At 58.7% G+C, this 139957-nt stretch overlaps 3 protein-coding genes across 6 annotated transcripts; 1 reads left to right on the top strand and 2 right to left on the bottom strand.

The window, feature by feature from the left end:
* Positions 1-39671: 39671 nt before the first annotated feature.
* C17H8orf90 (chromosome 17 C8orf90 homolog) lies at positions 39672-44612 on the bottom strand. The gene is made up of 2 exons (XM_073794372.1): positions 44508-44612; positions 39672-40305 (listed from the first exon to the last, which is right to left on the bottom strand). The coding sequence occupies exons 1-2, from the start codon at positions 44602-44604 to the stop codon at positions 39824-39826; spliced, it is 579 nt and encodes a 192-aa protein (XP_073650473.1). The 5' UTR covers positions 44605-44612; the 3' UTR covers positions 39672-39823.
* A 17529-nt stretch (positions 44613-62141) lies between these two features.
* Positions 62142-92576, top strand: LOC117308654 (maestro heat-like repeat family member 5). Its single transcript, XM_073794255.1, is given in 15 exon segments — positions 62142-62454; positions 63917-63969; positions 68269-68302; positions 68305-68411; positions 69033-69155; positions 69929-70008; positions 85111-85193; positions 85196-85247; positions 85717-85837; positions 86506-86649; positions 90247-90285; positions 90287-90424; positions 90985-91140; positions 91942-92194; positions 92479-92576. Coding segments are annotated over 15 exon segments (1794 nt in total).
* A 2575-nt stretch (positions 92577-95151) lies between these two features.
* PTP4A3 (protein tyrosine phosphatase 4A3) lies at positions 95152-129994 on the bottom strand. Of its 4 annotated transcripts, none has more exons than XM_033842957.2 (6): positions 129876-129994; positions 101642-102574; positions 99533-99625; positions 98186-98316; positions 97491-97565; positions 95152-95795 (listed from the first exon to the last, which is right to left on the bottom strand). In XM_033842957.2, the coding sequence occupies exons 2-6, from the start codon at positions 101744-101746 to the stop codon at positions 95678-95680; spliced, it is 522 nt and encodes a 173-aa protein (XP_033698848.1). In that variant the 5' UTR covers positions 101747-102574; positions 129876-129994; the 3' UTR covers positions 95152-95677. The 4 variants fall into 4 exon arrangements, with proteins under 4 accessions (XP_033698848.1, XP_073650959.1, XP_073650958.1 ...); XM_073794858.1 differs by lacking the exon at positions 129876-129994 and adding an exon at positions 113813-114021; XM_073794857.1 differs by lacking the exon at positions 129876-129994 and adding an exon at positions 112526-112666.
* Positions 129995-139957: the final 9963 nt, after the last annotated feature.

Here is a 139957-nt window from a genome sequence, read left to right as displayed (position 1 = left end):
AGTCCCCAGTGGGGTGCAGGATGCTCGGTCCCCTCCCCAGTGGTCATCTGACAGGAAGCTGGCTGCCAGCATCTCTACTCCTGCGACAGCCCCACAAGATGCCTGCACACCCGGCCCTGCCCCTTGCTGCCTTGGAAACCTTGTCCGCCTCCGAGGCTGCCGGCTCATGGCCAACAGCAAGTTAACGCCTCTGGTGGTGCTGTCCGTGGTGCTGACTGGTCTAACCCCTCCTTTCCTGTAGGCCGTCAGGTGACGAGTGTCCGCCCCCCAGGCCCCAGGAGTGAGAGGTGGCGGCCTCCACAGTTGCTCCCAGGTGTTCTAGAAGAGAGTTCAGCAGCTTCCTCGAAGTCACTGGAACCCGACCCTCTTTATGGGGTCAAAGAGACGACTCAGAACACAAGGCAACTGACTAGGCAGAGCTCTCATCTCCCTCTCCAGGGGCTCGCGCTGCAGACCTGCACATCTGTGACAGATCGATGTCCCTTTCAGATTGTATCAGAGCCTTGTGGTTTGATCTTAGAAAGCCTTGCTCTTCTGCAAAAGGATGGAGAGGTCTCATTGCTTTTCAAAACCCCAAAGGGAGGCCATGACCTCAGCTCTTAGGAGAAGGGTTAGCGCAAACACCAGGCCTGGCCTTGGTGGCCGGGACCACAGCAGGCTTGGGGAGAGGGCCCCAGAAACCCCATCAACAGAACCAGTTAAATCCAGGAGACTTTTATACATTAAGCACCTTGAACTTATTATAAAGTCACAACAAATGTAGAGATTCCCAAGTTTATAGGTGAGGAAACAGGTTCAGAGAGGTTAAGTAACTTACCTGAAGTCACAGTGGTGACTGGAGCTTGAACCAAGGAAGCCAGGCTCCTGGATCTGTGTCCATGTCACATCAGTGACAGACCAGATCTGGGATCTGGTCACCCAGCAGCACCTCAGGACTCCCCTGGCAGAGCCAGAGCTGAAAGGATCCTTGTCTCCCTCAAAGATGGGCATCCTAGCTCAGGGTGTGAGGTGTCTTAGTGCACAGAGGGCCATCCCCAAACTAAGAGGCACCCTCACCCGCCTTCGAGGGCCAGGGCATCGGTCCCTGTGGCGAGTGGGACCCTCATGTCTCCAGCAGGAATGTGCAGGACTCGCTTCTTTTTTTTTTTAATATTTATTTATTTTTGGCTGCGTAGGGTCTTAGTTGCGGCACACGGGATCTTCGTTGCGGTGTACAGGCTTCTCTACAGTTGTGGCGCACCGGCTCCAGAGCGCGTGGGCCCTGTAGTTTGCAGCACGCGGGCTCTCTAGTTGAGGCACACAGGCTCAGTAGTTGTGGCGTGCAGGCTTAGTTGCCCCACGACATGTGGGAATCTTAGTTCCCTGACCAGGGCTCGAACACGCATCTCCAGCATTGGAAGGCGGATTCTTAACCACTGGACCAGCAGGGAAGGCCCAGGACTCGATTCCTGAGCTGATTCAGCTTCAGACAAGATCTCTGGGGACCTCCAAGAGGTGACCACAGGGGGTCCCCCGGCAGCCAGTTGTGGGGAGGGGGAACCCAGAAACATAGACGTGGAAACGTGTAGGGGCCTGGGGAACACAAGTCACGCCACGTGCAGGGAGAGAGCAGCCCCAAGCGCAGGGTTCTGAGGTCTGGGCTGTGCCGAGTCCGGCGGGATTCTTCATGAAGGGCTGGCAGATCCTGCACCAGGCTGATAGCACTTGAATCGTCAGGAGTCCCGAGGGGTGGGCTGCGATTCCCACATATCTGCCCTCCTCTCCTCCCCCACCCCACCCAGAGCACAGTCTGAAGACTTGGCGGGGGGGGGGCCGATGGAGCATGGGGTTGAAGCACTGCGGGCCTGTCACCCAAGCCCTCCAAGCCCAGGCTGAGGACCAAGGCGCTGAGGAACCATAGATGACTCTGATCTGCTTTGCAAACGGCAGAGAAAGGACTTGAAGGGATGGATGAGGGAGCTGGGCTCGCGGGCATCAGAACAGGGCACTAGGGACGGCCAAGAGGGAGGAAATCGGCTGGAAGAGGAGAGCAGCTCCAGAAATCCACAACTTGGGATGCTGCCAGGTAGGGGACGGGGAGCCGCTGATGGTTTTAGAGCGGAAAGAGATGACAGCACAGCGGAGCGCTGACCGTGGCTGTCAGTGGAGGGGGCAGATGAGGCTGGGCCCCAGTGAGGAGGCCACAGGGACTGTCCTCCCAAAGGAAACTGAGGCAGAGCCATGGAGGTGGAGGGGAGGGACTGCACACATCAGAGCACCCATAGGCCCCGTGGAGCAAAGCTGCCACGTGAGGCTGGCTGTGTGGGCCCCAGGGGGCATGGCCTGGGGTGGGGGGTACACTAGGCAGGCCATCGGGAGAAGCCAGGGCTGCCTGCCCAGCAAAGCCAGGGGAGCCCCAACTCTGCGCCTGCCAGCCCCTCGGCCATGGGTCCTGGGGGCCAGCAACCTGGCCACCCAACTCCCAAGGGGGTCAGCTGAGGGGTCCAGCCGCCACCCACACAGCAGGCTGGGTCTGGCCTCCCAATGGAGAGATAAGAGCGAACCTTCTACCAGAAACACAAATCCCGTTTCCTTCCCGCTTCCTATTAACCCCCGAGCCCCGCAGCCTGTGTGGCCCAGGAAGAGAGTGCAGAAGTCGGAGTGAGCGCAGGGCGGGCAAGGCCTACACCCTGCAAAGACCCAGCACCCGCAATGCTGGGTGTGCGTGTGCGTGAGGGCAGGAATTAATCACACGAGCGCACTTTGGGCTGCCTGTTAATAGCGTAGGGTTAATTTGTCGCTGTCTTTCCCACGCATGCCATCATTTCTCCACAAAGAACAGCACTAATAACGGTGCCAGACATACTCCCCTGCGGGAGCCCTGCTTAATACTGCCCCGCTCACTGCCCCCGCTGGACCCCAGGCCTGGCGTTGGGCTGCGTCCTGCGTCCCTCTTAGAGGTGAGGAAACTGAAGGCAGGGAAAGCTTCACCATCTTGAATTTATTAATAATTAATAATTGTTGAACAATGGGTTCTGATTTTCACTTTGTGGTGGGCCCAGACTCCAGGTCTGACCACGGCTGGCTATAACCAGGGGGACCTGGGATCAGCGCCACCTGCCCCGGCTGCGTGACTTCGCGTGGGGCCTCAGCCTCTCCCGCCTGTCTCCTTGCTGATGAAATAGATGCAGTGCTGAGCAGAGAATCAACCGAGACGATGTCTCTGACAACCTACCTGGGCCTGGCCGGCTGCAGGCCCCGATGCAGAGCCATCCCCTGCCTGCCACCCTTGCCCCCCCACAAGCCCACCTGCCGGGTCCTGCGCTTAGGCCCTGGCTCCATCCACGTGCCAGGAGAGAGCCATGTGCCCAGGAATAACAGATAACGCTGCTAAGGGTCAGAACAGCTCCATCCTTCCAGGGGAGGGAAGTGAGGCTGCCAGGCGAGGGGGCCGCAGGCCGCGGGCCACGATGAACAGGATCCGCCGGCCCACACGCTGCGGCAGAAGGTGCCAGGAGATGACTGCTTACAAAATGTACCAGCTACCGCCAAGCCTTCTCGCCCATCCCCGCCGCCAGGCAAATAAACACATCAGCCGCCAGCCTGTGCCAGCCTGGGCTTGGCGAGGCCCCGGGGGCCGGCAGCCCAGGTGGGAGGGGGCTGGGAGAGCCAGCTCTGAGGATGCAGGAGGCCTTTCCTGTCCCCATGAGCCGTCAGCGACAGGTGGGACAGTCAGCTGGTACAGGAGGTGGCATCTTGGCCCAGGAAATGTTTAACCAGGGGTACGGGGAGATGCCAGAGGCAACTTCAGGGCCCCTCACCCCATAAAACTCATTGGAAAGGCTGCCCCCCGAGGCTAGGAGGAGGGTACACTGGGCTGTGCACACGTGGCCTACCCTTCAGCCACTCAGGGCTGCCTCCTGGCTCTCTTGGCTCTCCACGGCCACCAGTTGTGTCCACAAAGCATTTGTGCCCGTGTGTGCAATCGTGCCTGTGCGTGTCTGGATCTATGTGTGCATGTGTGTGTCCTATGAGTGCATATGTGTGTACAAGTGCATTTTCTGCAACACTAGTCCAGACCCAAATGTGTGGTGTCGGGGAAGGAGAAGGAAGATGCTTGTGAAACCTGGGGCTTCCTTCAGGGCAGGCTGGGCCTTCAGCTGATTGTGCCTGGAGGAAGGCAACCAGGGCCAGACTAGGAGACTGGAGAGCTCACCTGGAAGGGGGCCTGGGGCAGGGGCGCTGTCTAGGGGGCTCCTGCGGGAAGAGCCAGGGGCAGGGAGAAGAGTGTGGATTGGCTTAGTCCAAGGAGGGACCTCGCACAATCCAGCATTGTGCAAAGACAGTGGATTGTCTGTGAGGTGGTGAGCCTACCGGCACTGGGGGTATGCAAGCAACTTGCCTTCTTACACCTTTAGGATCCTCTTGGGGAGCCTTTCACTTATGCCACAGAAGGGTTCCTCCCTGGCAGGATGGACCAGAGCGACAGAGGAAGCTGTGTGAGGAGAGGAGCACAGAGGGTGGGAGCCCAGGCACACACACACACACACAGGAACACACACACGCATGCACATGTCTTTCCCACCCTTCAAAGTCCCAGCTACAACCCCAGCTACTTCATTATCCTCAGACATTGGTACCTGCTCAGAGCCGATCTGGGATCCTGCAGGGACAGGGGACTCACCCCGTTGCAGGTGGGGACAGAGATATGGAGAATTTAAACTTACTGAGCACAGCAGGTGCCATGCAAGCCTGGGGCCTGTGCCTCTTCCTTCCAGCCTCACACCAACACTGTTATCACCACGTTTGACAGATGGGAAACTAAAGCCCAGAGAGGTCAGGCAACCACTTAAAGCCACACAGCCCATCCGCAGAGGAGCCAGGGCTCCACGACTCAAGTCTGCTTGACCCACAGCCACTGTCTAATCCTTTGCTGTGCGGAGGGTCAGGTGAGATGATGGACACAGCGCCCTTTGAAGACCTAAAGCTGGGCCAAGGTCAGCCGCGTTGCCTCTCTCTGGCCCCAAAGCAGACTGTGGCCACTTGACGTGGGAGGCAGGATCTCCCCATCTGTGGCCCAGGCCCACCCCTGGTCCCAGTGCAGGGACCAGGGGCGACCGTGACATCACTGAGCAGGCATCGCCCACCACAGGTGAGCAGGGAAGAGGGCGCGTGCGTCGTCCAGCCCAAGGTACTGTGTCGGGGCAAAGCAGAGAAGGGGACGAGAGACCACATTTAAGGAGCACCAGCTAAGTGCAAGCAGCAGAGTATCACCCCGTCCGACGGGGAGGGAAACCACGGTCAGAGATGACGACACAAGAGCAATGATAACAGCGACAGGACAGGGCATTCAACCTCCAGCCAGGCTGCACAGACTAACTCGTGCCCGAGAAGTGCCCCAGCCTCCCCAGGCCAGGTGTTCTAAGGGCATTAACTCCCTCCAGCGGCCGGTCCCGCACAGGGCCAGAGCCTGCGGCACCTCCTCCCAGGCCCCCCCCGGCCCCCCCTCCCAGCACACAGGCACCTCTGATGCTTTCAATAGGTAGAATTGAATTACAGTGAGGGAGGCTAGCCGCCTCTTGGTCCTGGAGACGGGCCATTAATCTTGTTTGACTGTTCTTGGAATGTCAACAATAAATGCCAAGATGAACGATGAATAAAAATCTTCCCAGAAATAACGGGAGAGCAGCTCTCCCTGGAAGGGTGAGTCTCCTGGGGTGTGGAGGAAAGGGCCTCGGAGGAGCAGGGGTATTTTGGCCATGGGAGTTCTCAGCCCAAGCACCCCTAGGTCAAGACAAGCCCCTCCCCCATCCAGGTCACAGGGATCCTGGGAAGAGCCATGAGGAGTTGTGTGTAGACCAGCAGGGAAAGATACCAGCTATCGTGTACTGAGTGCCGCCTGTGTACAAAGACTAAATTCTTCGTGTATGTCTAATCATTACAATAACCAGTGAGCTTGGAATCTCGGATTTTTAGTCCTCATTTTCAGATGAGGAATCTGAGCCTCAGAGACATTAAGTGACATGTCCAGGCCACAGACCAGGATTCAACAGAACGGACTCTGAAGTTTGTTCTTTTAACCACAGTAATGTCACTACCACAAGGATTATCCAAGCAGTAATAGTGATGTGGGAATAAAGTGCTGTGGGAACACAGGTGTATCAGTTAGCTACTGCTGTGTAACAATGATCCCAAAATTTAGTAGTTTAAAACACTAATCATTTATTTTTTCACAATCCTGTGAGTTGGTCATCTGAACAGGACTCAGCCAGATGGTTCATCTCTGCACCACTGATGCTGTCTGGCTTCAGGTGTGCGTTTACCGTCAGATGGCCTCACTCCCATGTCCGGCATCTGGCTGGCTGTCCAAAGGGCTATTAGAGGTAACTGGTCCATGTGTTCTTAATCAGCCAGTAGGCTAGCCCAGCTCATTCATGTGGTCGTCCCTGGGTGCCCAAGAGCTGCAAGGTAGGGCACGTCCCAAAGCTTAAACACTTTTCAAGCGTCTTCTTCTCACATGTGCTACTGTACCATCGGCTAAAGGAGGCCAAAGAGCCAAAACCATCAAGGGGTGGGACGCTGGCTCTGCCTCTTGATAGGAAGAGTTGCAAGGTCACTTTGCAAAGGGGCAGGGACACAGGAGGGGAGGAACTCTATGGCCATTGGTGGCCTGTCACAATCGAGAAGGCAGCAATTAGCTTTACCCAGGAGGCTCTGGGAAGGTTTCCCAAAGGTGGGGACATTTGAACTGGACAGACCTAAAGGAAGAGTAGCATTAGCATTTGCTGGCAGAGCGGGGGAGGGGAGGAACCCTGGCCAGCCCTGGTTTCAAACCTCACACAAAATAAAGTCACGTGGCATGGGTCGCTATCCACAATAGAATTGTGAGGTGCACAGCCTGAGCGATTGTACGTGGCAGCACTGCACAAGGTCACCAAGACTCTGCTGATGGCACAAACGTCTGCCAGTGTGCTGATCCGGCATCTAGTCCTGAAAGAGAAACAGGGTGTCTCCCCCACTTAACCCAGCCCCAAAACCAAACAGAAGCCTTTCTGACCATGTGGCTGTCAGCCGTTTTCCCCTCCGATGGATGGTCCACGTTTCCCGCCAGGTTTGCTCACACTCCACAAATTGGAGTTAGCCATTAGGAGCCACACAGGTGGCCCAGCTCCAGCACTTAATCTTATCTATGGCTTTAGAGAGATCCCCTTGGGGTGCTGGATGGGTCAGCCACCTGGCCACCTGTGTCCCCAGGCAACTGGCTGCGGACTGCAAAGGGCAGGCAGATTTTCCCCCTGGTGTCTCTCGAGGACATCCCTCTCCCCTCCCATCATCACGGCAGCTGCAGGCACCGGGCTGAGCGACCAGCAGGTTCCCGGCTCCTCCCCTCACTCCAGTCCAGCTTGCTCAGGACAACAGTTTCCTAGACCAACACCTCCACTGGCCCTTCCCATGATGCCACAGCCCCACTGCCCACAGCTGGAACACAGCCCCTCAGGTGGCCCTGCCATCTCATCTGAAAAGAGTCAGGGTCAGGGAAGAAGCTGGTCCTCAAGTCAAGGTCACAAAACCTCAGAGAAGAAAGGGCCTTGGGCAAAGTTCAGGTTGTGCCCATGTTGCAGATGACAAAACTGAGGCCAGAGAGCCGAGGGGATTTCTCGAAGCCTCAGAGGAGTTGGGCAGAGCTGGGGCTCCAGAGCCTCTGCTTTAAGCTGGCCAATTCTAAGCCACTTCCTCAGCATGCCTGCTCCAGGCAGCCCTCCCTGATCTGTCCATCCATTCTCAGCGCCCCTCTGTGGAGCTGTCCACCCTCAGCCTGCAGGCAGGCCCATCTCCCCTCTCTGGTATCAGCGTCCTTATCTGTAAAACGGGTACAACACCGCCCCTGCTGGCCCCATTGGTTGATGTGAGAACCCCGTGAATGAGGTGACCGATGCAAAAGCCCTCTGTGAAGTGGAAAGGGCGGCTCCCCGGGAGTGGTACAGTGATGGTGAGGACAATACAGATGATGGTTCTGGAAGGTTAAGCCAGGCCCCTCTACACCTGGAGGACAGAGCTGGGGGCAGGTGTGATAAAACACAGCTGGGTTCACCCGGCTCCTGACGCCCGCCCCGTGTGAAGGGCCCCGGGCCCTCCTCCCTCCTCGCTCTCTGCACTCACCGCTGTCTGAGAAGTCCTTGTTCTTTGTTTGCTGTGTCCGTCCTCCATCCCACTCACCTGTTTATCCTGCTCGCCACATGCTTCCCAGGTCCCATGGTCCCCAGTTCCCAGGTCAGTGCCCAACGCACGGGACTTGATGGATAAAGACGGCTCTGAGCCCTCAGGCAGCTGGCGGGAGAGGCCAGGCCATCAGTGGGAGGGGCCCCTCGCTGCTCCAGGCTCCCCGCTGGGAGCGACTGGCTGGGTGCCGTGAAGGTGCAGGACGTGGAGGTGGGGCTATTCACCCGCGAGGAACCAGCACAGAGCACCCCGAGGAAGTGGCCCCGGCGCCGGGTCTCACAGGCCGGCCAGTGTCGGCCGGGGATGAGAGGCAGTGCTGGGGCAGAGGGATCAGCGGGGGTGAAGGCCTGGGGGCCTGGGCAGCCTGGCACATCTCCTGGGCTGCAGAGGAGAGGACCGGGCCTCCAGAGGGGACACGGCCTTCTCCCTAGAGGTCCTGGTCCCGGAGATGCAGCTGAGGCCGCAGTGACCAGCAGCGACCAGCGCTCGGCGAGGGCCACACAGAGGGGGAGGCTTTCCAGGGCAAGGCACACCCAGCAGACCCCTGGGAGGCATCCCCACAGGCTGGGCACTCACCGAGGAGGCAGGACCTGTCCCCAGCCTCCAGGGCCAGTGAAGAGGGCCACATGCCCCAGCAGAGGATGCAGAGACCCGCTGCCTCACCCGCAGCCCGAGCAGCAGGTGTGGCTGACCAGGAAGCGGCCAGGAGGCAGGTGAGGCCTGGGCCGTCATCTCAGCCCCCCTTCCCTGAGGCCCCTTCCTGCCCGAGAGCCCAGAGCCAAGCCCTTTCCACTCAGACCACCGAGCCCCAGGCTGTAAGGCAGGGGCTGCCGAGACCACCTCCAGGGGCCAGAGCCCAGCCCAGCATCTGCACCTGGCCCGGGGTGGGGGGCTCCGCCCACCAGCCTCCGCATCGGGGCCCTGCGTCTCTGCCAGCACCTACGAGCTGCTGCTCAATGAGCTGTCTGCTGGCACACTGCACAGCTGGGGGTCCCCGGCGCTGGACTCCAGGCTGACCGGGGAGGACGCTGGGGAGGGACCGCCGTGCCCCTCAGAATCAGGGCGTGAGGGGAAACCCGGCCCGACTCCCCAACCCCACCCTCTTCCTTGAAGCCTGTAGCACTGCAGTGCAGACCATCCCTGGGGCCCCCAGAGCTTAGGCCTGGGGGGGAAGGGGGGCAGATAACCCAAAGGCTGGAGGAGGGAGAGGAGGCCCACCAGAGAGGCCGGGTTGGGTGTCACATGGGAGTCTGGTGACAGCTGGTGGGGTGAGGGGTGGGATCAGCCCTGATCCAGCACGTGGTCCGTGGACTGAGGGCCGGGGCTGCCTGTGGGACAGCCAGCCACATCCCTAGAGCATTCTCCTGGCCTCCCTCCCGCCCTCCCCGCTGGGGCAGGAGGACAAAGAAGCCGGCGCGTTAAGCAGCCCTCTGGAGCCCCTAAATCCTGCCTGCAAGTCTGTGCCAACTCCTGCAGCCTGGCTAATGTCACTGCCAGCGCGCCTGGCTGGCCCCGGGGAGCACTCAGCAGTGACAGTCAACTGTTAAGTGGCCCCAGGCCCGCCTCCTTCCAATGAGCCACCGCTGCTCCCCCTCCCCCCCCCCCAGTGATGCAAGCTGCCCCGGAACGCACCCCCAAGCTCCCCTTCCCGGCCCCGAGTTCCACCACTCACTCGGGCAATGCAGGGCTCCAAGGCATGGGGGTCCCCCACCCCCAAATCCAGCCCCCGGGCTGGGCGCTAAGCATTTATCAAGCACCACCCGATTATACCACGATCGTGTTTCAGGCCCACAAACCTCAGCGGGAGATGGGATCCCCCCCCGACTGTTCAGCTAAGGAAACAGGCTCCCCCACAGTCCCTTGTGGGGGCAGTGAGAGGACAGTGGAGTCCCCAGACATTCTGTCTGCCCGCCATCTCCCAGCGGGCTGCGAGGCCCAAGCACAGACCAGCCGGGAGTTGTCTTCCCCTCCTGCACTGTCCTCAGCGCCCCAGAAGGGGGCTCTGTCATCCAGAGGCTCTGGATGACTCCGTGGAGCCCCCCCACCCCAGCTTCACCCTCCCCCCCACCCCCCACCCCCCACCCCCCCCCACCCCAGCTTCACCACCCCCCAACCTGCAGCTGACTTTGCACGAAGAGAAACAGACCCTTTCATTGTTACCTCACTGAGGCTGGACTGTTTGTACAGCAGCAAACCCAGCCTCTGTTGGCAAATCATCAATCCAGGAGGTGAGAACTGGCTTGAAAGCCTGCACCTCTTCCAGGTGGTCCAAAGGAAGGCCCCAAGGCGGCTCCCCTTGGGTTCACTTGACCTCAGTCTCCACATCCAGCAAATGGGTGCAACAGCAGCTTCTGCCCTCCCTGTTTCAGAGGCACCGCACAAAAAGGAACATGGAGGCCTATCCTGAAGCTAAAACACCTCTCTGATGGTCCACTTTGGCACCTAAAATTCCACTATTGCCACCTCGCTAGGACTGGACACTCCCGTTGCAGCTACACCAACACTCACCTCCCTCCTCGGGTCCCCGAAAGAATGAGGAGCAGAGCACCCTCATCACCAACTTACAGAGCCTGCTGCTAGGGGAAGCCAACCTAAGAGAACAACCCTCTGCGGCGTCTGTTTCACTGATGAGGAACCCGAGGCAGAGCTGTCAGGACCGCTCAGCCAGGAACCCACGAGGGCGCCACTGCTCTCGGCCGCTGTCCGTGGTCTCCCGGTCCCTCTCCAGCATCCTTCCTTCTGTCCGGCCTCCATAGGCGTGGGGAAATCCAGCCCTCCACTGCTTCCCCCCTCGCTCGTTCACTCCCGCGTTTAGTTGACACTGAGCGCCGCCCCGTGCGGGCCCTGGGCACCCAGTCACAGCACGTAGCCACCGCAGAGCCACAGGCATCCCCGGCAGCACTGTGCCAGGCCAGCGTGTCCCGGGGAGCTGGGGGTGGGGGCCACACCCTGTCCTGCATCCTGGCTCCTCAGAGGGGTCTCGGGGGGTCAAGCAAGTTTGTAAAATTTGGCTTAATTGTTAAATGTGCAGTGAGATGTCACGTGACACCCACTACGGTGGCCAGAATCAAGCAGATAGGTGGTAAGTGTTGGCCAGGAGGTGAAACGTGGACACTCACACACGGCCGGTGGGTGTGAAATGATGCAGCTGCTCTGGGAAAGCCTGGCGGCTCCTCAAAACGTAAACATGCAGTTACCTCATGACCCAGAGACGCCACTCCTAGGTACGCGCCCAAGAGAAAGGAAGACGTACATCCCTGCAAACGTGTGTACACGCATGTTCATAGCGGCCGTATCCGTAACAGACAAAGGTGGAAACAGCCAGCGTGCCCATCACCTGATGTAGGTAAAGCGTGCAGTCCATCCACACAGCAGGATGCGATTCGGCCCTAGAAAAGGAACGAAGCCCTGACACAGGCTACCACGTGCACGGACCTTGGCAACAAGAGGCTCGGTGAGAGCAGACGGACACGGGAGACCACACGCGTGTGATTCCATTTGTAGGAAACGTTCAAAGTAGGCAGGTGCCTGGAGACAGAGGGCAGATTCGCGGTCGCAAAGGGGATGGGGCGGGGACCTGGGCTGGAGGGTGTTGGGGTTTCTTCATCAGGTGACGAAAATGCTCTAAAATCGACAGCACAGCCGTGAATGTACGAAGAGCTATGGATGGCACGTTGTAGGTCAGCGGACTATGTATGGTGTGCGAATGATACCTCAGTCGCGTGGTTTTTGTGTTAAACAGCGCTCTTCAAACAGAGTTACTCGTTTTCTTCAGAGTTAACTGGTTTCCTAGCAGGGGTCCCTCCCCTCACGTAGGGGAGCCTACGTGACCTGCTGTGATCCTGCGGGGCGGCCGAGGGGCCCCTCACATTTGACCTGCCCCTTCTCACCCCCAGGCATCTACAGAACTTCCCAAAGCTCAGAATCGGGCTCTGAAATGGGCTCTTGGCCCCTTGAACAGCTCAGGTGGATCTGCCCCTGAGAACAGCCCCCGCGGGGAGGCAGGACGGAGCCTGTGGGGCTGTGCGGCCGCCGTGTGAGCCCCACATCACGGCCAGCAGCTTCTGCTGAAAAGGGAGACTTTCCAGACAGCCCCGACGTGCACGATCTGCATTTTGCTTTCTTTTGCTCCCAGGTGTCACGTAATCTTTCCCAGTTAGACAGGTAAAAAAAACTAGTATAATTTTAAAAAGAGGAAAGGAAAAGAATTACATGGCTCCATCCCTGTACGATTCTTTACCACTTTGTGATGCTAGGATGCAAAATTTTAGAGTTTTGTTTTCGACGGACCCTGGGTGGGGGGTCCAGAACCCCGGGACCCTTGCGGGGGGCGGGGAGGGGCCAGGCCACTAGAGCCAGAAGCACTCTGACGACAGCATCCTGTGGCCGGGACGGAGGACGAGGAAGCAGAGCAGCAGGTGGGCAGGAGGGCGGGCGCTGCTTCCTGGCGGATCCCCTTCATTCCTCTGCCTTTCAGGACTGATTTCCGCCTCAATTTGGGTAATTACTCCCTACTCAGCATCATTTCTTGCCTTCATTCAAGGAGGGGAAGAAACACACCAGAACCTCTCCAGGCGTAGGAAATTCTTTCAGACTCTGCACAGCTGCTCTCTGCACGGGTGGGGGGAGGACGGGTCTTCAAAGGTACCCTGACTTTCGTCCCCTGAAAGAAACCCCATCCTTTCTCACCCACCCGGGGCTCTTCAGAAGCCCCGGCCTCAGATCGCAGGGTCATGTCTGATCCCAGGCTCGCAGGCCAGCCGGTGGGAGGGGACGGTCGCAGTCAGGCCTCCTCCCCAGGCAGGAGATGAAGAGTCTGGGGCGAGGGAGGGGTGCATGGTGAACACCTTGCCACGGTGAGTGCCGCCACGCCAGCCCTGAGGCACACAGGACGATGGTACCGCCTTCGTGTCACAGGTGTGGAAACTGAGGCCCCGGAGGGTTAAGCGGCGGCCCCGAAGTCTGAAGTTCAGTGCTGGGCAGAGCCGGCCTGGCACCCAAGTGTGCCCTGTGCTCCTGCACTCACTGGAGGGGGAGGGGGCCACACCAGAGAGTTTGGCCAACCTGTGCCACCACCTGGGTGTGCCCCGAGGGGGAACAGACTGGGGACACAGTGTGGAATGAGGCCCCGAGGAGCTTAAAGTCTGGGAGCAGACGAAAACAGGAGTAAGAGCCGTGTGGCTGGAGTGGGCGGTCACTGAAGGACGGAGGGAGAGCTGGGGGTGCGGAAGGAGAGGCGCCTCCGGGACCACACTTGAGGATGCTTCTCGGATGAGGCAGCACTTGGGTGAGGCCACCAGTGGGCTAGGACCTCAAAGGCAGGAGTCTGTGGAAGGGCGACCAGGTGGGCGGGATGGCAGTGGCAGAGGTGTGGAGGTGGGGAGGTCCAGGGTGAGGTTAAGGGAAGACACGGGGCCTCAGGCCTCATGAGCCGGAGCCCTGGGCACGGGCCACCTGCACGGGGCCCGAGCACCCGACTGCTGGCATCCAGCCTCAGCCCCGCCTCCCCTCTTCCAGGAAGCCTTCCCTGACCCCCGGGCTGGAGCAGGTGGCCTGCACTCCTCCACACGCCCGGGACACCCCGAGCTCCGCCCAGGAGGCTCGTCATGCTTCCGTGAGTATTGACTGTCTGTCTGTCTCCGCCTCCAGACAGGAAGCTCCATGGGGCTGTATTGCTTGCCTAGGGCTGCGGGGAAAAGTGCCACAGACTGGGTGCGTTTATGCAACAGAAATTCATCCTCTCCCAGGTTGGAGGCACACGTCTGGAATCAAGGTGTCGAAAGGTGGGCCCTTCTGGAGGCTCTGAGGGACAGTCCATTCCTTGCCTCTTCCGATGTCTGGATTTTCCAGCCCCCCTTGACTTTCCGGAGCTCGAGGCTCTGCCTCCATCGTCGTGGCTTCTCCCCTGCCTCTGTGTCTTCACATGGCACCGTCCTCCCTCTGCGTCTGCGTCCAAACTTCCGTCTTCTTATGAGGACACAGTCACATCAATGGGTGGCCCATCCCACTCCGCTACGACCTCATCTTAACTTGATTCCATCCGCAAAGACCCTATTTCCAAAAAAGGTCACATTCACACCCATAGGGCCGGCCATGGAGAGCACAGTCCACCAAGTGTCTGATGATTAACTGTTAGACCAACTTCACTGCTCCCACCCAGGACAACTCGTAACGTTTTATGCAAGTCTCCAGGCAACGGGCAGCCTGTTAGAACATCTGTGTGTCCATTTAAAGGGACAGCTGAGTGGGGTCCTTGCCCCAACGCTGGAGGGACGGGACCTCTGGCCCAGGGGGCAGGGCTTCCTGCCCCAATCATTTCATCCGCTTCTCCCCGGTGGGACCCCCAGGTGTGGACCCTCCAGGGAGGCAACTGAAAGTGCAGTCACCAAACAGACTCAGACCTCCGCAAAAACCATGCCAAATGCCAGAGCAGTTGGTGTGATTTATTAATCTGCGAGGATCTTTGCAAGATTTTAACGTGGTATTTAGAGTTTATTTAACTGGGTAGCAAAAACACCCAACGCCAGAAACCATAAATAATTATCACATCCATTGGGCCTTTTATGTGAAGACCGGTACTATCTTTCCCTCCAAGCGGCTCCACGTCAATTTTCAACTTTTTGTCCTTCCATTTGGAACAAGCTCTCACTCATCAAAGGAGAAACAAACCCAGGGTTTCAGGGAGCGCCAAAGAGGGACCCTGCAAGTGTGTGATTAGAATACAAGAGGGAGGATCAAGGTAATTAATTTTTTTAACTCAAAAAAAATTTTTTTAAGTTTCCCCATCAGCTCCTGCAAAGCCGTGTGAATTATATCTGCTTATGTAAATAAAGCTAAGGGGTGATAACATTAATTAGCAGCATAAAACTTTTGCTCATCCAGCTGGAGATAACAGGTAGTTGGGGGAGAGGATTAATTTCTGTTTTAATTAGAAATTTACATTTGTGGCAGCTTGGCCTCCAGCAGTGAACAACGTTGGTGCCAGTGTCAGATTCCAGGTTCCTTCAAAAGTGTTGGCTTCCGAAAGGGCATGGGGCATATCCGCCCTCCAAACAGGCTCCCCCTTCAGCCCCCCAGCCGGCGTGGAGCCGGCTGATCAAAACAAAGGGACAGGAGACTTCCCTGGTGGCACAGTGGTTGGGAATCCACCTGCCAATGCAGGGGACACAGGTTCCATCCCCGGTCCGGGAAGATCCCACATGCCGCGGAGCACCTAAGCCCGTGAGCCACAACTCCTGAGCCCGCGATCCACAACTACTGAAGCCTGCGTGCCTGGAGCCTGTGCTCTGCAACAAGAGAAGCCACCACAATGAGAAACCTGTTCACGGCAACAAGGAGTGGCCCCCGCTCGCACACAGCAACGAAGACCCAACGCAGCCAAATATAAATGAATAAAATAAATAAATTTATTATTAAAAAAAAAACAAAAAAACGAAGGGACAGATGAGAAATGTCCTGTGCGGGGCTGGCTCCTGTGCGGCACCCCCGCCTCCCACCTCCTGCAGACAGGTCCCCGGAGCTGCCATTGGGTGGGAAGGGAGGGCAAGGGTGAAGCAATGAGGGAAGAGCCCAAGGTGGGGAGTCACGTGGTGCTGCCCCCACCCACAGTGCCGCTGCCCCTCCGCATGCAGGGTGGGCCGGCCCAACAGCACCTTCATGGGAGTGGGGACATCCTCAGACCTCTGCTCACTTAGAGGCACCTTGCCAGCCCCACCTGGACGTAGCGAGTGGGCCCCAGGGACCCTCCAGTCCTCTGCAGTGTGAGAGTCCCTGGTGCACAAGGGGTGGGACCCAGGTGTCGGGGCTTATTCCCAGCGATTCCGAAACCGCTTCTACCCTGACACGCTGCTTGATCTCCCAGGGGGGTGTGGTGTTTTCAGGCAGCTTCCGAGGCCCTAGAAGGCCAGTCTGGGGGATGCTTGAGTGAGGGAGACGTTCTGGGGCTTCTGAAGTTACCTCACCCCACAAATCGGGACCGTGGACCGCCCGTCTCACCCGGGTGAAGCCAGGAGGTTCTGGGGGAAGGCAGTGGCTCAGGTGGCCCTTTCTGAGCTCCCTGTCTGACCGAGAGCCTTCTGTGATGGAAAGTAGAGAGGAAATTCTCCCCCATTCCTCCCTCTTAATCCCACTCTGGATGAGGGAGCAGCAGAGCCTGCCCGCAGCGCTCAGATAACAGCTCCGTTCTCTCATCAGGAGCTGCTCTCATCTCCGCTCCCTGCCAGGCCGCTTCCAGCTTCTCCATCAACAGCTTGCCACCGGCAGCACCTGCAAGCAGCTTTGCAGGACCCCCCTGAGCTGGGCTCGGAGCCTTCCCTGCACTTCCCTGACCCTCCTGAGTGCTGTCATTAGGCTGACTGGAGCTGCAGCAGGTGGAAGCTGGGACATAGGGGAGGAAGGACTCCCGAACCCCAGGAGGATGATTCCAGGGGAGCCCCTAGCCCAGAGGAGTCTCCAGCCCTGCTCAGACCTCACCAATGTAAATTCGCATCTCTGACCACTGAGCACTGTGGCCCAGGCCCGGCCAGATGGACAGGGAACCCAGCCCCACACAGGGTCCTACCCCATCAGGGCCCACATCGCACGTGAGGGGCTAGGAAGGGAGGACGGATGGTCCCTGCTTCTACTCCAGCTGTGGTACCCTTCCTTCAGAGCCACCCCTGGCAGGAGCAGCCCAACGCCAGGGCCTGGCACAGGCGGGAGTAGGGTCGCCCGAGCTGGACGTCCCACCGGGAGCTGCCCACCTCAAGTACAGTCATTGATGACACTGCATGGCTGGCGTCCCCCAGCTTGTCAGACCGTCAGCTGGACCTGTGACCCTGAAAGTGGGGCCTGATGCGGATCACTCACCTCTGGGCCCCTGTACCCCAGAACTGGGCCCAGCCCTCGGTAGGCACCCAGGAGATGTTGGATGATAGTAACAGCCAATAGGTCCAGGCCCTGTTCTAGGGCTCTGGGTTCATCGTCTCACTGAATCCTCCCAACCACCTGCTAAGGTAGGGACTCCCCATTTCACAGATGGGGAAACTGAGGCACAGGGTGATCAGTGAGCCAGAGGCAGGTCAAGAGCCTGGCATGGAGTCCACGCCATCCACCCCTGTGCTAGGGAAGCAGAGAGAGGGATAGAGGAAGACAGACCTCATCAGTCAGTCCTCCAGGCAGCCCCCAGGAGTGGGAGCGCAGAGGAAGAGTCTGAATGGACCGTGATGGAGGGAGATGCAGGCAAGACAGGAGGGGAGAAGCAGGCTGGCTGGGCTGTAGGGTCTGGATTTATACTAGGGAGTTGGGTGTCTCCTAACGGGGGGCAGAGATCAGGAGATGACTTTCACTCTCAGCCTGCACGTTGTGGGCCCCAGATGGGGCCCTTCTGTTTCACAGAAGGGGAAACTGAGGCCCAGAGAGTTCCCTGGTGTGGCCTAGGGTAAAAATGAGCCAGGCCAATTTGAGGCCAGTAACTGAGGGAGGGGAAGATGGATGGAAGGACAGAGGAATGGATAAAGAAGATGGAGTATATATACATAGTGGAATACTATTCAGCCATGAAAAAGAATGAAATAATGACATTTGGAGCAACATGGATGGACCTAGAGATTATCACACTAAGAGAAGTAAGTGAGAAAGACAAATATCACGTATATGTGGAATCTAAAATATGACACAAATGAACTTATTTACGAACCAGAAACAGACTAACAGACATAGAAAACAAACTTATGTTTACCGAAGGGGAATGGGGGTGGGGGAGGCATAAATTAGGAGTTTGGGATTCGCAGATACAAACTACTATATATAAAATAGAGAGGGAATTCCCAGGCCGTCCAGTGGTTAGGACTTGGTGCTTTCACTGCCGTGGCCCCAGGTTCAATCCCTGGTCAGGGAACTATGATCTCACAAAAATAAATAAAATAAAATAGATAAACAACAAGGTCCTACTATATTGCACAGGGAACTATATTCAATATCCAATAAACCATAATGGAAAAGTATATGAAAAAGAATATGTATGTAACTGAATCACTTTGCTATATACCAGAAACTAACACAACATTGTAAATCAACTAGACTTCAATTAAAGAAAGAAAGAGAGAGAAAGAAAGAAAGAAAGGAGGGAGGGGGGAGGGAGGGAGAGAGGAAGGAAGGAAGGAAGGAAGGAGGGAGGGAGGGAGGGGGGAGGGAGGGAGGGAGGGAGGGAAGGAGGGACGGAAGGACGGAAGGAGGAAGGAAGGACGGAAGGAAGGAAGGAAGGAAGGAAGGGAGGGAGATGAATGAATGGATGGGTGGATGGATGGATAGATGAGTGAGTCTGTCCCACCCACGCCAACAGCAGCACCACCTCCCTTATGGTCACAGGCCAACCAGCTTGGCTCTGCCCCTTCCTCTGTGTGACCCGGCCATCACTTGGCCCCTCTCCCTTCGCTTTCCTTACCTGGGGGAAGGGATAGTAGCACCCACCTGGCAGGTCCTTGAGAAGCAGCAGACGACACGCAGAAGCGTCTGGCACACAGTAGGTGCTTCGTAAGCAGCAGCTCCCGTCTGCCATCTCCACATCGGTGCCGGCGACACAGACACCCTCCCCCGGGAGCGGCGAGGCCTCCAGACCTGAGCCCGTCAGGGGCCTCCCCGCTTCCCCACCGCCCCCCAGGAGGCAGCATGTGTTCATCGGCACTGGGCTGCTATTTCTGTGCAGCACGTTCCTTCCGAGAGTGAACATTCCAGCAGCTCTGATGAGCCAGCCCTGTCCCGTCACCACCAGAAGGAGGGGCAGTTGCATTTCAGGCCCCATGAAAGTCTTAGAATCCCAGGAGACAGTGGCTGGAAGGCCTGGAGGGTCCTCTGGTCCTTCACTAGCAGGTGGCCACTCGGAGAGGGCAGTGAGGGTCCAAGTTCACTCAAAGGTCAAGGACAGGGCTGGGCTGGGAACCCAGTGACCTCACGACATGCAGGCTGCCTTCGAGCCCATGTCCTGGCCAGCGGCCTCAACTCCACAGGCATGCAGAACCCCAGGTGAGCTGGGCCCAGGGGGGCAGGAAGAGGAGCCCACCTTCCAATGAGTCTGGGGTCAGGTGGGCTCCCCAAGCCCCCTGGTTTGGCGAAAGGTGCCTGGGACTCAGGTGGCTCCTGAGGGGTTGGGAAGGACCGCCCACGGGACAGCATGTGGGATCCAAGACTTCCCCTAGGGGTGCGGGTGTGTTTCCCACCTGCTGCCCCACCGAGCCAGCTGCGGTGTCCACCCTGAGGCCCACCCCTCTTCTCCCAGCACGGCCCCCCATTCAACTGTCTGCCTGTCCACAGATCCTGACACCTTGGGTCCCTGTCCTGAATCCATCCTGCCTCTTGTGCGTCCATCCCAATGACCCCCACCTAGGCCCAGGCCACCATCAGGGCTACGGGGAGAGGGGTGAGGCCTCCGTGAAAAAAGATGCCTGGAGAGCCCCAGCTTGAGGCTAGAACTCCTTGCATGGCACTGCGCCATGCCTACCTCAAGAGCCCCCAACCGCTGCTATCTGTCCCTGCAACCCCCGTGCCCTTCCACGGAGGCCCGGCCGCCTCCCCCCCTCCGTGGAGTCCTGTCCAAGGCTTGAGCCACCTTGTCCCCACTCCTACCCTCACCCTGGTCTGTGACCCACGAGAAGCCAGACCCTCTAAGAATATCTATCCAAAGCCTCCATGGTCCCATCTCACTCACGGGAAAACGCAAATCCCCAGCCGTGGCCAAGACCCCTGAGGAACGTCCCCCAGGTCCTCAGCGTCTCAGCTCCAGCCCCAAGACCCCTTGCTCTCCCCTGAACATGTCAACTCATTCCCACCCCAGGACCTTTGCACAGGCTGCTCCCTGATGGAACACTGCCCCACACACTCCCTCCATCCCACAGCTTCCATCCCAATTCTCCCAGGCTCCCTGACCCGCGCAGGTCAGCCTCTTTACAACGTGGGCTCACGTTCCAGCCTCCTGCCCCCACTTGGCCTTGACTAGAACCCTGCCCAGGCCACAGGGTACTCGGGCAGCTGTCAACAAGTGGCCCTTCATTCCTCACCCTGCTTTCCTCCTCGTGTCCAGCTTACCTGATGCCATGCCAGGTGCAGGGGTTGGGGAGGGGACCGGTAATTGCCAGGAGCGTTGGGCATTCCTGGGCCCCTGGCTGAAATCAAAGAGCGCCCCGAGAACCCCTAAGCCCCACGCTGATTCCTCGTGCCTGCCAGTCCCCCGAGGCCAGCTCTGCAGCCCCTCATCGTGCTCCCCCACTCTAGCCTGGCACAGGAAAGACGCACAGCCACCTATGGGACGGAGGTGCTCAGCCAGCCAGGCCCACCCGGAAGCCATCACCCCATCGGCCCCTCGCCCCTGCTCATTCAGTGCCAGCCTTTCCTCTGTCCACCTGACCTGGCCTCGCAGTCAGCAGCACGTGGTAATGAGAGGGCAGTTCCCACGACAATGGCCGCGGAGCCAGCCCTGGATGGGAGAGCCACCCTAAGAAATGGGTCTGCAAGGCCTGAGCTACAAACCAGGCTGGGGTACCAGCCTGGGAGGACCCCATGGGGTCTGAGAGAGCAGGCAGGGAAGGGGCACCGTGTGGCCCCAAGGGGGGGGTGGCGAGCCTGGGCAGCGACCCCCGCCCGCTCGCTCTGGAACCCCAGACAGGTCAGCTCCCCGCTCTGAGCCTCGGTTCCCTCCTCTTGAAAACAGACTGTTGGGGCCCATTTCACAAGGTTTGTGAGAAGGTTCTTACTCCCAGCGATGACTGGGCCACTTTTAGAACCTCTACAAATGCCAGCACTTTACAGTCTGGACTTCAGAGAAGACCTCAAGGAGGGTGTAACCACCCCGTGTTCCCAATGAGAGCACAGGTCCCAGGAGGTGACGACCCCCCCAGGGACACTGGGCTGTGTGGGCGGCTCTCTCTCATTCTCCGCTGGCCTGTCCTCTGTGGCCCCCAGGACCCAGGCCCAGGAGGGCCCTTGCAGGGTTGCAGAGCCAGCGCTGACATCCTGGTACTGAGGCCGCACTTGGGGACGAGCACCAGGACCGCATTCTCCCAGGAAAATGTGGCTAGTTGAGCTTGTAACTCAGAACAGAGGCCCCGGGGCTCTTCTCCAACACAGTGGTGGTGGACACAGCAGAGGTGCTCGGCGGGCACCTCCCACCCCTCAGAACGTTTGCACAGACAGGTACTTACAACTGTGAAAGGATTGCCTTGCAGTCTTTTTTTTTTTTTTTTTGCGGTACGCGGGCCTCTCACTGTTGTGGCCTCTCCCATTGCAGAGCACAGGCTCCGGACGCGCAGGCTCAGCGGCCATGGCTCACGGGCCAGCTGTTCCGCGGCATGTGGGATCTTCCCGGACCGGGGCATGAACCCGTGTCCCCTGCATCGGCAGGCAGACTCTCAACCACTGCGCCACCAGGGAAGCCCGCCCTGCAGAGTCTTAAGTGAAGCTGACTTCAGCTGAGTTTGTGGGGCCCGTTTTGCACGTGTGCGGCCTTGAAGACTCCCGTGACTGGGAACAGGGCCGGGTGCCTCCACTCTGATCTGTGCCCAAGCATCAGCCACTTCACCTGTCACTGCTTTTGCGCCATCTGTGCAAATGCCAACACAAAAGAGGCAAACATCTGAGTGTTATTGTGAAAGTGGCTGTGACCTTGTGGGTCCCCTGAGAGCATCGTGGGACCCCCCCTTTGAGAACCGATGAACTAAGGTGTAAGCTCCAGGAGGGCAGGATCCTCGTTTGCTGGGTCTCCTCCTGGAACGGTGCCCGGCACGCAGATGGGGTTTGCTGAGTGAATAATCATCCCACCATACGCATGTGGAAACGAAACCTGGAGACCAATGTGCTGGGCCTAACACTACACACTGGCCTGGACGCAGGCCTCCTGGCTCCCTTGGGCACTCACCCTGCTTGTCCCTGTGCCCAAATGCCACGTCCCCAGCACCTCTCTTCCCCATTCAGGCTCAGCTGTAATGTCACATCACTGGGTCTTCAAAGAGTGTGAGCTGCCCCACCGACCCTAACAGCCTCCATCCCACCTCCCAACCACCACTTCTCACTATCCAGGACCGCCTGCCCATGTGTCTCCCCACACTGGGACCCAGGCTCCCGGAGGGCAGGGACGGCATCTCCTCCACGGCATGTCGCCGGGATCTAGAACGGGCCGGCTCACAGCAGGCGCTCCGTGAACGCCCACAGAAGGCCTGAGTCCACCACCGTGCACTAGAGTAGACTCTGGCACGCCTGGACGCGAACCTCAGCTTGACCCTGGGCCAGCCTCCCCAGTGCTCTCAGGCACAGTTCTTCACGGGCCTGGCTGACCTGGACGTGGACCCAGCCATGCTCCTTTGCAGCCCCTTGAGATCCCAGGCCAGCTCGCTCGTGCATTCAGCAAACCTGTGATAAAAGTCTCCTGCCTCCCAGGCTCAGTGCCAGCGTCAGGGATACAACTAGACGTAAGCTGCTGCCCCTCCTTCAGGGGCTCGGGGACCCGTGAGGACAGAAGGCAGCACGTAGCCGGGGCCTGGATTCCCACCCCGGCCAGAGGGGTGGCCCAGGAGGAGAGAGGTTTGGGGCAGGCGTAGGTGAGGAGATGATGGGCTCAGGTTGGGATTCATGGACCCCAGGAGGCGAGATCTTTGAAAAGGGAACGAGAACCCCCGTTTCGCAGCACTGACGACACAGTGGGGGAGGGAGAAGGAGAAGGAGGGGACTTCCTGAAGCCTTAAGGGACTTCCTGTTTCCACCAGCAAAGGGAGTGAGGTCGTTGGTACATGTCTAAGGGCTCAGTCTGTGGACAGGCTCAGTGTTCCGTCCATGGCTGGATCGAGGCTCAATTAGTGCCCAGGATCAGGGCTCAGGTCATGGTCAGAGTTCAATGTCTGACTGCGATCAGGGCTCAGCCTGTGGTCAGGGATCAGGGCTCGGTATACGGCCAGGATTCAGCTTCAGTGTTTAGCCAGGGATCAGCATTCACTGTCTGACCAGGATCAGGGCTCAGCCTGAGCCTGAGAAGTGAAGGTCAGCAAGGGCAGAGCCGTCCCGGAACTCCTGGCAGACGCCGGTGTCCGTACCGTCAGTGCCATGTCTGCAAAGCGGAGAGCCAGGGAGCCTGGCTGTCGCTTCTGACGGCAAACCATGCTTGTTTTGCCTGATTTGTTTCTCCCTTCCCCTTCACTCAGCCCACCCAGGCAGCAGGGGACGGTGTAATTAAAAATCAGGTTTGTTAACATGAACACAACGTACATAATATTTAAAACATCCAAGCGCCTTTAACTCGCTACTGACATGCATTTGCTCATTAAGCAGGAATTTTTTTTATGGCGACAACACTGCAAATAGCTCTTATTAAAATGCTCAAAACACCATCTGGTCCTTCACTGAGACTCTGAAGTGCTAAGAAGGTGGCCCCGCATGCCTGGAGACCTGGAGACTCCCAGCAGGGCGGCAGGATCTGTTTTCCCACCCAGCTCCCCGACTGCTCTGGGGTCCCAGTCTGCAATCTCACACTCCTCGCCTCGCTTGGTCCCAGAGCACCCCCATCTTACAGGGACTCAGAGGCCGGGAGACCGTCACCCAGATGGCACAGCTAATAAGGGACACGCCTGAGTGTGAGCCTGAGTCTTTCTGACTCGGAGGCCCAGGCTGTCTCCAGGAGGCAGGCGGTGAGGAAGGAGCTGGGCCGCCTCACCAGCCCATGGACAAGGGGGTGTGGGGAGGACGGAGGTGGGAGAAGCTGGGCTGTCGTTGTCGGGCTGCTGGGCATTCAGAAAGGGGCACCATTGTCTGGGGCCTGAGTCCACTCCCTCATGGGCTGTCCCACACCAGGAGCCCCAGGATGGGGAGAGGCTGTCGGGCCTCCCGAATGGCCCTCAGGGTCTGGGCTCTGGGGTCTGGGCCGAGCCTGGCGGGGCTCTGCTGCGCGCGTGGGACAGGAGGTTTTGTGCCGCCACCCTATCGGCTGACTCTCTGGCTCCAGAATGGCTGGGGCTGGGGCACCGTTGCCAGGAAAGCTGAGAGTGCAGGGCCCACGCAGTGCTGCCCCTGCCCCAGTGCCTCAGCGTGAGGAGCGGGGACCCAGGCTAAACCCAGCCCCGGGCGGGATCGCGTGCGCTTCTCCCGCCCTCCTCACCCTTGGGGCTCGGCCTCAGCTGGTCCTCCTCTGTCCTCTCCCACCCCACTCCTCTGGCCTCCTTCAGCCACTGGGCAAGATCCCTGTGCCAGGACAGACTTACAGACACAAGAGAGCCCAAACCCTGGCCTCAGGACCCTGCCCTCAGGTGGTTTGCAGTAGGAGGGAAGGTCAAGAGCTGGCTGGCCTCGGCAGGATGCAGGCGGCCACCTCCCCGCCCACACCCGCGGCAGACATCACCAATCAATCAGGGCGCATGTCTGGCTGGGCTGAGAACTCGCTTCAGGATCTTCTCAACACCGAATCAGAGGAAGCCCGGACCCAGGGTGCGGCATCAGCCACAGCGCAGGACCTGCCTGCCATCCCCCCAGTGACACGCGGCAGGAATCAGCACTGAGGGCTGGAGGTGGGGCTCTAGTCCACGGGTCACCGCACCAACGTAGGAGACCACAGAGCCTTTGCTTTGGCCCCATGCACGCAGACACGCGAGACTCAGCCCTGCCAGGAGAAGATGGCACACAGCAGAGAGGACCACTCAGAGTGACAACAGTCCCGGGGGAGAACCCCGGGGGATCCCAACCCGGGGTGTGGAAGCATCCACGAAGGCTTCCTGGAGGAGGTGTGCAAAGTAGGTGGGCGCAACCAGGAGACTACCTGTGCCAGAGAGGTGGACAGCGGAGAGCGGGGAGGTACCCGGGGGCCCGGTGGTGGCATGGGGGTGAGGGAAGAGTCACTGACTCCCTGGGGCCACGGGCACACGGGGCCCAGGGGACAGCACCTGCACCTCACCTTTGAGCTTTTGTGGGCTTAGAGGTGCTCGCCCGGGAGCACAGACCCGGAGGTGGGAAGACCGACGCGGTGCTGGCACAGGGGGCGGAGGTGCGGGAGTGGTGCAGTAGCCACGAGAAGGCTTAAAGGGAGGACAAGGCCGGGCCCCACTGGGCAGGGTGGGGCTGGTGAGAGGGCAGAGACCAGCCAGGAGGGAAGGGAGAGGCGGAAGGAGGCAGGAGGGGCTGCAGAACGCTGTCCTGCCCCCCCACCCTCCAGTCCCTCCGAGCAGCGACTTCTGCGCCTTTGAGGGGGCCTTGTGGACACATGTCCCAGCTGGGCTGGTTCTCAGCTTGGGGGCCTCAGGAGAGTCCCTAAGCCCTCTCAGACTCAGTGTCCTCATCAGTAAAATGGGCCTAAAATCACAGAGCTCAGAGAGTTGGGGGGACGGAGCGGGGCGAGGGGGGCGGGGCTTCAGGAACTGTGAAGGCCTCTGTGTTATTTGTGAGCACAGACACACACACACATGCACACGCCTGCACACATACACAGATGCATGTGCACATGCATACACACGAGCACGCACACGGGCTCACATCTGCACACCCACCCACGTGCACAGACCCTCATGCACACTCGCGCTCGGGGCTCTGCACACCTGTTCTCACGCCCCAGTCTTCACAGGTGTGGCCTCAGGCAGGATGAACACATCAGACATATTCCAGTTAATAAACTGATTTCAGACCCGATAAAAAGGAAAACACAGAAACAACGTTCAACACTTGAAACGTGCAGAAAGCCCTCTGAGCGGCCTCTGGGTCCTGGGAGGTGAGCCCACCCCTTCCCTCCGACATCCCGCCCAGCTTGACCTCCCAGCAGCGAACCTGGGACAGACCCGTCCTGGTGTGCAAGGTTGGGGCTGGCCTGGGGGCTCGGCGAGCGGGGGCCCCCCTTGCTCCCTTCCCAAGCAGGAAGCGGCAGTTTTTAGAAAGTGTCAACTTATTCCCAGCTGTTGTTGCCAAAAAAGGAAAAAGAGAAAAAACTCTCCTCGGTTTCGAGGAAAAACCCACAACAACTTCAGAGAACCGCGTGAGCATGATGGAGGTAAAAAACTCTCCTCGGTTTCGAGGAAAAACCCACAACAACTTCAGAGAACCGCGTGAGCATGATGGAGGTAAAAAACTCTCCTCGGTTTCGAGGAAAAACCCACAACAACTTCAGAGAACCGCGTGAGCATGATGGAGGTAAAAAACTCTCCTCGGTTTCGAGGAAAAACCCACAACAACTTCAGAGTACCGCGTGAGCATGATGGAGGTAAAAAACTCTCCTCGGTTTCGAGGAAAAACCCACAACAACTTCAGAGAACAGCATGATGGAGGTAAAAAACTCTCCTCGGTTTCGAGGAAAAACCCACAACAACTTCAGAGAACCGCGTGAGCATGATGGAGGTAAAAAACTCTCCTCGGTTTCGAGGAAAAACCCACAACAACTTCAGAGAACCGCGTGAGCATGATGGAGGTAAAAAACTCTCCTCGGTTTCGAGGAAAAACCCACAACAACTTCAGAGAACCGCGTGAGCATGATGGAGGTAAAAAACTCTCCTCGGTTTCGAGGAAAAACCCACAACAACTTCAGAGAACCGCGTGAGCATGATGGAGGTAAAAAACTCTCCTCGGTTTCGAGGAAAAACCCACAACAACTTCAGAGAACCGCGTGAGCATGATGGAGGTAAAAAACTCTCCTCGGTTTCGAGGAAAAACCCACAACAACTTCAGAGAACCGCGTGAGCATGATGGAGGTAAAAAACTCTCCTCGGTTTCGAGGAAAAACCCACAACAACTTCAGAGAACCGCGTGAGCATGATGGAGGTAAAAAACTCTCCTCGGTTTCGAGGAAAAACCCACAACAACTTCAGAGAACCGCGTGAGCATGATGGAGGTAAAAAACTCTCCTCGGTTTCGAGGAAAAACCCACAACAACTTCAGAGAACCGCGTGAGCATGATGGAGGTAAAAAACTCTCCTCGGTTTCGAGGAAAAACCCACAACAACTTCAGAGAACCGCGTGAGCATGATGGAGGTAAAAAACTCTCCTCGGTTTCGAGGAAAAACCCACAACAACTTCAGAGAACCGCGTGAGCATGATGGAGGTAAAAAACTCTCCTCGGTTTCGAGGAAAAACCCACAACAACTTCAGAGAACCGCGTGAGCATGATGGAGGTAAAAAACTCTCCTCGGTTTCGAGGAAAAACCCACAACAACTTCAGAGAACCGCGTGAGCATGATGGAGGTAAAAAACTCTCCTCGGTTTCGAGGAAAAACCCACAACAACTTCAGAGAACCGCGTGAGCATGATGGAGGTAAAAAACTCTCCTCGGTTTCGAGGAAAAACCCACAACAACTTCAGAGAACCGCGTGAGCATGATGGAGGTAAAAAACTCTCCTCGGTTTCGAGGAAAAACCCACAACAACTTCAGAGAACCGCGTGAGCATGATGGAGGTAAAAAACTCTCCTCGGTTTCGAGGAAAAACCCACAACAACTTCAGAGAACCGCGTGAGCATGATGGAGGTAAAAAACTCTCCTCGGTTTCGAGGAAAAACCCACAACAACTTCAGAGAACCGCGTGAGCATGATGGAGGTAAAAAACTCTCCTCGGTTTCGAGGAAAAACCCACAACAACTTCAGAGAACCGCGTGAGCATGATGGAGGTAAAAAACTCTCCTCGGTTTCGAGGAAAAACCCACAACAACTTCAGAGAACCGCGTGAGCATGATGGAGGTAAAAACTCTCCTCGGTTTCGAGGAAAAACCCACAACAACTTCAGAGAACCGCGTGAGCATGATGGAGGTAAAAAACTCTCCTCGGTTTCGAGGAAAAACCCACAACAACTTCAGAGAACCGCGTGAGCATGATGGAGGTAAAAAACTCTCCTCGGTTTCGAGGAAAAACCCACAACAACTTCAGAGAACCGCGTGAGCATGATGGAGGTAAAAAACTCTCCTCGGTTTCGAGGAAAAACCCACAACAACTTCAGAGAACCGCGTGAGCATGATGTGAGGTAAAAAACTCTCCTCGTTTCGAGAAAAACCCACAACAACTTCAGAGAACCGCGTGAGCAATGATGGAGGTAAAAAAACTCTCCTCGGTTTCGAGGAAAAACCCACAACAACTTCAGAGAACCGCGTGAGCATGATGGAGGTAAAAAACTCTCCTCGGTTTCGAGGAAAAACCCACACAACTTCAGAGAACCCGCGTGAGCATGATGGAGGTAAAAAACTCTCCTCGGTTTCGAGGAAAAAACCCACACAACTTCAGAGAACCGCGTGAGCATGATGGAGGTAAAAAACTCTCCTCGGTTTCGAGGAAAAACCCACAACAACTTCAGAGAACCGACGTGAGCATGATGGAGGTAAAAAACTCTCCTCGTTTCGAGGAAAAACCCACAACAACTTCAGAGAACCGCGTGAGCATGATGGAGGTAAAAAACTCTCCTCGGTTTCGAGGAAAAACCCACAACAACTTCAGAGAACCGCGTGAGCATGATGGAGGTAAAAAACTCTCCTCGGTTTCGAGGAAAAACCCACAACAACTTCAGAGAACCGCGTGAGCATGATGGAGGTAAAAAACTCTCCTCGGTTTCGAGGAAAAAACCCACAACAACTTCAGAGAACCGCGTGAGCATGATGGAGGTAAAAAACTCTCCTCGGTTTCGAGGAAAAACCCACAACAACTTCAGAGAACCGCGTGAGCATGATGGAGGTAAAAAACTCTCCTCGGTTTCGAGGAAAAACCCACAACAACTTCAGAGAACCGCGTGAGCATGATGGAGGTAAAAAACTCTCCTCGGTTTCGAGGAAAAACCCACAACAACTTCAGAGAACCGCGTGAGCATGATGGAGGTAAAAAACTCTCCTCGGTTTCGAGGAAAAACCCACAACAACTTCAGAGAACCGCGTGAGCATGATGGAGGTAAAAAACTCTCCTCGGTTTCGAGGAAAAACCCACAACAACTTCAGAGAACCGCGTGAGCATGATGGAGGTAAAAAACTCTCCTCGGTTTCGAGGAAAAACCCACAACAACTTCAGAGAACCGCGTGAGCATGATGGAGGTAAAAAAACTCTCCTCGGTTTCGAGGAAAAACCCACAACAACTTCAGAGAACCGCGTGAGCATGATGGAGGTAAAAAACTCTCCTCGGTTTCGAGGAAAAACCCACAACAACTTCAGAGAACCGCGTGAGCATGATGGAGGTAAAAAACTCTCCTCGGTTTCGAGGAAAAAACCCACAACAACTTCAGAGAACCGCGTGAGCATGATGGAGGTAAAAAACTCTCCTCGGTTTCGAGGAAAACCCACAACAACTTCAGAGAACCGCGTGAGCATGATGGAGGTAAAAAACTCTCCTCGGTTTCGAGGAAAAACCCACAACAACTTCAGAGAACCGCCGTGAGCATGATGGAGGTAAAAAACTCTCCTCGGTTTCGAGGAAAAACCCACAACAACTTCAGAGAACCGCGTGAGCATGATGGAGGTAAAAAACTCTCCTCGGTTTCGAGGAAAAACCCACAACAACTTCAGAGAACCGCGTGAGCATGATGGAGGTAAAAAACTCTCCTCGGTTTCGAGGAAAAAACCCACAACAACTTCAGAGAACCGCGTGAGCATGATGGAGGTAAAAAACTCTCCTCGGTTTCGAGGAAAAACCCCACAACAACTTCAGAGAACCGCGTGAGCATGATGGAGGTAAAAAAACTCTCCTCGGTTTCGAGGAAAACCCACAACAACTTCAGAGAACCGCGGTGAGCATGATGGAGGTAAAAAACTCTCCTCGGTTTCGAGGAAAAACCCACAACAACTTCAGAGAACCGCGTGAGCATGATGGAGGTAAAAAACTCTCCTCGGTTTCGAGGAAAAACCCACAACAACTTCAGAGAACCGCGTGAGCATGATGGAGGTAAAAAACTCTCATCGGTTTCGAGGAAAACCCCACAACAACTTCAGAGAACCGCGCCTTGTGTTGAGCATGAGGATGGTAAAAAACTCTCCTCCCCGGTTTCCGAGGAAAAACCCACAAACAACTTCAGAGAACAACGCCTTTTGTAGAGCATGATGGAGGTAAACAACTCTCCTCGGTTTCGAGGAAAAACCCACAACAACTTCAGAGAACCGCGTGAGCATGATGGAGGTAAAAACTCTCCTCGGTTTCGAGGGAAAACCCACAACAACTTCAGAGAACCGCGTGAGCATGATGGAGGTAAAAAACTCTCCCCTCGGTTTTCGAGGAAAAACCCACAACAACTCAGAGAACCGCATCCTTCGGTGAGCATGATGGAGGTAAAAACTCTCCTCGGTTTCGAGGAAAAACCCACAACAACTTCAGAGAACCGCCGTGAGCATGATGGAGGTAAAAAACTCTCCTCGGTTTCGAGGAAAAACCCACAACAACTTCAGAGAACCGCGTGAGCATGATGGAGGTAAAAAACTCTCCTCGGTTTCGAGGAAAAACCCACAACAACTTCAGAGAACCGCGTGAGCATGATGGAGGTAAAAAACTCTCCTCGGTTTCGAGGAAAACCCACAACAACTTCAGAGAACCGCGTGAGCATGATGGAGGTAAAAAACTCTCCTCGGTTTCGAGGAAAAACCCACAACAACTTCAGAGAAAACGCGTGAGCATGATGGAGGTAAAAAACTCTCCTCGGTTTCGAGGAAAACCCACAACAACTTCAGAGAACCGCGTGAGCATGATGGAGGTAAAAAACTCTCCTCGGTTTCGAGGAAAAACCCACAACAACTTCAGAGAACCGCGTGAGCATGATGGAGGTAAAAAACTCTCCTCGGTTTCGAGGAAAAACCCACAACAACTTCAGAGAACCGCGTGAGCATGATGGAGGTAAAAAACTCTCCTCGGTTTCGAGGAAAAACCCACAACAACTTCAGAGAACCGCGTGAGCATGATGGAGGTAAAAACTCTCCTCGGTTTCGAGGAAAAACCCACAACAACTTCAGAGAACCGCGTGAGCATGATGGAGGTAAAAAACTCTCCTCGGTTTCGAGGAAAAACCCACAACAACTTCAGAGAAACCGCGTGAGCATGATGGAGGTAAAAAACTCTCCTCGGTTTCGAGGAAAAACCCACAACAACTTCAGAGAACCGCGTGAGCATGATGGAGGTAAAAACTCTCCTCGGTTTCGAGGAAAAACCCACAACAACTTCAGAGAACCGCGTGAGCATGATGGAGGTAAAAAACTCTCCTCGGTTTCGAGGAAAAACCCACAACAACTTCAGAGAACCGCGTGAGCATGATGGAGGTAAAAAACTCTCCTCGGTTTCGAGGAAAAAACCACAACAACTTCAGAGAACCGCGTGAGCATGATGGAGGGTAAAAAACTCTCCTCGGTTTCGAGGAAAAACCCACAACAACTTCAGAGAACCGCGTGAGCATGATGGAGGTAAAAAACTCTCCTCGGTTTCGAGGAAAAACCCACAACAACTTCAGAGAACCGCGTGAGCATGATGGAGGTAAAAAACTCTCCTCGGTTTCGAGGAAAAACCCACAACAACTTCAGAGAACCGCGTGAGCATGATGGAGGTGTTCATTTCCCTGAACATTCAGCAGAGGCCAGAGGCCCCACGTTTGCCACACGCAGTTTGGAGCCGTGGGGAGTGGGCCGGGCAGGCCAGGCCGGGGACCCTTTCAGGGTCTGGCATGGTTCCTCCCCTGGCAACAGGCAACGCCAGGCTTCCTGAAAGGCAGCCTCTTTTCTCTTTACTCCCAGGAATAATGGCTCTTGACATAAACGACTCCCGCTAGCAATTAGCTGTGATTAATGTAGAACCGGGCTGCAGAAGGGCAAGAAGCTTGCCTGGAGGGGGTGGGCGAAGATGGCATATTCACGCATTTGGAACAAACACGAATTGAACAAGAGGGAGGGAGCTCCTGGGGAATTTTTCCAGCACTCTCGGTCTGGGAACCGGCTGAGGCCAGTGTGGCCGGTGGCTGATGGCAAGGTGGGGGTCAGAGGACTAAGGCCCACCCCAGGGACACTCGCCCGTCACAGACACAGGTGCCTGAGGCTCCAGGCCCAAGACCTCGATGGCTAGGGGAGATGCCGGCAGTCCTGCAGCTGGGGCCAGGCTGAGCGCGGACACCTCCCTCCTCTCCTCCAATTAGCACGACAGTTAACCCCGCAACGTGCACCCCTCGCTCTGTCCGGCAGATGAGGAGGTCAGGGATCGGAGAGGTCAGGGAGCTTGGCCAGGGCTCAGGGCCATCACAGGAAGCATGGACTTTGGAACCAGAAACCTGCTGGTCACCCTGCCCGGCCATGGTTGCATACCTTAATCTCCCCCACTGGGAAAGTGGGGAACGATGGGACCAGCCTGGTCTGGGGCTGGGATGCTCTGGGGCCCACAGGAGCCCAGCAGATCCTTGAATGTCAGGATACCCTGTAAACCTCCAGCCCGCACCCTCCTGGGTGAAACCTGCCGTACCACACCCCCTCTCTGCCCCCCAGACCCCCCCCACCCCCGTCCCCAGGATTCCCATTAACCCTGTGGTGGTGGGAGAGAAGGGATGCCGGGCGTCAGCTCCTCTTCTTAATTTAATTTCAGGGCTCGTTAGCATTCAGTAATTAAAGGCCATGGGAACACTCATCGCCCCGGCAACAGCCCAGAACTGGGGCCTCAAATGGGCCTCGGCAGCTCCTGCTGGTGACAGTCCCCACCCCACAGAAAACAACCAGCCTCGGGGGCGAGTGTCAGCGCTCCCATTTCACAGATGAGACGCCTGAGGGCCTGCCAAGCCGAGGGGCTCCAAGCGCACCGCTCCCAGGCTGTTCGCGCGTCTCTGCCAGCGCCGGACAGGTCCTCCTTCCGTGCTGAGCCTGTGTCCCACGCGCCTACCTGCCTGCAGGCCTCCACCGTGCTGAGCCTGCCGCCTCCTCGGGGTCCCCCAGGCTCCCCAGATGGCCTCCTCCGCAGCCTCCCCATCCCAGGGGACGGAAACTCCATCCTTCCTCCTGCTCCAGCCCAAACCTTGGGCCTACCTGACTTCTCTCCCTCTCTCTGTGCACATTAACCTTCAGGAAACCCCACTGGCGCTACCCCCATTCCGCTCGGGAGATGCCTGGCTCAGCTGGAGTATTGCAACAGACCCTAGCTCTCCCCTCCTCCAGGGAGCCTGCCCCCGAACCTATTTCAACCCATGGCAGCAAAGCGATCCTTCTAGACTGGCGTTTCTCAGCCTTTCTTTTGTTATCTCCCCCCAACACCTAAGGAGTCTTTTTAGACGTTTCCCTGATTTGCCCCCCATGAAATTTTCAGGCCACAGATGAACTGTGCACCTCTGCATGTACCGTATGCATATGCGTGCTCCAAGCATAGAGTAAAATTTCTTCACTCCCCGCTCCACCCCGTCAAGAACCAGGTTTTCCCCTTGGGGGCAAAATCACCAACCCCCCTTATGAGCGCATGTCTTAAAGTATTAATGAGATGGTGTCATTTCTCTGCTCCAAACCCACCATGGGACAAGCCAAAGTCCCGTTCATCAGCTCCTGACCCCACAGGAGAAGCCAGCACCCTCCACTTCCGCCCACCTGGGCTCCCCTCCCCCAGTCTGCCTCCCCCCTCGCCTTCCCTGGGGGCTCTGATCAAATCTCCCTTCTCTGATGGCCTCCACCCCCGCCTGCCCGTCGATGCCCCTCGAGCCTCTCAGCACCCCTGGACGGCAGCATTCCCGTGGGCCTGCGCCGCCCACCCCGCAGGGCAGGGGCTCCTGGCCTCACTCCCTGCCAGGTCCCGGAGCAGAGAGCCCGTCAAGTGCTCGGTGATGCCATGGAAAGAGGTAGAAGGTGCCTCGGGGCAGGATGAGCCTGGTTTAACGCTCTGCTGTCGCCCTCCTGCAATTTAACCAATTTTGAACAAGGGCACCCCCGCCCCCGACCCCGTCTCATTTTGCGCTGAGCCTGCACGCTCTGCAGCTGCTCCTGCCTGGGTCAGTGGGAGAGGCTAGCTTACGCTGCCGGAGGAAACAGCCCCCCAAATCTCAGGGGCTGGGGCAACAATGGGTTATTTCTCACCCACGCTGCAGGTGCTTCCGGGACTCAGGGTGGTGGAGGAGGCACTGTCCCCAGCGCCACCGGTCACGTGGCAGAGGGAAAAAGGACTCCAGGGGGTCTCGCCCTGGCAGGAAGCGCTCTGGCCCAGAAGGGACAGATGGCATGGTTACCGCGACTCGCTGGCCAGCACTGGTCAGCGACCCCCACCCAACCGCGGGGGCCTGGCAGAGCAGCCGCCACCCGGGGAAGCGCCAGAGGCAGGACAGGAGGCATTTGGTGAAGTGCACTAGTGGCCGCAGGGAGCCGCTCTGGCCCTGGCCCCACAGCCCTACTCCTGAGCCAGAGCCGAGGGGGAGGGACACAGAGTGGTCCTCGCAGCAACTCAATTAATCCTCCATCGGAAATTCTAACACTATCAATTTGGGGAGCCGGCCGACATCATAACACAGTAAAATTAGGAACAACTTTCAACTCCCGGCTTCCTTTGAAGATTGTAATTGCAATTAATTAAACATCCTCACTGCTTCTCAGAGTCTGTTCCCAGGAAACTGGAGCAGAGGCGAGGCGGGGGGGGCAGGGGGGCGGCGGTGCCTGACCCCTGTTCCCAGCAGCCCAGGGATCAAAGGGAGCCGCCTCCTTTGGATAGGAAGGCCGTGAAGCCTCCTGCCTCCCTGGGAACACCACGGTGGCTGGGAGGTAGAGGGAACCTACCCTCTACCCTGACTCCTGCCCTCCTCCTGGGGACCCCCAAGATGCCCAGCCCCTCTGCTCAGCAAGGTTATAGCCCCGGGTCACATTCGCACACTCAGAGCTCCCACTGCTGCCAAGCAGGTTCTAGGAGCAGGGGCCCCAAGTGAATGCTTACAGGTCACATCCCTGCCCCACGTGATGCTGCACCAGCGGTGATGCGATGACCTGGCGAGGCTGCCGGTGCCCTGAGCAGGCGGGGTGGAGAGGAGGTGTGTTCTGGGCTCCAGGGTGGAGAAACAGGACCCTGGACAGAGGAGGGGCAGCCACCCTGGGTGAAGACAAGGGAACAAGTGCTAGCCGCTGGCAGAGTGGACGATCCCGGTGGAATCATCTGCCTCCCTGTGGGCTCTCACCGTGTGCCAGGCCGACCCAGGGGCCAGACCAACGGGATCGCCCGCCTCCACCCCCAGCAACCCACCCGGAGCCACCGTATGCTCCTACCTACTGCTGAAGCCCCAGGCTGGTGGGTGGAGGACCCAGTATCCTAGCAGAGGTCCGTCGTACCCCCGAGCCTGGACTGCAGCCGCTGCCCACCCCAGGGAGTAGCAGGGCCCAACATCACAGCCGTCGGCCCCTGACACAGCAGCCACAATACTCAGTGCAGACCACCAGGCGTGGTTCCGAGAAGACAGCAGAACCTTCTGGCAAGTCAATGGGAGGACGGTGGGGATGAAAGGTTGCCACCCAGATCCGGGGTCTGCAACTTTCAAAAGAAAGTGTTTCCCTCCAAATCCGGGGTCTGCAACTTTCAAAAGAAAGTGTTTCCCTCCAATTTCCAAAAATAATTGGAAGCATCATTCTTAAAATTCTAACTCCTCAGCCTAAGACTTGAAAGCCAGCCCAGGATAAGACAGTGAAGCCAGAGGGAGAGGCGCACTGCCTGGGAGATCATGCCTGAGGAAGGTTAGAGCTGCGGGGCACAGATGTGCTTTGAGCATCCCAGCAGCCAGAGCAAAAAGGGCAAGGTGAGGGCTCCGTGGCTCTCCCTGTGGTGGAGGGCAGCAAGAGACCCTGTGTCCCAGAAGGCACTGCCCAGACACGCGTCTAAGGGGCAACGAGCAGATGTCCTGATGTCTCCCAACCCCCAGCCCAGGGGCTTCTTGATGCAGGAAGTCTTCCCTCTCCAAATGCTCTGCCCTAGCACTGGACCCAGCACTGAGTGGGTGGTCAGCAGACAAATTATATGATCAACCCTGGTTCACATGAAACAGCAGAGGACCTGCTGTGGCCATTTGTGACCAAGCTTCTCCCTGGGAACAGCATATTTAATTGGAAGAGGAAATGTGTGATTTGGCAGAAAAAGTCAGGCCTGGGGCCAGATCCCAGTGCTCACATCTCCTGGCTATGATGGACACAGCGGTCATCTCCCCACCATCCCTTCCGTCCACCTCAAGCCGGTCCACCATAGTGTTCCTGGCCTTGTTCTTAGAATCCATTCAAGGTACTCCCACCCTCTGGTCACAGGGATTGGTTCAGGAAGCACATGCCTAGGCCAATCAATACAGGGTACTCTCTGGTTCAGAAGTGGGCACGTGACCTTACTGGACCAACAGGCCATTCAGGGAGGCTTCTTGGGGCTTGAGGCAGGTTCATTCTTCCATGAGAGCTCTGGGAAACCGGTGGCCTCTCTCCTTCTCAGCAGCCAGGGGGACTGAAAAGGCAGGAGGTGCATCAGCCATGCTGCCACCATTGAGGCAGCTACTCTGAGGGCTAGATCAAACCTTGAGCCCCTGGATCCAACCTTACCTGAAGCTCAATTTATTTCTGGACCTTCCAGTTACATGAACCATTTTTGAATTTTTCGTGGTCTAAGCCTGTTGAAGCCAGACCTTCTGTGGCTATCACGTGGAGTTCTAATAACAGCTGGCATACAGTCTTGGGCACGTCCCTTCCCCTCTCTAGGCCCCAGGGTCCTCTTCCATCCACTGACCTCACGGAACTACAGGGAGGATGAAATGATGCAGTGAATGTGAAAGGGCTTTGGGATTCGAGAACCTTGTGCCCCCGTAAGGGGGAGGCCGTTCACCGAATAGTGAGTCTCCCTCTTGCTCAGCGAGCTCTGGCCTCACAGCCCCGTCCAGTCCTGTGACCCTTGAAGCTTTTTTTAATTTTTTTTTTATTTATTTTTTTTTTTGCAGTACGCGGGCCTCTCACTGTTGTGGCCTCTCCCGTTGCGGAGCACAGGCTCCGGATGCGCAGGCTCAGCGGCCATGGTTCACGGGTCCAGCCGCTCCGTGGCATGTGGGATCTTCCCGGACCGGGGCACGAGCCCGTGTCCCCTGCATCGGCAGGCGGACTCTCAACCACTGCGCCACCAGGGAAGCCCTGAAGCTTATTTTATTGCCCAGCCTTTGCCCAGGCTGTCCCCTCTGCCTGGAGTGCCCTCCCCCAAAGTTCACATGACTGGCTCCTCACTCTTCCAACCTCAAGCGCCACCCCCTCCGAGAGGCCCTCATGACCAGCCTGTTTGAAATGGGGTTGTGTCCTTATTCATTTTCTTCATAGTACTTACGGCTGTTTTGCTTTTGTTTTAAAATCCCATTTGTTCCTTTACTAGGTTACTTACGTGGGGTCTTTCTCCCCTAGGTCAGTGCTTCTCAAACTAGTGGTGATAGAGGACCGTCCAATCTGTCACAGACCAATACTTTCATAAACTACATTTCTAGAAAAATTTCTACTTAAAGAATATACTAGGGCTTCCCTGGTGGCACAGTGGTTGAGAGTCCGCCTGCCGATGCAGGGGACACGGGTTCGTGCCCCGGTCCAGGAAGATCCCACATGCCGCGGAGCGGCTGGGCCCGTGAGCCATGGCCGCTGAGCCTGCGCGTCTGGAGCCTGTGCTCCGCAACGGGAGAGGCCACAGCAGTGAGAGGCCCGCGTACCGCAACAAAAAATAAAAGAATATACTAAATATAAACCCCAAATTCTTATTCTTACACTTTACAGTCATAAAACTACTCTGACAACTTGTTGTAAAAGTTTCTAAATGGTTACTCCCCATTTCTGCTGCTTTCAGGCGAGGTGCGTGCTTGGTCCCCACAGGACAAGGGAGGTAGTGATTAAACACTGGCTTCCCGGGGCTTCCCTGGTGGCACCGTGGTTACGAATCCGCCTGCCAATGCAAGGGACACGGGTTCGAGCCCTGGTCCAGGAAGATCCCACATGCCGCGGAGCAACTAAGCCCGTGCGCCACAACTACTGAGCCTGGGCACCGTAATTACTGAAGCCCACGCCTAGAGCCTGTGCTCTGCAACGAGAAGCCACCGCAATGAGAAGCCCACGCACCACGACAAAGAGTAGCCCCCACTCGTCACAATTAGAAAAAGCCCACGCACAGCAACAAAGACCCAACGCAGCCAAAAATAAATTAAAAAAACAAACAAAAAAAAAAACCACTAGCTTCCCTGTCCCCGGGGTGGGATGGCAGTGAGGCATGCCCCATGCCGTCTCCCAGGGTCTCCAGAGGGACCTCCAGTCGCCCACAGGCCTAACCAGCTGTACGTCACGCCCTTTATTGGCTTCTTTCCTTTCTCTGTCTCACTTCCTCCGTCCCCTACCTGTGTTTCCAGGTGTCACCTCCCAGATAAACCACTGCACTCAAATCTACGTTTCGGGACTGCTTCTGGGGCAACCCAAACAATTAATACACACCGTAGGATACATGATCCCTACTGTTGCTATTGCCGCTACCCCATCAGGATTCGCACGCGTAAGGATTACAGCATAACCATCGCGTGTCTCTATAAAATTGGAGAGACGAGTCCACAGGAGGAAAGGAATCTGCAGCAGGGCTGGGGTTCTTATGGGGCCACCGGCAGAGGAGAGGGAAGCTGAGGACCCTCTTGGAGAGCCTGAGCCCCTCTCCTCCAGAGCTACACATTCCCTGTCACCGGTTCTCCTGCAAACCAAGCAAGACTTTGGAGAAACCATCTCTGCCCACCACCAGAAAGCTATAAATAACTCCTGGATTAGAAGAAAGGAAGAAAAGCTCTGATTCCATCCGCACTCCAGTGAGAATGCGTCCTCCCAGCCCGCCCCACCTCACCTGCACACCTGGAATCCAAACCCCCAACAAGAGGAAGTCCGGGCCTTTGGTCTACAGGTCAGAGGAGGAAGCCACTGGGGTCCCCCATGCGGCGGCTCTGCCTGGCCGCTGGCCTCCCGCAGCAGACAGGACCCTGCCAGGGCTTGTCACCTACAGAGGGAGATGCACCCAGGAGGGAAGCCAGGTCACTGAAGGCCGTTCTGGCCCAGCCAATTCTCTCAGCCCCACAAGGGGAGGCGGGGCAGGAGGCACGCCCTTCTCCACAGAGCCGGCATGGATGGCCAGCAGGAAAGCAGCAGTCTGGGGACTGTGCCTGTGGTGTTCCCACCCCGGCATCCCTTTCCCTGTCACATCCCCTCCCCCACCCACCCTGTGCGCCAACTCCTGGTGTCCCTTCCCCTCTGCTCTGCTACCCGTTGCCCTTCCCTCTGCCTCTCCACCTATCCCCCACCCCAGATCCCGATGCCCCTCTGTCATGGAAACAGGAAGCCTGCTGAACGTGGAATCAGACACACGGGAACGAAATCCCAGCTGCATCCCGGAGGAGCCGGGACCTGCGGTCCTGACCTGCAGGATGGGAGCGCTAATGCCCACCACAGGGTAGTGGCCGGGCCCCAGAGGGCCACCACCCCCGCTATCCCGGGTCCTTTCCCTCCCACTCCACTCCTGGCCTGGCCAACCCGCCCCCGCGGCCTTTCCCACTTACCCCCCCTTCACTCATTATCCCCTTGGGACAAAGTGGACCTCCCGCACCACCGCTGATACGTCTGGCCCCCCCGGGCGGCCCCGGGGGTCTAGCTGGCACCAGATGCCCGTCCAGGTGTGGCCGGCAAAGAGCCTTGGGGCGGGAGAAGCAGAGGCACTCTTTATTCATTTTCTCGGGGACCGTGCTAACCCAGCCTGGGGGCGCCCCCGCCGGGGGAGGCGGCCTTAGGCCCCACGGGCCCCGGCAAGGCGCTGCCGGCGGTGGGCGCGGGCAGGAGCGGCGCGAGGCCCGGCCGGGGTCCGCCACCCGTGCGCGCATAGCTCAGCGCCAGCTGCTCCAGGCGCCGCTTGCGCACCGCCGCCTGCGCCGTGTTGTGCAGGGGCCGCAGCAGCGCCGGGGGCGGCGCGTCGGGGCCCCCCAGCAGGAAGTCGAAGCCCGTGCGGTCGTGCGGGTCGTAGAAGAGCGGCCCGCGGGCCGGGTCGGGCCCCGGTGGCCAGGCGAAAGGAAAAGGCAGCGTGAAGTCCTCCGTGAGCACGCGGATGGCGAAGTCGTCCTCCTTGCCCAGCGCACAGTAGGCGCGCCCGATGCCGCGGAAGTGTGCCTCCCAGAGCTGTGCATCCCCGCAGTAGATGTCCGGGAACGGGGGCTCCGGGGTCGCGGCGGGACCTGCGGGAAGGAGTCACGGAGCGGCCGGGATACGCGACCACCTGAAACTGTCGGGGTGGCGAGGAAAGAGAAGAAGGGAGAACCCGCCACCTGGCTGAACCGTGAAGACCAAGAGAGGCCACGTGGAGGCTGAGAGGGGCGGGGGAGGCGCATCCCCAGGGACAGCACCAAGGAGCTAGGAGGGGCAGAAAGACCCTAGGGGTGTAGAGTATGGCTACTAAATACTATTTGGGTGGAAAGTTCCAGAAGGAGAGGAGTCCGGATAGTTTGGCGGGACCACACAGGGCCTGCTGTGGACATGGGTTCATCCCCAGACAGTGGACTGGGGCAGGGGTGACCTGGTGGCTCTTGGTTGAAAGTCGATCCTGGGCCCCTGCAGAGGATGGACCATGGCGGCCCAGCTGGAGGTCGGGGCAGATCCAGGATGAACTAGGACAAGGACAGGATGAGCACTCAGCAGGGTGGACACTGCGGGGCCAATGCAGGGCCTTGTGCATGGAGGTGGGGAGGAGCCCTGCCTGGGTGCAGCGACCCTGGGACGCAGCGGGCAGAGCACCTTCACCCGGGAGAGGGGTCAGGTTGGAAGCTGGGCTGGTCTGTGCCTGCTGGACAGCACCCACCCCCAACCCAGGAGCACGTCCCAAGAGAAATGGGGACATCTCTGGTCTCTGTGACCCACACGAGGATTCCCAGGCTGCGGGGGTCTGGTGAAATCTCGGGGTCCGCTCTCAGAGAATCACGTGTGTATAGACACAGCACTGTGCCCTGGTTTGGGGTCCGTGCACCCCTGAAGCCCATCCATGGCCCCAGGGAGCAGCCCAGGCTGCTGTCCCACACCCACACCTTGTCTGGGCTGCTGGGCCCCTCGTCCAGGAGACCTTTCCTTCCTTCCTTCCTCCCTTCAGCAAAGCCTTAGCTCTGGGTGTACTGAACTGAACGAAGCAGCCATGGGCCCTCTCTGGGTATAGACAAGCCTCAGGGGACACAGGACAGACCGGGCAGCTCCCCGGGGACAGGCAGGACTGGGGGGCCTTGGAGGAGGCGATGAAAGAACCTCTGGCCATGAATTCTCAGGTCCTCCTCCCAGCACCCCAGCGAGGGGGTGACAGTACTCAGGCCGTTTTACTGGTGAGGATGCAGACCCAGAGAAGACACACACTGAACGGACTCGCAGCCCCGGAGCGTGACGTGACCACCCACCTGGCTCAGCAGCCTCTGGACAGCCTCCATTCACACAAGTACCCTGGGACACCTACTGTGTGCCAGGCGCCACCACAGCTGCGAACAACACACACTCAGCTTCTCCCGCGCCAGGGCCAGGAGCCGGCAGACCTGGGTCAGAGGTCCTACCTTCCACCTGGGAGAGCCTGGACTAGGTTTTTACTTCCTTGAGCCTCAGTTTCCCCATCTGAAAAATGGAAACAACAAGCCTGATCTGCCGCCCTCGCAGGTGAGGCCATGACGAACCTCCTTGTCACTGGAAAGTGCTTTCGTGGCTCAGTCCCACAGGCAACACCAAAGCAGCTGCTCCCAGAGCCGCAGACACAGGTGGGAGAGGCGGTGGACTGGCTCTGAGCAGGGTGTGAGGCCAGAGGGGCCGGCTTGGGCCCCGTAGCACTCAGCACCTTGGACAGATCCAGGGCAGCCTTGCAGGAGCCTCAGATTCTGATGGGCAGAATGGTGCTGCCCCCATCCCAGGCAGTCTGCCCTGTGCACCAGGACACCTCCTCCCTGAAGACCTCCAGGGTGAGCAACTGGAGGCACAGCACTGCCCTGGTGCCCAAAGCGCTGGCCTGGCCGCACACTCAGTACCAGCAGGTGGGTGGACTGTCGGGAGGGGCTCTGGGGTGCTGCTGTGGGCTGGAGGTGAGAAAAGCTGTGAAGAAGAGGGGAACTGTGGGTGGGCCTCCAGGAGAGGAGAGGAGTGGGTCCCGGGCCACAGGAGAGGAGTGGCACCCTCTGACTTGCACTTAGCCAGGTGAGTCTGGTGGCTGTGGTGCAGACAGGTGAGGGGTAAGGGCAGCAGCACAGAGACCGTGAGGCAGCCAGGACAGTGATGCAGGGCAGAGGGGCTGGGGGCCCAGCCAGGGTGGCGGAGAGAAGTGATCAGATTCCGACCGTGTCTTGAAGGTGGAACCCACAGGATCTGCTGATGGAGGGGCTGGTGCTGGGCGGGGAGTGGAGGAAAGGGAAGACACCGAGGTTTCTGGCCTGAGCAACTGGAGGAGGGAAGCTCCATTTACTGAGAGGGGAGCAGCCTGGGGACGAGGGTCAACAGGTGATACCTGCAGACAGGCTGGGGAAGAGGTGCAGAGGACAGTTAGCTAGAGTCTGGAGCTGAGGCAGGGTGGGGCTCCAGGCTGGAGATAGACAGACCCCGGGGAGATGGTATTGAAAGGCACAGGGAATTCCCTGGCGGTCCAGTGGTTAGGACTCTGCGCTCTCACTGCCGAGGGCCCGGGTTCAGTCCCTGGTCAGGGAACTAAGATCCCACAAGCCGCGCAAAAAAAAAAAAAAAAAAAAAAAAAAGCCACAGAATTGGATGAGATCGTGAGAAGAAAGAGAAGAGGCCTGAGAAGTCAGCCTGGGCCCTACCCTCACCAGGTCAGGGAGAAGAGGTAGAGCCGGCAGTGATGCTGGGAGCGCGAGGGGTTCTGGGAGCCAAGCGAGGAGGAGGGAAGGTCCTAAGCCATGCGCCGCCCATGCGTCACGTCCAGCGGAACCAGAGAACTGACCTCGGGTTCAGCAGTGTGGAGGTCATCCCTGACCCCAACCAGAGCTGCTGTAGCAAAGTGCTGGAGCTGAGGGACTGGGTCCAGTGGGTTCCAGAGCAAATGGGAGGGAAAGACTGGGAGACAGCGAGTATAAATAATCTTTTCCAGGAGTTTTGCTAAAAATGGGGAGCAGGGAAATAGGGCGGTAGCTAAAAGGGAAGTGGGGTCAGGAGACAGGATATATAACCGCATGATTTTATGTCGATGGGAAAGACCTCATGAAGAGAGAAAATGTCAGGATGCAGAAGAGGAGGGTGGAGAGTTGCCGGGGTCATGGCCGTGGACAGGAGGCAAGGCTGGGACGGGCGGAAAGCTGGCCTTGGCTGGGAGAGGGGTGGGTGGTGCAGGAAGCAGCCGAGGGCACAGGTGCGGTTGGGTGCGCCCGAGGTGCCGGGAACCTGTGGGAATCTTCTTTCTCTGTGAAAGAGTGAGAGCAAGGCCAGCAACTGAACGTGAGGAGGGAGAGAGGGATGGGGGCTGTGGAGGGAGGTGCAAGGTGGTTGCTAGGAGAGAGGAGGGATGGACGGGAGGAGGGAAGCAGTGGGACCCGCAGCTCTTCACGGAGGTCCCCCTGCAGCTTGCAGTCAGGAATTTAAAGCGAGCGTTAGCGTGGCTGGGTTCATCCGCAGCTCGGCGGCTCAGCTGTACGGGTGCAGGCGAGGAGTAGGCGGAGAGCTGGGGGGCGGGGGGTGGGGCTGGGACCATCAAACGAGAGAGGGCCCGGGGAGGAGGGTGTGTGTGAGGGTGTGATGATCACGGCAGAGCTGGGGGAGCAGGGGGGGGAGCAGGACAGGCGGGAGGAGGCGGGAAACAGGCTAGAAACAGTGGACTGCGGTTCCGCCCACAGAGCGCTGAGGTCCTGGTCCTGAGATCGGGGTCAGGACCCGGCTGCAGTCTGGATGCTGACAAGGCCAAGGACATGACTGGGGTGTAGGTGGCTGGGTGGGGGGACTGAAGGGCCAGGAGAAGGAGGAGACCACCAATGTGATGACAGCAGAGATGGAGAGAGGGTCAGTGGCCAGAGTCCAAGCTTCAAGGGGGGGAGGAGGATGACCCTCGGTGGGAGTGGATGGCTGCCCTCCCCAGCGCGTAGTGGGTGTGCGCCTCTGAGCACCTGGGACCATCACGGGGATTTTAGGGAGGGGGTGGAGGAGGGGGGCCAGAGAATGAACAGGAAGGGACCCTGAGGAGTGAGGAGGACCCTGGCCCACCTCCAGGCTCGGGGTCCAAGGGCTGCAGGACAGCAGGAAGAACCATCAGGGGATGAGGTCTCTGCCCCCACCCTGGCCCTGCCCTGGTCAGCGACCCTGGGGAGCCGCCCCCCAGGAAGAGGGGGCGGAGCCACTGCCGCCTCTCCCACCTTCTCAGAGCCCCGGCTGCCGTTGGCACCCCCTTCTCCTCCATCCCTCCCCCCACCACGCGTCTCACCTGGAGTGGCTACAGGACGAGGGGGCAGACCTGCCAGGCTGGGGTCCCCGGAACCGGGGGAAGCCATGTCAGCAGCCTGGGCACCGGGGGAAGCCATGTCGGCAGCCTGGGGTCGGGCTTGTTTACCCGTGGCTGCCCGGGAGACTGGGGGCGGGCCGTCTGGGGAGGCAGAGAACCCCGCATTTAAAGGAGCCCCACCTGGAAGTGGGCTGGGTCTGGGAGGGGGAGGGTCAGCAGGCACAGGGCCCCCTCCCCCACACTCCCACAGCTTAGCCGACCCTGCTCAGGAGTCGGGACCCCACCCCGGCAGTCAGAGACCTCTGGCCCCACCCCACCGACCCGCCAAGGTTAATCGGCCCCAGGAATCCCTCCCTGCTTGTTCTGAACCTCAGAGCCCCAGAGGGACCGGACGATCTCCAGCTCTCCTCCGAAAGCCCTTGTGAGTACGTTCTACGTTCACTAACAAACCGACAGAGGCAGCACAGGGAATGAAGAGAATGCCCCTGTATGCCCCAAGCTGGCAAGAGAGGACGGCACAGTGCCCACCCGTTCACCCTCCTGTGTGGGCCCGCGGCACGATGGCCAGGGTGCTCCCCGGCATGAGCACGAGCCCCGAGGACCGGTTCTGGGTCCCACGTCCACCAGGGAGGCCCGGGTCCTGAGTGCCATTGGGGGTCCTGAGAAGCAACGACCCGGAGCCCCATCAGCCCCCATACAGGGCTGATACCCTGCCCGGCACTCGCTGCCGCCCACCCACCAGCACCTCCGGAGCCCCTGCCCAGCCAGGCCCTAGGCTGGGACTCAGAGCAGGCCCAGGAGGCTGAGGACCCGGCCCTCAAGGCGCTGGCGGGCGGGAGCACAGCCAGCCCTCGGGCCTCAAAGGCAGCCGTGGGCCAGTGATGCCTGTGTTTCACAGCACCGGCCGTGCTGTCCACGGTTCCGTGCTCCAGTGACGTGGGCCACCAAGCACCGGCCCTGGGGGCAAGCATCGTACCAGCTCAGCTCAGCCTGGTGAGCCCCGGGTGGTGGCTCGCTATCCATTCGGTGGGGCCGATGCAGGAGAAAAACCCGATACTGACATTCTCATCCTACACGTGGTCACTGAGCACCGTAGACAGGGCAGGCCTGTTAGTGCCGCTCGACCCCAGTGTAGCAGGGTGATCGCTCAGCTGTGCCAACAAACGGCCCCCAGTACAGCAGCTTCAATGAGGTGGCGCCTTGGTCTCCCTCCTGCCCCTGTCCAGCCGCCCAGGTGTCCAGGCGTCCAGTCCGAGGCAGCCCTGCTCCCCAGGGCATCCAGGGCCCAGGCCCCTTCCAGCTGTGGCTCCGCCCCTCAAGGGTGTAGTCTTATCCACTGATGCCCCCATCGCATTCTCACCGGGGTGGGGTTGGGGGGCGGTGGGGGGCAGTCACAGGCCAGCAGTTTCCTTTAAGAATGTGAGGGGGGGGCTTCCCTGGTGGCGCAGTGGTTGAGAGTCCGCCTGCCGATGCAGGGGACGCGGGTTCGTGCCCCGGTCCGGGAGGATCCCACATGCCGCGGAGCGGCTGGGCCCGTGAGCCATGGCCGCTGAGCCTGCGCGTCCAGCGCCTGTGCTCCACAAGGGGAGAGGCCACAGCAGTGAGAGGCCCGCGTACCGCAAAAAAAAAAAAAAAAAACTGTGCCCTTCACTTCTCAAATCAAATGCCAGGGTGAGAATTAAGTCACGTGGTCGCTCTTGGCTGTAGGGAGGCTGGGGGATGTAGTCCACACCTAGGCGGCCAGGTGCTCAGCATACGGAGGGACAACTGCCAGCCTGTCACCGTAATTAAGACAGACCCAGTGTGCGTTAGTCTGGGCTCCCCCGAAGCACATGGTATTGTCTCCCAGGGCTGCTGTGACAATCACCGCGCCCCTGGTGGTTCAGAACAGTATCGCTGGGATGCAGGCAAGGGCCGTGCTCCCCCCAAGGCTCCCAGGAGAATCTGCTCTTCCCTCTCCTGGCTTCTGGTGGCTGCCAGCATCCCTCGGCATCCCCGCCTCTGTGGTCACACGGCCCCCTCCTCTTCTGTCTGTGTCAAAACTCCCCCTTCCTCCCTCCATAAGGATGCATGTGATTGCTTTAAGGGGCCACCCGGATAATCCAGATAATCTCCCCATCTGAAGATTCTTAACTTAATCACAGCCACAAAGCCCTTTTTTGCCATATAAGGTAACAATTACAGGTTCCAGGGATTGGAACATAGATCTCTTTGGGAGGTCATTATTCAGCCTAGCTCCAGGCCCTAAGGAATGATTTGAGGACAGGAGGTCATGTGGGAAGTGATCCCAGCGCACGTGGTAGGGACAGAAGGAGGCCAGTGATCAAGGGTGTTATCAACTAAGTGGTTACCTCTGGGAGCCACTGGGGCTCAGTCTCATTGGGCCGTCCTGTCTGAGGGGTGAGGGGCTTGTCACCCATCCACCCCATCAGTCATGAGTTAAGTGCTGCTCCCAGGAGAGTTGGTTCCCTGGCATCTTCCCCCAGTAGCCAGAGAGCACTTCAGACAAAGAAACACAGGGGCTGGCCCTGAACTACAGAAATAGGAAGAGCCCAGGTGATGGGGGTGGGAGAGACCTATATCATTTGCTCCTCAGCCCCCACCCCAAGGGGCTCACAGCGGGAGAGAGAAGTAAGAGTCAAGTCAATAAATAATCCCCAATGATGATGAGGATGTGGGAGGAGACTGTCAGGGAACCGTGAGGTCAGCAGTGACAGGGGGAACACGCATAGACCATCCTGTAGTCAAGGTCAGGCTCTCGGGAAAATGACATTGAAGCTGAGGGTAAAGATGGGATGTCGCATGAAGGGAGGGAAAGAGAGTTTGAGGACGTGCACGTGCAATGGCCCTGTGGCAGCAAGGAGCACAGTGCCCCAAGGAACGAGAAACAGCCCAGGAGGCCAGGTGGCTGCTGAGCAGTGCGCCAAGGGAGAGTGGGGGGGCCAGTGGGGACCTGGGGTCCCAGCCCAAGCATTCCTTCCTCCTCCACCTCGGTCACCTCCCTTCTCAGCAGCTCCCCCGCTGCGGTCTTCCCTCCCACCTCCCCCATCAGGAGAGGGAGGGGCAGAGTGGGAGGTCCAGGCTGAGGCGCACCCAGGAGGAGGGGCAGGCAGGCCCGCGCCATCCCCGCTCCCCACATAATCCCCTCCTGGCAATGCCACCGCCTCCTGGTTATTTTTAAAATCTCATTTTCAGAAAGTGGAGGAGAAAACCTCTTACTTTGGCCTTTTTCCCCCTCTTACTTTGGCGTGGAGGGAGGAGGGAGCCTGGAAGCTGAGCAGGCGCCCCCCGGCAGTGCGCCTGCATGGGGGCCCAGGGGCCCTGCTGACTCTGTCCCCCCATTCCACGGGCCCCAGAGACACGAGGCAGGACCCCTCCCTGGGCAGCCTCTTCAAAGGGGCGCGGCTGCTGCTTTCACCCAGCAGGCATTCTGTGCGTGCCTACTACATGCTAGAGCACGGCAGGGAGGGGCCTCCGGGTCTCCACCTTCGTGGGGCACAGGGTCTAGTGGGGAGAAAGGGACAACGGGAGATCCCCAAGGCTGGGAGACTGGGGGAGGGGCAAAGGCTGCCTAGAGCAGGGCCAGGCAGGGTCAGGGAGGGTTCTGGCAGGTGAGGACGGCATGCATGGGCAGAACCAAGTGGGCCTGGGTGGACTGGCAGGACACGGACTGCCCCCGCGCCCCAGGGACCACGTGGGCCTGTGAGGTGGGGGCCCTGACCACCACCCCACAGGAGACGCAGCGGGGCAGGACCTCCCTGAGCCAGGAAGTCCTAGAGCCCAGGATTGGAATCCCAGCTCTGCTCCTTGAGGCTGGGCTGAGTGCGCTCAGTGGCCTTAAACATCGCGGGAGGATGCCAGGTGGTCTGATGGAGCCTTTGTGCTCCCGGGAACCATCCAGGAGGGAGCGTCTGTCTGCCTGGCCCCTCCTGTAGGTGCCCCAGCCTCCACCACCCTGTGTCCCAGAGCTCAGAGTTCACGTTGAACCAACCTCCGCAGCGACAGTAAACGCTATGGGAGCCCAGAGAAATCAGGGGTGGCGTCACAGAGGAGGTGACCTGAGCTGGGGTTCTCCAAGGGTGAATAGGAAAGGGCGAGGAGTTTCTTTAGGAAAGCAGGGGTGTGGGGGGGCGGGGCTGACACTGGTTGAAGATGGTATGGCAGACTTATTCAAGGGTGGTTATCACTACAGGTGCAGGGACCACAGTGATGGGGGTGTATGGGGGAGAGACCGGGCTCAGCTCTCAATACGGCAGGGGCAGTGGGGATTTACGGCCAAGGAGCAGGATGGGGTGTGGGCGGGGCGGGGGTGGGGCGGTCAATAGATGGAAAATTACTAAGAGGAAATATCAGGAGAAGGGGGATTCTAGCTAAATCGATGCACCAGGATTCTCCCTGAAGGCAGGCCAGGTGCTCACACCTCACCTGGGGGAGGGTGGAGGATGAGGAACCTGATCAGATGCAGGGGGGAGGGCAGGGGACGGGGGGGGGGGGGGCGGGGGGTTCTTGCTGGAACAGTATTTTATGAGGAAGTGCACAGATGGGCCCAGGAGAAGGTTCTGGAACCCAAGAATCTTTGTCAAGGGCATTCCAGGAGGAAGGCACTGCACAAGCCTCAGAGGGCCGACCTGGCTGCAGCTGGGAACTGAGTTGCGGGGGAGGGGAGGGGGGCAGAGAGTCAGGGGCTGGGTAGCCGGGCAGGGTCTGGTCTGCTGGACCCTGGGTCAGGCCCCCTCCTCTCTGGGGTTAGTAACTGCAGCCTCCCGTCAGGTTCCCGGCAGGAGCCGGAGCTGGAGAGAGCCCAGGAGGGGGAGGGGCCTGTGCAAAGGCTCGGAGGTGGGAGTGAGCCGACACTCTACCCATAGCTGCCGTCTCCCAGGGGGTAGCGGGGTCACACCCCCAGGTGTGCCAAGTGCCTGGGCGGTGGGATGCCAGGGCCCCCTCCCCACGACCTGCTGTCTGGGCTCGGGAGGGCTGCGGGGAGGGAGAGAGCCCATCACTGCAGGAACGTCTCTTCCGCCTCCCCTCGTGTCCCTCCGCCTCGGGTCCTGCCTGGGCCCGCAGCGCCATCTGCCGGCGGAACAGGGAGGCGCGGGCGAGAGCAGCCTCGAGGCCCCTGTGAGCTCTGCTCTGGGGAGGGCCTGGTACCCTGGGGAGGTGGGTGTGACATGGTCTGTGGGCACCATGCTCACCCTGAACTGAGGTTTGAGGGCCTGAATTTGAACCTGGCTCTACCACCGACCGCTGTGTGACCTCCAGTCAGTTCCCGACCCTCTCTTAGCATCATCCCAATCCCGGGGTGGTGAGCAATCTGGCCCCCAGGTTGCTGTGAAAAGTGGCCACCAGGCTGGGAGCCCACACCCAGCAGTGGTGGTTCCCCCAGTGCTGAAGGTGCTCCCCAATTCCTGAGAGGTTCGTGGGGGAAGCAGGCATGCGGCATGACCCAGCCAGGGACCTGCAACCCTGACAACTACCATTTTCAAACGTGGTGAGGGGTAGTGGGAGATGGACACGGGTCAGATCCCAGGTCTCAACAGGTGTCCCTCCCCGTGTCCCCTGGGGCTGATGTCTGTCCACAGAGGAGACTTATCCACTCCCACTCCCACCCGCACCCCCTATGTGATGCTCAAATCCCCCCACCCCCCAACATCCAGCATCCCTGGAACCCTGCAGGGATACGAGTATACTCCCTCTAAGGCAGCTCATTCATTACCCATCCAGGGCTTGCTGGAAAGTTCTCCTGTGGAAACGAGATTGCAGAAAACCTGCCTCACCGTAATCCAGGTACATTCCGAGAGCCCAGAAGGCCCAAGGGGAAGGTCTGGGGCCAGGACCCACGAAATCCCCTGAGCTCGTCCCTCGAGCTCATCCCCCTCGGGGCCCAGCCTCTCTCTGTACTCCACTTTCTCCTCCCTTCTGCCTGGAACCCTGAGGGGGGGGGGGCAGCCATAGAGGACCCCAACCTCAACGCCTCACTCTTGGCCCCAATTCCAAATTCCTAAGGGGGGGAACTGGTTGGCCCACCTTGCCCAGTCAGCCTTGTCGATGTCCAATAATGACTCGCCAAAAAGAAGAAAGAAAGAAAGAAAGAAATCAAAGGCCCTGACTGGCAGTGCTGCCCATGGCCCTGGTGTAAATGCTCCCACCACGGCTGATCTCCCTCTGCCAATGTGATGGCACAGCACGTGGAGTCTGGCAGAGATGCACGGAACCTCACCATATATAGGCACAGACACAGTTAGAAGTTATCTCTAGGACATAGGTGACAGTGAAATATAGTCCAATAAGCAGGAAGTGATGAGTTTGGGGTACTTGCTACCTCTGTTTCTAACAGAGTCCATTGAATTGTAAGCTTCTACAGCAGTATTTAACAACCAGCTCTCAAAATCGCTGAGAATTTAAGCCCCAGTCACGCAAGCCTGTTGGCCACCAGGCAGAGAGGCTGCGGGCGGCACACCCTGGAGGCGTGAGGGCACAGCTCTCAGAGAAGGGGCACCACCAAATGCCTGTTCTGGGCCCTGCAAGGGATCGGGCCTCCCAGGGACCCTCCTTCATGGGTGGATTTGTGGACCCAGTTTTCCACAGTCCCCTGCATGGTGCCGGATGGATGGGAGAGCGCAAACTGGGCTACGTGCAGGGACCACCCCACCCCCAGTTAGAGTGACCTGAGCAAACAGCTTGGAGAAAGTCCCAGCTCCCAGCTCCCGGGTGCGCGGTGAGGTGAAGACTCCAGGGGCCTTGGCGAGGCCTCCAGAAACCTGCCCTCCTGCTTACTTTGCCCTCGCCCCTCCCAGCCTCGGTCTCCTCCCCACCACGGTGCGAATCCACGATACGCATCTCACGGAAGGTCGTGAAGTTCAGTCACATTTAGACCTGGTGAGGCCGCCCACTCCGGCAGCTCTGCTGCACCGGGCATCCGTCTCGTGCCAAGCACCTCTCAGGGAAAAGTGATTTAAGTCTCAGAACAAGCTGTGGAGGGAGCATTGCCAGCCCTGTTTCTTTCTTTTTTTTCTTTTTTTTTTTTTTTTTTTGCGGTACGCGGGCCTCTCACTGTTGTGGCCTCTCCCATTGCGGAGCAGAGGCTCCGGACGCGCAGGCTCAGTGGCCGTGGCTCACGGGCCCAGCTGCTCCGCGGCATGTGGGATCTTCCCGGACTGGGGCACGAACCCGTGTCCCCTGCATTGGCAGGCGGACTCTCAACCACTGCGCCACCAGGGAAGCCCTCTTTTTTTTTTTTTAATAAATTTATTTATTTATTTTTGGCCGCGTTCGGTCTTCGTTGCTGCGCAAGGGCTGTCCCTAGTTGCGGCGAGCGGGCCCCACTCTTCATCGTGGTGCGCGGACCTCTCACTGTCACGGCCTTTCTTTTGTGGAGCACAGGCTCCAGACACGCAGGCTCAGCAGTTGTGGCTCACGGGCCTAGCTGCTCCGCGGCATGTGGGATCTTCCCAGACCAGGGCTCAAACCTGTGTCCCCTGCAGTGGCAGGTGGATTCTCAACCACTGAGCCACCAGGGAAGCCCCAACCCCTGTTTCTAAAGGGGTCATGGCCTCCGAAAGGTCATCTGGCCAGCAGAACCACAACTGGGGTCTGAACCCTGGGCCAGCTCTGGAGCCCCCAAGGCCTCGGCGGTGGGCGGTGGCCACCCGTTTTCTCTGTGGTTTCCCCCATGGTGGCCCGGGTCCCCTCATGACTATCTCCAGGATGCTGGGGCTGCGGGCACAGCGTGGCTACAAGGACTCCTCGAGATCGGGGTTGGCTGGGCAGAGGGAGATGCCCATGGCCCCGGAGCAAGCTGGCCCAGCAGCAGGTCCAGGCACCAGCAGCCCACGGGCCCTGGGGCCTCCTCAATGGTAGGGCCTCCAATAGCCAAGTGTGGTGACAGGGGTCCATGCTGGGAGTCCTGGTCTGCCTCCTGGACCCAGCTTCCCCTGCAGCCATGGAGCTGGACCAGGGGCCACAAGCGGGAACTCCGCTCCAGAACCGCCCAGAGACAGCTTCTGCTGGGAGGCCACACAGAGTCCCAGCTCTGCCGCTTCTTCCCTGGCACGGGGCACGCATTAGCTATGTATCGCTATGGAACAAATGACCCCAAACTTAGGGACTTCAGGCCACACACATCTACTGCCTCACAATTGCTTGGGCTGGGAATCCAGGCAGGGATCAGCCGGGCTTCTGCCTTGGGGCGTCTCAAAGGTGCACCAAGGTGTCAGCTGGGGCCAGATCCACGGGTGTCCAGAAGGAGATAACTGAGAACCAGAGGTGGAGAGGCCGGGCCCGAGGCCACACTGGGGACATAGGTGTACACACACATGCACACACACACGCGCACATGCTGTGCCCAGAACACGGTGTTCGATTCCACAGCACTGTTCCTGCAAAGGTGTGCTGGGTGCTGGAACATTTGTGACCTCAGGGGTGAGGTCAGGGCTGGCTGGGGTGGCGGAGGGCGTTCCCAGAGATAGGACTGCTCCGCCGGGCACGAGGACAGAGCTGGCAGCACCTCCAACCGCACCCCAACAGGGACGGGCCGCGTTCAGAAAAGCCACACAGCCACACCATGGCCGACAGGACCTCTTTAGCCAGGTTCCAGAGCCCCAGGTCAGCCCAGCGCCAGGCAGGGGCACGTGGGAGCCCAGGAGGGGACCCCCATGTGGTCTTCCAGGAGAGCACCCCCTGCAGGGCAACAGGGAGCTGACCCCCAGGCCCTGAGCCGAGAGAGGGGCCCGGCAGCTGAGGTCCCCTTGACTTGGTGGAGAGGAGGCTGGGGGGTGATGTGGAAAGGGGTACTCGAATCCCAACACAGCCTTTGCCATCGCGCCACCTGTGGCTGCTGACTGCTTGTGGGAACCAGAGGTATGAGAACGAGTGGACGGATGGATAGACGACAGACAGACTGTCCACTGCTTCCCTGAACCTCGACTTCATCGAGAGGATACAGCAGCCCATGACCTAACAGACTCAAGGAACGTACACCAAGGAAGGCTCCTCTGGGGACTTTGGTCTCGTGTCCCCAGCGCCCCAGGCAGGCACGAGGGCAGTTCCACCTCCCGTGTCCAGTCGCAGGTCGGAGTCTGGCCTGAAGGCTCCCTCCCCGGCCTCCTCGGCCCCCAGCCCAGGGTGCGCTCTGTGGGGACTCAGGCATGGCTCTCCAGGCCGTCCCTCGGGGTGGGGGGTGGGGGATTCCAGGGCGGGATTCCCGCCTGTGTTCCCATCCCTGTGGCTGTCCCCAGGGCAGCAGCCCGTACCCGCCTCTGAACGCAGCTCCTCTGTTCTGCACTGTTGCTTCTGCCTGCGTTGTCAGGCCTGTCTCCCCCCTCACCCCAGCGCATCCTGCATCACATCTATGGCGAGAAAACGCTCCCCCTGCAGCTGTTTGCTAACTGCGTTCCTACTGCTTTTCTGTCTTTAAAAATACATCCAGTCCTGGTCGCCGTGGGGCTGGGATGCGTGTTTGTGGTGAGACAGGGGTCTCGCTTGTGGCTGTGGCCATCACTGACCCGCCCGAGGCCCCTCCTGGGCGCAGAGGGAGACCAGGCTCTGTGTGAATGGCTCAGCCCACCAGGAGCGGTAGGGGAGTGAGTGGTTTTCTGAGAGGCCGTAGGAAGAAGGGCCTTCCAGCAGGGCTCGTGTACTGCGCCCCGGTGGCCACGTCCCGGGGATGCAGGCTTTAGAGCTGGGCAGATCTGAACGTGCACTGTCCTGCAGAGGCTGTGTGTCCTCGGACGGGTCACTGAACCTCTCTGTGTCTCAGCACCTCGCAGGGTTGGTGTGAGGACAGTGTGGACATGATCAAGTCCCCAACACATGGCCATCCTCGTTGGTGGCGGTGGAGGCGCTGGTGAGGTGGGTGGCGGGGCAGAGGTGATGGGAAGGGACGCACCCATCCTTCCCGGGCAGGGGCGAGCTGCCCTGTTCCCAGAATGCCTTCATTCATTCACCACTGAATTATTCAGTCATCCAGCACCCACTCTGGGTGCCTACTTTACCAGCCAAGCCTCCCTGACCTGCTTAAAATAACCTCCACAGCTTACCCACTCCCTGGCCGGCTTGACCTTCGTCCTTCTCACTGTCCCCGGGACATAAGTGCCACGAGGGAAGGAGTTTCTGGGTGTTTCTGTCCCCTGAAGAACCCCCAGGTCCTGGAGTGGTGCCCGGCACACTGTAAGCATTTGCTAAATACTCGCTGAGTGAGTGGAGGCGGCAGGAAGGATGCCACTCAGGGCATTGTGCAGGCTCGGGGACTACAGAGCCCGTCAGCCACCCCCAAGCCAAGTGCCCCCCCGACCCAGTCTCTGTTCCCTGCACTTTATAAACGCTTTCATCCCAGCAAGTCCCCTGGTCAGGGCTGAGTCCTCTGTGTCACCAGCTCAGACATGCAGGAAAGCAACATCTCGGGCAACCCCGGGAGTGTCCCCTGCCTGGCCACACGGTCACTGGTCCCCAAAGAGGCAGATGGCGGGGGGGGAGGGTCCTCAGGCTGGGCATGGCCAAGGGATGGGGAAGGGGCCCCCACTCCAAGCAGGGACACCACGTGGGAAGGGAGCTGAAGGAGGCAGGGCTGCTGATAGCAGCTCCAGGTGGACGGGAGGAGGACAGTCCCGCTGTTCAAGGAAGGCCCTCCCAGGAGCACGCTCTCAGCAGTATCCACTCATTCACTCGCTCAGTCGACCTTTACTCAGGGCCTGCCCTGGGACACGTTGGGGACCCAGAGACAGCCAGCACATCCCCAGGGAAACTTGGGAAGGCAAAGGACCAGGGGTTAGTCAGTGGTGCCACCAGGGTTCCAAGGAGCTCAGGGAGAGCCAAGGAGGGCCATCAGTCAGCCAGGGAGCCAGGAGACACACCTTAGGATGCTCTTACCGAGTCAGGAAGGCTGAAGGTTGACTTCACATCAGCCTCACAGAGGGACAAGGAGGAAGGACACATGCTCTGGGCAGAGGGGAGAGCAAAGTCCCATGGTCAGCTGGAGAGGGCTCAGGCAGCTAATCCTGGTGTGGAGGCTGCAGGGCACAGACCACCAGGAAACGAGCGAGCTGGGAGGGCTGTCCCAGGGCTGTCCCCAGAAGATCCAGGCAGGGCTGATGGCTGCTTTGGACACATCGCTCTACCATGCGTTCCACAAACATTTGCTGAGCCCCTGCTAAGCATAGCAGGCACTATTCCAGGCATTGGGGACACAGCTGGAAACAAGACATGAAGAGCCCTGCCTCCTGGTTTACAGTCCAGTGGGGGAGACAGCCAATAAACCAGACATAGTACAGTGAGTTATATGATGTTACAAGGTGAAAAGGGATATGGAAAGAAATTGACAAGTTTAGGGGGTAGAGAGTGCAGGGTGAGGGTCAGATTTTAAAGAAGTTCATCAAGAAAGAAACAATCGAGCAAAGTCTTGAAGGAGGTGTTAGACTGAGCCGAGCAGCTCTCTGAAGGAAGGACGTTCCCCAGACCAAAGGAACAGCCAGTGCAAAGGTCCTGAGACAGAAGTGTGCCTGGTGGGTTGCAGAACCTCAGGAGCTCACTGTACCTGGGGTGGACGGGGTTAGCAAGAAAGAGCGGAAGGAAGTGAGGTGGAGGGGATCCTTTTTGTTCTTATTTCTTTGGTTCTTGTTTGTTTTTTTTTTACTTACAGTATTTCTTTTTTATTTACATACATTCATTTCTTGTTATTGCTAAGTAGTATTTCTGTGAATGTAACACAGTTTGTTTATGCATTCACCAGTCGAAGGACACTTGGATTTTTTTCTGTTTGGGGTTATTATAAAGCCACTCTAAACATTCGTGTACAGATTTTTGTGTGAAGTCGTCATTTCACTTGAGTAAATGCCTAGGAGTGGAATAGCTGATTTGGATGGTAAATGTAGGTATCACTTTCTAAGAAAGTACCAAACTACTTTCCACACTGGCCGTACCATTTTGGATTTTCACTGGCAATGATGGAGACCCCAGTTACTCTGCATCCTCACCAGCACTTGGTATTTTCTGATTTTTCTTATTTTATCCATTCTAGTAGATGTGTATTGATATCCCACTGTGGTTTTAATTGGTTTCCCTCATGGGGAATGATGTTGAGCTGTTTTACGGGCTTATTTGCCATTTGCTTTTTTCCTTTAGTGGAATGTCTATTTGAATTTTTTGCCTGTATTTTCTAGGTTGTTTGTGTTTTGTTTTGTTTTGTTTTGTTTTGTGAGTTATTTGTATATATCAGATATAGTCTTTTATCAGATATGTGACGTGCAAATACTTCCTCCAAGTCTGAAGCTTGTCATTTCATTTTTTTATAGCTGCCTTTTGAAAAGCAGACATTCTTAATTTTGATGAATTTATTTACCAATTTTTTATTTCATGGATAGTGCTTTTGGTGTCATATACAACATATCTTTGTCCAACTCAAGGTCACAAAGTTTTCCTCCTATATTTTCTTCTAGAAGTTTTAGAATTGTAGGTTTTACTTTAAGGTCTATGATCCATTTTGAGTTAATTTATGTATGTGGTGAAGTATAAATTGGGATTTTTTTTTTACATGTGTATATCCAATTATTGCAACACCATTTGTTGTATAGACTATCCTTTCTTAATAGAATTGCTTTTGTGCCTTTATCAAAATACGTGTGGCCTGCATACCAGAAAAAGAAAATGTTTTCATCATTTCAAAGAATCAGCTTTTGGTTTCGTTGATTTTCTCTATTGTTTTCCTGTTTTCTACTTCATTAATTTCTGTTCTACTTTTTATTTTCTTGTGTTAGCTTTAATATGCCCTTCTATTCCTAGTTTTTAAGATGGAAGCTTAGGTCATTGATTTCAAACCTTTATTCCTTTCTAGTACTATAAATTTGAATGTTATAAATTTCCCTCTAAGCACTGCTTTAGCTGCACCCCATGCATTTTGATATGTTGTGTTTTTATTTTCCTTCAGTTCAAAATCCTTTTTACTTTCTCTTTTGATTTCTTCTTGGCCTGTGCCTTATTTTAAAATATGTTATTTAGTTTCCAAATGCTTGGGGATTTCCCACCTCTCTTTCTATTGTTGGTTTCTATTTTACCAACTTGCAATTTGTTTTCTCTTTGTCCCATCTCTTCTTTGTTCTATTTTTCTTTTCTATTTTAAAATATTGCTCCACTGTCACTTGGTTTGCGCTGTTTCTGACAAGAACTAATTCTTAATCTTATGGCTCTCATTCTTTATACCTTTGTATAAAATGTATCTTTTTTTCCTCTGGCTGCTTTTAAGATTTCCTCTTTATTTCAATGTAACTTAGTGTAGTTTTCTTCATGTTTCTTTTCCTTGTGGTTCATTGAGTTTCCTGGATCTGTGGGTTTATGGTTTTCATTAACTTGAAAACTTCAGATATTATTTCTTCAAATATTTCTCTGTCCTCTTTTCTTCCCCTGTGAGGACTCAAATAGGCCCTTTGTAGTTGTCCCACAACTCACTGATGCTCTGTTCCTTCTTTTTTTTTTTCCAATCTTTTTTCTATTAGTGTTACATTTTTGTATAGTTTCTGTTGTGTCTTCAAGTTCACTAATTTTTGCATCTATGGTGTCTAATCTGCTGTTAAACTCATTCTGTGTATTCTTAATCTTAAGCGTTGTGTTTTTCAGCTTTTTTATATTTTCCATGTCTTTCCTTAGTGTGCTTATGTTTTAATCTACCATGTTGAAAATATGGAATATAATTATAATAATATTTCAAGTCCTTGCCTACTAATTCTCTCATTTGTGTCATTTATGTGTTGTTTTTGATCTGCTGATTTTTCTCCTCATAATGGGTCATATTTTCTTGCTGCTTCTGCATGCCTGGTAATGTTCCATTCAATGCTAGGCATTGTGAATTTTACCTTTTCGGGTACTGGATATTCCTGTACTTTATAAATATTCTTGAGCTTTGTTCTGGCATATAACTAAATTATTGAAAAACAATTTGGTCCTTTCGAGGCATTCCTTTAAGCTTTATAAGGGCAGGCCAAAGCATTCTTGTCTAGGGCTGAAATTTTTCCCCACTATTGAGATAATACCATTCATAGTACTCTGACCAATGCCCTATGAATTACAAGGTTTTCCACTCTGGCTGATGAAAACAGGAACTACTCTCAGACTATGTAAACTCCAAGGATTGTTTCCTCTGCTCCTTCGGGTGCTTTCTTTTCACACGTGTACTGATCAGCATGCAGAGAAAGACTTGGGGGGCAGGGGGTGCTCTGAAAATGTCCAGAGCTCACAGTCCCTCCCTAGGCAGCTCTCTGCTATTATTCTTCCCTGCAAACTCTGGCCACTTTGGCCTCCCCAAACTTCCACCTCTATTTCCTCAACTCAAGTAGACCACTAGGTTTTCTTGGGCTCCGCCCCCTGCACTGCAAATTAGAAGTTTTTCAGGCAGCAAAAGCTGCAGCAGTTTGGAGCCAGCCTCGCTGGTTTTCCATCCATCAGGAATCATTGTCCTGCCCTGCTTTCTGCCTAATATCTGTTATTCATGGTTTTGTATATTTTTTCCAGTTTTCCAGTTATGTAAGGCAGGAGGGTGAATTTTGTCCTTGTGACTCCATTTGGATGGAAGCACCAGTGTCATCTTCATCATTTTTAGGACTTTGGGTTTTTCTCTGAGTGCAGTGGGAAACCATGGGAGGATTCTGAGTGACTTTATCTGACACACATTTCATAGTTCAATATTAAGAGGGCTTGGCCCTCTTAATATTAGTATTAAGAGGGGTTGCCATATCCTGAGTCCTCTAATTCCTGCCAGCCATGTCTGTCCCACCAACACTTGCTGGGAAACAAGGCCCCCCCAGGCCCACTCAACCGTGTCCCTTGGGCCTCCAGACCCCTGCCCTCCTCCCAGGATTCAGTCAGTCTATTAAACAGAAGGGTGGGTGCATAGAAAACTGCTGCCAAGCCTGATCCAGACCAAGGTGGCTCTCAGCATCTACTGCACCTGCATCCATGAACACACACAAGGGCACCCAGGCGCACACACCCAGGAGCCCCTTTTCCATTTCAGAATCTCCTCCCACATCTCTGAATCCACGAAGAACCAGTCTTACGTAAATGTGCCTCAGGATTCTGCCCCCAGGGACAGATGGATGCCCCCCACCACCATCCTGCTCTGCAAGTCACAGAGCAGCCAGGCCGCCCTGGTGCCCAAGGAACACAAGACATTCATGGAGGAAGCCTACAGCGCAGGTGACCACTGGCCCCGGGGCTCAGGCAGGGCAGTCAGGTTCCAGCAGACCCCCTCAGTCCCTCCACCCAAAGAAGTCCTGGGGACGAGGGCCAGAGGAAGTCCACTCTCTGGGACCTTGGGGTGTCAAGAGGTGTGGACATAGTGCAGCTTTCAGCAGAGCCTCCTGCCCATCCTCCTCGGCCTTTTCATGTCTCCTGAGGCACCATCCAAAATGCCTTCTCTCATCTACCACCCTCCACTCTCCTTCAGCACCTTTCACACCTTAGAACCTCAGCTTACCCCTGGCCCTCTCACTGGAATGCTTTTCCCCTCATTCAAAGGATGACTTGCCCTCATCCTTCTAGGCCAACTTAAAGTGCCTCCTCCTCTGAGAAGACAGTCCCGACTCTCCACCTTAGTCAGGATTTATCACCCCTTCCCCTCTGTGTGCCCAGGGCCTTTTATACAACTCCCCAGTAATAACTCCCTAAAGTCCACCAATACTGGGTAGGGCTCCCTTGGACTGGAGGCTCCTTCAGAACAGAGCTGGGCCTTGACTCCCCTTTAAGCCGCACACACAGCCCTATGACCACACAGTGAATGAACATCATTGAATGTTGGGTGACTGGATGGAGGATGAAAGGATGAAGGAATGAATAGATGGAGGGACAGAGGGATGGGTGGATGGATGGATAAATGGATGGATGGGTAGATGAATTTTTAAATGGATGAAGAGTGGGTAGATGGATGAATAGATGAATTTATGAGTGGATGGGTAGGTAGATGGATACGTTTATTAATGGATGGATTGATGGATAGGTGGGTGATAGATGAATGGGTAAATGGATGCATGAAAAGGAGGATGAATCAGTGAATGGATGGAAATACGCATGGGTGAACAAGGATGCATTCCCTGCTTGCTTTCTTGCTTCTCATCTTACCTTGAACCCCGGAAGGACTGACAGAACAGTCAGGAGGCCCAGGATTTCCCAGTGTGTTCAGTTCCCAGCCCTCCCTTTCAGATCACTGTTTCCCATTCCCAGCCCTACCCCTTCGCTGCCCACCCAGCCCTGTTAGCACAATGTGACATTCCTACAGCACACCGATCCTCACACTTTCTTGCCATCTGCTTTAACCATCTGCTTCAAGACGCTCCGGGACCTGAATAGTTCAGACCCCCTCCACCTGAAGTACGTCATCGAAAAATCAAGAACGTGGCTCACGGGGACCCCAATCTGGTTCTGGAAACCATCATGACTACTTTGTAGACAACCTGGATGTGGGAACTGCTCGGGCCACTCAGGGCAGGCGTGGGGAGCAGAGGGAAGGCCTGGACCCCAAAGGGGGATCAAACCTTGGTTCCTCCAGACAGCAGCGCCATGATTTGGGGCAAGTCAATCTCATGTGTCCAATGAGCCAAGGGGTAAGGGAGGAAAGTGGACGGACACGTGTGCACCATCCTCTGAACAGTCTCTCGATGAGATTATTATGATCCCCAGAGATGAGGAAACTGAGGCTTAGGGAAGGGAAATGATTTGCCTAAAGTCACAGGGGATGGATGGTTGGGTAGATGATTGGGGGAAAGCTCTGTCTGGCTTTTTAATGAATGAGTGAATAAAAGAATGAATGGAGGGGCTTCCCTGGTGGCTCAGTGGTTAAGAATCCGCCTGCCATGCAGGAGACACGGGTTCAAGCCCTGGTCCGGGAAGATCCCACATGCCGCGGAGCAACTAAGCCCGTGAGCCATGGCCGCTGAGCCTGCGCGTCCAGCGCCTGTGCTCCGCAACGGGAGAGGCCACAACAGTGAGAAGCCCGCGTACCGCAAAAAAAAAAGAATCCACCTGCCAATGCAGGGGACACAGGTTTGAGCCCTGGTCCGGGAAGATATTGCCGTGGAGCAACTGAGCCCTTGCTCCACAAGTACTGAGCCTGCGCTCTAGAGCCCGCGAGCCACAACTACTGCGCCCACGTGGCACAACTACTGAAGCCCGCATACCCTAGAGCCCGTGCTCCACAACAAGAGAAGTCACCGCAATGAGAAGCCCGCGCACCACAACGAAGAGTAGCCCCCGCTCACCTCAACTAGAGAAAGCCCACGCGCAGCAACAAACACCCAACGCAGGCAAAAATAAATAAATAAAACAAATAAATAAATTTTAAAAAATTTATAAATGATATAACAATTTCATGGGATGATCAAACAGCATCACAGGGACCAGCATCACGTGGGGAGAGACCAGAGACCCCCTCACTTTCAGATGCCACCAAATGCAGGGCTAGGGTTTGCATAGACAGGGCAAGTGGGAACCGTAAGGCAGGCAGGAGGTACAGCACGAGCAAAGGCTCAGAAGCAAGAAGAATGATGACGGGTCTTGGACCAGTCAGCGGGCCGGGGATGCTGACAGGCACGTGCAGCTCTGAGCCTGAGATTGGACCCGATCTTCACCTGCCAGCTATGCATGTCGGCCTTCCTCGGTCTCAGTTTTCTATCAAAAAACCGGGTGGATGGTAGCCGTCCTGCCCACCAAACCAGACCACTCTTCCTTTCTGCCACCCGGGAGCTGGAGGAGGGCTACCGGGACGCGGCCAGCAACGTGCTGGTGGCCACCTGCAGGCACTGCTGGCGGCTGGTGGCCCAGCACCTGGAGACCGAGGTCCTGTCGGGCGTCCTCCCGCACCGCAGCCTCCTCTACGTGATGGGCGTCCTGACCTCTAACGGTATGTCCCGTGCTCAGGGCCTGGGCTGGGCCACCCTCTGTCCCCAGGCCAGCAGTGGGAGGGGGAGGTCATGAGGAGAGAGCAGGAGGGGGCGTGCAGGGCTGCTGATCCGCGGGACACACACAGGCTGTGCAACAGTGAAGCATCCCCGTGCCAGAGGGCCATGGGCTATGGCCCGAGCACTCCCGCAGCCCATCTCCCCTCGGCCAGCCTGGGCCACTTCGGGACTCCCAGGGTAGGGCACCAGCGGCTAGCCGAGCTGCCCATCCCCACTAGCCCGTGCTCCCGCTGTCAGCATTTCGACAACAGGCCTGGACAGAATCGGGACGGAGCGAGGAAGCCCAGGAGGCAGGCCTGCCCTGCCACGTGGTCCTCTCCCCGGATCACTGGCAGGCGGGGAGGCCAAGCTCACAGAGGCTGTGCGACGGGCCTAGGTCACCCAGCCTCACGTCCTGGGCCTGTGGGGTCCAGGTCTCTGTGTTTCCTCAGCAGCCGCTGCCTCTGAGCCACTGGAAGGACCGCCTGGATAGTGGGGGTCTCTGAGAACCCCCAGAGAGGACTTACAGGGAAGGGTCTTGCCAGCATGAGGCTCAGCTAATGTAGGACAGCAAACACTGAGCGCCTGTCACGTGCCCGGCTCTGCCCTCAGGAGCTCACAGCCTCCCAGGCAGGCACGCGCCAGCTCTCATCCCTCGCTCATTCATCCGTTCACAAGCATGAGCTGAGCTCCCTTCTGCCCAGCGGGGGAGGTACCGGGCGGCCCTGGTGGCCACAAGGGAGGGCTTCCCGGAGCAGGCAGCCAAGTCTGAGCCATGCCTTGAGGGATGAGTAGGAGTTTGAGGAGGGAATGGTGTGAGTACACCTCAGGGCCTTGGGGAGGAGCTGGTCAGCAGCCTCGGCGAGGGGCTGAGGTCAGGGGGAGGAAAGGGGCGTGGCAGGCCCTGCTCTCTACAAGGAAGCCTGGCGGGGAGGCCTCAGAGGCCGTGCTTGGGAGTGTGGACTCTTAGCTCGGCTTTGCACCCCGTGCCTGGGGCTGGCAGGCTGGGTGGAGGTCCCTCTTTGCCTTGGGTGACCTCCGAAACCTCCAGGGCCATCCCTGAAGCAGCCGCTCCCCCTGAGGTTGGGTTTCCAAAGTTCCGTAAAAGCTTGCAGCCTCCCAGTGTGCCCCTCTCTGAGCCTTGTTTCCCCACCCTTGAGGGGACCCAAGTACATCCCAAGCAACCATGCCCAGAGGGAACCCTCCATTTACCATTGGTGAGCCTGAGGTCCAGAGAGGGAACGTGACCTACCTGAGGTCACACAGCAAGTGTGGCAGGGCCACAACTCCAGACCAGCTTTCTGGACCCTGAGCCCAATTCTGGCTCGCCATCCTCTGAGCTCACCTCCCCAATGGAGCCAGAATAGGCAGAGGCAGGACATCAGTCGTCTCCAAGGGATGGGGGAGATGGAGCCCAAGACCCGGTCCTGGCCATGGACATCAGGTCTGGCCTCCAGGGACCCGTCCTCCGCCCCACAGAGGAGATCTTCAAGGAGAGAGAGAAGGCTTGCTGGGAAGAGCAGCTGGCCCAAGTAGGGAGGGAGCTCTGCCACAAGCCCTTCTGCCGGGATGATGGGGGATGGGAGGCACCCGTTCAGCCCTGGGAGGAGGGAGGAGATCAGGAAGGGAGGGGAGGGAGGGGACAGAGGGGGAGGCAGGGCGAGGCTGTCACAGATGAGTAACAGGTTTGGAGGGGAGGGGACTTGACCACAGTCATGGGACTGGTCTCTGTGGAGTTGGGATTTGAACCTTGGTCTCTAGGCACCTGGCACAGGGTAAGTGTCCTTCCCACCCACCCTGGGGGCTGGATCTGTGACTGAGGGGCCCAGAGAGGATGCAGAGGCCAGATCTGAGACCAAGGGAGGAAAGAAGAGGTCGGCGTGGACTGAAGTTGCCACAGCCGAGGATGGTGTCGTGCTGGTCCATCTCCGGCCACACACCACGTGAAGGCTTTGTGTGGTCGGGAAAAGGGACATGGCGCCCTGGCAGACCTGGGTTTAAGTCCAGATTCAACCAATCACAGCTGCGTGTCGGATGACCTACTTTGCCTCTCCGTACCTTAGTTTCCTCGTCTGTCAAATGGGGGTAAAAGTACCAACCTCAAATGTTCGTTGTGAGATGGCAGGAAATAATCCAAGTAGTGTTTGGCACTGTGCCTGACAGACAGGAAGCCCTCACTCCCTACATTAGTTATTATTATCATATAGTAGCAGCAGAATAGTAGTAATTAAATGGCATTTAGTGGAAATCACACCAGCAGCAGCAGCAATACAAGTAATTAATAGAAAAATGAGACAGAAAATCACAAGGACACAGAAGACTTGAACAACGTAATTAACCAAATTGATCTAATTGACGTTCCTTTCAAATGTAAATAGAACATTCACCAAGATAGATCATTTGCTGGGCCATATATCAAGTTCCAATAAATTTAAAAGGACTGAAATCAAACAGAGTACATTCTCTGCCCAGAACATCAATTACAGAACGATAGCAAACATACATCTGGAAAAATTCCAAATATTTGGAAGTTAGACAACACTCTTTTAAATACTCCATAGGTCAAAGAAGAAATCACAAAGGAAATTAGAAAATACTTTGAACTGAATGATAAGTAAAACACAATATGAAATTTTGAAAATCTGTGGGGTTCAACAAAAAACAATGCTTAGAAGAAATTTATATTTTTAATGCCTATATTAGAAAAGAAAAAAGTGTATAAAATCTATTTCCTAAACCTCCACTTTAAGAAACTATCCCCGAAAGTGCAAATTAAGTCCAAAGTAAGTAGAGGGAAGAAAATAATAAAAAGTAGAGTAAAAATCAAAGAAATTTTTTAAACGGACAAGCAGTAGAGAGTGAATAAAACCAAAAGCAGGTTATTCAAAAAGATTGATACAATGATAAGCTCCTTGATAGGCTGATTAAGAAAATAAAAAATATTCAGTAACAGCAAAGAAAGAATATCACTGCACATCCTTTAATATGGAATGGTAATAAAATATGATTCCAATAAATTAGGCAATTTCGATTGAATAGACTAACTCCTTAGAAAACACAAACTACCAAACTGACGCGAGAAGAAACAGAAAGTCTGAGAAGTCCTGTATTAAAGAAACTGGAGTCATATTTTATAAACCTTCCCACAAAGAAAACTCCAGGCCCAGATACTTTGCTGGTTAATTTTCTATCACAAGTTAAGGCAGAAGTAATACCAATTCTATCCAAATTCTCTCAGAAAATAGAGGAAGAAGAAACACTTCCAAAATGTTTTCATAAGACCAGCACAACTCTGACACCAAAGCCAGACAAAGACATTACAACAAAACTACAGACCAATATCCTTCATGAAGATGGACTCAAAAGTCTTTAACAAAATATTAGCAAAATAAATCCGGCAATATACAAAAAAGTCCACACACGTTCAGCAGCATGGAATTTCTCAGATCCCAGTCCTTTGGGGCTTTTAACGGAGGCTTTGTTAATAGACACGATTAATGAAATCACTGGCCACTGTGATTAAAGTCAATCTCTAGCCCCTCTCCCCTCTCTGAAAGTTGAGGAGTGAATGAAAGTTCCAACCCTTTAACCATGACTGGTTTCCCTGACAACTTGCCCCCATCCTGTGGTTACCTAAGAGCTTTCCAAAAGCAGAACCGGGCTTGTTATGAACAACAAAAGACACCTTTACTGCTCCAATCACTTAGGAAAGGGTTTTAGAAGTTCTGTGCCAGATGAAAATAGAGATGAAGACCAAATATATATTTTTATTATAAATCACAACATCACAAAGAGAAAGGCTCTCAACAAAGTAGGAATAGGAGGAAACTGACATCTATGAAAACCCTACAACTAACATACCTAGTCACAAATAAATGAACACCTTCCCGCTAAGATCAGAATAAGGCAAAGATGTCCACCCTCTCCACTTCTGGTCAACCTTGCACTGAAGTCCTAACCAGCGCAGTAAGGTAAGAGGAACGGGAACTCAGACACAGATTGCAATGGAAAATGTAAAGCCAGCTTTCTTTGCAGACAACATAATTGCATACACAGAAAATCTCACAAAAGTTTGTTTTTTAATGCTAGAACTATTAATTACTAATAATTGAATTTAGCTAGATCTCAGGATACAAAATCAACATGCAAATGTCAATTGAATTTCTATATACTAACAACAAACAATTGGAAAGTAAGGTTTAAAAACACAATGACACAGCCACATGAAAAACATAAGAGACTCAGATAAATTTAACAAAATATGTTCAAGATCTTTACCAACATTGCAAAGAGAAATTAAAGAAAACCTAAATAAATGGAGCTATATGATCATGGATAACAGGAGTCAATGATGTTTAGATGTCAGTTCTCCCAAAGTTGATTTATAGATTCAGTGCAATGCCAATCAAAATCCCAACTAACTTTATTATAGAATTAAACATAATCTATAAGTTAAAAGTTTATATGGATATTTCAAAGGACCTAGAATAGCCAAAACAATCTTGAAAAAGAGCAAAGTTAGAAGAATTACACTACCTGATTTCAAGATTTCCTATATAGTTATAGTCCACAAGACAGTGAGAACTGACAGAGATTAAACAAATAAATCGATGGAACAGAATAGAAACTCCAATATAAAACCACACTCATATGGTCGATTAATTTCTTTTACAGTGGTACCAAAGCAATTCAATGGGGAGTCTTTTGAACAAATGGTTCTACAACAATTGCGTATCTAGGAGGAAAAAAGAACTTTAATGCCTGTCTTTAACCTTTCATGAATATTAATTTTGAGATGGACCCAAGACCTAAATATAAAAAAACGAAAACACTTCTAGAGGAAAACACAGGAGACAATCTCGCCAACCTTGGGGTAGGTAAATATTTCTTAGGACCCAGAAAGCACTTATCATAAAAAGAAAAAAAGAAATAGATTAATTAGATTTCATCTAAATTAAAGCTTCTGCTCATCAGACAATACTGTGAGGAAAGTGAAAAAAGGGAAACCACAGACATGGAGAAAATATTCACAAGACATATATCTGACAAGGGGCTGTATTCAGAATAAATGAAGAACTCTTACAAAATCAGGGAGAAAAAGACAAACAGACCAATTGCAAAAGTGAATCAAAGATTTAAATAGGTATGTCACAAAGGAAGGCATATGAATGACCAAAAGCCAAAGAAACAACAGTCAACATCTTGAATCCTCAGTGAAATGTCAATTAAAACCCGGAGAGCTGCCACTACCCACCCAGGACAGAGCTCAAAGGAAAGAGAAAGACTCGACCAAATGCTGGCGGGGAAACTCACACTGCTGGTGGGATGGTGAAACCTCCTTGGAAAATCGACATTGTCTTATACAGTTATGACTCACCAGTTCCACTTTTAGGTATTAACCCCAGAGGCATGAAACATTCGTACACAAAATTACACATACAGGCATGTTCCCGGCAGCCTTACTCATAAGAGCCTCAAACTGGAAACAACCTGTACTAGGCAGACTCATTCCCTCCCAAAGATCCACCTGAGGAAACTAGAGAAAGAAGAGCGAGTTAAACTGAAACCAAGAGTGAGTTAAACTGAATTGGGAGGTTGGGATTGACATATATACACATATGTATAAAATAGCTAACTAATAAGCACGTGCTGTATAAAAAAATAATTAATTAAATTAAATTTTTTAAAAAACTGAAACCAAGCAGCAGAAATGAAATAATAAAATTCAGAGCAGAAATAGAGAAGTGAACTTGAGAATGCATGCAAAAATGTGGACGAGGACTTCCCTGGCGGCACAGTGGTTAAGAATCCGCCTGCTGTTCTGTGTCCAGAACTCGGAGGACATGCGGTGGAGGTGGGCGAGCATCATCTCCTGGCCTGTGGCCAGAGGGCGGACAAGGCCAAGACCCGCATCCTCCCATGGGTGGACAAGGTCTTGTCACGGATGATTTTCTTCTTCCACTACAACTTCTGGGTGTGACCCCCCGTGGCCCCCTGAGCCCACCAGAACCGGGGTCTGAGAATTCCAGACCTTCCAGGGCCTTGAAGCCCACCTCCCCACTCCCCCACCACCCTGGGCTCCTACTCCATCGTTCCCACCTAAGGCTTCATGGGCTTCCATGAGGACCCCCTCCCTCCACCGCCCCACTTAAAGAAAACCCTGGGCTCTCACTCGGGGGAATTGGAAGTCCAGGTGACTGCCCGTCACAGCCTGTGATGACGGTCCCCTGACTCTACACCCCGCACCAGGGGCTTCCACCCTGGTAACTCTGAGGGGCTATGCAGCCTGTGAGACCACCGCACACTTGAGGCCTTTGGGCCTGGGGTGGCCACACATCACGAGAAGCTGAACACTGAGCTTCCTACAGGCACCTCCTGATGCTTAAGCCTCATCGACGTATTCGCATTGCTAAACAAAATCACCGGTTCCCGCGTCAAAAAAACACCCAGCTACGTGGCCCCAGAGCTGGAGGCCTCTGCTGAGCCCCCCTTGAGCGGCGGCCCTGCTGCCACATGTGACTGCGGCTCTCCTGCCCCTCTGGTGTTCCCACTCCCTGACCCCGCCCCCTTGCCCCACCACCTGACCCCTTGCCAGGACGAAACCCTGAAGCAGAGCTTCCTCATGGCCATCCTCATGCTGGTGGGGGCTGTCAGCCACAACGAGGGTGCCCAAAGCTACGCGCTCTCCCAGGTCTCTGAGCTCTTCGAGTGTCTGATGGTGAGTGCAAGGTCCTGGGGCAGAGGAAGGGCTTCCCGGGACAGAGGGGGCACCTCCCTCAGAGCAGCAACATTCATGAGAGGCACCCACTGGAAAAGGTTGGGCTGATTGGATTTCTAGAGCGTGTACAAGCCCCTCAGGCTTTCACACCTGGAAGCACATCCATGGCCCCCACATGACTTGGTTCCTACAGGGACCCTGAGCTGGCCAGTTACATCCGCTGCACAGCTGATGTGGCTGAGACCCAGAAAGGCCAGCGCCGTCCATTCTGCTAATACTGACCTAGCTCACACCACTAGTTACTAGAGATTCTGGCCTCACAGAACCCCTGGGGTAGTGGAGGAAACACACAAGTGATGGACGATTATATAGTGATAATAAAAATAATAACGGTTCTCATTTACTGAGACCCTGCTGGGACTCAGACACTCTGCTTCTCATGCTTTGCCTCATGTGTAACACAAGGGCAAGAACATCATGTTTTCTGTGAATAAAAGAAGCTCAGAGCAGTTTGGAGACTTGCCCAAGGTCATGCAACTCGTATGGGGGTAGCCAGGATTCAGACGTGACTTGTCTATTCTAAAGTCTATGCTGTAGTTGTCTAAGTGGGGGCCAGGCCACAGAGACCCACCTGGGTAGGTGAGGGTCTACAGCATAATCCTGGGGGTTACAGGGGTGCGGGGCACCAAGGTCTTTAGGCAGGGTTGAGACTTGGTGGCGGAAGTGACATAGGCCCAGGTGTGAGTGACTCAGCCTTCACCTGGGATTTCCAGCTTCTGATGGAGAAGGAGCCCCAGGACACGCTGTGCGCGTCGACTCGCCACCAGGCCATCCACATCACCTCCAGCCTCTGGTAGGCTCCCCAACCCCACACGGGACCTTGCTCAGCATCAAACAGCAGCCTCACAGCTCAGGCTTGGTACCAGCAGGACAGTGAGCGGGGAGAGATCAGACAGCAACACCCTACTGGGCAGGGCTAGGGACCTGAGCCAGTGCAGGCCACAGGAGGTGGGAGGTGGGCAGCTTATGGAGGCCAGAGCCACTGGGGCACAGCCACTCCCCAGAGTGAGCGGACCCACCCAGACACTCAAGGTCAGAGCAGTCATTCATGGTGAGACCCCAGATTCTATGGGCACTTGAAAAGGTGTTTTTTCCTGTTATCAGGTGTAGGACTTGCTATGTACCTGTAAGGTTTACTTTACTGATTGTGGTGTTTAGGTCTTCTACCTCCTCGCTTAATTTGTGTCCATTTGATCTGCCTTGTCCTGAGAATGGTGTGTTAAAGTCTCCTATTGTTAATGTGTTTCTATCTATGTATCCTTCCATCTCCTGTAGTTTTTACTTCATAAGATTTTTACTTCATAAGGTTCATAATGTTATTTGGTGCCCATATTCATAAGTGTTATATCTTCTTTATGAATTGTGACTTTCAGCGTTAAAAAGTGCCCTGCCTTGTCACAGTTAATGCTTTGAGGGCTTGAATTTTCTTAGCAGCATCACTGCCTCTGCTCTCCTATTTTTTCCCATTTGCCCAGTATGGATTTGCCCATGCTTTTATTTTAACCTTTCAGAATCCATTTGCTTTAGGTATCATCCTATATATAGCATAAAGTTTGGTCTTGATCTGTAATCCAAATTGAAACTCTTTTTATTTTAATAGGTGAGTTAAGTCCATTCACATTTATTGATATGACGGCTATGCTGAATCTCAACTCTGTCATCATATTTTGTAATTGCACGTGTTTTATTTGCTGTTTTTTTTTTTCTATGAGATGTGTATTCTTTGAGCTTTAGTAGTCTTTTTAATTTAGGAAGGGTTGTATTTTTGTTCTAGTTGCTATGTTTGTACTCCTAACCTATTTTAATGCCCTTAGTCCCTTGTTTTCTTATTTAACCTTTTAATATCTGGTTTACCCATTTTTATTGACATCCTTAAACTCCCATCCACTGCCCATATAACAACCAGTGAGATTATTCGTCCCTTCTCCTTCTGTTTTCATTTGCACACTTCAAAATTTGCAGTGTAGTCATCCACCTTCCTCCTTACATTTGTTTTTAGTGAGTACACACACTCACCCTAGGTCCCTTTGCCAAAGATTTCTAGTCATCTCTTAGCTTGACAAAGCTCGTCCTCTGAGATTCCTCAAGAAGGTTCATGGATTCAGAACACCCTAGGTTCTTTTATGAAGGGCAGCTAGGCTGGATATAAAGTCCTTGGTTCACACTTTCTTTTATTAAGTTTTTTTATTGTTTGTCTTTTGTTTTGTTTTTGGCCATGCCATGCTCCGTGTGGGATCCTACTTCCCAGACCAGGGATTAAACCCGTGTCCCCTGCATTGGGAGCACAGAGTGTTAACCACTGGACTGCCAGGGAAGTCTCTAAGTATTTTTTTAATGCTGCTCAATTGTTGCCTTGCTTTGTTTTTGAAAAGTCTGATAAAAAAAAAAAATTTTTTTTTTGCCTTTGTAAGTTATTTGATCTTTTTGTCTGGAGACCTTGGAACTTTTTTCTTTATCTTTGAAATATAACAATTTTACTAAGAAATGTCTCAGACTTGATCATTCTGTGTTAATTTTCCCAGGTACCCGGTGAGTCTTTTGAATATGTAGATTTAAGTCTTTTGTTGTTATTGTTTCTGGAAAGTTCTCTAGGTTGTAATTTTTTTCTTCCAGTTTTATTGAGACATAATTGGACATACAGCCCTGGATAAGTCTAAGGTGTACAGCATAATGATTTGACTTACATAGATCATGAAATGATGACCACAGTAAGTTCAGTGAGCATTCACCATGGCATAGAGATACAAAAGAAAAGAAAAAGAAATTCTTTTCCTTGTGATGAGAACTCAGGATTCGCTCTCTTAACAAGTTTCATATATAACACGCAGCAGTGTTCATTCTATTAATCATGGTGTACATTACATCCCTAGTACTTCTTTATCTTATGACTGAAAGTTTATACCTTTTGACCACCTCCATCTAATTCCCCCTCCCCCAACCCCTACCTCTGGTAGCCACAAATCTGGTCTCTCTTTCTATGAGTTTGTTTGTTTTGAAGTATAATTGACCTGCAACACTGTGTTAGTTCCTGGTACACAACATAGTGATTCTATATTTCTATACATTTCAAAATGATCACCATGATAAGTCTAGTTACCATCTGTCACCACACAAAAATATTACATTATTATTGACTATATTCCCAACGCTGTAGGTTTCATCCCTGTGATTCATTTATTTTGTAACTGGATGTTTGTACCTCTTTATCTCCCTCACCTATTTCTCTCTTGGTTATAGTTTTAAATAGTAGTTCTGTTCCATTGTTGTTTTTCTTCTTCAGAGACTCCAGTAATTCAAATGCTAGTCTTTCCTTGCCTGTCTTCCATTTCTCCTACTTTCTCTGTGACCCTTTTTACGTCTCTTAAATTCATCTTTATTCTCTTGGTGGTCTTTCTACTTTTCCTCAATGCCCCTTTCTAGTTTTCATTTGAGTCTTCTCTCTCTTGAGCACCTTGAATTCTTTTTTTCACTTCTGAATTCAGTCAACTCTCTTTTCCTTTCTTATTAGAGGCTTTTTTTTTTTTGGTCCTTTTTGAATTTATAATTCAAGGTGGTTTTTCATATCTTTAAAGGCTTGCTTGAGTATATTGGCCTGCATGTGGGGTGTTGTCTTACACTTTTATCTGAATCATGGTTGTTTTTCAGGGGAGGAATTTTCTCATTGGATGTGTGCTTTTTTTTGTGGTACGCGGCCCTCTCACTGTTGTGGCCTCTCCCGTTGTGGAGCACAGGCTCCAGACGCGCAGGCTCAGCGGCCATGGCTCACGGGCCCAGCAGCTCCACGGCATGTGGGATCTTCCCAGACTGGGGCACGAACCCGTGTCCACTGCATCGGCAGGCGGACTCTCAACCACTGAGCCACCAGGGAAGCCCTGGATGTGTGCTTTTGTTTTCCAGGGGTTTTTGCAGTAACTCTATGGGTCTATTAATTTTTCTCCTGTTTATATGCAACACTTAGACTGTTTTGTAGAATTTCAAGTTCAATGGCACCCTCTTCTGTCAGTATACCAAAGTCCAGGTAACTTAGCAGATTTTTAGTTTTGGTGGTAGGTGAAAGGATTATGTATCCTCCAGTATGGGGTGTCCTTTTTCTCTTGTAGGACCTTAAATTTTTCCTTTTTGTGCCATTACCTTTCACCAACCAATTTCAAAGGGTACTTCTTTCTTTTTTGCCCTTTTTTTCTCCCCAAAGCTGTGTGTGTTGAATGCCGCCCTTCAAATGAACATTCTTTTCAGTCCCTTTCTTGTGGTCAGTGCTCTGGTTTCGTTGGTGTCTTTCTTCTTTATTGTTTCATATTTTCAGACTTAAGATGGACTTTGTCTTCCTGAAGGTGATTTAGATCAATTCTGAGCCCTGTTGCCAGGTCCTGTCTCCTCCCCTCTCCATAGTTTCTCTCATCCTCCTTTTATCTGCCACAGAGCCTCATGGTGGAACAGGGATGGGGTGGGAGTGTGAGAGACTGCAGGCCGGGGCTGGCAGAGCTCTCTTCTGCTTATACTGTGTTGAAGTCTGGGTGTTCTCTGAGGTCGCATTGTGTGGTTTAATTTTCTCTTCTTCCTGCTGTGTTGTTTTTCAAGGAAATTTTGAGAGGTGGGGCGGGGGGGGTACCCAGGCAGCCACCGTTGTCCTCAGCTGCCCAGGTCTATAGTTCAGTTTTATCTGTATTGGAATTTATACCTTATTTCCTCAGTTCTAAGAAGCACATTTTTCACACATCAAGTGGGAGCACATTTTACATTGATGGTGCCTTACACCTGGACTGATGTAGGGTTCTCAGTCCCCCGGGGGCACTCTCATCCTGAGGCCGCTTCAAGTTTAAAAGTCTCTGCTGGAGCGTGTTTGGTGGGGGGCACAAGGGTGGTGCGATTCAGACCCCAAAGTGGGTTTTGTGGTTTGGATTCTCAGGAGCGCCATCCTCCTTCCCCACAGTGTGCTCAGTGAGCACCGGTTTTCTCGCTGTTCTTTCTGCAAGCCAGGGGTTTTATTTCCTTTTGTTTTGCTTTATCACATTGACACTGTACACACAGCCCTTGGGGTCCAACCTTTTTGGTGGGGCCCCTATTAGACTCCCATCTTGGATACCTTTTCTTTCTTAGTAGTGCGTGAGATAATGGTGGCGTGTCCTAAAATATAAACAGAATGGTGTGATATGAGCCCTTCCAGTATTCTTTCGTTATCTGGCTTTTTCCCTCAACATCTTGTGCTTAAGCCTCCTCCCGATATGTTCCATATAGCTGGAGTTCATTCATTTTGGTGGCTGTGTAGGATCCCATCCTATGAACACCAGGTACCCTTCTTACTATGGATGGACATTTGGGTTTAGGTCTGTGGCTAACGCTGCTGTGAGTTTGGTCATACATGTGCTCTGAGGCACATCTGCATTCAATTTCCATAGTGTAGGCGTGGCACCAACACTAACATATGATGCAAAATGTTTCTAAAGTACTTAAACCACCTGAAGAGTTCCTGTTGCTCTACCTCTTCACGAACACTTAACATCAACTTTCTAGTCAACCATCAAAATTTTAGCCAATCTTGTGGGTAGTATTAATCATATTTCCATGTTAATTTTCACTTTGCTGATTAAATAAGGAGGTTGTACATCTTTTCATGCCCTTTTTGGCCATTGGAACGGCATCTTTGGTGATGCCTGTTCAGGTATCCTGCACATTTTTCTGTTGGGTCATCCCTCTTTTTCTTATCGATTTCTAGGAATTCTTTATGTACAGTAATCTGGATACAAGGTCTCAGCTGATTCTATGTTAAATATCTTCTTCCACTTTGCAGCTTTCCTTTCGCTCCCTTACTAGGTCCTTTGATGAAAAGGAGTTCCAAGTTCCATCATTCATTCTCAGACATTACCTTATGAAAATCCTAGAGTTTGCCTATCTCATTCAGCCCTCCAACCACCCACATCATGGAGGTGCTAATCGGGCTCCAGTTTCTTCTAAACGTCCAGCATCCTTTCTCGAGTTCCCCACCCTGTTCCTGCAGCTCTGGGTGCTTGCTCCCTGCAGTCAAGTGTTGTGTGCTGAGGGACTTCCCTGGTGGCGCAGTGGTTAAGAAGTCGCCTGCCAATGCAGGAGACATGGGTTCGAGCCCTGGTCCGGGAAGATCCCACATGCTGCAGAGCAACTAAGCCCACATGCCACAACTACTGAGCCCACGAGCCACAACTAGAGAAAGCCCGCACGCAGCAACAAAGACCCAATGCAACCAGAGATAAATATAAAATGATAAATACATTTTTTTTAAAAAAAGAGCTGTGTGCTAGGGAGCTGCCTTTGGGCTCTCCCTGCTCGGCACTGCTCTGCTTGTCTGTGCCCAGGCCAACACCCAAGGTTCTCATTCCTACAACTTATATATTAATTCACCTCCCCTGATCCAGAAAGGCCTCCCCCTCCTCCTTCCGCAAGACTGTCTTGGCCATTCTTGGCCCTTTGCATTTCTACATAACTTTTAGAATCGTTGCCCAGCTTCCTCGTTTTCTCTTTTTCCTCTTTCACCCTCGGGCAACTGCTTTTACTGCCCTGGCCCTCAAAGCTGGACTAGGAATAATCCTGGCTTTGTCACACTCGTCCATCACGGCTCTATGCATGGCCTGCTTTAATTTAGTTCTTTACTTAGAGCAAGGATTCTCCTCAGTAATCGAATGCACACTTGTGAAGCTGTCACCCGTACAAAAGCCAGGGCCCTAGTTATGAACTACATCTAAGGACAGGGCTGCCCACCGTCACTGCTTCCATCCCCCTGGCTCATCCACCCTCATTTTTTTGCTTTCTTTTTATATAGTGAGATTGCATCTAAACATATTCTTAAAAACATTTTATTTGTAGTTTCAATAATTTTATATAAAGAGTATCATGCTGCCTGTAGTCTTTGGAGACCTTTTTCCACCACCCTGATATTAATGTAGATTCTTCAATCTTGATTGTCTATTCTAATCCAAATCTAGTAACACCCGTTTTCCTTTTTTTAGTATTGCATTGTATGTCTCTTTCCATTTTTTTAAATAGACTTTTCTTTTTTTGGAGCTGTTTTAGGTTTGCAGAAAAATTAAGCAGAAAGTGCAAAGTTCCATGTACTTCCCTCCCCTGCCAGGCTCCTTTCTTGGTAACATCTTGCCTTAGTGTGGTATGTTTGCTACAATTGATGAGCCAATATTGATATATTATTATTAACTAAAGTCTATAGTTTACATTACAGTTTGCTCTTGGGGGTGTACATGCTAGGGATTTGGACACATGTACAGTGAGTGACAAGCATTCACTATTACAGCATCATACAGGTTAGTTTCACTGCCCCCCAACCCCCTGTGCGCTGCCTATTCATCCCTCCCTCCCACTAAACCCCTGGCAACCACTGACCTTTTGACTGTCTACATGGTTTTCCCTTTTTCAGAATGTCACAGAGCTGGAATCATACCATACGTAGCCTTTTCAGGTTGGCTTCTGTCACTTTCTGACATGCTTTCAGGTTCCTCTGTGTCTTCATGGCAACCACTCTCACTCCTAGGAACTCTTTCTCTGTCTTATTTCTTTTTTTGGGGGAGGGGTGGTGGGGTGAAATGATCACCACAGTAAGTTTAGTTAACAGTCATCATCATTCACAGTTACAGATATTTTGTCCTTGTGGTGAGCTATTCTCTTAGCAAGTTGCAAATATACCACACAGCGTTAACAGCTACGGTCGCGGTGCGCACGTTACGTCCCCGGGACTTAACTTATTTTATACCTGGAAGTCTGTATCTTTTGACCCTCTTCACCATTTCGCTTACCTCTGCCTGCTCACCTCTAGCAACCACCAGCATGTTCTCCGTAGATATGAGCTGAGTCTTTGTTTGTTTGCTTTGGGTTTTGTTTTCATTTTGGATTCCACATGTAAGCAAGATCATGTGGTATTTATCTTCCTCTGTCTGACCTATTCCACTAAACCTAATGCCCTCAAGGTCCATCGATGTTGTCTCAAATGGCAGGATTTCCTTCTTTCTTATGGCTGGATAATATTTCATTATATATATATGCTACATCTTCTTTATGCATTCATGTACTGATGGGCAATGAGGTTGTTTCCATATCTTGGCAATTGTAAATAATGCTGCTATGAATGTGGGGGTGCATGTATCTTTTCAAGTTAGTGTTTTCGCATTTTTCAGATAAATTCCCAGAAGAGGGATTGCTGGATCACGTGGTGGTTCACTTTTTAGTATTTTGATGAATCTTCATACAGTTCTCCCTAATGGCTGCACCAATTTACATTCCCGCCAACAGTGTACAAGGGTTCCCTTTTCTCCACATCCTTCTCAACACTTGTTAGTTCTTGTCGTTTTGACAATAGGTGTGAGATGATGCCTCATTGTGGTTTTGACTTGCACTTTCCTCATGGTGAGTGATGTTGAGCATCTTTTCACATACCTGTTGGCCACCTGTGTGTCTTCCTTAGAAGAATGTCTATTCAGATCCTCTGCCCATTTCTTAATCGGATTGTGTGGGGAGTTTTTGTTTGTTTGTTTTTGCTATTGAGTTGTGTGTGCTTCAAGTATTTTGAATATTAACCCCTTTTCATAAATATGATGTGCAAATCTTCTCTCCTATTCACTCGGTCGCCTTTTCATTTTGTAGATGGTTTCCTTTGCTGTGCAGAAGCGTTTTAGTTTGATGTTGTCTCGCTTTGTTGATTTTTGCTTTTGCTGCCTTTGCTTTCGGCGTCAGATCCAAAAGAATGATTGCCAAGACTGACGTCAAGGAGCTACCGCCTAGGTTTTCTTCTAGGAGTTTTATGGTTTCAGGTCTTATATTCAAGTCTTTAATCCATTTCGAGTTAATTTTTGTGTGTGCTGTAAGATAGAGGTCCAGTTGCATTCTTTCGTACGTGGCTGCCCAGTTTTCCCAGCACCATTTGTTGAAGAGACTGTCCTTTCCCCATTGCATGTTCTTGGCTCCTTTGTTGTAAATCAATTGACCAGGTCTGCGTGGGCTTATTCCTGGGCTGGGAACAGTTTCCTGACTTGGCTCCCGGAGCCCACCCTCACCTGGCTCCTCCCCCACAAGCCCAGCCGCTCCTGCACAGCCTCCTGGCTGCTTCCTCCTGTGCCCCTGGCTTCTTAACGCAGGGGCCACAGGGCTGAGCCTCAGGCCCCATCTTCACTTACACTCCCTGCCCTGGTGGCCACTTCCAGCCCCCTGGTTTAAATATCACCTAAGCCCAGGCGCCTCCCGAATGTTCGCCCTGGCCGGATGCACGGGGATGTCTAATGGGCGTCCACTTGCCACATCCAGGCCACCCCCTGACCCTGCCCTGCACCTGTTCGTCTTGCCAGCTCCTGTGTCAGACGTGGCGATTCATCCTCCAGCTTCAGGCCAAAGCTCTCGGTGTCGCCTTGGCTCTCTTCTCCACCCCTCAGCCCAGCCCCTGGGAAGCCCTGTGGTCCACCTGCCTCCATCTCCCCCAGCCGCCGCCACCACCACCCTAGTTATGACATAACGAGCTCTCACTGCGCGTCCTGGCCCGTTTCCAGCCCCTCCGTCCCAGCAGCCAGAGTGGCCCTTTAAAACTAGGTTGGATCACGTCTCTTCTCCGCTCCAAACATTCCAGTGGCCCCCATGTCAAAACCTTTATGGCACCCAACAAGTCGTGACGCTGCCCCACGACCTCACTGTCCTCCTGCCCTCCGCTGCTCAGGCCACGCCGACCACACTGGCCCTGAACACACCACGCAGGCCACCATCTCAGAGCTGCAGCCTCTCCCATTGCTCTCAGGTCTCCGCAGGCACCCCCCTTCTTAGCGGAGGCCTCCCGACTGCCCTGCTTACAGTCGAGGACACCCAGATGCGTCCTCCTGCCGTGCCCCCTCCTGCCGTGCCCCCTCCCGCCCTGCTTTACGCACGTGGGGTAGTGTCTGACGCACCATTGTTTGCTGCCCAAGTCAAACCCTAGGGGTGTCACGCCCAGGATTTTTACTGATTCTGTCTCTGCCCAGTACCCTGGGACATTGCCTGACTGTGACGGTGCCCAGTACAGAGGTGCCAACTGAGTGACAGACACCCACAGGGAGTAGAATAGAAGCCTTGGCCCTCTGTGCACCCTCGCTCCTGGGGAGCCGTCTCACCTAAGCCCCTCGAGGCAGCTTTGCCCTCGAGAGGTGAAGTGACTTGGCCAAGGTCACCCAGCCAGCACGGGGCAGAGCAGGGATTTGAGTCCAGGCCCTTCTCACTGCAAAGATGCCACTTCAGGTGGGTGGTGACCTCACTCTGGAATCTCCCAGAGTCCTCTGAGCCCACTCAGCCAGGGTCAGATGGGACTGGTGTGGCCTCCCCAGTGCTCAAGGGCAGCCCCCCTGGGGTGTCTCTGAAAGCTGGGGGTTGCAGCTCATCAAACCCCCCAACTATGCCCTCCCCGCCCACACCCCATCATTCCAGGGTCCCTCCTGCCCCTCCAGCCCCTTCCACCCAGCACTCAGGCCCAAAGACACCTAGCAAAGAAAACAAGAGGGCCGTCATGGTCACTGACACTGGAGAGCCCCGGTGCCCCCTGCCTCCCCCAGTCTTGCAGGGCCGTGCTTCCCCCCGACCAGGCAGAAAGGCCATGGGACTAGGCAGGCCTCACCTGCACCATCTCCCCGTTACGAGGCAGGGCCCTGATCAGAGCACATCCTGTCTCCAGTCCTCAGTTTCCTCATGTGCAAAATGGGCACAAGGACACTGAAAAGCTCTGCACACACCAGTGATGGCCCCTAAGTTGACCCAGGTTGGTGCCAGGGGAGCTGGACCCCAGGAAACCCAGGCTTAGGAGGAAGCAGCCACGGCAGGCTTCCAGGAGGAAGTGACTGTAGGGCGAGCCCTAAAGGCTGAGCGGGAATAGGCCAGGTGAGGAGGCCAGAGGCAGGAGAGGAGGCTTCCTCTGAGCCACACAGAATGTCTGTGCATTGCTGAGCTAGAGCCCATAGGACGGCAGGGATGCCTGCCCAGCCACCACTCGGCCCCGCAGGCAGACGCCCTCCGGGTTCCCTTGCACAGGGCGCCGGACCCTGGCACGTTTTCGCTCTGATGCGCTGGACCGTTGTCAGCCTCCCCCCACCCCCTCCTGACCAGTGTGGACTGGCCCCTGTGGGAGGGTCGTGGCCCGGGCCGGCGGACTTGCCTTCCTCTGCACTGCGGCGTATCTGGAGAAATCCATTAAGCGAGCCTTGAAACGCCGCGGGGCGACCTCTTTTCATTTGTTGGTATTATGATGAGCTTCACACAAGCTGTCAGCTTTAACAGCTCTCCCCAAGACACTCACTGAAAAAAACTGTCACTTCTCTCATATTGCTTCTGAATTCGAATGTGCACCAAGTTCCTTTTTTATTCAAATCAACCATGCAAAATGCATGCATCTTCCCTAATAAGCTGTTAAAGAGTTCTCCTTCCAGAAACAGGAGGGTTAGGAGAAAGCTATGATGAACTGCCCGGTCCATCAGCTTCCCTCCGCCGCCCCATGAGGTCCAGCCTCCCCTTCTCCCCCTTACCACCCCCCCACTGCCCTCCACCCCTAAGTCAGGTCAGACCCCGCCTGTGCTCAGAACCCTCCCTGCTTCCTCCCCCTTTAACTCTGAGAAGGGCCCAACCCTTCCAGTGGCCCACTGGTCCTTCCTCATCTGGGTGCCTGTCTCCTCCAGGACCTCAGTTCCTGCCACAAGCCCCTACCATCCATGCACACCCTCTGCTCCAGCCTCAGCATCTTCCTGCCGTTTCTCAAACCCAGCACACTCCTGCCTCAGGACCTTTGCAGCTGCTGCGCCCTCTTCCTGGGGTGCTCTTCCCCCAGTAGCCTCACCTCCTGTGGTCTCTCAACCATCTTCTCTAAAACAGCAGCCCTCCTCCCTCCCTGCTGTGTTCTCCCCCAGCCCATCCCAGCTACAGCTGTCATCTGTGCCCCATATAATGGGGGCTCCGGGGAGCAGGGACATATGTCTGTCTCACACAGGGCTCCCCCAGAGAACAGGATGGCTGTCACCTCGCGGGGAGCACCAGGGGGCCTTCTGCTCAGGCTCAGCTGTGTCAAGATGCTCCAGCAGCCTCAGCCCTCCCCCCTCCCACCTCGCAGGTCCTGGCTTTTCTCTGGGCGGGTCCTCCCGGAAGAGAAGGGCGAGGCCCCAGCAACCACAGGACAGACTCCCATCCTGGGCATGTCTATTGGCTCTAATTGGCCCAGCTTAGTTCACAGGCCCACCCCTGAAACAACTGCCTTGGCCAGGGGCATGTGGGGCTCTGACTGACCAGGTCTGTCTCCCACACCTTCCCTGGAGCTGGGATGGGACTGGGCCCCTTGCCCAGAGGACAACGGCAATGCGGATACCACCCCAAGGGGCCCGAGAGCACAGCAGGCCAATCGGCAGTGATGTCCGCCAGCCATCAAGGACAGCGACGAGGTCAGCAGCCGCTCCCGGGCCTCAGAGGGCAGCACCGCCCAGGCGCGTCACTGTGGCCCCAGGTCTGACACTAGGTGGATGTGGTGGTACCGACAAGGGGGACGGGGGCCGAAGAGGAATCTGGGCACTCACTACCGAGAGGCCCACTGTCTTGTGGGTGCCCCCGGCAGCATGAGGGTGGCACGGGACACCTGTGGCAGCCACGCAAGTCTCAAGGCAGAGTCAGACCAGTCCTGGGCCTCTGAGGTTCCTGACGTCCTGCTAAGCTGTGCCGGCCCCTGGAAGCAACAGGTGAGGGTCTGGCAGGGCTTCCTGCCACGCAAGGAGCAAGCGTGGACGGCCCTGCCTTGGGACTCTCCCTTTCCTTTGCATCTCTGATGAACAAAACCCCTTCTTTTAGAGACGTTTCCTGCTTTGGTTGGTTCTCAGCAAGGTCCTGCTCCAGGCAATGTCCACCCTGCCCCACAAAGGACTTCTCATTCCTCTTGTTTCATCCATTATGGGCTGAATCTCTTTAACTCTAATGGGACATCTCATTTCTCTTCATTTCAAAGACACTCCCTTCATCCACTTATAGGTATAATCCAACATATTTTCCTTCTTGCCCTGGCTGCCAGGAAGCTCACATAAAATTAATGTTCAGTCATCTCTCACTGTGGCACGGGGGTGCTTCCTTTTGTTTCTCACTTCCTGATTAGTCCTCTTTTCGACTTAAAGCTTTAAGTTTAATTTAAAGCTCTTTTATTTAAAACACTGTTCGTAGTCCTGGGTTTTGGCAGTCGACAAGGAACAAATAAGCAGTTAATAATGATATGCTGTTTGGGGCCTGGATCTGAGATCTAAGATCTCCTCCTAACCCCACTGTGAGCACTCTGAGCTGGTCTCTCCATCTCATGGTCTTGGTTTCTTCTTCTGTGCGATGGGGTTGGTCCCTCCCCAGGTGTTGTGCGGGTCAGGCGCCGCAGAGGACTGGGTAGCCTCTATGCTAGGGTGACCCTATGCAAGTGACCAACACTTGGGGCCTCAGTTAAGGGTTAGATCATGACCCCAGCCCAAACGTCTTCTGTTCGATTTGCCCAGTTGGGGTGCCGTGGTCTCAGGCCCAAGGACCTCCTGATTCCTCGGACCCATGGGGGTTGTGACTTCCCAGGGGTTGAGCAGGGATTCCTGAGCAGGAAGGGACAGACGGGAAGGTTGGTGCTCTGCCCCGGTCTGGAGTCCCCACGGCCCTGCTCGGACCTGCCTCCTTCCCTGGCCCCTGGCCTCAGCCTCGGTCCCCCTCCCACTCTGTGCTCCCCACAGCTCTTGGTCGGAAAGAGGAGAGAAAGGACTAACGGCTTATGTATTATTTGGCCCACACTTGCTAAGCGTCCTGTGTGTCCTGCTCTCGTTATTTAATGAATACGGATGGCGTTTGCCATGTCACAGACCGTGCTCAGTCACCAGAGAGCCATGCCTGCACTCAGGAGCTCAGCCCCGTGGAAATGCAGGTGGGGTCAAGTGACAGCCCGGTGATGCATGACACACCCTGGAGAGTGCCCTGAAGGAGAGGCACAGCCTCTGCAAAGGATGACCTTGGGGGGCGCCCCCTGCATGTGGCTCCCTGAGGACCCGGCCTCTGAGGACAGACCTGAATGATGGTTAGAGCTCGCTGGGTGGGGAAAGGAGGGCAGAGAGCCTTCCAGGCAGGGGTACCCCAAAGAAGAAGGGACAGGAAGGAGGTGACCCCACGGCTCAGCCCCAGAGCAGTGGGGAGCCACAGGGGGCTCCGTGCCGCGGAAATGACAGTATCCGGTCGGCACTGGGGCGACGTACAAAGATGAGAAGACAGAGCCGCCTCCTGCAGCTCACGTCAGATGGGGGGACACCAGGAGGGAAGGAAAGGGCCACGCTCCATCTCCTCATCCCCCCGGGACAACAGCGGTCCGTGTCCCGTGGCACTGGTGCACAGGAAGTCCTAGCCCTGTGTGAACCCCGCAGGCTCCCTGCACCCCTGCAGCCCGCCCTCCCTCACCTTCAGAGTCGCTCTGCGCCAGGCATCCCTGGGGCGAGGCTGAAGGAGAGCACGACTTCACCCCAGGAGGAAGGGAGGGGCGTCCTGCATGGCCGGGCTCGGACCCGAGCGCCTCCGTCTTCTGTCGGTCAAGGAGCTGCATGGATTTCAGGCAACAAGAGTCCCTGTGCATTGCCCGGGGTCCTGGGCTGGGGATGGCCTTAGGCTTTAGGGCCCCACAAGTGATGCTATTCACCCCGAGAGTCAGCAAGGGAGTCCCAAGAATGCCCAAATCAGCCAAACGCCATCTTTCCAGAAGCCCTGCTGTGGTGCAGGGACACAGCGACCGTGAGAGGAGATGCCCAACGTGCCCCAGGACCAGAAGCTTCCGAGAGTCAACACAGAGCAGACGAAATGCCAGTGTGCCCGGAGTCGCCTTCTCCTGCAACCGGCATCACTCTGGATGAGACCAATGACCCGGAAAACGCAGCCTCTTTTTAGCGGCACAGCTTGGGGGCAAGATGACAGGCCAGCTGACATTTGAGTTGGCCCCACTGGGGACTTTCACAGAGGGCATTTCATCCCTTCACATCTGGATTTGCAAATCTGATCAGAGCTGTGCCTGGTCCAAGCTGACAGCCTCGCTCTGGGGGCACTTACACGTCCAGGTGACACCACCAGGCGCGGGGTGGCTAGGCAGGGAGACGGGCCACCGAGCTATTCCCGGGCCCTCCGCCCGTGCACTGCCTGCAGGGCCCGGGGCAGCCCAGAGCCCATGGCTCGACACCACTGTGCAGGTCTGGAGCCCGCGGCCTAGCCGCACTTTGCTTCTGCGGCCCCTGGCCAGGCTGTGTGACCCGGACGGGGCACGGGCAGCACGGTCCCTGACCCGCACCCCGTCCCGCCGTGCTCCGGGTCCAGCTCTTTCTTGAGTCCACGCAACCATGCGGCCGGTGGACCTGGTTTCCCCGCATCCTCGGGAGCTGCAGGTGGACCCTCCTCCGGGCCCCCGTGACACACACCCCCACTGTCCTCCTCCCGTGCCGGGACCCCTCTGCATTCTCAGCTCCACTTTTAAACGGCAGTGTCCATCGAGGCTCTGCTGGGGCCCCCTCCACCCTGCAACTGGGGAAACCACCTGTCCCCGGTGTCCCCTAGCTCTCTCTCTGCAGCCCTGTCCCCTCAGCCCCAGCCCTGGAAAGCCAGCTGTGGGCACCTCACACTGACCATGTGCCAAACCTGTCTCGAGCTTCCCCCTGGACCCGCCCCTCCCAGGAGGCCCCCTCCAGTCTCCGGCTCCGCCACCGGGCGCACACCATCCCACGCCCCGACATCTCTGTTGAAGGAGGCCGGGAACGAGCTGCCCCCGGGAGGCCCCAGTGCTGCCGGGCCCTGAGTGCAGACGGGAACCACAAGGCACCTTTCCACCTGCGATGGCTGGGCACCCTCCCCAAGGGCGAGGCTGGCTGGGGACCCCTCTGCGCTGCCGCAGCACGTCGCTGGAGGCGCTGAAGAGCCTGCTGCCCGCCACCGGGCACTGGCAGGACTTCGCCCACCTGGAGCTGCAGGGAGCCTGGGACTCTTCGCCACCACCCACACCGACCCGCAGGGCATGGGCCTCCTCGCCAGGTAGGGGCAGGGTGGGGCCAGGGGAAGGGGACTGCCCGGGTCACCCCTGCCCAGAAGGCTAGGCTGTGGACTTCCGTACCTCCAGGGCCTGCCTGCGAGCACAGCCCCACGGACTCACGCGTGCGCACGCAGGGCACGGAAAGCACGGGCGCCCCGCCCGCCTCTCACGCGCACACGCTGGAAGCCTAGGATGCAGGCGTCTTCCCCCGGCCCCTTCCGCGGCCTGAGGCCTCCTAGGGGACAAGGGCCAAGTCTGCTCCCCTGTCCATCCCATGCTCAGCCCGGGCCTGGCAGCCAGTGGGCGGCCAGTGGGTGCAAAGGGAGCAGGAAACGGTCGAAGAGAGATGTGCCCACCCACGCTCAGCAACACCTCTGGCCGCCTGGCCCCTGGGTTGGGGTGTGTGGGGAGGGGGACACGGGGCTGTGTCCGCAAGCCCAAGCCCTGCCCCTGCCCTTCGCCTGTGCCCAGGGCCATGGTGCAGAGCCGCTGCAAGCAAGTCGCGGCGCTGATCACCCAGCTGCTACCCAGCCTGCAGAGCCAGGAGCAGCGGGGGAGGAAGGCAGCCATCGTCCTCCTCACGGGGACCTGCGTGCGGCGAGGGGAGCCCCTCAGAGACAGCCTGAGCCCCTCGTCCGGCTGCCTCAGCCGCCGCCAGAACCACACCAGGACCTCACCTACCCGACAAACCCCTCACACCCCTCCTTCCCGCTTCCAGCTCCTTGGGGCCCACGGTCGGGGGCTTCTGGCTGGGTCCGCACCTCCCAGCGCCCCCTCAGCCTGCAGCCTGGGGGGACTGTCTTTCCACGCACCCTGCTCCCTGACGACTCGAGGTCCCACCCCTGGGACCGTGAAGCCAAAAGGGCAGTGAAAGAGTAGAAGGAGACCCCAATCAAAGCCTGTGCTTCTCCCACCCCACCCCGCTCGAGGAAGGTCTGGGCCTCCCTCCACGGGGCTTTGTCCCCAAGGGCCCCACGAGCCAGGCTGCTGATGTACGCTGCTCCCAGCCTCACTGTGTGACCTCAGACAAGGACCTTTCCCCCTCTGGGCCTCAGTCTCCCCAGCTATACATTGAAGAATCGAACCAGCTTGGAGGTGGGTTTCAAATACCCATTAACCAAGATACCCGGAAGGAGCAGGTCAGCGCCCCTCTCCAAACCGCCTGCCAGGCCCTGGTCCTACAGCCCTGCTCCCAGACACAGATGAAGGCCCCTAGGAGAGGATGCCAGGACTGACCCGCCTGCCCCGGGGGCCACCCAGTTCCTCTACAGCCCTGCCCTGCTGGAGGTGCTCCCCAAACAGGCCGCCCTGACCATGCTGGCCCAAAGCCTCAGGGACCCCAGCCCTGAGGTCTGCGTGCGGAGCCTGTAGGTCCTGGGAAACATCCTCTTCCACCCAGAGAAGGTAAGAGGGTGAGGGGAGCCGTGGCTGGAGCAACCCCCAGAGCGGCCAGGTGTGCGGGGTGCAGACAAGGTCCCCTGGGTTGGAATCCCGGCTCTAGGGACACAAAATCACCTTTCTGGGGCTCGGTTTCCTCACTTGCAGAATGGCGCTGGTGACGGCCTCTTGGCGGGGCCGCGGGAGGGGTGCAGCGTCTACTCCCGAAGGACGCTGCCTCCACCACACCCGGGAATAGGCGGACGCTCCTGCAGACCTCCAAGCACCTAGGAGGAGCCCCCCACGTGGCACCCCAAGGCTGGCCCGCAGACAGGAGCCTCCCCTGAGAATCGTATGGGCAGGTACCCCCGGTCATTGCAGACTCAGCCTCACTCCCTCCCGATTGCCCCCATCACCGTGCAACCCACATCCCATAATGAATGAACAGCTGGAACATCACCAAAGAAGCAGAAGGAAAGGCCCGCAATGCTGCCTTAGGGGGTCTGGCCGTTCCACCTACAGCCCCCCAGCTCATCCACCTACCTGCCCACTCATCCATTCATAAAGTCAGCCATTCATCCCTCCATCCCTCCATCCATCCATCCATCCACCCACTCATCCATCCACCCATCCACTTGTTCCTTGGGTCCTTCGTTTATGAGTCATTCTTTTATTATTTCTTTCATTCATTCATTTCACTCAATCAGTTATTCACGTTTGCTTTGTCACTCATTCATTCATTCTGTCAGTGGTCAGCCATCCAGACACCTGTCCCCAGGTGTTCTCCCAGACAGGCAATCAGTAGGAAGTGTCCATGTGCTTCCTCTCTACCCCGCACTGAGTGTAGACCTGCAGGAACAGAGAAGACAGAGCAGAGGGGGCTACCAGACCAGGACGGCCAGGGCTAGGGAGGGCGGATGGTTCCAGAGGGGGCGTGCAGCCACAGCAGGGGGAGACAACACACCCTGAGCCCCTCGGCCAAGGAGACCTGCTTCTGTGGGGACACGTTGAACGGGGCAGGGATGGAGTGGGCCTCAGGGCTGAGGGAGGGGCTGCAGTCGCTGCCCTAGACGCCAGAGAGGCCCCCTCCGCTGGGGCCCATGAGAACAAATGGCCCCGCAGGACTGTCCACTTCTGTCTACCGTCAAACACAAATCGCACTAACTGGGTGCCGGTGTGTGCACTGGGAGACCGGAGAGTAGCTACCCGCAAAAGACACAAACCGGCCGCTTACACACTGTAGAAGTGCATTTCTCTCCCGCCGCTGTGGCTGTCCTGCTCTGCACTCCCCAGGGGAGCAGGCTCCTCGTTTGCTGTGCTCCATTCTGGGTGCTGCCCTCCTCTGCAGGGCCTGGGCGGCCACCACCATGCCCACTCCAGCCAGCAGGCACACCCTGCCCCTTGAGGCGCGACCTGCAAGTTGATCACTCACTCCTGCTCCAGTGGTCACGCGAGGAGGCCAGGGAAGTCCACCCCTGCCACAAAGGGGTCCTCTTACCAGGGAACAAGGGGCCAGCTCGGCAGGCGGAAGGAGGGCCCCCTCCACCAATCCCACTGCTCCCCTCGGGGGAGGGGATCCAGACAACTAGGTTAAAAACTACTCGACAGTCACGGGACAATCACATGGAAAATCTGCGTGCTGCTTTCAGGACCGGCCCCCAGCCATGTTCGTCCTTGTTAGAAATTCTATTTTGCTTTTAGAAGATGCTACCAATGTCATGCCTACATATTAATGAAATAATTCAACTGAAAACGCTGCAAATGTGGCCATCGAAGGAAGGCAGACACGCTCCAGTTAGCATGCCTCCCACCCACAGCCGACCTGAAACCATTCCCGTTCAGGTCACCTGTGACCTCCCCACAGTGGACCCGTCAGCACACGTGACTGGGTGACCTTCCGTCCGCTTGGCCCCAGGACCCCTCCCTCACTTGGTTTTCCTCCCACGTCGAAGGTGGTGTCTTGTCATCTTCACCGGTTCTTCCTCCTGTTCTTGGACCCCTTCCCGCCGTTCTCCTTGGTCTACACTTGCTCCCTTGGTGGTATCCTCCAATCTTTATGTACCGCCTATAGGCCAATTGCTCCCAAACCTGTATCCCAAACGCGGACCTGAACTCCAGCCTCGACCCTCAAACTGCTTGGATTCTAGCAGCATCTCAAACTCAACCTGTGCACAACGGACCCCTCACCCTAAACAGGCTCCTCCTGCAGCCCCCATCTCAGGTGATGGGGGCTCCACCCGTCCAGTTGCTCCAGCCCCAAACAGTAAGGTCGTTCAGCCAATCAACAAACCCCACAAACACCCAGGCGTGCTCCTGCCTCAGGGCCTTTGCACTTGCTGCTCCTTCTGCTGGAAAGCTCTTCCAGCACCTCTTTGTAAGAATTTGCTCAGCTGTCACCTTCTCAGTAACAAATGCTCTGATCCTACTTAAAATTAAAACTTTAGGGACTTCCCTGGTGGTCCATTGGTTAAGAATCCGCTTTTCAATACGATCTCTGGTCGGGGATCTAAGATCCCACATGCTGTGCAGCACAGCCAAAAAATAAATAAACAAACAAACAAATACATAATTAATTAAATAATTTTTTAAAAATCTTCGTAACCACCACCTCTGCTGGTACCTCCACCCCAGTCGGTCCCACCCCTGCCCTACTGTATCATACCACTCGTCATTGACTGACACACGCCATGTTGTGTGTTTAACTTTGGGTCCTTCCCGTTAGAATCCATTCTGCCCGTCCAGTCCACTGCCAGACCTGGGTCCCAGCACCCTGGCTGCACCCAGTTGGTGCTCAGAAAGTGTTTGTCACTGAAATGAATTTAATACTGTAAAACTAAACACAGCTGAGGAAGCCAATGAAGTTGCCTAAAACTTGCTTAAAGGTGGTAAAATCAGCCTAGTTTGCACAAGTCATCGATAAGGGGCTTGATGGCGGGAAACATCCATTTGCTGACATGTCCCTTTCTGACATGTCCATCCAGACAATTCATGAGCACCCTGCACACAAGAGGAGCAGAAAGAATTGGCTGAAAATGAACTTAGCTTTTTCTTTTGAAGTAACGTAAACATGGGAAATGGTCATTGCAACATAGAAGCCACCACTGGTGCACCCAGCTCCCCAGGATGTGAGTCGCCAGCGACCTCAGTGTGTGCCCACCTGACCAAATTTGTCTCCTCCAGCCCCCCAGGCCCTCTCTGACCCATGGGGAGGCCAGGAATGGGGGTAAAGGCAGGGTGGGACGGAGGAAGGGAAGGGTGGTCTCCAGGACTTGGTGGGGGCCCTCTGGCCAGCACGGAGCCAGACAGGAAGGACCTGGGAGCCAACTAGCCCGGGGCTAATGCTCCCCTAACCCCAGGAGGACCCCCAGTGGCTCAGAGAGGAGAAGCCTGTCCGCAGTCTGTCCACAGCTCCCAGAGGACAGACCAGGGCTCGGAGCTCATTTCCCTCATGCGCAGAGCCAGGGCGGGATCCAGCAGGGTGCAGGGAACTGCAGGTGCCCAGGCCTGGATGGGGGTCTGGGAAGGGCAGAGTCTGTGTTGGCTCTGGGTCTACCCGGCAGGGCTGGGGTGCGGGGTGTGTGCAGAGGCAGGGGTCCCACTGCCCACTGTCCCCACCTCCCCGAGGGACGCCTGCTCCGTGGACTGCTGCCGCCCTTCCTCGACGGGCTTCTTCCACAGCAGCGAGCCGGTGGTGGTGCGCGTCATGGGCACCGTGACGGACGTGCTGCACCGCCTGGGCGCACACAGCACAAAGGCCCAGAGCCTTGGCATCGCCATCAACGCACACTCCTTCTCCAACGACGTGAGTGTGCCCAGGGAGGGGCGAGTGCCCCCATCTCGTGCCCTTCCTGTGCCTCTCCCGCTCCCTTCCTCGAAGGCGGGGAGGACCCCAGGCCACGGTCCAGCTGGGGCAGGGAGGTGGAGGTCCAGGGCAGCTCCCTGGGTGTGCACCGGCGCAGGTGGACCAGCCGGGAGGCCACCAGGTGGCGCTCGCCCCTCTCCATGGGGCTGAACTAGCGCCGACATCCAGTCTCTCCAACCCCACCTGTCTTCACCTTCCTGACCTGTCAGCACGTTTGCAATGGCAGATTTTCCTTCACTGGGAAATTAGAGGGATAAGCCCCGCCCCCCCAGCTGCATTCATGACACTCGGGTTGTCAGGATGTGATTGTGAGCATGAGAGAGAAACGATTTCAGGTCCCTGAGGATGGCCTGTGACCCTCCCCAGGAGCCCTGTCCCTGAGAGCCCTGAGCCCAGGTGAAAGGGTCCCGCTGAGGGGACTGAGCCCCGTCCCCACCACGGAGCGGAGGGTCAGGAGCCCCAGGCAGGTCTGGCTCTGGCCCTGAGCCTCTGCCTTGCAGGAGCGGGATGGAGTCCAGGCAGCGGCCATGGCACTGTTCGGGGAGCTGGTGGCGTCAATGACAGGCAGAAAGCTAAGTGGCCTGAGAACCCAGGTGCACCAGAGCATGGTGGCCCTGCTCCTGCACCTGAAGGACAGCTGCTGGGCCGTCGTCACAGTCAGTGCCTCCCGATGGGCCTTCACCTTGGCGGGGCTGGGGGCCCACGGGTAGCAGGGGGCAGGGGACTGGGGGTCTGTAGATGGCAGGGGGTGCTCCCTGGGGCAACAGGTTTGGCCCCCTCCTTGGTTTCCCTGCCCCTCCCCATGTGCACACACGTGCACTCACACACACGTGCAAACACGTGGCCGTGCCGTCTGTGGTCAGGATGCTGTCTGTCCTGCTCACTGCTGTGTCCCCGGCGCCTGGCCTGCAGTCGGGGCTCAGGTTGTTCGTTGAACTTGCTGAGATATGGGCTGAGCCCTACTGTGTGCCAGCCCGTGCCCCACGCCAGGCCACTAAGACGCAGCTTGGCCTTCCTGGAGCTCCCAGAGGCCAGGGAGATGGACAATAGCGGCCAGTGTCCCAGCCAATAGGGGCTGAGCGGGGCCTGGTGCCACGGCCAGGGAGGTGGGCGGGCTGAGTGCAGCCTCACAGGCAGCGGGAAGGAGCCGAGGAGGGGCCGCGCCCACGCTGCGGCTTCCTCAGACCCTACCCCAGCCCGGGCCCTCCCCTGCGGTCCCCCCAGCAGGCCAAGCTCGTCTTCCACCGCGGTGCGGCTGCGGCACGCCCTCTCCTGCATGCTGGCCTGGGGGCGAGCCTCGGCGCCAGCCACTTCCTCTGGAGCTGCCTGGTTCAGGGCCGCAGCGGGGGATGGGAGGGGAGGGGGGCCAGGAGCCGGGCTCCCCGGGGCTGGGGCTCCGGTCCATGCTCTGCGGGCCCAGCCCTCTGGCCCCAGCGAGTGACAGGCGTGCTCCCCAGATGAGCCGCAGCCAGGAGGGGCTCAGCACCCCCTTGGCACAGGCCCTCGGCTGCCTGCACAGCCGCCGTCGGCACATCGAGACCTGGGCAGCGCTCTTCGTGGGTGAGCGGGGCCGGGCTCGCGGACCCCCGGGCCTGCCCCGCCTGAGCGCCCTGAGCTCACCCGCCCGCCCGGCGCCTGCGTCGCCACTGCAGCTGGAGCTCGAGGGCCACTGGCAAGAGGAAAGGCGGCGAGGGGGCGAGGCCTCAGAGGGTCAGGAGCAGGTCCGAGCCCCTTCCACCGGCCAGCGTGCTCCTGGCTGTCACACAGCTTATACCATCTGCCACCACCCCCAGGCCGTGTCCCAGATGGTCACGCGGGGCTGAGAGGGGGTGGGGAAGGGGAGCACCCAGGCCCGGAAGGCCCAGGAGGTGGGGTCTGGGTGCCAACCTGCCCCCCGCACCCCAGGTGGGAACGAGGGCACTGCCCTGTCAGGGCGGGGCTGTGGGCAGACGGACCGCAGGGGGCACCTCTGACTTCTCCCTCCTCTCCTGGAGCTTCTGAGGATCTTAAGAATGACCCAGAGCCCAGCATCCAAGAACCTGCCACCAGGCAGTCCTCCTTCCTTCAGCAGGTGGCAGCCGGAGCGCGCTGACGTCCAGCCGTCCTCCCTCACCTTCCTGCTCACCCACCCCCAGCCCCGGGCCCACCGTGTCAGGCAGCCCTGCTCTGTCCACACAGCGCTTGGCTGCATAACATTTTTCCATTTGAAAGAAAGATCTAGATTCAACAAAGATGTGTCACACCTGTACGCTGCCTGCCCACCGTTCCGTGGGTCCCCAGGGGAACCAGGCAAGCCCCAGGGGACACTGGCAGGCCTGGGTGAGGCCGGGGAGACCGTGTCCCCCAGAGACAAACTGGGAAGTCTGTGCAGCGCCCTGCAAATGACAACCCCTCCCCTCATGGGGATCAGGTGGGCTCCCCTTGGCCAGAGCCCAAGCCATGGCCTGCCAGTGTCCTGGGCGCTGGGAGGGCACTCCCAGGGCGGCCTTGGGCCTCGGGGCTCACTGCTGAGTGCAGCCATTCACCGAGGCACTCCAACGGCATTCAGCTTGTCTCTGGTTTAGAGCTCCGTAGTCACGGGCAGTGCTGACGGTGGGCAAGAGGCCCCGTGGCTGGTCTCCCTCAGCTCCTGCGACTCAAGGTCTCTCTCCACCCCCATCTCTAGCCTCCTGAATCCAGTCAGGGCTGGCACCCGGGGTTGGCAGCGGAACCAGCCTGGCCCAGAGGCAGACCTTCCTGGTGGGCCTGGCCCATCCTGGATGAGCTGTGTGGCCTTAGGCGAGGGTCTCAGCTCTCTGAGTCTCAGCTGTCCCATCTGTAAAATGGGTAGTAAGACCTTCCTCCAAGACCCCTTGGAGGGCCGAGTCTAGAAAGGGTCCCCCGACTCCCAGGGAGCCCCTGGAGACCCACCTGACCTTCAGGAGGTTCTTCCCCCCCCAGTCTTGGTCTTTCCACTTGTGCAATGGGCAGGTGGGCCCTTTCCCTGCCTGTGAGACCCTCCCTCGCCGGAGTCCTCCCTAGGGCCTCCCCCCAGGGTGTCTCTCTCGGGACCCCAGCCGGCCGCCCTCCAACAGGAGGTCCAGCCCAGCCCAGCCTGCCCCCTGCTTTCCCCCACCACCACCCCCCGTGCCCTTCCTGACCCTCCCCACTCCGCCCAGACAGAGCTTCCACCTGGAGCGCCTTGGCCACATCCCCAGCCTCGACACCTCCACAAGCCCCATCCCTCGAGGGCCTGCCAAACAAGGCCCCCTGCCCCTCGTCAGCCCCTCCTGAGGCCGGGCACCCCCCTAGCCGGCTCACCACCCCCCTTAGACTGTGAGCCCCTCGGGGCGGGGATGGGGCTGCACACGGCTGGCACCCAGGAGACCCCAAAACCTGGATGGTGGGTTGAAAAAATACAGCAACTTCATGGACACGCCCCAGATTCACTTGTGTTCTTGGGTGCGTTTGGGGAAAGGAGGAAATAACTCTTGGTAGAGCTGGCGGCCCCTCTCCACCTGGAAGCCCCGTCTCCCCGTCTGTGCATCTCTGAACAGGGCACCTGAGGAGGAGCTCTGGGTGGGTTTGCCTTTTCACGACTCTCCATCTTGTCCACGGACCTCCGCGGGTGCCCCCCCATCTCTCCTCCGCTGCAACCCCCTGCCTGGGGGGGAGGGGTGCACTCCTTCAGGACCAAGAGGCCTGAGGGGGAGGGTCCCCTCGGTCCAGCTGGTGGGTAGGAGTGCCATCTCTCCTGAAACGGGGGGACTTCCCTGGTTTCACCCAGCACTTGCCCCCTGGCCACCTCCGGGCAGTGGGCAGGCAGGCCTCCCGCACATCCCTCCACCCGGCCACAGTTCACCCTCCCTCTGGGAAGTCTGGTTTAGTAAAAGCTTAGAGCTGGGTGGGCCTGGACCCAACAGGTTCCTGGAGCCAATGGTGACCGGGCAAGCCCCCAGGGGAACTGAGACAGGAGAAGTCTGAAGTGGTGGGAGCCCAGTCCTGGCCAGCAGGGCGGGGGGCTCTAGACCCGGGCTCACGGGAGGTGCCCCATTAACCGTACCAGCAGCAACAGTTCACCGCCAGGCCGGCCAAGGCAGACCAGGGGCGGGGAGACAGGGCCTGTGACCTGGTGGGTGGGCCACCCTCCCACCTGGGGAAGGTGCAGCCCACCCGACCCAGGGAGGGGCCGGCCCCCAGCCCTGCGAGAGCTGAGAGCTGCACATGGGGAGGCTGGGAGCAGGGCAACCCATGCCCCCAGGCAGACCCTGCCCCTCCCACACACACTCTGACCTATCACGGCAGGCCCAGTCGGCCACCATCACCCGCTCCCTGCTCTGGGCCTCTAAGGACACCTGGTGGGGGCAGCGCAGCCATCCCACTGGACACAAGCCCTGAGGAATTACCAAATGACCCACCCTGTCCTGCACAGGAGCAATGCCGGTGACCCGGCCTTGAAACAGCACCATGGCAACTGGGCAGAGCCCGCTCAGGCCACCGCCCTTGCTCTGGTCTACCTGGGATGGCCCCTGCCCCTAAGCCAGGGAGCGCAAGGACCCGGCGTGGACGCCAGGGGGCGCCCCAGCACAGCCGGCCAGAGGGGCTGCCGGCCCCGTCCTGTTCAGGGGCCTTCCCGGGGCCCCGCCTGCCCACTCGAGGCCGCCTGGCCCCCACCAAACACACACAGCCACAGGGTCCGGTTTTATTGCCTTCGAGTGTCCAGAACATCTGACCGCCCCAGACCAAATAATTTAAGGTGCCTCACCTCAGGGTGAGGGGCTGCAGAGGAGGAGCCGGGCCCAGTGGGTAAAAACTACACCAGCCCCCAAACCAACGGGCCAAAGAGGAGAGCCGCCCAGGGGCAGGGGCAGGGCACTGGCAGGAGAGCCAGGGACACAGGGTGAGGGGGAGATTAGGGGGAATTAAGCCTCGGAGGAACAGAAGGAGCCGAGGGCGCAGACAGAGACACACGGGGCACGGAGGACGAGACAGACGCGGGCACGTAGACAAAAGGAAGGATGGGCCAGACAGTGGTGCGAGCACACACACACACACCTGCACGCGCGTGCGGACAGAGACGCAGGGGGACGGTGACAGGAGACAGCAGAGGGCGCGTGGGGCGGGCCGGACCGTTGGCGGCGGGTGTGCGAGGCATCTGGAGAGGAGGGAGGCGGAGTCCCGCTGAGCCCGAGGCCAGGGCGCCGGGGTCCTGAGCTACATGACACAGCACTTGGTCTTGTGCGCGTGCGGGTCCTTGAACCGCAGTCTCTGCTTGGGCCGGTATTTTTCCAGATAGGTGAGCTGTTTGCTGTTGATCGCTCCACGCCGCTTCCTGGGCAGACGGAACAGGGGGGATCAGGCGGGACCCGGGCTCGGCCACCTGCCCTGCCCCAGGGCCTCGAGGCACCAGAGTCCAGTGGGGCTGGAGCGGGTCCTCGTAGCCAGCAGAGCCCGTCCCGCCTCTAGGCCTTTCCCCGGGCTGCTCCTGCGGCCAGAATCACCCTTCCCCCATCACCTGCAGTCACCGCTGCGGGCCTTCGACTCACCTGGCTATCACCTCCTCCAGGCTGGCTCCCTGACCCCACCCACGAGGTCCCCGTGTCTACCTGGGTACCACCTCACCCCCAGGCCCTGGGACCCCAGAGGCCGCAGGGGTGGAGCCTGAGCATCCCGGCTGGCCGGGGCGGGGGGGGAGTACAGGAGGGGGGAGGTGGACCTCAGGTGCCCAGGTATGAGGGCACCTAGGGCTGCCCACCGGACGCTTCTGGAGGCCATCTGTCCCCACCCGCCCGTGACCTCAGACGTGGCCACAGACTTGCTCTGGCCAAGGAAACGTGAGCGGGGGAGGTGCAAGCCTGTGCTTCTGAGTCACCGGGCTGGGCCCAGCCCCCAGTCACGGGCCTCGGGCCTCAAGCTGGGGAACCACCAACGAGGTGGGTGCAGGAAGGGCTCCGGGGAAGGCCCGGCCCTCGCCCTGGTGCCCCTTGGATCTGCAGAGCTGCACACAGGCTCACGGGGAGAAACAGCGTGTGCCTGTGTGTGCGCGCGTGTGTGAAGGAGTGCCGGGCTCCCGAGGAGGCCTGAGCTCCCACGGGTGCACGCAGGCCTGGCTGTCTGGCTGGTAAACAAGCCTGCCTCTGGGAGAAAGGTGGCTGTGCCCTGGGAGCTGCCACTGGGGGAGCAGCACAAGAACACACACAGGCACAGAGCGTGCGTGTCCCTCACACACACACACGCACGCACACGGCGGCTGGGCTGGGGCGGGGGCAGGCCCAGTGCAGGCCCAGGTCCTCCGCCATCCGCCCCACTGTCCCTGCTGACACCCCAAGACCCTGCACCACCAGGGCTCTTTTCCACCACCAGGAGCCCCCCACCCGAGGAGGGGGAGGGGGGAGACCCCCATGGGGGCTGAGAAGCTGGGGCAGAGGCCCCAGGGGCCAGGGCTTCAGAAGGGCAGCTCTGAAAGACCGCCGTGCGTCAGTCGTCCCTGGGGTGTTGGGGAAGGTGGGCAGGTGCCACAGGAGGTTCCTTTCACACAGGGGCTGGGCTGGATGGCTTCTGGGGGTCCTTCCTCTCCCAGGTAAGGAGAATGACACCCCTCATCAGGAGTGCTGGAGGCTTAAAGAGCTGTTTGCCGCAACTCCCTACACGGGCCTGCTCGTTACTCAGCGCAGCCCAGCCTGTCTGGACTGCCCCGCGCCCCAGGCTGAGGGAGCCGCAGGCCACGGAGGTGGGACCAGCCAGGCCCTCACTGGAGCCTCTCCTCACTCATACCTCCCAGCCAGGGGAGAAGGCCACACTCAGACACCAGTCCTCAGTCAGGGCCAGGCGGCCTGAGCGGTACGTTGGTACCACAAAAGGAGACTGCACTGGACCGGGGGATGCCTCAGAGGACACCCCGGGGCCAGGGGTCAGGAGTGCCCACTGGCAGGGCACTGGGCCCTGCGGGGCGGGGAGCACAGGATAAGGGCCCCCTCAACCCGGACCCCTGAGCGCTCACCACCGCCCTCCCCCACCGGCCACTCACTGTCGGATGAACTGGATGGCGTCCTCGTACTTCATCCCACTCTCGATGAGGGCCAGAGCCACGAGGACCGGAGCCCTAGAGCGGACGGCAGAACGAAATCACATCCGAGCCTCTACTCCCAAGCCCTCCCCTGACAGGCCACCTACTGAAGACACAGAGCAATGCCTTCCCCCTTGGGGCCTGAGGGCTGCCCAGACTCCCCCAGTGCCCTGCCCTCCCCTGTGGAGGGCACAGGCTCCTCCCGACCCTGCTGTGTGACCTCAGGTGAGCCAGGCAACCTCTCTGTGCCTCAGGCTCCTTGTGTGTAAATATGTTGGCGGGAGGGTTAAAGGAGGGAGAGTAAAGCGCTGGGCTTAGGTCTGGTTGTGGATAAGAGATTGACTCTTGGCTATCAACCCCACTCAGCCAGTCCCTCTGCAAACGGGGATTCCACCGCCTGGGTCCGTCAGTGAAACCCAGGCTATCTGCTGAGGGCCGGGCCTTTGTGCCTGGAGAGGGGCGGGGCTGGCAGCTCCTTCCTGCTCAAGTGCACAGTGCCAACCACAGCAGGAGGGAGCAGGGTCAGACTCTGGGAAGGACTTCCTCCCCGCCCAGGTCTGGGAACTCCAAGGAAGGAGGTCAGCACCCACATCCGAGAGGGAGCCAGGCCACAGGGTCCCCGGGTTCAAGCCGGCTGCCCCGCCCCGCCAGCTCACCGTCCCAGGCCGGCCACGCAGTGCACAGCCACGCAGCTGCCGGGGTCGTCACAGAACTTGGTCTTCAGCAGGCTCAGCCAGTCCTCCACCACTCTGCCGGGCGGAGGCGCCCCGTCGTCAAACGGCCAGTCCTGCGGAAGGAAGCAGCCCGTGAGGGCCCTCCACACCTGAAGGTGGGGTGAGGGGCACAGGCTGGCCTGCCCACGGGCTCTCGGGAAGCACAGAGGATGTTGGGAGCCCACGAGGTGAGGGCCAGGGCACAGGGCCAGGAAGCTCCCCACTGCGAGGCTCCTCTTCATCCTCTCCGCTCCCTCAGCTGCCCTCTCCTCGAGGAAGCCTCCCCGGAACGCCCTGCTCTTTTCTTCAAGGAGGCCCGGGAGCCCTACCCCCCTCCCCATCAGCCCACACTGCGATTCTGGGGTCAAAGCCTGACCCTCACCCAGCCTGAGAGGTTCTGGGTCAGGAGGCCCAAGGGGTCTGGCCCACAAACATGGTGACATGTGCCTGTCTGTGTCCCCAGCCCCCAGCACAGCTGTACAGAGCAGGCCGGGCCCAGTGAGGATGGAAGCACGTAAGTACCAGTGGAGCAGACTTAGTGCCGTTGAGTGCATCCACATGTGCCCACCAAGGCTAGGCCCCCGGGTCACCTAATCCTGTTGCCGGACTCCAGATTCAGCAACCCCTGGAGGAAACCGGTCTGCCTGGCGGCTGTAAGTCTAACTCAGATCCTTCCTGCTGCAGTGAGAGAGGTGTGAAAGGCTGCGGACTCCCTGCGCCACGGGTCGCTTTACCACGTTCACCTGGTGCCTTTCAAGCACCCACGCTCTACAGGTGAGGAAACTGGGGTCACTCAGCGGGGAAGGGACAGAGGCGGGACTCAGGCAGGCCCGTCTGACCCTGAGGCTCCGACCCTGCCACCACTCTCACCACGGTCGCCTGGCTCGGCGTCCTCCCCAGAGGGCTGGCCCCAGGGCTCTGGTCGAGGCACCGGGAAACCCGTGGCCCATCCCACAGGGCCTGCCGCCTAGACGCAGGTCCCCAGCACCGGGGACCAAGGAAACAGCCCCCAGGGTCCCTCCCCACCGCCTCGGTAGAGCCTCCCCAGGGGCCCGCCAGGTGCCCCCAGCCCACCCTCCCGGAGGCACCCACTGCCTGGCGACAGGGCCCCGAACGCCAGGCAGGGAGACAGAGGTGCGCCCCTGAGGCAGCCCAGACCCTTAGAGGTGAGGCCCGGGCACGAACACGGCGAGGGGGGCGCAGCAGGGTGCACGCGGAGAGGCCACGCGTGCCTGCTTCCCGGTGCGGCGCCCCAGCCCCCTGCAGCCCCGCCCCGCGCGGCAGCCTCACCACGACGGTGATGCCGTCCTTCTCCAGCGGGGCCTTGTCGTAGGTCACTTCGCACACACGCACCACGGTGGTGGCCCCGTACTTCTTCAGGTCCTGGCAGGGGAAGGAAGGCAGGGCTGAGCCGGGACTGCGGGGCTCAGGGCTGGGGACCCCCTGACTGGGCAGAAAGGTGACACCCAGTGTGAATCACCAGTGGCTCACTGACTTTCAGGCTCAGTGACTTGCCGAGGGTGGGACAGTCTTTCCTGATGCTCCTGGGGCAACTGTCCCTGGGCCCACCCAGCAGCAGGGAGGGTGTCCCCACCGACCCTCCTTGCCATCGTGGCTACCCAGCCAGGAGCCAGCTTCCTAGCACTACCTCCCTCCTCTCGGGTGCTCAGGGCCCCAGATCACATCAGCAATTTCCAGGCAAAGATCCTGGGTCCCCAGGCAGGGACAGGACACCACCAGCCCACACATGAGCCCCTGCACGGTCCCTGCGCTGGGCAGCCCTCCCAGCCAGGGTTGCAGGGACAAGTCCAGTCAAGGGGCACAGCCAGACCCCGAACCGGGGCTTTCAGAGTCTCGGCGGGGCAGGCCTCGGGGCGGGGAGGGCAGGCGCCTGCCCAGATGGCAGCCAGGAGGGAGCCAGGCCCTGCACACCAGCGGGGAAGCCCCGGGCTGCCAGGGAGAAGGTCACAGCCAGGCGTAGGGATATTTATACGCTGGGGCGGAGGGCTCCACTCCACGGGGTCCACGTGCCGGCGCTGCACCCACCCCGACCTGCTCCCAGCAGCTATTTTAGGAGCAGTGAGGAACCAGCTGCTGGACCTTGCTCATCATGCGACGGGGACACTGGACCCAGTGAGGACAGCACAGAGCTATTCTGAGAATGCGGGGAGCAGGGGGCGGTGGTGCAGGGCTCTGAGGCCAAAGGGGTACCTCAGATCCCTCTGTGCCTGCAGCCGAGGGTGCTTCCACCCAGCCCAGGGCTGAGCCCTGACCCTCATCACAGACTGAGCGCTGCCCCCGGTCACACACTGAGCCCTGCCTCTAGTGACAGACTGAGCTCTGACCCTGCTCCCACACTGAGTCCTGACCCTCCAACACACACTGAGCCCTAATCCTGGTCACACCCAGCCCTGACCCTAATCACAGGCTATACGGGGGGCAGCCCTCCCCTACAGGGTCCCACCTCAACATCCAGGGTCCAGGTCCCCCAATGGCAGGGGGCCCACTGCCTCTCTCTACGGAGTTGCTGAAGTCCCCTCGTGCCCAGGCCCCTGTTCAACCATGACAAGAGCTCAAGGGAGCTTATCTCATGTTGCAGAGGGGATGGCTGGAGGTCTGAGGCCACAAAGGCCCTGCACACAGCCACAGGCTCTGCAAACAGGAAGGGGCACTACAGAGGCCAGTCTCCCGCAGGGGCCAGGTGGAGAGCCGCAGGCTCTGCAGACACACCTGGCCCCATCTGCTGCGGCCACGAGCAGCGCACACCTCAACCTGCTGGCTCCCAGGGTCCGGCGGTCACTCTCTCCCGGGGCCACCTCAGACTCCCGCCCAGCCCCTCCTCACACAGATATCTGTGGCCTGAAGCGCGCAGCCGGCCTGTTCCAACCCAAGGACTCCCCCACCGCCACTCCCCACCCACCACTCCCCCACAGGTGGGCTTCCTGTGGCCTGGGCTGGCCGTGCAGCTGGCCTTCGTGCCCTGCGACCACCTGTGTCCAGGCTGTTGAAGCAGCCAGTCCTCACGTGGGGGACCTTCCCTCCTCCTTCGCTCAGCCTCCGCACAGAGGCCAAACGGCCAGCAAAGGCTCGGGACTGCGCCGGCCACAGGTGACGTCCCGAGGAGGCGAGGCCCGTTTCTCCTCCTGCCTCGGAACCTGCCTCTGTTCGTGCAGCGTGCACTCCCGCTGCCCACCCTGCAGGCCCCATTGGGCCCAGCGGATACCCCCGCAGTCCTCACACCAGCTCTGCGGGAAGGACACCCTCGGGTGCCCCCCGGGGACCCTGTAACCAGGCTGGCAGCTCCGCTCCCAAGCGCAGTCCCTGGGCCGACAGCTTTGCGTCTCACCCTGCGGCCCTCGGGAGGCCCCGGCCGCGCGGCCGGGCGTGCTGGACACTCACCGCGATGAAGCTGCTGAGGGTGGCGTTGGTGGGGTTGTGCGTGATGAGGAAGCGCATGTTCTTGTAGCTGACCTCCACGGGGGCCGGCCGGTTCATCCGCGCCATGGCTGCACCCCGAAGGCGGGGCGGCGCCCGGGACGGGGCTGCAGGCAGGGTCGGGGACGCGGGTGGGAGAAGGCCCCAGCAGCCCCCCAGAACCCAAGGAGAACGAGATCCCTGTGCTTGTCCAAGAGAGAGAAAATGCTTCTTTAAAAACCTGCCCCCCAACACCGCGCACAAATATTGTGCAAATACTTGGGAGGGGGGAGGATGCTGCCCGGATTAACGGGTGGATAATTAAAAAAGAAAACCCAAATCTTTAAAAAACGAAAGGAACGAAAGAGCCCCCGGAAGTAAAACGAACCAGTCCAAGCTCCTGTCTCTCGGAGCTGGATAATTACAAGGGGGCAAAAGCAAAAATAACGACAACCAAAAACAGTCAGCAAAGAAATCTTTAAAAAGCCCAAAGTGAGTCCGGCCGCTGCGGCTGTGGCCAGCGCTGTCCTGTCGCTGGGGACGCCCCGTCTGCATCCGTGGACAGGTCGACGGCCGCCTTCACTCAAAGGCCCCAAACCCCCAAGGACCAAAGGAAGAATGAACTCGAACTGAACCAACGGGGCGGCCTTGGGGTGGGAGCAGGCGGCTGTGACACGGGGCCTCCGTCACGTTACCCCATCGGGGTACGGCGAGTCCTGGAAGGGGGCAGGGGGCTCAGGCGGCAGAGCCGGCCCCGGGCCGGGCGGCGGGGGCCATGGGCGGGCGAGGGCAATGGTGAGGGCCGGAGGCGTGGGGTCTCAGCAGCAGGCGCGGCAGCAATGCTGGCCGCAGCGGCGCTCAGAGTGGCCCTCTGAGGCTCTCTCCATAAATCCCGGGCTGGTCAGCGGCAGGCAGCGTCTGGGGAGGAGGGGAGAAGAAGAAATGAAAAGGGAAGGGGTCCCCGGGCGCCCCACCTCCCAGGAGGGGTCCCGGCCAGTGCTTCTCCCGGGCCCTGCTACAAGGCCACGCCGAGCGAGCCACCCTCCCTGGGCCTTGGTTTCCCCATCTGGGAGCACAAGGAAGGACGGCTCCTGCTAGGGCTGACCCAGGGCCCTGAGGTGACAGGACAGCCACCAGGACAGGGCAGAGAGGGACAGAGGGAGGGACACACCCCTCCCCCGGGAGCGTGCTGAACCCCGACACACAGATTTCAGGGCAGTCTGTGGTAACAGAGGCCCAGCCCCCATCCCCTGAGCCCGGGCACCCCAGGATGTCCACCCCCGCCCCGGGACAGTCACCCCCTCCTCTGCAGAACGCCAGCCTCTGTGGCATTTCCAAGCCCACACTGCTCTGGGCCAGCCGGTCCTCCGGGAAAGGGGCTCAGGTGCAGAGGCCCAGGCGCCAGAGCACAGTGGGCTGAGGGTGTGGCAGCCTCACTCACAGCCATGCACCACCTTACGCATCTCTCAAGGGCTCCCCAGGGAAACCTCCGGCTCTGGTCAGCCTCTGCCCTGGGCCACCGTCCACCACTCGCCCACAGGGCTGGCCACGCACCGGAGGTAAACAAGCGGCTCTGCCCTCCAGCAGCTCGGAGAAGCGGGGACAGACCACAGGGGCCAAATGGCCAGGATCGGCCACCAGGTGCTTGCCAAGATGGTAACAGTGCAGGTGGCCAGGAGCGGGGTCCCGCTGTGACAGCGCCTCAAGGAGGGATGCTGCTGGGCCACAGAGACGGCCGTCAAGCACCTCATGCCTGTCTCTCACTCTCTAGGCCCCAAAGGGCCAGGGCCAGGGGCCTCAGCAGGAGCACCCAGCCAGCCTCACTCCCACCCGCACAGACGGGCTGGGAGGACTTGGGCACATCACTGGCCTCAGTTTCCCCATCTGTACAGTGAGGGGCCAAACGAGATGCTGTCAAGGTCCCTCCGGCACAACCCAGTGGTCAGCAGACGCCCCTGGCCACGGGGCTTGGCCCAATCCCACCTGCTCACCCGGCAGGTCCTCCATCCCCCGCGGCAGACAACTCTTACCTCTGCCCCGCCCAGCACCCCGTTCCCCAGCTACCCACCAGGCCGGCTGGGCCCCTGGAACCTCAACCTGGGTGCAGACAGGGTCCGCAGCTGGGACCCAGACGCGGTGGAGGGCCTCCAGCGCCGCTCCCAGGCTCACACTCTGCTCCGTGCCTTGTCTAGGAGGGTTATGCGGGCATCCCCGGGGAGGGGACAAAAGACAGGGAGAAGGGATCCCGCACCCCCCCAGAGCGAGCTTCGCTCCCAGTACAGGCAAGGAAGGAGCCAGCCGCGGGCGCCCTGAGCAGCACACAAACACCTGCCCCTCCTGGGCCGCGGGCTGTTCCTGTGTGCGTGCGTGTTTACCAGGAAGCCACAGGACTACAGGCCTCTCCAAGGGCCTGACCCGCCACCTCACCGCGCATAGCTGCTGGACACCTGGGGAGACCCCGGGGGCAAGGGCACATGGCCTGGCTCTTCTGCCAGTGTCCCTGGACGGCCCTCAGAGCTGAGGGCCCAGAGCCACACCACACTGCTGCCCACGTGAGCCTCAAGGGTCACCCGTCCGCAGGGGTCGGGGGCCCGGCCCTAGCTAGAACGGGGTCAGGGTCTGGGCCGAGGCTGAACCAAGACCACTGCCCAGGCCGGGTCGGGCTCTAGCCACACACCCCACTTGTCTCCTCCATGTCTAGGGCCCACACCCCCAGGTGAGAGCAAAGCAGTAAAAGCCCCCTTTCCTGCCCCAGGCAGCCAGGCCTGCGGCTCAACCAGGCCTGCGGCCTCCCCCCAGGGAGGGGCCCTCCCTCCTAACCACACCCCCTCGGTGAGGTCACCGAGCAGGCCCCCAGGCAGGGCTGACCCAAGTCCACCAGCCACTGCTCCTGGCCGCCACCCCCCATGAGGCGGGAGCCCTTCTGGGAGCCCAAGGCCCCTCCCTCTGGCCTTCCTACCACCGGCCCCACATCACTGCTGGGCTGGGACCCCAGCGGCCTCCACCCGGGCCGGCTCTGAGCCCTCTGCTATTTCCAGGCCCGTTAGGGGAGGCCCCATCCTGGCCCCTGTTTGCAGATGAATAAACCAGCCAGGGAGAGCTGGAGGGCCTTCTCTGGGCCCTGACCAAGCCAGGCCCCGGGAAGTGCTCCCCGCGGGCGTTCTCAATCGCAAGTCCAGGAGGCTCACTCGCGGTGGCACAGCTGGTTGAGAAGCTGGAGCTTGCAGAGGGCTTCAGAGAACGCCAGCCTCTCTGCACCCCGGACCCTGTATGATCTTGGGGGGAGGCTGGAGGACCACGGCTCAGTGGGGTCCCAGGAGAGCTAAGGAGAGGGGGGTTATGGGAGCACCGTGGGCGGGGCTGGGACCAGTGGCCGTGGGCGCAGGCATCCTGTCCCGCGGTGTTCGAGCAGCAGGGCGAGGGGGCGGGGGGGGGGGGGGGGGGGGGGGGGGGGGCGGAGACGGGCGGGGGTGGGGGGGAAGACGGGCGGGGGAGGCTGGTTCCGAGGGATACGGCCCCCTCCCCGGGGCGGGGCTGGGGTCCTCCCGGCAGGGCCCCCGCCCTAGCGCGCCCCGGCTCACCGGCGCGCAGGCGTCCCGCCTCCACCGCCTCCATTCGCGCGAGGCCGGGCAGGGCCAGGACGCGGTGGGTGAGACCCAGTGCGCGGGGCGCGCCGGCCTCCCCACGGATGCTCCGCGGCCAGGCTGCCGGGGGGCTATTTATAGCGCCCAGGCATCACGTGGGCGGCGTGGCCGGTGACCGGCGAGCGACCCGGCTTGTAGTGGCTCCCACACCTGCCGCCTAAATATAACCACGACCCGGCCCCGCGCAGGGGCAAACAAAGGGGCGGCGGAGGGCCGAGCCGGGAGAGGAAACGCCGCGGAGGAAAGGGAAACGCAAGGGCGGGGGCGCTGCTCGCGCACCCCGCCTTCCTCCCGCCGGGCTCGGCGCCCTCCTGAACCCTCTGGGGCTCCCCATGGCCTTCCTTCTCCAAGGAAGGATTCGCTCTGCGGAGAGGGGGCGGCGCCAGGTCGTGAGGAGCTCAGCATGGAGCCAGGCTCCTGGCGGGACCGCAGCACAGGCCAAGGCCCAGAGGGCGAGCTCCCTACGTTGCAAATGGGAAGGAGGGTGCCTGTGGCCCAGGTGGGTTCCCGAGGGTGACACCCACAGGATGGTGGCCCACCACCTGGTCTGGCCCTGAAGCCCTCCTGCTCCAGCCTCAGACCCGGGGGCCCCTCCACTGTGTGCCCCCTTCGTGGCCCTGGCAGCTCCTGCCAGACGCTGCTGTCCCTCATTGAATCCTCACCACATCCCTGGGCGGGCGCTGGCACCCCGCCCCCCCGCCCCCCCCCCCCCCCCCCCCCCCCCCCCGCGTAGGCAGGTGAGGAAACCGAAGCACCCGGACACACAGGGAGCGGTCTCCACATCCCGGCTCATCCTCCAATGCTCAGTGCAGACGCCCCCTCCCCAGGAGGCCCTCTGTGATGGGAAGCCCTCCCTGGGTCTGGGCCTGCCCCGCCCAGCAGGGTCCTGGCTTCACCTCCTGGAAGCACCATGTCAGGAACACGAATGCTCCCCAGCCTGTGAGCCCCGAGAGTGCAGCCTGGCGCCTCAGTCAACCCTGTACCTGCCCCGGCCCCGGCGGAGGCCCTCGGAAGGGGGTGGAGCAGGGTGGGGAGAGCCCCCAGCACACAGGGTCCCCAGAGGCCTTGCCTCGCTGGGAACCCGGCTCTGAGCCCAGCTCCCAGACAGCCAGCCTGGCCCCTGCAATCATCGGTCAGCACCGCAGGGGCGGGGTGGGAGGAACTGGCCAGGGGCCCAGCCCAGAGCACGGCCCCCTCCCAGGCTCTCCCCACACACATACCCAGAGAGTGTCAGCCATGCCGGGACCCGCACTCTTCCCACCCTCAGCCGGGCAAGCAGGCAGAGGAGGTGAGGATAGGACAGCTGTGTACGGGGCAGGAAGGCCCGCCGGAGCCCCTCCCAGCCTAGCCAGGTGGCCTGCCCACCGGCTCACAGCAAGGGCTCCTCCACCCGGAACCAAGGTGGGCTCGGGCCAGAACTCCCAGTCCAGTGCTCTTAGGTCCCCACTTCCAGCAGCCTCTTCCTAAAGACCAGCTGTGGGAGCTCAGGGCCCCACCACTCTCCCACCTGGACCACTTTCTGAGAGTCTGTCCCCTCAGACACCATGCTGGACACTGCATCCCGTGAACAAGACACGTCGGCCACACTGTATTAATAAAACAGCAGCTCAGAGGGTTCGAGGGGCTTTGCCCAAGGAAACAGAAGAACCAAAGCTGGACTGTTTTGCTGGGCCCCAGAGACCCTGCTCATCCTGACCCTGGCCCTCTGGGAGAGAGGAGCCCCGGGCAAGCTGCTTCTGCCGCCCCACACTGCATCCTCGTCCGTGCAAGGTGAGAGGTCCCACCGAGCTCTGTGACGCTGCACCCAGGACCCAGAGCCCACCGTGCTGGCGAGGCTGCAAACCTGTCCACCCTCGCCTGGGGCACCTGCTGCAGCTGGCACCGTCCCAAGCCCTTCAGAGAAGTCTATTTTTATCAAGGCAGGAGCCGTTCCTGGAACCCTCCCAGATGAGCCCAAGTCCACAGGCTGCTCGGGGGCCGGGAGGGGAGACCCCACAGGCCGAGTCCATGCTGATCCCCCAAGAAACCTTGCCAGAACCCTCCTGCCTCTGGACCCGTGGCACCGAGGGTCCAGCCCTATCGCTGACCAAGCTCCACCGCCTCCTCTCCCACCCACCCCGCCTCCCTGCAGCCACACGCCCTTCGGAGCAGAGAGTCCTGGCCCCAGGGTAGGTGTGTCCTGAAGGAGGAGGGGTTCAGAGGCTGTCCACTCCACCCACCTCCAGCACAGGGCCTGGCACCAGGAGGGCTCCCCACTTGTTGTGGAAGGAACAAGTGACCCAACGTTCTGGGCAGAGGTCCAGATCCGGGAGCCATCCAGAACCCATCACAGGATCCGAGCCCCTGAAGTCCAGAGGAAACTCAAAGGTCACTACGCCATCTGGTCGCCAGCCTGCACACCTCCGGTGACAGGGTGCTCACTGCTCCTGGGCAGCACCTTCCACCCTCGGGCAGCTCCCCGAGTTATGAATCCCTCCCTCCAGGGCCTCCTCAGTGCCCCCTGCTGGGATGGGGACCAGCGGCAGGAAAGTTTTGGGGCCGAACAAGCCAGCACAGCAGGCACTGTGAAGGGCAGAACTGGAGGATCAGGTGGTCAGGGAAGGCTTCCTGGAGGAGCTGGCCGGCGAGGGGAACAGGCATGCTCCTCGTGTCTGGAACCTCATCATCAGGGCTTGACCAGCTGCCCTGACTCCCTGTGTAACCTGGGGCCAATGCTTGCTCTCTCTGGGGCTTGAGGCCTCCTGTATAAATGGTGACACTGCCAGGAAGGGAAGACACCTTCCGATGGGGCCCGCTCCAAGCCGGTCATGGGGCGCCCAGGCCGTGACCTGGAAGCAGAGCTGTTGGGAGCAGGCTTGAGTTTCCACCCGGGGAAGGCACCTGCTCTACCCTCCGGGATCTGGAGATGGGGAAGAGGGCTGTGAACACACTCCCTGGAGCTCCACCACTGCCCTTGGGCGCTGCATGGGCCGCCCTCACCACACCGTGGCTTTGATGGTGCCTCGTGGGGCGTGGTACCCACTTGCCAACCCAAGTGGCCCGCCCGCACGTGCCATCAGCCGCCAGCACTGACCGGGCCGGCCGCAGCTCCAGTGCAGACCCAGGAGCCAGAACTGCCCCTCCGTGGTCAGTCGTGAGTGTGGCCAAGGCCGCTGTGCTCCACCCTGGCTGCCATCAGGCACCCTGGGTCTCCTGAACCCCATGGGCATGCCAAGCCCGCCAGGCCCACGCTAAGCATCCCTGGCCTCGATGGTACCCACCGGGCCGGCACCCACGTGGTGAAGGCTGCCTGCTACCACTCTGCAGGCTGCCCTTGCCCCAGTCCTGGCGAGGGCTTGGGCCTCCCCGCCTTGGCCTCAGCTGGCCTGGCCACACCCTGCTGGGCCTGGACACTCCCCTGAAGGGACCTGGCACGAGAGGAAAGGAGTAGGGCCGGAGGAGGGGGGCTGAGCAGAGGAGTGACAGGAGGACAAGGGCCGATCTGCCTGCAGAGCTCTGGGCTCGTGGGTCTGGGGTTGAACCCAAAGCTGTCTGTGACCACCTGCCCCTCGGAGCCCCGGCTCCTCACCAAAAGGTATGACAAGCCTTGCCTTGCTGGGGTGTCGAGGGGACAAAGGGACAGGCACTGACGGCTGGAAAACGGGGCCTCTGTGGCCACCATGCAGCCGCTCAGACGAGGAAACTGAGGTGCAACAGGGAAAGCAGGACTGCCAGGTGCCCTGCAGGTGCCCCTTCCTCCACCCCGCTGGGGGGAGGTCCCCCGCCTGGGTGTCAGAGACAGCACCCCTCCCTCCCAGACCCAGCTTCCTGCCGGGGGCTTACAGCTGGGGGCACAGATGGCTTGGAAGGTGTGGCTACTGCTGGCCAGGCCGCCTGTGACATCACACGGGGACACACTGGCCGCAGCTCACGCAGGTGTCCAGGTACATGGGGGACTGCACCCCTGGGGCTGCCCCTGCTTGAAGCTCCACTGTGCACCCATCACTGCCCAAGACGCCCCCCTCCCACACTCCCCCCTACCCAGGCCTCAGCACTGGCTCTGGGCCCATTCTGCCACCGGGGTCCTCCCTGCGGCCTCCCCTGCTCCCGGCCCAGAGCTCAGGACTCCCTCCAAGGGGGACAGAGGAGCCAGCTTCCGTTCGTTCATTCATTCATTCATCCAACTTACGAATGTTCATTGAGCATCTTCAGTGCCGGGTGCTGGGCTAAGCTTGGGGGACACAGGGGAAGAGGTCACCGGAACAGGCATAACGCCGGCCCACCCCCAAACGGGACTGCTGACCGCCCTCCACCCACCCCCACCCTGAGAAGCCACCTCCCACGGGCATGCGCGGGCCGGCTAATTACAACACTGCGGCTGCCCCAGGAGGGGGTGGAGGTGCCCCCCATGCAGGCAGCATTACTGAGCCAGGGGTCACCTCGCCCCTGGAGCCAAGCCCCTTGGGTTCCTCGCAGAGACCTCCCTCCACCCTGTGCCTCAGCTTCCCGCGCTGTCACTCACAGGGTTAGAACGGAGCATTTTCGCAGCGCCACCTGTCGCTGGGCTACCCAGGTCCCACCTGGGCCACACCTGCCAGCGGCCCAGCCTCCCCTCCCCTGGCTCCTGCAGGGGGAGCATCGCCCCCATGGAATTCCAGGCACTTGACCGCAAGCCTCTTTCCCTGGGACCACGCCGGGTTCCCCTGCAGCACCCCTCCCCCAGCTCCAGATCAAACACCATCTCCTCCAAGAATCTTTACTGACCAGGTGACCTCCGCGGTTACTCTCTGTTTCTCAGTTTCCTCATCTGCAAAGAGGGAAACGACCGCAACTGCCTGACAAGGGCTGGCACGGAGCACCACCACAGCCCGGCCGTCAGCACTGCCTGCGGTACCCTCACCCCGGAGCGCAGACGCCGCCCCCTCCTCCAGTCTCAGCATGGCCACCCGCCTCCGCCTCCTCCAAGGCTGGACGCAGAGCCCTTGACCCCGTCCCCCACGTCAGGGCCTTGCCTCCCCGGGTCCCTCCCCCGTGCTGCTATGCGCCTTCCACCCCAGCACCCCCAGGCAGCTCAGGACCCCACCTGAGACCCGAACTCGGGACACAGAGCTGTCCTCAAAGGAGGCCCGCCCACCCTGCCCCCCATCAGGGGAGGGGAATCGCAGGGACCTCCAGCCCCCCACCCCTCCCTTCTCTCTCTTCCACCTCCATCCAACCAGCTGGCCCACCCTCCCCACCAGGGTGGGTAGCAAGAGACACGTGTGTTCTTATCTCAGAGGGAGGCTCAACACAGGTTTGATGAGGTCTCCAGCCCCAGACTAGACCCGGGATCAAGGCCCCATGTCATTCCCCCACCCCCACCCCCACCCCCAGTGAGTGGTCGCCACAGCGAGGCCTGGCCTGGGGCTGGAGATGGTATGGTGGCGCCCACCCTGCTGCTGCCCACACAGCATCTATGGCTCCCTATAGCCTAGGAAACTAAGTTCTGAATTTTCAGCCCCGCCCCTCTACCCTCAGTAGGGGGAGGGAAGGAGGGGGCTATAGGATTCATGCCTCCAATCTCCCTTTTCTTTCTGGGACCCAAAATGCCCCCAGACACTCCTCACCCACAAGACCGGGTGAAGGTGCCCTCCTCCTCCAGGAAGCCCTCGGTGCCCTCCAGGCCTGGGTTTTCATTCCTATGTGTACCTACCCAGCATCCGTGTGGGCACTGGGGGTCAGGGGTAAGTGAACCCTCACGACCCTACCCTCAGGGCAGGGTGGGGGGCGGTGGAGGGACACACAACCAGGCGGTGGATTGAGGTCGACAGAAAGGACATTGACTGGGGGGTAAGGGGGTAGACGTGGAGGCCTCTCTGAGGAGGGGGCTTCTGGGCAGAGACTCAGGACCCACACCCACGGCAGGGGCCCCCGAGCGGGGACACATCAGACTCCCCGTGAGCTCCGCGAGAACAGCGTGCCCCGTCTAGCACTGCTCGCCAGCGCAGGACCCCTTCCACCCCCGCTGTCTCCGTCACCCTCACTGCTACACACACCCCCATCAGAGGCCAAAGACTTATGAGCCCCGTTCCACACGGAAGCCAGACAGAGAGGCGGAGCGGAGCCACCGAAACCCGGTTTTCCGGTTCGAAGCCCAGGGTTCCTTCTCTTCCCCCCAATGAATCAATGCAAACGTCATCCATTCAGAGCCCGGGCCCGGGGGAGTGTTAATACAGACAAGGCCTTCAGAGCAGCGGGAACGGATGCCAGGAGGCCCAGCCACAAGCATCCGCCACCAGGCTCCCGGCCCTCAGCTCAGAGCCCAGCGCCTCTTGCTTCGACCTAGAAAGCGGGATACTTCCAACCCCCTCAGGGGGTTATTAAAACCCAAGACAACAATGGATGACAATCTAGGCTACCACTTATTAACAATAAATATTAATGGCGGCAGTTACCACCTGTCGAGAACCTGCTTTCTGACACAGCCTAAAGACTGTTAGGGTCAAACAGATGGTGAGTCCTCTGTTCGTCGGCCGGGCTTCTGCGTCCCTGGAAGCTCCACGGATTCATTTTGTACGAGGGGACTTAACGCGGCCGACAGGTTGCTGTGAGGTTCAAACTCCGAATCTGCTTTGATGGCCACACGAACCACAGACTGCCTGGGGGCTGGGCCCTCTCCAGCCCCCGCAGCACCTCCAAGGGCACCTGCTGGCCAGGTGGCCCCGGCTCCCTTCACGCCAGCTGGCGAGGAGTGGTTATTCACAGCACCTCCTCCTTTCACTCCCCAACGTGATGATACGTGATCACCCGTGTGGTCACTGCATCATGACCCTCGTTTAACACGAGGACACGGGTGCAGAGGAGGCTTGGTCACTACCCAAGGGGCAGAAGAACCAGGCTGGACCCCGGCGGGGCCTGAGTCCCTTCTCTGCACTGTGACCCCGTCCCACCTCTGACCGTGTGACCAGGACCGCTGGTCACCCTCCCCCTGTACCCCGAGGCACAGGGCACCAGAACTCGGAGGCCCGGGCTGCACAACGTCACAGAGCCTGGGAGGAGGGTGTACATTCCCACGTGGGCCAGTCTGGGCTCTGGAAGGAAAAGGACCCCTCGCCCCATTTGACGGAGGAAACCACTGAGGCTCCCAGCTGAGCTGCGAGCATGAACAGGAAGGCCTGGGGACCCCCGGGCCCCGCCCTCTCTTGGGGTCTGCCCACTTCCCGGTCCCCACCCCACCCGAGCCTGCCACGAGCCCGCGGACACTCACCCTCCGTCCTCAGTCCTGGAGTCCGCAGAGGCCGGCCCCCAGCCCAGCTTTATCCCTGGCCTGGCCTCCCTCCCAGCCTCCGGGCCTCCCGCCCTCCCCACGTCAAAGGCCCTGGAACCACCCGCCTGCCCGGGAGGCGGGGGCTCAGGCAGGGGCAGCCCCGGAAGGATCCCGTCTCCCAGGGCAGCCCCGGCAGCTGAGCAGGGGGGCTGGGGCACAAGTCTGTGGTCACGGCGGGCACCCTGGTCCCGGGAAGAGGGCAGGAGAGCCCCCCTCCCCTGCTGGGCCGGGCTCTGGGGCCCACAGGGGGCAGGACAGTCCCCAGGGCCCTGTAACTGCTGGCAGCCAGAGCTGACGGGGGCAGCAGGGGCAGGCGGGGCCAGCTCAGAGATAGCGGGGAGGGGTCAGAGGCACCAGAGCCCAGGCCCTGCAGCTGGGAGGGTGGGGGACCGGAGCGACAGCCTGGAGGCTTCCCGGGTCTCTGGCGCGTCTCCGCACTGCCTGCTGTGGGCTGGAAAGGGGGTCCAGGGCCCTTCCCTCGCGGGGATGGGGAGCCCACCGCACCCCCATCCACCCCCAGAGAAACAGCCCCGCCCTCTGCAGCCCGCCCTCAACCTAAGCAGCCCCCTGGTGCCCTCCCCAGCCTGCTCAGGGGGGCAGCCAGGTTTGCCCAGAGCCCCACTGAGCCCGGCGCTCAATTCCTCCTGTTTCCTCCGCAAGGAAGCCAGCGAAGAAGCGAGTTAGCCCACCCGGCCCAGGCCTGGGATCCTCAGCCCTACAAAAGCACTGAGGAAGTGGGAACCCCACCATGGGGGAGGGGCTGTTCCTGCTTCCCAGATCAGGGTCACGTGCCCCTCCCCCACCAGGATGCTGCCTCAGTCACGGTGACATCAGGAGGGGTGGAGCCCATGGGGGGGGTATCTCAGGCCCACCCAGCCCCCAGGGCTGTACTTCTAGGGGGCAGAGGGAGGCCACCAAGAAGTCCACGCTATGCCTGCTCCCTGCCAGGTGAGCAATGGGGGCATTTCCTAGCTGTAGGAGGGGCCTCCACCCCATGCCACCCAGACGGCTACCCCATAACCTCCCCACGTCCTGCCACATCCACAGGTCCCCACTGGTTCCCACCGGCTGCCACGCCCAGACGGAGGCCCCTCCTAAGGGCCCATCACCCAGGCTCAGCCCGTCATGGCTACCCGGTGCCTCGGCCAGTCCCCAAAGCCCTCCCCAGCCACCCAGCCCTCCAGCCTCACAATACCAGGGACCTCAACACAGAGACGGGTTGCCCACCTTTCTGAGGCCCAGGCCTCACCACCCGCTTCGGGGCCCCGGCATCTGTATTCACACGCGCAGCTGGGCTGACCCGGGCAGTTGGGAGCAGTGTTCTGTAGGCCCTGCGGCGCCCCCGGCTCCCTGCTTGTAGAGCCCCCAGTCCCAGGGGTCTGGTTGTCTGAGATGCAGAGCCCATCACTCTGCAGTGTGGGGCGCTGGGTTGGGATTCTAGCCAGGGGGAGCAGAGCTCTGACCTGCCCCGCCCTCGGACTTGGACCGGCGCCCACAGTCCCCGGCGCGTTCCTCCTGGGCCCCGTGGGGCTGGTACCAACTCCTGGCCCCATGCCGCCCCGTCTCCGAGGCCCCTAAAGGCCGGTGTCCAGAACGGGCGTGGCGTCCCAGCAGGGCATGGAGTTTCACAGATCCACTTGAAGCTAATGGCCCCTGTGAGGCGCTCGCACCCCCAGGCCCCCCTGCTCAAGTGAAGGCCCCCAGGAGGCCCAGAGGAGGCCCCCGATCCTGGCCTCCCCGAGAGCTAAGTGCTCCCCAGGCAGAGCCCCAACCCCTCTTGTTCCACGAGCGCATACACGGGACCCTCAACAGGCAGAGGGAACCCCGGGCTTAAACCGGGCTCCCGGGCTGGGGCCTCAGAGAACAGGGGGCGGTGGGTGCCGGGGCCCTCACAGAGGGTCCGTGTGGCCTAACAGGCCTTCTCACTGGCCGGGAGGAGGCTGCCCACCAAATCCTCACCCACCAGGATCAGCTGGAGAGCTGGCAAGGGGACAAGGCCCGCAAGGAGCACTGGGATGCCCACGGCGGCTGAGAAAGTCCTCCCCGGCTGCTGTGTGCCCTGGGCCCATCGCCTCACCTCTCTGGGCCTTCTGAGTCACCAGCGCAAAGCAGGAGTAACAGGCCCGTTGAAAGATAAGAAAACAGAACTGTACCCCGTAGGGGCCCACGGAGTTTTCACGTGGCCTGCAGGGCAGCAGGTGGGGTGCACACGCAGGTTCCAGTGAAGCCCACCTTGCAGAATGAAGCCTGATCAAACTGGGCCACGGCCCCAAAGCCCTCTTCACGGAGGAGTGGCTATGGCTAACTCCTTGGGACCCCTGGCCGGTGCGGGGACGGCTCCCCGAGGGCGGAGAGGGACAGAGGAGGAGAAGGGCTGTGAGCCACAGCCAGCACCCCGCAAGTGATGCGGTCCCTGCCCGCCGCTCCTGGGCACCCCAATCCCAACGGGGAGCAGGGTCGGCTCCCACCCCAGCACCCTCGGTGGGGAGGTTCTGCCCCCAGACAGGGCAGCCAGTCCCCTGTGCCCACCCAAACACTCTGCACCCACCAGGGAGGTGGGAAGCAGAACTGGCCTGTCCTCCACGGCTGGACCCTGTTAGCACGGTGCCCGGGGAGCTTGTGGGCCCCAGGAGCGAGTGGACCTTGCAGCATCAGGATGTGGTGGCCACTTCTGCTCACCACCATGCCCAGGAGCCTGGCCAGAGCGGGAGAGAAGCACAGTCTGCCCAGGTCACAAGAGAGGAGGCTGCAGCCCAGCTGAAGCCAGGCCCACGGGCCACCCAGCAGCCTCAGGACACACACAGCCACCGCCCAGCTCAGCCCTCCTCTTACCTCCCATGTAGGTCCCGTCCCTGGGCCCAGCGTCCAGCCCCCTGAAGTGGGAGAAGGCCCAAGGACCCCTCCGTGCAATGGCTCCGCGCCGTGCCCTCGTCACAGGCCGCTCCCCACATCCATCCCCAAAGCCGCACTGGAAGACACCCACCGCCCCATTCTACGGATGAGGAAACCAAGGCTCAGACCACGCAATCAGTGACTTGCCTGAGGCCCCAAGCCAGGATTCCCAGCCAGCCCAGGGGGGGCACTTTCTGTGTACATTCTCCTTCAAACAGCCCCTGGAGGGAAACTGAGGCCCAGCCTCCCACAGATGTCAGGGCTCCAGGAGGCGGCCCTATCACCCGGCGCCTGCACCAGTCCCCGGGGCCCCCCTCCCCTGCTGCGCCCAGAGCACAGGGCCACTGATGGTCAGGCGGGCAGGAAGGGGGCACGAGATCACAGAGGTGGCCGGGGCCGCTGGCCAAGGCCCTGGTGGATGCACGTCAGAGGGGCCTGCAGGAGCCGCGGGAAAGAGCTCTGACCTGGCCTCGGCAGGCCACGTCCAAAATAACCAGCCCCACCGCCCTGCAAGGACTCAGCCGGGCGCACGTAGGCCTCTCGGCCCCAGACGCTGCCAAGCTGGGCGCGGAAGGTCACAGCTATTTCTGGGCCAGCCTGGCAGCAAGACGCAGCCCCCCAGCGCCCCAAAGAGCCGGCACAAGAGGGGCGGTCGAGGCAGGCCCCAGCCCCAGGACGCGGGGTCTCTACCTGTGGCCGAGGGTCTGCTGGGGGACCCCACGCTGCTGCCTGTTCTCTCTGAGCTGGCTCCCTTCCAAAAAGCCCATTGGGGGCTTCCCTAGTGGTGCAGTGGTTGAGAGTCCGCCTGCCGATGCAGGGGACGCGGGTTCGTGCTCCGGTCCGGGAAGATCCCACATGCCGCGGAGCGGCTGGGCCCGTGAGTCATGGCCGCTGAGCCTGCGTGTCCAGAGCCTGTGCTCCGCGACGGGAGAGGCCACAGCAGTGAGAGGCCCGCGTACCGAAAAAAAAAAAAAAAAAGCCCATCGGCACCATTAGTGTGTCAGGGTCACGCGGGTCCCACTGGCAGTTAAGGGCCTTCTCGGCCACCAAGCTCTGTGCTGGGCCCTTGGCCGGACAGAGAACCACATCCGACCCCTGAAACAAGCAGGGGCTCTGCTCTCCGCTCTCCACTGGCTCTGACCCTAAGCGCACAGGGCCGCAGGAGGCTTTGACCATGGCAGGGACCCCCCGTGCCCACACGGGCACCCCCTGCCCTGCCGGGCCACACCCCCGGAGATGCCAGCACTGCACCCTACCACACACAGCCTCCAGCCTGGGGCTCCTCCTGCCCCATGTGGGTCACCACCACCCCCATAACTTTGTGGGCACCAATGACTATGTGGCCCATGGGAACCTCTGGCCTCTGGGCCAATGAGGCCCAGAGACAGCAGAAGACCCTGAGGTGCAGCCCCACTCACACCGCCGGGCCAGGCAGTTTCTCTGGGGGCCGAGGGGGAGGGGACAGTCCCCTCTTGTCACCCCAGGCCCAGGCTTCTGCCCCACAGCCTCGTTCAAGCTGTCCCTGCCCACAGAGTCTGCCCTTCCCAGCAGATCACGAGCTCGGGAGCCTGGCCTGGCTCCCATCCTGGCTCCCCCCTGCCAGCCATGTGACGCCGGGCACACCCCTCAACTTCCCTGTGCCTCAGTTTGCTCATCAGTAAAACAGGTTCGCTGGAAGCTCATCCTTCGCGCAGCTGCCGTTGGCTCTTCTCCCGGGTCTAGAAGGACCCTCCCCTCCCAAGTGGCCTTGCCTGCGTCCCCCGAATGTTCCCACCGTGCCGGACACCCCCGGGGGCTCTGACAGGACTCTGGGACCCCCAGGAGGGTCCACGTTCAGGTTCATGGCTGTCCCAGTGGGTTCCTTGGGACACTCAAGGGGACCTCTTGCCCGCAGGCTGTGCCTACAGACACGGGACCTGAAGACCTGAAGGGCAGCCGGCGGCGCGTTTCCAGAATGCGGGGGGTTTTTTTGGGCTGCACCACACAGCAGGTGGGATCTTAGTTCCCTGACCAGGGCTCGAACCCATGCCCTCTGCAGTGGAAGCGCGGAGCCCTAACCACTGGACCGCCAGGGAAGTCCCGCCAGAATGTTTTTGAAGCCAGGCCCTAGCAATGAGGCACCTCACAGAACCCTACTTGGGCAACGCCAGGCTAGGGCACCCTGGGCCCCAGCCTCCCAGCTGTGAGGGTCGGAGAGCCTCCTGGCCTGGCCCCCCGACTCCTGCTCGCCTGTGTGTCTGGGACCATCTCTCTGAGCCTGGGCGCCATCTGTGAAGAGGGACCATGAAGGCTCCCGGCTGTGAGGAGTGTTGCAGGCGGGCCATGCTGGTGGTCACTGTGTGAACGTCACAGCAGGGGTGGGGGCAGACCACACCCCTCCCTGCTTCCCCTGTGTCCCCACCTTGGCCATGCCGTGGCGACAATGACCTGAGGGTGGCAGGATTAGCTCCTGGATGCAGGCATCCCCTGCCCTGAGAACGGCAGAGGCTGGATGCCCAGCCCAAGCGGGCAGTGGGAAGGGCCCAGCCACAGGGAGCCCAGTGCCCGCCAAGCGCCCAGCCATGCCACCCTCCCCACGGCCCCTGCCGCCCCCCAGCAGCCCCGCCAATGCCAGCAGAGCTGCCTTCCCAGACAGAAGGCAGCAGAGAGCCGGGCACAGCGCGTCCTGGGGAGCTGGGCATCAGGACCCGGGCTGCCTACACCACCCGCCTTAAGCACCTGCCCAGCTCCCAGGGGAGGAAGCAGGGAACCATCAGACTGGATGAGCCGAGGGAAACCCCTCCTCTCCCGGGCCTGAGCTTTGTGAGGGGCTGAGGCGCCTTCCAGCCTGGGGTCTGCACTGGCCCTGGCTCCCTGGGAGGCTCTGGGCATTGCTGCGGGCCAGAGGGCAGACCTGCGCCAGCCCCTCCACCCCTCCCTGCCCGGGCGCCAACCTCAGCGCCTCTCCCTGGGCTGCACAGCACAGCACGACAGCCTCCCGGGAGGGGCTGCGGGCTGAGGGCTGGATGAGCTGGCCTGAGGGTGGCCCCCAGGGCACAGGAAAGGCTCCACCTGGCAGCATCACGCGGGCCATTCCCACGGTCAGGACACAGCAGCTCGCAGGCCTCCTCCAGCAGAGCTGGGCCAGGACTCCGGGGGGCAGGCACGGGTCAGCCCCTCGGGGACCAGGAGGCCCCTGGCTGCACCTTCAGACTGGGCAGAAACGCCCAGAGCCGAACAACAAGGTCCTGCTGCAGAGCACAGGGAACTGCTGTCAACATCCTGTGATAAGCCGTAATGGAAAAGAACATGAAAAGCAATGTCTGCGTGTATATACACACGCACGTATACATACATGAATCACTTTGCTGCACAGCAGAAATTAACACCGTAAATCAATTATACTTCAATTGAAAAAAAAAAAAAAATGCCCATAGCCAGGTGGGTGCACAGGCCCGGCAGCCCTACTCGCCAGGCCCAGCAAGGCCAACATAAAAAGAAACGTATGCAGGGACAGAACGGGTTGCGGGGCACACTTCAGAGGCGACCAAGCGGGCACCCTCTTGGCTTCATCTGACCCCTCGGTGATTCTGTGAGCTCCACACAGGGCACGGACCTGGGGTGCAGAGCAGGGCAGGGGCTGCTCTGTGCCCGCACCCCCAGGTGCACCCTGCTGCCCGGGCTCAGGGGATTGAAGCAGGGGAGAGACCGGAGACAGATCCCAGACAAAGAAGAACACAAGCCCCACGCATAAGGGTGATGAGGGTCACGGGGCAGGGGAGGGCGGGGACTTTGCACACAGACGTCTACCTGCCCCTAAGCCTCACTCCTCCATTCACTCAGCAAAACTCAGGCCAGGGAGGAAGGATGGCCCACCTGTCCTCCCACACCCGCGGAGCACCCCACGTTCCAAGCAGCGAACAGGGGCTGCTTCACTTTCTCTTGCAAGCGAACCAGGCCCCTGCCTGCTCGAACCCTGGGACAGAGCTGGGTTACACCCTATTTTGCAGACTGACTGTGAGCCTGCTCAAGCCAGGCTGTGTGGGGCAGGGGGGCCGTTGACATTTTTTTTTACTGGAGATAAAATTCACCTAACGTGACGTTCGCCATTTTGCTATTTCAAAGTGTGCACTTCGGTGTTTTTTTAGTACATTCACGGTGTCGTGTGATCAGCACCACCACCAATGCCAGAACACTTCCATCGCCCCCTAAAGAAACCCACAACTGTCAGCAGTCACTCCCCAACCCCCAGCCCAGCCCCTGGCCACCGGGAACCTGCTCTCTGTCTCTGTGGATTTGCCTGTCCTGGACACTTTCCACAAATGGAGTCACCACCGTGTGGTCTTTGCGTCCGGCGCCCTTCATGCAGGATAATCCTTCCCAGGGTCACCCGTGCTGTAGGGTAGATCAGGACGCTGACCACTAGTCCGCTGTGTGGAGAGACCACACTTGCGTTACCTGCTCTTCAGCGGACGGACGTTTGGGTCGTTTCCAGGTCTGTTTTTATTTCACCCACAGGGACTGAGCTGCAGCACGTACCAGGGGAGCGATGCTGGACAGGGGGATCCAGGTGACACAGGGTGGGGTGGGCAGAGAGGATCCAGGTCCACACCTGGGGGCACCTGGTCAGCCCCTTCCCAGCCCGTCAGGGCTGCACCAGGCTGCCGAGGGCACTGGGCATGTCTGGAAGGGACAGAGGCCCCAGCAGCCAGACGGAGGGGGAGGGGCCCTCCAGGGTTCCAGGCGGGACACTGCTGGCCTTCAAGGATGGGAAAGGTTTGTCAAAGCCTTTTTAGAAGTTAAAAACACAACTATCACACGTAAAGTGAGCACGAGTCTGAGGTCTAGTCAATCATCTGTGATGGAGCTGGCGGGGGGCAACGCTGGCTCAGAGAATTCACGGCACTGAGTGCTTTCAGCCCGCGGATTCTGAGCACTAAAATGCGAGAGGGGAGAAGAGACCAGCGGTGTTCGATGGGGCCCCAGGGAGGCAACCTCCTCCACCAGACAAAACCGCACATTCATGCGACCCCCCCGAATCCAGGCCCCACTCAATCAGAAGCAGGTACGGACATCCCCTCGAGAGCTGCATTGCCCAGGCGGCCTGCTGGACGGCACCCAGTAGTCACAGAAGGACACGCCGCCCCCCTTTTGCCTTAAAAGATCCAACTGGGTGAATGGGGTAGGTGTCTGGGTGGAGGGCACGGCCTGAGCAAAGGCCACAAGGCAGGAAAGGGCAGGGAGCAGAAAGGTGACCCAGCCTTCAGGGGAACCACAGGGAGCTGGTCCCCAGGGCAGGCGGGCTTGCGGGGCACCGGTCCTCAGAGTCCCAAATCCAGGCATGTCACAGAATCAAGCTCAAGGTAGGGAAGTGGGAACTTCCCACAATCCCCAGCGGGGGGCAAGACGGCTGCCATGGGTGGTGAGACGGCAACACCTGGGCCCAGGAGCCTGGAGCCACCTGGGGTGACCAGGAACCTGAGGAGCATCGGCCCAGAACCAGGCCCCCGCTGGCATCGCAGGTCCCCCCAACCCTGCCCCCCACTCCCTACGTGGTGACAGCTGAGTCCATCCTGTCCTCCTCGGCTGAAACCCTCCCATGGCACCCACATGGCGAAGAAGGAAAGCCTGTGCTCGTCCTTAGGCCTGAAAGAAGGCCCCGCCCCCTTGACCTCCTCCCCCCACTCCCTTCCTCGGCTCCAGCCTCACCTGCCGTCCTGCTGTTCCTGAAACTTGCCTCTGGGATCCTGCCTCCGGCCCTTTGCACGTACTGTGCCCTCTGCCAGCTCTCTGCCCTGCACCATCCCACACAGCCACCAGGCCTTTGCCTATGGGCGCCACCTACCCAGGACTCCCTCCTGGCTCTCCTGGGTCTGTCCAGACCCCACCTCCTTGGAGGCCGGCTCACCGGCCCACAAACACTTACTGAGCACCTCCTGAATGCCCTGGCTATGCTCTGGGTCCAAAGGAGCTCTCCGGAAGAAAAGCTCAGTTCCTAGCAAGACGGCCAATCTGGCCATGGCAGCCAGGTGGTGACCCTGAGGGCCAGGTGCCCCCAGACCACGGCCCCAGCAGCAGCAAGAGAAGAAGAGAGGCCCTGGCCTGCCGAGGAGCCCCTGCCCCGGCTGGACTCCCGACGCACTGAGAAGCTCCCATCTCAACCAACTTTCCACCCAGACGCCCTGGCAGAAGGGGAGGGGCGTGGAGAGCACTGTCTTGTCACGTACCATCAACGGAGCACGCGGCGCCCAGGAAGAAATGGTCTGAGGGCTGAGGCTAGCCACCATCCCTCGGCCAGTCTCCTCCCCAGCCTCCCCAGATTCTGGGCTCTCGGCGCAGGGCTCCCCTAACACCCCCCAAGGCTTCTCCCATTTCAGCAGCATCCCAGCAAGCGCCAGGGAGCCCAGCCTCAGCCTCCTGCTGCCTCCCCCACTCCCGCTCACGCACATAGCCAGCGTCTCCTAAGAGAGCACCCTTCCCTCTGCTTCCACGTTTCGCTGGACTTAGCATTTCATTACAAGGCAGCAGAGCGAGGCCGACACTTCTCAGACCTGGGGTCAGCTGCCCTCTACCACCAGGAGGTAGCCGATCCCCCACAACCCACGGCGGGTGAGGCTGGGTCACTGCAAGCAGCACAAGCAGCAGGCTTGGGAAGGTCACTGACCCTCCCGGGACAGGCTCACGGGCGTCTGTCCTCGGCCCATGGATGCCCCTGGACCATCCAGTCTCACCCAGGACTGGCCGGTGGACACGCCTCCCGGCAGCATGCTCCTGAATCCCGGATCCGCCCAAAGCCCTGGTTCTCACACTCACTTCCCCGGGGTGGGGTACCGTAAACTCACCCTGGCCCCGAAACCCCAGCACACTCTCTGGGAGGCTTTGCCCATAAGAACCTGCGCCAGAGCCTTCCAAAGGGAGGGGGGGAGGAGGGGGGAGGGGGGAGGGAGGGGGGGAGGAGGGGGAGGGAGGGGAGGGAGGAGGGGGAGGGAGGGGAGGGAGGAGGGGGAGGGAGGGGAGGGAGGAGGGGGAGGGAGGGGAGGGAGGGGAGGGAGGAGGGGGAGGGAGGGGAGGGAGGAGGGGGAGGGGGGGGGAGGGGGAGGGGAGGGGAGGGGGGGAGGGGGAGGGGAGGGGAGGAGGGGGAGGGGAGGGGAGGAGGGGGAGGGGAGGGGAGGGGAGGGGGAGGGGAGGGGGAGGGGAGGAGGAGGAGGGGGAAGGGGAGGGAGGAGGAGGGGGGAGGGGAGGGGAGGGGGGAGGGGGAGGGAAGGGGAGGAGGGGAGGGGGAGGGGGAGGGAAGGGGAGGAGGGGGAGGGAGGGGAGGGAGGAGGGGAGGGGGAGGAGGGGGAGGGAAGGGGAGGAGGGGGAGGGGAGGGGAGGAGGGGGGAGGAGATGAGGGGGAAGGGGAGGGAGGAGGAGGGGGAGGGAAGGGGAGGAGGGGGAGGGAGGGGAGGAGGGGGAGGGAGGGGAGGAGGGGGAGGGAGGGGAGGAGGGGGAGGGGGACAGAGGGGAGGAAACCAAGGCGGGGCGCTCCTTGGCCTCCCCAGGGCTGGCTGGGCAGGGCTGTCTGACCCCTGAGCCCACCAGGCTCCTTCTGAAGACAGGAGGCCCAGGCAGGCACAAGGCAGCCAAGTAGACAGGACGTGAGGCCCTGAGGGGTCAGCGTCCCTCCTAGCGCTGGGCAGGCCCAGCTGGCAGTGTCTGTGGGAACAGTCCCCAGGCCTGGCCGGCCACACGCAGGCCAGTCAGTGGGCATCGGGGCTGCAGCAAATGCCGGGGCAGCTGGGCACGTCCCGAGGGGCGGAAGCCCAGGCCCTGACCCTGCTCCAACCACGCCGAGACCTGCAGGCTGATCTGGGGGTCTCGTGGGGGTCCTGGGGGAGGGGCGGGAGGGCTGGGGGAGGGGAGGAGAGAAAGAGGTCTGTGGGGCATGATGACCCCTACCGTCACCATCCACGCCCCCAGACCCCGCCCACCTCCAACGCCCCAGAGGCTGCCCCCTTCCACCTGCAGCGCTCTCCCCCCAGCCCTTCCCCTAGATGCCTCCTCCTTGACCTTCAGCTTCCTCTGACCCCTCCCCGGGGGCTGGGGCTCCTCCCCCGGCTCCCTGGACCCCACACCTCCCCTGATGTCACACGGTCCACCCAGGGCCGAGGCTGCGGTGGCCTCACTGCTGTCTGCAGACCGTGACTTCGTGGGCTGTGGCCATGCTGGGCCTCATCGGGGGCCTGTGGGGGGCAGGGGCAGCTGACGAGGTGGACGGACAGACGGACACCCTTGATGAATGGCTCAATCTACACTCCAGCCCACACGCCCAGCGGGCTCTGCCTGGCCCTGTCCTCCACGTTCCCTGCCCCCTACGCTCCACCCCGGGACCCCCAGCCTCTGGCTGTCCTCACAGGCCTGGGGGCCCCTCGGGACGGCCCTTCCGGTGACTTCCTGCCAGGGAAGCTGGGAGGAGGGGTAAACAAGGCCTCCAGATGGCTTCCTGCGGCTGCCCGGCGACCGTGGGAACGGCCCAGCCCTCGAGGCCACGGAGGATGGAACAGGAGCAGGGAAGGGCTGCACCCTCAGCAGACCACCTTCTGCTCACCGCGCGGTGCCCCCTTTTACACCTCCCAACATGCCCACGAAAGGGGTGCACACCTCCATTTACAGAGGGGGAAACCGAGGCACGGACCGGCACGTTAACGCAGGCCAGAAGCAGGGCCTCCCGCTCACCAGGTGCCCCCTCCTTATCAGACTGCCACCCACCGTGCAGGCAGGTCCTCCCAGCCCCGTGTGAGAAGCAGGGAAAGCTGAGGCCAGAGAGGGGAGGGTCTCCCGGGCCAGATGAGCCGGTGGCTGTACTGGGGTGAGATCCACTCCACCCCGGTCCCACACACACCTGAAGGCCCCTCATCTGTAAACGGAGGGGACGACAGTCTGGCTCCAGGCCGTTCTACAAGGACCGCACAGCCCCGACTCAAGGGGCACCAGCCAGACACGCCTGCCACCCTGGGCAGGGTACGTGGCCTGGGAGACGGGGCAGTGACAGCCACTGCCGCACAGCTGGCCGTGAGGATGAATGCCGTGCCCTGGACCAGCTCCACTCTGGCCTAGAGTGAGACCACGCCAGCGCCCCTGAGGGGTGCTCTTAACTCAGGCCCCGAGCTCCCCGGAGCTGCCTCCGCCCAGCTCTCCCTTCCTGGAGCCCCTCCCGCCAGCTCCTGTGATGCCCACATCCTTCAAGCCCCAGCCAGACACCACCTCCTCTCAGAAGGCTACCTTGACTTCCTGCTCCAACACGACCGCAAAATCTTGGGGACACACGCTCCAGGAAGGTGACAGTCGTCTCCTGCAGGTCCTGTTCACCCACGATCCCTCCCGGGGTCAGGACCACCTTCCTCCGCCCTCTCCCATCCCCCGCAGGGGCCAGTGCAGGCCTGGCGGCCCCTCAAGAGGCACAGGAAGGCAGGAGCCAGGCCAAGCCAGTAGGCTGCCTCCCCAGCCCCGCTACACAGCGGCCAAGCTGGTGGTGATGGGGGCGAGAGGGAGGCAGGGCCCTGTTTAGGAGCGGCTGTCACGAGGGTACTGATTCATAAACAGGGTCCATCCAGACCCGGGCCCCGGGCCCCCAAGCGCCATTAGGAGAGAGGCCCACAGTCAGCGGTGAGGGAAATTTCAAGTGAGATACATCACGCTGCACGTGGGCAGCCTGTCCCCGTGAGATCCAGCATGTGCCCCGCAGCCCAGAGCCCAGAGCAGCTGTGAATTTCCGGGGCTGTCTGACTGTCATCACTGAATCTGTACTGAGCAACACGGAGCACTGTTTGGATGGTCCCCGGCCCCAACGTGAGTTCCTGCGCCCAGGAGGTACCGTCACAGCAGGGCCCCAGGCCCTCTCTGCCCACTCCCTGCACAGGGTCTGGCCCAAGAGCACAACTTGACAGACAGGGGAACTGAGACACCCACGGACGGCCCTTCCCAAGGTTGCAGGCTTCAGAGACTGTAAACGGCAAGTCTGCCGGGCCGGTCACAATGGGCAGACGCAGGGCTGCAAGCAGGTCGCCTGGCCCAGGTGGCTTGGGCTTAACCGCCAAGACTACCAGCTTTGTCCTGACCCCCCACCCAGTCTGCTGTGGGGCCCAAGGTCTGCTCCAAGCTCTCCATTTTCTAGACAAGAAAACTGAGGCCCAGTAAGAGCAGGGGCCAGCCCAGGGTCACCCAGAGAGGCCTGGCAGAGCTGGGGCCACGGCTCTGGGCTCCCTAGGGCTATGCGGAGGGGACTGCGAGGTCACCATGGGGAGCCCCGGGCACCCCCGGGCACCCCCTGAGCTCCGCATGGCAATTCCCAGCAGATGGGCCGCTGGGCAGCCAGCCAGAGAGGAGTGAAGGCCAGGAGAGGGCCCAGCGCTGAGTCCATGGGGAGATGAAAGGGGAGGAAATGTTTGGCTTGGCAGGGCCTGGTCCAGGCAAAGGAGGAGGAGGGGCCTGTCCCAGCATCAACAGACGATGCCCGGAGGGTGCCAGCGGAAGTAGCAGGAAGGGGCGCCCGCTGGGGGCAGGCACAGAGCAGACAGCACGTGGAGCCCACCATAGGTAGCGGTGGGGCGGTGACGGGACACACAGGCGGTCGCTGCGGGAACTCTGGGTGGGGTGGCGGGGAATCCTCGTCGCTCTCCCGCGCCTCTTCCAGGAAGCCTGAGTCACAAGGGGGGCCCCGGGGCCAGGAGAGGGGCCGGGAGCACCACTCCCATGGGAAGGGGACAGGGCAGGGCTGCCTGCCCGCCCGCCTCCTCCAGCTGGGCCAGCCCTTGCTTCGGGGTCTTTGTGGCGAGTGAGGCCATGGGAACAGGCTCCTGCAGCTCCCAGGAGGGACTGGGGGGAAGGAGGAGCTGGTGACAGCAGGTCAGAGCCCCCCTTCTGCAGAAGGGGAAACTGAGACCCCAGAGGAGAAAAGCTGGCCCAAAGGCAGACGGCTAATGGCCTTTCATTGCCTAAGGGGGCTCTGGGCAGCCAGGCCGGGATCTGGGGAGACCCACAGCGGCACCCACGGACGTCCTGGCTGAGTCCTCTTCCAGCACATCAGCCCCCAGCCACGCACCAGAGACCACCCCTCCACCCTGCTCTAGAACACTCCATGGCTCCTGCCGCCCCTTCCCTCAGAATCTGAGTCAGGAAACAGAACCGCGGCACGACAGTCTGCGGCTCCCAACCTTCCATCTGCCCACATCAGCCATGGGTGCTTCCTTCCCGGGGGCATCAGAATCTCCTGAGGGACGTGTGGGCGCACCTCAGAAAGCACCAAGCATCTGGGAGCACCTCCCCCATTGACAGCCTTGGGTCTGATCCAGCCCCTCATTTGCTGGTGCAGAGTGGAGACCCAGGGTGGTGACACCCACCCCGGACCCATCCAGGACTCAGCCAGGCTCTGGCCAGGCACACAGTAGGTGCACAATAAAGGTGGCGGCCGGGAATATCCAGGATAGAGGGCATTCGTGGCACAGAGGCCTGAGAAGCTGGGGCAGCGGGAGGAGCCGCGCGGGGCTCAGGTCTCATTGCCGGACCAGTTTCTCCTCAACTCCCTTCTGGCAGTGATGGCCGAGGACAGCGGAACCCCACTCCAGCCATCCTGGGGGATCGTCACCTTCTAGAGATGAGAACACTGGTCTCCACAAGGCTCAAGCCACCACCTTGCCCTCTGAGACCCTCGGGCACTGAGGCTTAGGTCCTCACATCCAAATGTACACACCAGGGACTTCACGGGTGGTCCAGCAGTTAAGACTCCACGCTCCCAATGCAGGGGGCCCGGGTTCAATCGCTGGTGGGGGAACTAGATCCCGCATGCCGCAACTAAGAGCCTGCATGCCGCAACTAAAAGATCCTGGACGCAGCAACGAAGATCCTGCATGCCACAGCTAAGACCCAGCACAGCCAAATAAATAAACAAATATTAAAAAAAACCAAAAAACAAAAAACCACCTGCCTTGCGACGGCTCGCAGAGGACACACACTCCCAACTGAGGCCTGGGCGGAGGAGGGGACAGACCCCAGGCAGCAGAACGGTCACTGTGGCGGGAACTGGGCCTGGCTGGGGCTTCCACACACCCCTGACCTGGGCGGCCTTCCAGAGTCCCAACAGGAACAATTCCCAGCCCGCCCGGGGGACTCGGGGCACTGGGCCAGAGGCGGGGTGGGACAGAGGGGCCTCCTCCCTGAGCCGTCACTGCCCAGAGCCCCCGTGACCTCGGGAAGTGAGGAGCCTCACTGAACTTTGGCCTCTCGCTGCAGGTCAGGTAGACAATGACCCCAGTTGCTGGGGGACAGACCAGGATGGGGGAGGGGCCCGGCACCCAGCAGGCACCCAGCACACCTGGTGGCTACCTTCTCTGAGCCTCGGCTTCCCCACCTGGAAGGGAAGCCACCACCCCTCTCCCAGAGCCCCAGCGGCAGGAGACGCTGTGACCCTGGGGACGTGGACAGAGCCCTGCTCCACACGAACGGACCTGCCCTCGTTCCCTCCAGCCTGCAGAGTCCCTCCAGGCCCGGCTTCCTGGCCAGGAAAACGGCAGGGTGCATTGGCCAAGCCCTGGGCCCTCCGGCCAGCCCGGCAGCCCACCTCCCCACCCGCCAGAACCCCCAGCACTGAAGGCAGGGTCCAGGAGAGCAGGGTCACACCTGTTCTGTTCCCTGGTCCTCAGTGCCCGGAGCCCCACCTGGCAGAGTGAACCGTGGCCACATGCATCAGTGGGCACACACAGCCCCACCCGTCACACGGCGTCACCGTCCCAAGTGAGAGAAGGGTGTTGTGAGGTTCGGCGGGGACACGCCCAAGACGGCACAGCCACCTGTGTGTGTGGACGCCTCCACCTGACTGCCATCTCCCAGGGCCAGGGCCCAGGTCAGCCTCGATAACAGCTTATCAGGGCCTGGCACACAGTAGGTGCTCAAGTTTTGGTGACTCAGTGAGAAAGGAATGCCTGACGGGCTGCTCAGAGCCAGACTGCTCAGGGAGGACCGCCACCCGGACGACAAAGACTCGAGGAGGCATAGCGCCACGGCCTGAGGCGGGACCTGCCATCGTCCACCCCTCAGTCCAGCACCGGGCCTGGCACACAGTGCGTGGCAAGCACTATGGGGGTGTTGTGGGGTGGCCAGCTCCCCAGGGGGACATCTGGGGGGCAGCCTCTTCTCCTGAATACCTGCAGCAAGGGAGGCCTGGGTGGCCGTGGGGAGACCCCCCCATGCCTGCCTCAGGGCCCATTTACTCCTCACAGCAGCCTGCCAGGAAGGTCAACCAGCACCCACTTCACAGGTGGGAAAACCAAGGCTCTGGTGAGGTCTGCAGGCTGAGGGGCTGGACATGACTCCACCTCTCTGGGCCTCAGTCTCCTCATCTGAGAAGTGGGGTTAAGAACTTCATGGGAGGATTTGAGGTCAGTGAGGCAAGGCGCCTGCACAGAGCTGCAAAGGGGTCTCCATTTGGGCAAGGCCATAGGCACCCTGTGTCCGCTGACCCTCTCTGGTCCACAGCCCCACACTGCTCCGGCCTAGGAGCAGGCCCCCCGGAGTCCACACACCTCTGGTGCCCAGCTCCCAGGCACCCACCATCACATGCAGGGCTGGCCAGCCAGGAGAGGAGGCACACCACATGCCCACCTGCCAGGGCCGGAGTGCCCGGCACACTGTGACCAGCTGGCCTGGACTCTACCCATCCTCAGACCCACTGTCAGGGTCCGGCCTGTGGGGTCACCATGCTCCACCCAGGAAGGCCAGACCAGGGCGACAGCTGCTCTACTGGCCTGGAGCTGACACGCCACCCACCCCAACTCAACCGGCCACCAGCTAGCTGCCCGGGAGAACACAGGAGCGCATCACGAGCCGCCTGGGACAAGGCTGGGACCTGCTCTAAGCTGGGGGACTGCTTGGACAAATGAGGCACCGCCGGGCTACCAGCCCCAGAGTGGTCTGAAAGCCGGGGCGCGGACCTGTACCGGGACTTGGAGCTCAACTTCGTTGACGTTCGCCGGCACCCCCCGCCATCACGACGCAGGGAATCCGGTGGGGTTGTGGCGGGCAGGAGCGCTAGGGACCAACTCCCCCCAAACTGTGCGGAGGAGGAAACTGAGCCAGGGTATGGGAGGCAGCACCCGACACCCTACCGGCCCTTGGGGAAGAGGTATTCGGGGGCGGGGGGAGGGGGTCACGCCTCCCAGCCCGGGCGTCCCGTCGCCGCAGGGGGAAGCGGCGGGCGGAGTCCCGAGCCGGCCCCCCGGGCTGAGAGTTGCACGTGGCAGCCTCCAGGCCCGCGCTCGCGCCGCAGCGGCCGCCGGGAGCAGGGTCCCTGGACTTGAGTAGTCGGCCCGCCCTCGGCCCGCGCGCGCCCCGCCACGCGCCCGCACCACGCGCGCGCCCCCGCCCTAGCGGGCACGAGGAAACTGACCTGGCGGTCCGGACGCCGGCTCCACAGGCGGAGGGCTCGGGGCGCATGCGCGTGCACGCGGGCCCGGGGCGCGTGCGCGGCCCCGCTCCGGGCGCGCGGGCAGGGCCCGCCGCGTCACGTGGACGGCGCGGCCCAATGGGAGCGCTCTCCACACCGGAGAGACGCGGGCGCGCGCGCGCGCGCACCGGAGCCCCGCCCAGGTGGGAAGGGGCGTGTCCGTGGGCTCTGACTGTGGTCCAGTATCCCTCGCAAGGCGGCTGCTGCGGGAAGCCGGGGCGGTTGGGGGGCGGCTTGACCCCGAATGCGGGTGAAGAGGGCAGGGTGCGCCGAGGCTGAGGGATGGTGTCCGGGGTCCAGGGATTTCAGGAAACTTTTGGAGTCCTGGACTTCATCTTGTGTCGACTGGGGCTGAGCCCCACGCGCACGGCGCGTTGCCGTGAGGATGGGTTACGGAAAGCAGACACCTGTCCCGGTGCTTGGGGTCAGACCGGGCCTCGAGGCCCCCAGGCCGCCCATGATACATGGGGCGGAAGGTGGCTTTCGGGGAGCGGATGCTGGGGCCCTGGGAGATCTTAAGGTGCCCCCTTGGGGACTGGTGAGGAGGGCCCCTTACGGATCAGCCCATCCTAGGGAGCTCATGGCTCGGCCAGTGGTGACATATGGAGGAAACCCAGGACAGAGGGCGCATGGAGCCTGGCCAGGGTGTCCCGGGCGCCTCACTCACCCTACCCTGTCCCCCACACCAGCCCGTGGACCCCCAGCCCAGCCAAGTGCCCAGCCTCTCCTTCCAGACTCTGGACCTGCCTCCATTTTTCGGAGAGGATGCCCTCCGACCACCCACCCACCTGGACCCCTGGAAGGCAAGAGTGAGCCCATCCTCCTCTGTGCGGAATCCTGCAGGGCCCCACCTCACTGTCCCCAGGCCACCTGAGCAGGCCCAGGCTCACTCCTCCAGGTGCCCTCCACCTGCCACCTCACTGCCACTGTCTCATGCACCTGCGTGCAGTTCCTCCAATAGTCAGGGTCCATCCCACCTAAGGGCCTTTGCACTTACTGTTCCTTCTGCCTAGAAAGTCTTGCCCCAGACTATCCCTGTGGTGCTGTCCTTCACGTGTGGTCCCTCTCAGTTGTTGTCTCCTCTGAGAACTCAATCTCCGCTAACCATCCCCTCACTCAGCCCCAGAGCTGTGCACCAAGTTCTGCCAGAAAATCACAGGCAGTGACACATAACACCGATCGTGGTCTGGGTGAGGACCTCACCCGTATCCCCATCTGTGTCTCCAGCGCACAGACCTACATCTGGCACACCAAAAGTACACTCAGTCATGGATGGGGGGGTGGGGGTCGTCGGATGGTCCCCAGAGACCCCCGATTCCTCCCTAAGAGGCATCAGGGGCTCAGAGGGCAGAGCCTTGCCGATCTGGGTTCAAATCTCAGTTCGCCAGCTCATTTAATGCCTGCACAGCCCCATGAGGTAAGGACAATTGTTCTCTCTATCTTGTAGATGAAGACACAGAGAGATTAAGCAACTTCCAAAGATCACACTTCAAGTTGGGAGTAGAGCTGGTCCAGGCCTCCCTCGCTGAACCACAAAGCTGGGCTTCCCTGTCCTCCGTGCCTTCAAGCAGGGAAGAGTGGGAAGGCTGTGCTGTTGGAAGAGGCAACATCTGGCATGCATTCCAGCTTTGAGGGCCTAGGACGCCTCCACTGAAATGGGAGCTGGGCACCCACTGAGGCAGCCCATTTCCAGGTCCTTTTTTTTTTTAACTTTTTTTTTATATATATACATGTATTTATTTTTCGCCATGTTGGGTCTTTGTTACTGCGTGCAGGCTTTCTCTAGTTGCGGTGCGCGGGCTTCTCTTTGCAGTGGCTTCTCTTGTTGCGCAGCATGGGCTGTAGGTGCGCGGGCTTCAATAGTTGTGGCTCGTGGGCTCTAGAGCGCAGGCTCGGTAGTTGTGGCTCACGGGCTTAGTTGCTCTGCAGCATGTGCAGTCTTCCTGGACCAGGGCTCGAACCAGTGTTCCCTGCACTGGCAGGTGGATTCTTAACCACCGTACCACCAGGGAAGTCCCGGGTCCATTTTAATTACCGATCTTTATTTTTTCAATGTTGAGCTTGACCTCGAAGAACAGCACCTGCCTCCCTAATTTTCATACTCTTCCTCCTCGCCTGCCCCAAATCTTGGAGAGGTTTCCCCCATGGATGTGGCCTTCCTCATGGGCTGCGGTCCCTTTCACCTCCACATTCTTGGCATCAGTATGGGGACCCGAGGAGGAGGGTCCAAGAGTTCCACTCCCTAAACATTCACTGAACTCCAGCCTCGTACCAGACACTTACACCCACTGTCCCACCAAGTCTGCACTGTGCCCTGCAGAGGAGGGGCCACCACCCCCATTTTGCAGATAAGGAAGCTGAGGCTCAGTTAAGGCAGAGCTGGGATTTGAACCGAGGTCTGGGGAGGCCAGAGCTGGCACCCCTGCTGTGAGTGGAATGGGCGGGGCAAGAAGGGGTGAGCTGAGTGGTGATCTCATAGCAGGAAGGGTTGGCTCAGAACTTATCTCCTTTACCCGGGAAACGGGGCCACAGAGCTGATGGCTGAGTGAGGGAAGGACAGTCAGGATCCAGACCTGAATTCCAGATGCCCAGATCCTCCCTGGGGTTGAGGGCCCCACCCAATCTACCCCCAGTCACTGGACCTGCCCACCACCCCCCAGCATGGCTGAGAGGAGGCCCCCAGCTGGGGAAGAGGGCCTGCAGGGGGAGGTGGGTTAGGAGGACCGGACTGGGGAGCGCCCGCCGGGGTGACAGGATTAGCAGATTAGCTCCAAGGAGGACAAAGGCGAGGTCAGTGCTAAGTGGATTTCCAGAAAGCGGCCTGGGCCAGCGGCGGCAGGACCACAGGTGGGGGCCAGAGCCGGCCGCGGCCAGCGGGCAGCTGCACGCCTTCACCTCTCCCTGCCTCAGTCTCGTCATCCATAACGGGGTCAGGGTGACAGCTCCAGCCTTGGGAGATGAGACTTGACACCGGCTTTGTTCCACCTGTTGCTGAACAGGTGCCCAGCAGACGTTCTTAGGACTTTCCTTCCAGAATCATCCTCAGGTCCCAGCGTCATACATGAGCAAAGGGAAAAAGAACTTCTGGTTGTCTTTTGGGGTTTTTTTTGGCTGTGTCGCGCGGCATGTGGGATCTTAGTTCCCTGACCAGGGGTCAAACCTATGCCCCCTGCAGTGGAAGTTCAGAGTCCCAACCACTGGACCACCAGTGAATTCCCAAAGAGCTTCTGGTTGAACGTTAAGTCAGGTAAACGCAAAAGCTGGGTGCGAGGTATAGGACGAGAAGAGGAACCTCGGGGACTGACTCCTGGTGGCCACGTCACACCCATCTCAGCTGCAGAAGCAAAGGTCCGTCCTGAGCCCGGTGGGACCCTCCTCCCCCCGACAGTGCCCCACCCCCAGGGTGCACCGGGCCCCAAATGTGTGAACCAGGACAGCCCTCACCTGTGTACCCACCCAGCCTCCCTCCTGCAGACAGAGGGTGTCTGGAACACCTCCAGAGGCCCTGGAAGCATCGAGAGATCTCCACAATGCCCCCGTGTGTTGGCTTTCCCACCCTCACCTGGGATCACCTGAGTAAACCCCCTGCACCCAAGTCCCGATCTCAGGCTCTGCTATCGGGGAGCCAAACACACAACTGTGTTCCAAATATGAAGAGGAAACTGGACTTGGAGAACAAGGCCTTGGGGGCTCATCACTCTCATTCCCGAATTTCCAATAACACAGTCAAGTTGCTTAAACGATGATTTTATGTGCGCTCGCTATGCTGCGAAACAGTCACCTCAAACTTAGTACCTTGAAACAGCAATGACCATCTGTCCTCTCCGGGCACCTGTGGGGCAGGAGTTCCGACGCTTAGCTGGGCAGTTCTGGCTCAGGCTCTCGTGGCAGCTGCAGTGGTGGCCTGGCTGCATCATCTGAAGGCCCACCTGGGGCGGGAGGACCCGCTCCAAGCTGGCTCACCGCCCCAGCTGGTCAGTTGTGCAGGCTGTTGGCCGAGGCCCATCCCTCCTCTTGAGAGCAGGTCTCCTGGGGGGACGTCCTCACCAGACAGCGACTGGCGTCCCCCAAGTCAGCGACCGCAGAGAGAAGCTGCCGTGCATTTGTAACCCAGCCTCAGGGGTCGCTCGTGCCCCTCCCCACCATTGTCCATCCATCACAGGCCAGCCGTGCAGTCAGTGTGGGAAGGACAGGGCCCGTTCATGGGCCTGCAATCTGTTCAGGAGGCAAAGGCAGCAACAGAATGAGCTCTGGTCCCCGCAGGGGAGGCGGGGGTCCTCCCTCCCAGTGCCAGCATGGAGGAGGGGCGGTTCTTTTTATTTTTTTATTTATTTACTTATTTTATTTATATATTTGGCTGCATTGGGTCTTCATTGCTGCGCGCAGGCTTTCTCTAGTTGCGGCGAGCAGGGGCTACTCTTCGTTGCGGTGAGCAGGCTTCTCATTGCATTGGCTTCTCTCAGGCTTCAGTAGTTGTGGCACACGGGCTTAGTTGCTCCGTGGCATGTGGGATCTTTCTGGACCAGGGCTTGAACCCGTGTCCTCTGCATCGGCAGGCAGATTCTTAACCACTGCACCGCCAGGGAAGTCCGGAGGGGCAGTTCTTAAGCCCAGACTTCTGAGACTGCCAATGGGGTGGGTGTGGGAGCCCTGGGGGCCATTGGAGCTGGAGAACCAGTGGAGCGGAGGGTCCCCAGCTAAGCCTGGAAGTTCCAGCCCTTTCACCGATTGCTGGCTCTGACAACCACGTGTTGAGTGCTGTGCCAGGCTGTCCTGGGGATGCTGCAGACTGGTGTGGGAGAGCCCACCCAGGCAGCTCCCCAGTTACAGTGGTCAGGAGCACGTGGGGAGGCTGCTGGGCCTGGGAATTGAGAGGGTGCGTTCCAGGCATCAGCACATGCGGCGGGCCTGCAGGCCAGGCAGCCATTAGGCAAGCAGCTCAGGAAGAGTGCTCCAGTGTGCGCCAAGGCCTCCCTGAGGACGGCCATGGCCGGCTGTGTCCCCCACCCAGCCCTGCTGACCCCTGGGTCCATCTACACCCAGTGCTGCTCTTGGCGACCTCCAGCTCCATCCCTGGAGCCCCCAGGGCGTCAGATCAAGCCCACGTCCCGGCCTTTGCACAAGCTGTGCCGTCCACCCGGGATGCTGCAGCAGAGAACTAGCAGCCAGAGGACCCACCAGTGAGGAGGCCTGGACACCGACGCAGCCTGCATTCCCGACACCTCCTGGGATGGTTAGGACCAGAAGGCTTGAGGTGGACACCTCCAGGCGCCAGCCCGGAACAGGCATCGGGCACGCTTCGCGAGCGCCGCCTCGTGGTGACTGTGAGAAGGGCCAGCTGCTCGGGAGTGAGACCTGGGCGGTCACAGGCCTGAGGTCAGCCACGGGCGCGATGCTCTAGTGTCCCCATCGGGCAGCGCTTATGAAACAGGCGGCCCACGGTTTGGCTTCACGCTGGGCCCAGGAATTAACGTAGCCGGTCCTGCCTGGCCCTCCACCCAGCCCCAGTGACCTGGGTTGCCAGGGAGATGGCAACAGGGAAGTGTGGGAGTTGGAGCCCCAACACTCAGTTCAGAATGAGGCGCAGGGGGGCGAGCCACACATCCAGGGGATGGCCCGTAGCCCCTCCAGAGACCACCCGGGGAAGGGAGAAAGGAAGGGACTGCGACGGGAAGAGCAGGGCGTGCCACCGCCGCCAGAGCCCGCTGGCAGCCCCGCTGCGCTTCTGCACAGCCCTGGCGTAGGTCTCTTATCTCAGCCCTCTGGGGTCCCCAGTATATCTGAGTCTGTCCCCACCTCCTGGGCCCATGGAGGACGGGGTCCCTCCTGCTCGGTCTCCTCGGTATAGGCACTGGGGACAGGGGCCAAAACTGTGCCCCAGGAGCAGGGTCTTGGGGCTCCAGGGCCGGGGTTGCCCAAAAGGGGCAGCAGGAGGCTCAGGTTCTCACGGAACCACCCGCAGCCACCCTGGTACTTCCACCCACCGAGACTGTGGTCCTGCACGAGGTCTCTGAGTGTCAGAACCCCTGCCCCACAAAGCCCCAGAAGAGGGTCTGTCCTTTCACCCCGACACCACGAGGAGAGCTTGTTTCAGTGCATTGCCCCCCTCAGCAACCGAGGCCCAGAGCAGATAAAGCTGGGAGCCCTCCCGGGTGCAGTCCACGGTCGGGGGCCTCGGCGGGCACCGAAAGGGTCATTGCGCCCCTCACAGAAGTTTGCACCCAGGAGACGGGGGTACGGTACTTGCGGAAGGCCGGAGGGCAGTCTCTCCTGGGACTAGGCCAGGAGGCTTCCTGGGGGAGGAAACACCCCCACTGGGCCCTGCAGTGGGAGCGGGGTTAGGGTTTGTCCCGTTCGGGATGGGGGATTCAAAGGCCCAGGGGAAGGAGGGACAGCAGGACACCAGCAAGACGGGAGTGACAGGTGAGGGTCCTGCAGCAGGACCACCAGCCGTGTCTCAGCAAGTTCACGCCCAGTGTAGGTGCCCCCCAGTCCCCTGCCTTCAGCACGGGGCTCAAAGGTGGGAGCTGCTGACGGTCTGGGGAACAGCAGGGCTGACTGCTCGGGAGGGTGGGATGGTACAGAGAGGGTCCAAGGAGACCCCAGTAGACCCAGCAGACGGCAGGGGCAGCTGGCTGGCCATCCAGGCATCCGGGATTGGGTAAGAGCTGGCCCCAGGGCAGTGGGGGCTGTCCAGCCAGGTCTCCCCAAGTCTGGCATGTTCTGACCCTGCATAGTGAGTCCCCTCTTGGGGAGCCTGTAGGGGACAGAGGGCAGCCTCGGAACAGGTGACCCCATGCCAAGGTCATGGGGCCACCAACAGTGACACTTCCCAGGAGATAGCAGGTCCAGGCCAAGCAAACCTGATGGGTCTGAGCGTCCCTAACCCTCCCATCCGCAGGACAAGGCCCACGTGGATCCAGGGACTGTGCGAGGCTACCGTCAGGCCTCCCCGAGCCTGAAGATGCCACGTCCTCCACACTTATGTATGTGTCTGTCTTCTCCAGGGGTCTGTGATCCACTTGCTGCCTTGTCCCCTGCCTCCTCAGTGGCGGGCACTCAAGGACAGGAGCCCTGTGGACAGGAGAGCTTCGGCCCCTGTGAACCGCAGCCACCAGGGGGCAGCACAACTCTGTAGCCTGAGCTCCCTGCCGGAGAGCCCCAGGAGGTGGTGGGAGAGAGACCCCGCGACTCATCACACACACCATCTCGGGCTGCTGACCGCCGCACGGGAGACTTTGTGGGGAGACTGAGCCCTCGTTCCCAGGAAGCTGCCAGTGCTGAAAATATGGCCTAACGATGTAGTGAGCTCCCTATCACAGGAGTGTCCGAATACAGACCAGGTGCTGAACCTCTACAATGCTCTGAGCTAGAGGGTGCAAACTGCAGAGCACATTGGAGCTGCCCATGGCTCAAGAGTCTGCACCCCACAGAGAGACAAATATCATACAATGTCTCTTATATGTGGAATCTTAAAAAAAGCGTACAAATGAACTTATTTACAAAACACAAATAGAGTCACGGATGTAGAAAACAAATTTATAGTTACCGGGAGGGAAAGGGGGAGGGATAAATTAGGAGATTGGGATTGACATATACACACACTACTATATATAAAATAGATAACTAACAAGAACCTACCGTATAGCCCAGGGAACTCTACTCAACACTCTGTAATGGGCTATATGCAAAAAGAATCTAGAAAAGAGTGGTTTATGTATATGTATAACTGATGTACTTTGCTGTACACCTGAAACTAACAACACTGTAAAGCAACGATACTCCAATAAAAAATTTTTAAAAAGGAACTTTCCCTGGTGGCACAGTGGTTAAGAATCCGCCTGCCAATGCAGGGGACACGGGTTTGAGCCCTGGTCCAGGAAGACCCCACATTCCGCGGAGCAGCTAAGCCCGTGTGCCACAACTGCTGAGCCCGCGCACCTAGACCCCGTGCTCCACAACAAGAGAAGCCACCGCAATGAGAAGCCCACGCATCGCAATGAAGAGTAGCCCCCGCTCGACGCAACTAGAGAAAGCCCACGCGCAGCAATGAAGACCCAACGCAGCCAAAAATTATTTAACTAATTAATTTAAAAAAGAAAAAGAGTTTGCACCCGGTACCATCACTTACCAGGGTACTGGCTACGGGTCCCTGGGCTGAAGGAGTGGCCGCCCTCGGCTGGGGCCCCAGTCTGTACCCCCGCCCCACCATCTGCAGGTTCTGCGGGTGATGCCATAGGCCCTGCCCTCCAGGGGCAGCAGACAGACGGTCACGGTCTGGGTGACATTAGGAGGATGCTGCAGGCCCCCGGGGTGGGCGGGGCAGCACAGGCAGAGGAATGGCACACGCAAAGGCGCAGAGGTGCAGGAGCACGTGGCAGGTTGGCAGCACGAAGGCAGCTGGCAGCACCAGGACTGGGGCACACGGTCAGGTGCGCCCAGACGGCAGAGGGTCTCAGATGCCACGCGACATGCCTGGGCTTTGCTCTGCGGAGCAGGACGTCCTTCCTGGGCTCGGCCGGGGCTCAGTAGGCATGGTTAGGGCTGCAGCTGGCATCTAGCGAGTACTCTTCATGTGCCAGGCCCTGGCCAAGCACGTTTCCTGCTGCATCTGCTTCTCCCCATTTAACAGAGGAGAAAACCAAGCCTCAGAGAACAGCAGGAGTGCGTGCAGCAGTGGAGGAGGCAAGGCAACCCAGACCCCCACTGCCGATGCTCTCAGCCACCCACCTGCTGAAGACACACTTGGGTGTTGAAGACAAACTGGGGGGGGCACCCTGTGAGAGATGGGGGAGAGAGCTAGGGCAATGGCCCAAGGCAGTGAGGAACAGAATGGGTTGATAACAGGATGCTGGGCTGGGGAGACTCACACGTTCCTCTAGGACTTAGACAAGAACAGTCAAAAGTGGACCCCACGCTTGGCGAGGCACTGAGGTGACCCACTGGAGGCTCCTCCAGCAGCAGATGGGGGAGGAGACGCCCCCAGTTGGGGGGAAGACCAGCCTGCTGTCCCGGGCACAGCAGCATCTGAAACTCCTTTTGGGGAATTTTCTTCAGAGCAATTTATGAGGCACAGGAGGGACCAGGCGCCACCCAGCCCCACCTCGCCTGTGCCCAAACACGGCGTTTGGCAGTGGGCGCCCTCACTTGGCTCTTGGCCCAGGAGGCGGGGCTGCCCGCCAGTAGATGGACCCCACCCCCAGCCCGGGTGCTGGGGGCGTCTGGGCGGCGATGGCAGAGGAAACAGACCAGTACAGTGTGGGGCTCATCACTTCTTTAGCAGCGGATTTCTTTTTGCAAACAAAACTCCCCAGGAAGCCCAAGTTATCGTTCTGAATTTATTCGTGATTCAACGAGCTTCAGTAGAACACCTGCTGCGTGCCAGGCCTGTGCCAGGAGGAGACAGCGACAGGAGAATGCCAGGCAGCTCGGTGGGCACGAGCGAGGGCGGTCCCCCCACGCAAAAAGCAAAACGCGTCTCGGCTCGGACACGCCCTGGGGAGGTGGGGATTGTGACCATCCCAAGGTCTCAGACAGGAAGTGACCACAGAGAAGAATCAGTGTGATGAAGGAACTCTGGAGTGACGCCCAGGTACGTGCCCCAAAGACCGAGCGCAGGGGCTCAGACCAAACCTGCTCGAGACTGTGCTGCGAGTCCGCTCAGGAAGCCAAAGGTGGAAGCCGCCCAGATGTTCATCATCTGGTCACAGGATGAGCACAGCTCGGTCCACCCTGCAGTGGAGTATTCTCCAGCCATAGGAAGGAGTGAGACCTGACACAGGCTACAATGGGCATGAACCTTGAAAACATCACGCTCAGTGAGAGAAGTCGGATACGAAGGACTACGTGCTCTGCGAGTCCTTTTACCTACCGTCTCCAGAACACTCAAAGCCACAGAGACAGACAGTACATGAGTGGTTGCCAGGGGCTGGGGCAGAGGAAGGGGAACATGAGTGGTTGCCAGGGGCTGGGGGGAGGAAGGGGAGTGACTGTTTAACAGGTTCAGGCCTTCCATGTGTAAACCT

This window comes from Tursiops truncatus, chromosome 17 (genome assembly GCF_011762595.2).
Source record: "Tursiops truncatus isolate mTurTru1 chromosome 17, mTurTru1.mat.Y, whole genome shotgun sequence".
Lineage (NCBI taxonomy): Eukaryota > Metazoa > Chordata > Mammalia > Artiodactyla > Delphinidae > Tursiops > Tursiops truncatus.
Note: the sequence above shows the minus strand (reverse complement) of the source record. Positions and strands in the feature narration are given on the sequence as shown.

Excerpts from the sequence above, each read along its gene's own strand:
- C17H8orf90 (XM_073794372.1), bottom strand. The coding sequence starts at position 44,604 with ATGGCTTCCCCCGGTGCCCAGGCTGCTGACATGGCTTCCCCCGGTTCC. Across the intron at positions 40,306-44,507 it reads TCGTCCTGTAGCCACTCCAG|GTCCCGCCGCGACCCCGGAG; the intron begins GTGAGACGCGTG and ends TCCTTCCCGCAG.
- PTP4A3 (XM_033842957.2), bottom strand. The coding sequence starts at position 101,746 with ATGGCGCGGATGAACCGGCCGGCCCCCGTGGAGGTCAGCTACAAGAAC. Across the intron at positions 98,317-99,532 it reads AGGACGGCATCACCGTCGTG|GACTGGCCGTTTGACGACGG; the intron begins GTGAGGCTGCCG and ends TTCCTTCCGCAG. Across the intron at positions 97,566-98,185 it reads TGCGTGGCCGGCCTGGGACG|GGCTCCGGTCCTCGTGGCTC; the intron begins GTGAGCTGGCGG and ends CGTCCGCTCTAG.